At 41.7% G+C, this 144,179-nt stretch overlaps 6 protein-coding genes and 1 pseudogene across 6 annotated transcripts; 3 read left to right on the top strand and 4 right to left on the bottom strand.

The window, feature by feature from the left end:
- The first annotated feature begins 20,691 nt into the window (after positions 1-20,691).
- Positions 20,692-30,132, top strand: LOC115591516 (mucin-2-like). Its single transcript, XM_030433582.1, has 7 exons — positions 20,692-21,013; positions 21,140-21,814; positions 22,689-22,881; positions 23,722-24,074; positions 24,594-24,872; positions 26,230-27,801; positions 30,026-30,132. The coding sequence occupies exons 1-7, from the start codon at positions 20,692-20,694 to the stop codon at positions 30,130-30,132; spliced, it is 3,501 nt and encodes a 1,166-aa protein (XP_030289442.1).
- A 697-nt stretch (positions 30,133-30,829) lies between these two features.
- Positions 30,830-32,863, bottom strand: LOC115591515 (interferon-induced protein with tetratricopeptide repeats 1-like; annotated as a pseudogene).
- A 1,698-nt stretch (positions 32,864-34,561) lies between these two features.
- LOC115591514 (integumentary mucin C.1-like) lies at positions 34,562-36,180 on the bottom strand. The gene is made up of 4 exons (XM_030433580.1): positions 35,558-36,180; positions 35,303-35,367; positions 34,946-35,130; positions 34,562-34,800 (listed from the first exon to the last, which is right to left on the bottom strand). The coding sequence occupies exons 1-4, from the start codon at positions 36,020-36,022 to the stop codon at positions 34,562-34,564; spliced, it is 954 nt and encodes a 317-aa protein (XP_030289440.1). The 5' UTR covers positions 36,023-36,180.
- Positions 36,181-52,215: 16,035 nt separating this feature from the next.
- LOC115591872 (interferon-induced protein with tetratricopeptide repeats 1-like) lies at positions 52,216-55,915 on the bottom strand. Its single transcript, XM_030434256.1, has 2 exons — positions 55,780-55,915; positions 52,216-53,597 (listed from the first exon to the last, which is right to left on the bottom strand). Exons 1-2 carry the CDS (start codon positions 55,785-55,787, stop codon positions 52,295-52,297), a joined length of 1,311 nt encoding a protein of 436 aa, XP_030290116.1. The 5' UTR covers positions 55,788-55,915; the 3' UTR covers positions 52,216-52,294.
- Positions 55,916-59,479: 3,564 nt separating this feature from the next.
- Positions 59,480-68,505, top strand: scp2b (sterol carrier protein 2b). The gene is made up of 5 exons (XM_030434257.1): positions 59,480-59,637; positions 61,055-61,145; positions 63,558-63,687; positions 64,044-64,123; positions 67,837-68,505. The coding sequence occupies exons 1-5, from the start codon at positions 59,615-59,617 to the stop codon at positions 67,930-67,932; spliced, it is 420 nt and encodes a 139-aa protein (XP_030290117.1). The 5' UTR covers positions 59,480-59,614; the 3' UTR covers positions 67,933-68,505.
- Positions 68,506-72,379: 3,874 nt separating this feature from the next.
- podn (podocan) lies at positions 72,380-89,561 on the top strand. The gene is made up of 12 exons (XM_030434537.1): positions 72,380-72,600; positions 74,403-74,475; positions 77,252-77,533; positions 77,645-77,738; positions 80,231-80,295; positions 82,662-82,771; positions 82,863-83,019; positions 83,124-83,239; positions 83,560-83,773; positions 83,871-84,314; positions 85,559-85,707; positions 87,606-89,561. The coding sequence occupies exons 3-12, from the start codon at positions 77,270-77,272 to the stop codon at positions 87,751-87,753; spliced, it is 1,761 nt and encodes a 586-aa protein (XP_030290397.1). The 5' UTR covers positions 72,380-72,600; positions 74,403-74,475; positions 77,252-77,269; the 3' UTR covers positions 87,754-89,561.
- A 137-nt stretch (positions 89,562-89,698) lies between these two features.
- slc1a7b (solute carrier family 1 member 7b) lies at positions 89,699-124,441 on the bottom strand. Its single transcript, XM_030434538.1, has 11 exons — positions 124,057-124,441; positions 107,064-107,143; positions 102,766-102,981; positions 99,138-99,180; positions 98,798-99,023; positions 98,614-98,713; positions 97,753-97,986; positions 97,195-97,389; positions 93,057-93,191; positions 92,819-92,918; positions 89,699-92,460 (listed from the first exon to the last, which is right to left on the bottom strand). Exons 1-11 carry the CDS (start codon positions 124,195-124,197, stop codon positions 92,200-92,202), a joined length of 1,731 nt encoding a protein of 576 aa, XP_030290398.1. The 5' UTR covers positions 124,198-124,441; the 3' UTR covers positions 89,699-92,199.
- Positions 124,442-144,179: the final 19,738 nt, after the last annotated feature.

The following is a 144,179-nucleotide window of genomic DNA, read 5'->3' as shown; positions in this document are numbered from 1 at the left end:
AGAAAGGTGTAGAGTTATGTTGGAAGAAAAGAAAAAGAAAGTAGGAAAGAAAGGTATTGACTGGCAAGCTTTCCAAAAGTGGGAGAGAGAAGCAGAAATTAAAGAAGCAAAATCATCAGCAGGAGGAAGAAGTAGAAGAAGGTTTGTGTAAGAATGAAAGGTTTAAGAAACGTAGGGAAAGTGAAAGAAAACCTGCCTCCTCCATATGCAATCTCTACTATTACCAACCGCCTGTTAACACCCGTGGCACACAGAGATCTGTTAAAAACTGAACTGATTAATGATCTCCATCCGGGCTTGAAGAACTGTGTTGGCTGGGAAACGGAGCCCATGAATACTGTGTGCACACACGTTTTGCACTCGGAAAGAAATCAAACAGACTTGGATTTTAAACAAACAAAGAAACTTCAATCTGCTCAGATGATGTATTATCAGAGAGATAACTGAATTTAGCAGGCTATTGTTGTCCATGGATTTGATACAATTGTGGAGATCTCCCAAACCCTATATAATCACATATGGGGGTAGACATTTGGCCATGACTGACTTTTTGACATGGACTCCGGACGCAAAGAAAGCTTTTACTGACTTAAAACAAGCTTAATCGAGTTCCCTTTGCCTAGGGCTACCAGACACTCCCACAATTTTACATTTTTTGTTTCCTCAATGTAATGAGATTTATGACAGAAAATTCTAACTCAGTCACATGGTGATAAACGACCTGTGGGATACTATTCAAAAAAGGGTGTCCACACGGAGTGAGGTATGGTTGCATGCCTCAAGGCTGTAGCAGCTGCTAATAAAGCAGTTCTGGCCACAGTTGAGATTTTTTGCTATGTGCCATCTTTAATGTACATGTCCCACATGCTGTAAAGTCTATATTTACAGGAAAACCCCGCCCACCTTACCCAAGCTAAACTGCTACACTAGCAAAATGAATAAATAAATAAATAAAAGTAAATAATTTTATTCAAAACATCTTCAAAAAACCTGCACATAAACCTAAAATCATGTTGTGTTAGCTAGTGGAGGTGCAGTGGAATGCGCTAACCAGACCCTAAAAACAAAATTGACTGAATTGATAGCAGAAACAGATTTGTCATGGATTAGTTTTTACCTTGCATTGAATTTATAGGAGATTGCCCACATAAGATGACTAGACTGTCTCCTTACGAGATAATCACTGGCTGTCCTTTGAAAATAATTAACACCCCGTTTCCCCAAAACATTTTAACCCTCACCGGATTGGATGCTGATAGTTTAAGCTAGTGTTGTGCATTTAACCATGTTCTTTGAAGCTAATCTTCCATAAGGTGAAAAGCGGTCCCTCTGTAGCCTACGTTGGTGCAAACTCCACAATATCCAGCCTGGAGACTGGATAGTGGTAAAGGGACGTGAGGAGAAAGCACTGGAGTCAATAGCAGTGGACAGGACCATGTCAGGTGATGTTGACAACACCCACTGCCGTTTGAATAGCTGAGAGGGACACCTGGATCCATTGTTTTTGTTATTCACAGTAGAAAACTGACAGCTGTAAACATTTTGTAGTTGTTAAAAATGTCTTTTCCTATTTTTGAAACTTTCAATGTAATTTCTCAAAAATGTTGTGTTGACACTTTTGTGTCAAAAGGGAGGAATGTGAGAAAATTACATAGTCTTCCTTTTGTTATCAAATGTACTGTAAGGACAGGAGGGGGGAGAGAGACTGTCACACTGCATGAGGTGTCACAAGAGCCACAGGAGGGCGCACATCCCCACATGGAAAGATATACAAGTTTAGATAACATAACATTTGCTGTCCCATCTGTTACATCAAAGGGTCACTGTCCTGGGAAGACAGGATACACCCAAATATCAAAGTCATTTTTCTGTAAAGAAGATGTTTTATGACTGTTGTAAATGACTGTTGTGAATGCGTGTGTGACTCCTAATGGCTTTGAGGTAGAGAGAGAGCGGCTGTAGGTCATCTGTAAAGAGGAGGGAATCTACGTATCTATGGAAGAGGTGATTGATTTGGCAGAGGAGGTTCTGGAAAGAGGGTGGCTGTAGCTCAGTGGGTAGAGCAGGTCGGCTAGTGATCGGAAGTTCCGGGCTGAGCTGAGCTGCATGTCGAAGTGTCCTCGCAAGATACTGAACCCCAAATTGCTCCTGATGTTCGGTTGGCACCTTGCATGGTGGCCTCTGCCATCAGTGGTTACAGACAATGGATGGATGGATGGGTTCTGGAAAGACATCCAGATGAACGTTACCTGAAGAGGTGTGCTGCAATCTGCTACAAGTAGCAGACATATACAGAGAGTCGAATCACCAAGCTGAAGCTGAGGAGATATACGAGCAACTGCTAGAAAGTGATCTGGATCCCAAAGAGGCACAGATGCTTTACAACTGCTATGCAAAATATGTACATTTCTTTTGAAAGGAGGGCTACAAGTCCATCGAGTATCACATGAGGGCAGCGGAGATACCGTTACAGTCTTCCTGCTGTGAGAGGGAGTGCTGCAATACAGAGGGAAAATGATGAGCTGTCCAACTGAGTGGACCACAGTCCTTTGAAAGATATCTTTGTCTGTTTATGTTGTTTGTAATTATTGTTTGAATAATGTTATCAGGCTGCCCTCTCAATTTTAATCTGAACAAGACTTTTACCTGATGTTTACTGGCTCCCATGAACTCCTATCTGTCTGGGCACTGCTTATCCTGGCTCATTGAATTTCTTTGGTATTTAACTGTTCACATTGTTGTTTCCTTAACTATTGGCAGGGAGAAGGGATTAGTATTGTGTTGTTTATAAGGCATACCTTGGCAAAATATAATTACACGGGCTAACGGCCTCCAGGGGGCGCTCTAGCAGGAAGCGCAAGAGCGAGACAGACAGGTGGAAGAGATAATACACTGAGGATTCTGTAAGCTAATTCAAAAGACGTATATTGCAAAGATATTTCGTGATGTAGCTTTCCGAGTCATTTGGAGTGTGTCATGTATATAATAAGCCATCAACCAAGGAGGTTGTGTAATTCCTTGGTTTCCTATTCTAAAAGTTGGAAACATTATGCTTAATAACAGGTTTATTTAATTGTGCTATTCCTGCATTGATCATTTATGTTGTATTTTAATGCGAATGCAGGGGCACTTTTTAAACATTGTGGAACACCCTCTGCCACTAGCCGGGATGAGGAGCCATCTACCTCCGCAGCCACACACCTCTCCACAAATGCTGTCTTAAAAGGGGCACTATGATGTTTTGGAGAAGAAATTCAAACTCAGATTCCTATATTCACAGTATTTTTGATGTATTGAAACAAAATCATGTATTTTTTTTCCACAAGTGAATAAACAAGATGTTCTCAGAGGAAAATAACTTCCCCAGGACAGTGTTTGAAGCTAGAAAGGTGGCAGGGTCCGCCACAGTTAAACAGTATGAAATTGGATTCTTCTTTAAGGTGAGTTTGTTTGTTCAGTTTAAACAAACTGACCTTGAATCAGCCAATGAAGGTCCTTCTCTTCTCATTAACATTTCTTCCCCAAAACTACAGAGTGCTCCTTTAATTATGCATGTGATATTTTGGCCAATGTTTTGTGAGGTCACAGAGACCTTAACCTTTGACCTCTGAGCATCAGATTCTAATCCTTTCATCCTTGAGTCCTAGTGGATGTTAGTGCCAAATTGTGAAAAATTCCCCCAATTCCATCACATTTTTTTCACGTGATGTCATACATGATGCCCATGGCCTCGACTGTCGCGGGCAAAAGCTGAAAAAACAACATGCATGGGCAAACTGTTCCGTCTATGCACTGATCATGTACGCAGATTGTAATTACTATTACCAGTGTTACAACATTCCTGATGAAAAGCAAAAAGCATGCGAGAGGGAAACTGTTGTGCAACGAAAGGTTATTAAAGGTAACTATTTCACACAGTGGGTGTTTCCCTCACAACATCAAACACAATGACATTCAAGGGGGAAGACACACCGAGATTTCAATTAACAAAAGAGTTTATTGATCTAATCTAAACAACTATATACAAAAATCAGACAAAGTGTGTAAGTCAGTATTATCAGTAGTGTTTGAAGTGTATGGATGTGTGTGTAGAGGACAGTCCACAGTGCATGGTACAACTTAGCTCTGAGGAATTAAAATCCTGTGACGAGTCAGCAAACAATCATCTGTTGTTCAGCATTATATATATTATATATTAGTCTGCAGTCATCAAAGTACACAAACCTGACAGACACAAGTACTTTACTGAACATCCAAACCTGCTGCAAAGACTTTTTGACATCTGTCTTTTATGAGTCCCCTGAATTTGACAAAATAAAGTGACTCTTTAAAGAAAAAATTCAGGAGCTGTGAGAAAATGTATGTTTTCTCTGTTGGTAGAGCCAGGCTAGCAGTTTTCCACCTACTCCCAGTCTTTGTTCTAAGATAAACTCACTTTTGTTCACTGACCGCTCGGTCTCGTCTGCAGAAACTGATGGGTCCGAAGACCACACCAAAATAAAAAGATAAATAAATAAAAGATAAAAATAGTTAAATCCCCCAGCTCTGGGTTCGGACAAAATATAGGAGACCACACAAAAATGTTAATTACCATAATTTCCGGACTATAAGCCACTATTTTTTTCCCACGCTTTGAACCCTGCGGCCTATAATATGAAGCGGCTTATCTATAGATTTTTACGGGCTAACGGCCTCCAGGGGGCGCTCTAGCAGGAAGCGCAAGAGCAAGACAGACAGGTGGAAGAGATAATACACCGAGGATTCTGTAAGCTAATTCAAAAGACGTATATTGCACAGATATTTTGTGATGTAGCTTTCCGAGTCATTTGGAGTGTGTCATGTATATAATAAGCCATCAACCAAGGAGGTTGTGTTATTCATTGGTTTCCTATTCTAAAAGTTGGATACATTATGCTTAATAACAGGTTTATTTCATTGTGCTATTCCTGCATTGATCATTTATGTTGTATTTTAATGCGAATGCAGGGGCACTTTTTAAATATTGTGGAACACCCTCTGCCACTATTTCAAACTCAGATTCCTATATTCACAGTATTTTTGACGTAATGATACAAAATCATGTATTTTTTTTCCACAACTGAATAAACAAGATGTTCTCAGAGGAAAATAACTTCCCCAGGACCATGTTTGAAGCTAGAAAGGTGGCAGGGTCCGCCACAGTTAAACAGTATGAAATCGTATTCTCCTTTAAGGTGAGTTTGTTAATTCAGTTTAAACAAACTGACCTTGAATCAGCCAATGAAGGTCCTTCTCTTCTCATGAACATTTCTTCCCCAAAACTACAGAGTGCCCCTTTAATTATGCATGTGATATTTTGGCCAATGTTTTGTGAGGTCACAGAGACCTTAACCTTTGACCTCTGAGCATCAGATTCTAATCCTTTCATCCTTGAGTCCTAGTGGATGTTAGTGCCAAATTGTAAAAAATTCTCCCAATTCCATCACATTCTTGCCACGTGATGATGTCATACATGATGCCCATGGCCTCGACTGTCGCGGGCAAAAGCTGAAAAAACAACATGCATGGGCAAACTGTTCCGTCTATGCACTGATCATGTACGCAGATTGTTATTACTATTACCAGCGTTACAACATTCCTGATGAAAAGCAAAAAGCATGCGAGAGGGAAACTGTTGTGCAACGAAAGGTTATTAAAGGTCACTTCTCTACACAGTGGTTGTTTCCCTCACAACATCAAACACAATGACATTCCACAGTCAGGCAAACAATCATCTGTTGTTCAGCATCATATATATTATATATTCAGTCTGCGGTCATCAAAGTACACAAACCTGACAGACACAAGTACTTTACTGAACATCCAAACCTGCTGCAAAGACTTTTTGACATCTGTCTTTTATGAGCCCCCCGAATTTGACATAATAAAGTGACTCTTTAAAGAAAAAATTCAGATGCTGTGAGAAAATGTATGTTTTCTCTGTTGGTAGAGCCAGGCTAGCAGTTTTCCACCTACTTCCAGTCTTTGTTCTAAGATAAACTCACTTTTGTTCACTGACCGCTCGGTCTCGTCTGCAGAAACTGATGGGTCCGAAGACCACACCAAAATAAAAAGATAAATAAATAAAAGATAAAAATAGTTCAATCCCCCAGCTCTGGGTTCGGACAAAATATGGGAGACCACACAAAAATTTAAATTACTGTAATTTCCGGTCTATAAGCCAGTATTTTTTTCCCACGCTTTGAACCCTGCGGCCTATAATATGATGCGGCTAATCTATAGATTTTTACGGGCTAACGGCCTCCAGGGGGCGCTCTAGCAGGAAGCACAAGAGCAAGACAGACAGGTGGAAGAGATAATGCTGAGGAAGACGCTAGTTTGATTGTGTTTTGAACAGTCATTTTGCGCATCATGCACACACCCTCATCATGGAAAACACATGAAGAAATGCATATGATGCAGCTTTTAAGTTAAAGGCAATCGATCTGGCTGTCGAAGAAGGAAATAGAGCTGCCACCTGGATAGCTACAATGTTGGTGGGTCAAACCTCTGCACATCTGCTTAACAGCAGTTAGTGCAAAATATTATACTAGATTTTCACTGAATGAATGTGGAGGCATTATTTAATTGTTTTGTTGGAATTTTACAAATACCCTTTTTAAACAAAATGTAATACTGATCTGTGAAATTAATTTGAGACTCAGTGGGAGAGGAGATTGAGTACTTCTTTCATACTTCAAGTGGACCTGATGACATTAGGTGACTTTTTTTGTCAACAGTTACAGTACAGGTGCAAAGTTCAAATTTTACAACCAGTAGCAGAAACTAGTGACAAGGCACGGAATGTATTACACTGCCATCTCCTGGTGCAAAAAGTATACTGCATGATGGCATGTCCACACAAAATGATGTCGCATTAAATATACTGATAAACTGTTTTATTTCAAAGGGACTCGGTGGAACAATTTGTAGCAATTCACATGTACTAATCACTTTTTTATTGATCACGTGCGAGTGGATTGTAACATGACATGAAACATGAGACCTTCCCCGTCCCTCTCTCTGTTGCCGATCCAAGCCTGTGGAGGATTTGCTTCTGTTGTTTGATGCTGCTGGACCGTGGATTTCTTTGTGAGGGACTAAGTTTGGATTTTCCGCAATATAGAAATGAACCACGACACAGAAGATACACAGAGCCTCTTTAAGGAATTCTAACTGGAAGCACATTGAGGTGTCGATAATGGATATATTGTTGTCCCCAATTTTTTCATCAGCCCTGCAGCACTTAGACCTAGCCCACAGCATGCTACACGTGTTTTAAGTAATGAAAACTAAGATATTTTGAAGCTCCTTCTAAATTGCAACTTTTTCAAACCATGGAGGCGTAGAGTCCCACTATTCTGAGTTGCACCTCTGTATTAGATGAGTAACCTGTTGGGAAAATGCATGATAAACCTTATTTTGGGCAGTCATTTTTGATCAGATTTGACTAGTGATTTAGTAAGAGAGGACCACTGATCAGTGATAGTTACTGAGGGCACACATCCCTGCTGGAAAAACCAGCATAGACTGGCATATGTTGTGTTTTGGTGATGGTATGCTGGTGACCAGCATGGGATGTGTCTACAACTTATTTCATATTGCAGAGTATGAGGAGGAGTGAAGTTGGCTGTGAAAGCCCAATACAGGACACAGAGTCAGTGAGGTTGTCACACCAAGTTTATTGAACACAAGCTTCAAGTCTGCAAGATTTTGGTGTCATTTGAGTGCACCTGAGACAAACTGTAAATACTGCACAAAATATAAATACAACACTTTTCTTTCTGTTTCTCTCACAAGCTGAACTAAACAATTTTATAATGGTTTTCTTTTATGTACACAAAATAATAGTTCTTTCAGATTTTGAGCACACATTTGTTAAAATCCAATAAGATAAGCCATCCACCTGACAGGTGTGGCAGATCAAGATGCTGACTGAACAGGACTCAGGCTGGGCTGGGAACTTCCCATGCTGGTGCTGGGATGCTGGTGATTGGATGCTGGTAACCAGCTTCATAAGCAACTTCACCAGCAAGACCAGCATAATTAATGGGACCTTGGCGGTGGACCAGCTTCATCATGCTGGTCCACCAGCTAAACAAGCACAAAACCAGCACTAACCAGCATAGACCAGCATGGAAATCATGCTGGTCTATGCTGGTTTTCCAGCATTGAGAACACATATGCGCTGGAAGCAGAGAGCTTGTTTGTGGAAGAGATCAGTGGCTGCTGTTCAGCAACTAATGAATATGGGAAATTTGTGCATTCTTATAGAGACCTGGATGTAATCTCGTTTACATTATCGGTTCTTTTAATGCTGCTGTTGCATATGTTGGTGATTTTGCAACATTAAGGTCATTCAGCTGAGTAGCATACCTTGCTTGACCCCGCATGTTCATCTGAACGAACATGTCTCTGTTTGCACTAGTGAGTAGATTACTTGCCTGCAGAAATTGTAACACTGCATTAAAATTATGCAAATAAGAGTCTATACTTTTACTACTATAGTTTTTCTATTAGACATGATAATGCAGAAAAAGCTTGGAATAATTTTGATTATTAAATCCCCAGTTAGGCTTACTGTTTCAGTTCAGTGATTAGACAATAGTGTTTCATTAACTGTAGAATATCCTGCTTCTTTTGCACAGCTTTGTCACAAGTGTACAATAACCACATTTGAGTTATTGCGTAAAATGTGTGTCTATTGGCCGATATAGTTTTTACTTCACGATATTGGTATCGGCCCCAAAAGACTGCCCATGCTCTACTATCAGTGCCTGTTTTATGGGAACTGGAATTTTCAAAAGTTTTCAGATCCTTTCTAGACCTGCTGACAGATGTGCTCAAGTATTTCCATGTCTCCATACTCTCTTCCTGACCTAATAATATGTCAAGAGCCCCGATGTGCACTGAAATGTAAATCTAGAGTAGACGATATTATACCACTACATTAACAATCGTTCGTTCGTTCGTTCGTTTTCTTTTCCGCTTTTTCCGTCAGGGTTGCAGGATGTTGCCGCTTTTTATCCCTCCTGGGGGGTTGCAGGGCTTACTGGGGCCAAATCCAGTTCGACTCATGGGCGAGCACATTAACAATCAAGACAGTGTATTTTAATAAGCCTCCAAACTGTTTTCATTATCAATAAATGAATTTTCTTGATTAATCAACATATTAATCTACGTATAAAATGTCTGAAAATAATCAAAAATGCGCATCACAGTTTGTTTGTCCAACCAGAAACAAAGCAAATGTTAGCCTTTTTGAAATACGGCTTAGCTTCGTCCCTGACTTTGAAATCTTTCTGAAAACCAGTATGTGCACAAAAATTATTAATTTGCACAATCCCTTTTGTTTTGGAACAGATATATTGATGACATATTCCTGATTTGGAATGGTGTCCAGGTGGTATCCTCTCACTTTCCTACCTCTTCTTACTGTTTTGCTCACTGTGACCACTGTGCCTCTGTAATGGGGCGTTCAGACCAAACGCGACAGACGCGAATACAGACATCAATCTGCACAACACTGATTGATGTCCCCCAGGTCCTTGCTCCTATTCATTCAGTTCCACCTCTGATCACCGTATCCACAACACCGGACTTGGACCTCATAGTCTCACCAACATTTCACCCATCCCCGTAATCATTACACTCCATCAGCACATCAGACACCGCCATACCCATTCTGTGAACGTTAATAACCTCAGACCACTCCCAGAACAATCCCCAGTCAACAAGCCACCTGTCACCATCAACATGGCACTTTTTAATGTTCGCTCTCTTTTAAATAGAACTTTTTTAATGAATGATGTGATTTTAGATAATAAGTTAGACTGTCTTCTTTTAACTGAGACATGGCTTGGCACTGACGCACCCGGTGTTCTCACTGAGGCTTCCCCGCCAAATTTTAATTTTTTATTTTCAACTAGAGAGGGTAGACGAGGGGGTGGGACGGCATCCATTACCCACGACTCCCTAACCTCAAATGGAGTGTTTTTTAACAGTTACATGTCATTTGAGCACCATGCCTTTACTTTTAGCAGCCCTCCGATTCTCTGCATCAACGTATATAGACCACCCCATCACTCTACTTCTTTTATCAGTGAATTTTCTGACCTGTTATCAATTATCCATACCTCTTATAGCAGGATTTTAATAACTGGTGATTTTAATATACACATTGATGTTACCTCGGACCCGTTATCCAGAGAGTTTTTAAATCTTTTGAATTGTCTTGATTTTAAGCAGCACGTCATGCAGCCGACTCACAACAGAGGACACACCCTGGACCTGGTCATAACCCATGGCCTGTCCATCGGTGTGTCCTCTGTTGCCGACCTGGCTGTGTCTGACCACTACTGTGTATTTTTTAACATCACCAGTTTTAACCAAGGGGAGGCCCCGGTGAGAACAGTGAGGAGGCGCTATATAACTTCTGAAGTGGCTGCAAATTTCATGGGGATTTTACAGAGCACTCCTGCTGAAATTTTACCTGCACCTTGTAATTTTATTGTTGATAATTTTAACAGTAGACTGAAGTCAACTCTTGACTCAGTAGCTCCACTTTTAACAAAAACAATAAAAAGAAAACCTACACCCCCGTGGAGAAAAAACAATGAAATCAATGAACTGAAAAGAAAATGCAGGAGTGCAGAGAGAAGATGGAGGAAAAATAAACTGACAGTTCATTACGAGATTTTACGTCAACAACTCAAAAGCTACAATAATGCAGTCAGAAAGGCACGAATTTCCCATTTCTCACAACTCATCACCAACCATAAAAATAACCCCCGACTCCTCTTCTCCACTTTTAATATTTTAACGGCTTCTAACGCTAATAAAGTTTTTAAGACACCCACAGACGATCTTTGCGAGAACTTTGCAGACCACTTCAGAACCAAAATCAAGGACATCAGATCCTGCCTCTTATCCCATCAAGTTTTATCTGTTAACGCATCTGAACTGTTGTCCTTGCCTGAGGAAACACTGGAGAGTTTTGCCCCTGGTTGATGCAAGGACACTTGGTCGAGTATTCTCCCAAGTAAACCCAACAACCTGCCCTTTAGACCCAATTCCCACATCACTCTTAAAATCATTTTATGGATTCTTTGAGGAACAGTTTTTAAACATCATGAACTGCTCTCTTCAGATGGGTGTCTTTCCCACCGCCTTCAAAATGGCAGTGGTGAAGCCCCTTCTTAAGAAGAGCAACTTAGACCCCAACGTTTTTGACAACTACCGACCTGTATCCAACTTACCGTTTTTAAGTAAAATTTTAGAAAAACTGGTTTTTAACCAAGTTAATGACTTTTTAAACAGAAATAACATCTTAGAGAAACATCAGTCTGGTTTTAGGAGAAACCACAGTACCGAGACAGCACTTTTAAAGATTTTAAATGACATCAGATGGAATTTAGATAACAAAAAGCTCACAGTGTTGGTTCTACTGGATCTAAGCGCTGCTTTTGATACAGTAGACCATCACATTTTATTAAACAGACTCAGCCATCTGGTCGGCCTCTCTGGTACTGTCCTCAACTGGTTTTGTTCCTATCTCACAGATCGATGCTTTTATGTAAGTATGGATACATGCTCCTCAGGAACCCATGAAATTGGATGTGGGGTTCCCCAAGGGTCAATTTTAGGTCCACTTCTTTTTAATCTTTACATGCTTCCTCTTGGGGATGTCATCAGGAGACACGGCATCAGCTTCCATAGCTACGCTGATGATACACAACTGTACATTGCCGTGTCTCCTGATGAAACAGATCAAATTGATGCCCTTCTTAACTGCATTGTAGACATCAAGTCATGGATGGCAGTGAATTTCCTACAGCTCAACCAGGACAAAACTGAGGTTTTAGTTATAGGTCCTGAAGGCCAGAGAGAGAAACTTTTTCCAAAACTACAACATTTTAAACCAACACAATCAGTAAAAAATCTGGGCGTGATTTTTGATTCTGAGCTGAATTTTATTCCACATATCAGAAATATGACAAAAATAGGTTTTTATCATCTTAAGAACATAGCCAGAGTCCGCCCGTTTCTCTCCCAGGCCAGTACGGAGGTGCTAATGCATGCTTTTATTTCCTGTCGCTTAGATTATTGTAATGCCCTGCTCTCTGGTCTTCCCAAAAAGAGTACTCTAAATCTCCAATTATTACAGAACTCAGCCGCACGAGTGCTGACGAGGACCAGAGGGCGGGAGCACATTACACCAGTTTTAGAGTCACTTCATTGGCTCCCTGTGCGCTTCAGGATCGATTTTAAGGTTCTTTTACTGGTTTTTAAATGTCTTAACGGCATTGCGCCCTCCTACTTATCTGACCTGCTTTTACCATATCAACCCTCGCGGACCCTGAGGTCCTCCGGCTCTGGCCTTTTATCCCTACCAAAACCAAGAACTAAAACCCACGGTGAGGCGGCATTTAGCCACTATGGCCCCCGCTTGTGGAACAGCCTGCCGGAGAACCTCAGGTCTGCAGAGACTGTTGATATTTTTAAGGGAAGGTTAAAGACACACCTTTTTAATCAGGCTTTTAACTAATATTTTAAATTCTTATTCCATTCTTATGTGGTTCTATCGTATTTTATGTTGTTGTTCCTATCTTGTTTTTTTTTTTTTTTTCTAAACAATTTTCATCTTAAATAATTTTTTTTTTTATTATTATTTATCTTCGATACTATTTTATTTTATTTATTATTATCTTATGCATTTTATCCTTTTAACTGTTCACTTCTTTAAATTATCTTTTGTCAGGGTTTTTATCCTATCTTATGTTTTAGTTTTTAAGGGTTAACTCCAGAGTTTCCTCAGGGGGGTCCTCCACACTGGGAGCTGTGTCTGGGATGCTGCTGGGGGTGCTGTCCCTGGGTCCCTTTGGCCCAGCCAGTCGTTGTCTGTCAGGGTCGGGGGGCCTGGGCACTGGTGCCCCCCGTGGCACAGCCTGTGACTCCTCCCAGTGTGGATGGCCCCAAAGGTGGCGTTTCCTCAATCCTCAGTGCCTTGCCATGTCTCCTTATTTCCTGTAGTAAGTGTGTGTGTGTGTGTGTGTGTGTGTATGTGTGTGTACGTATGTGTGCATGTATATAGTACGGAGGGTGGGAGGGAGGGGCTTTCTTTATTATTGTTTTATGTTTCCTGTGTAAAGCACTTTGTGCTACATACTCATGTATGAAAAGTGCTTTATAAATAAAGTTGATTGATTGATTGAATCGCTTCAGACGCTTAATTCGCGCCGCGCCAGACGCTCCATTCGCGCTGCGTGATCATTTTGGACTATTCGCGTCATTCGCTTCATTCGCGTCATTCGCGCTTGCCCGCTCATTTTTGAACCGGTGTTTTTCAACCCGCTGTCTTTCCACGTCTATTATGGCTGATATCACCACCGTTGCTGCACTGTACCTGCTGTCCCAGAAACGCCGGAAAACCACCCGCCGTCGTGTCTGGATTCATGAACATGACACACAGAGCTGGGGGAATTTCACTGTCTCCTCCAGGAGCTCCGTCTGGATGACGACCGGTTCCAGCGGTACCTCAGGCTGACCGGAGCCCAGTTCGAGGACCTGTTAGCTCGGGTTGGTGCCAGGATCTCCCGCCTGGACACCAACTACAGGCACTCCATCTCAGCTGCGGAGCGCCTTGTCCATCTGTCTGAGGTGAGTTGCGGTGTCGTACAACACTGGGTGCCCACACACAGCTACAACTAGCTTCTCCTCCATCGTTGCTCTGAGCAACCGTAAACAACCGTACGTGATGGAAGTGACGTCGTCGGCTTGAACTCGTCGCTGATTGGATGTCGCTTCAGATGCTTCATTCGCGCCGCGCCAGACGCTCCAGACGCTTCATTCGCGCCGCGCCAGACGCTTCATTTGCGCCGCCGTCGCCTGAATCGCGTGTCATCGCGCCATTTACATTGATTTTCAATGTAGAGTTGCCGCTCCATTCGCGTCTATCGCGTTTGGTCTGAACGCCCCTTAACAGTACCTTCTACATGGTGGCACTGTGACTTCACAGACAAAAAACACATGCGACTAACAAATAACAAGAGGGGTACCTGCACTCCAGAGACACAAAGAGAGGTTCTCCGGTTTAACGTAGGTGTACTTTTGCCACTGTTTTGCAAAAACTTGCAGGTGAACCTGGTTCAGAACTGCAGCGGCGCGGAACCATTTTGCAAGGCTGCATCATTAACAACAAGCTGCTTCCCCTCGCAGCTCACCTGCGCAATTGTTTGTCTGGGCGTTTTCATAAAAACATTTCAACAGCTGACAAAGATAGTCCACAGAGTTGACACACACAGGAAGAGAGACAGACAGAAAGATGCTGGAAGTGTCTCAGTGCAGCCACAAGAACTATTTTCAGTCTGTGGTCAACACTGATCAGTGAACGGAATGCAAGGATGGAGGCCAGTTTGAAGTCATTCAGCAAACATGACGCATGTGTTTATAAGTCATGAGTGAGCGTGTGACCGTTCACAGTTTGAAGACTTTCATTTAAGTTTCACATTTAGACAAAATTTTACTTGGATTTGCAAGACTGGCTTTTAACTGAGAAAAATTCTGATGACATTTCTTTGAGTCAGGCTCCAAGATGACCACATGCCTACCCTATTCGAGATGATAAAGGCTGTTTTTAAAGATCCCTTGAAGATTTATGTTTTACGGTGTTGCACTTGAAAGTGTGCTCCTGTCACTATTATTAATTATAAAACTATTCTCTAACAACATTTTCATAGTCTAAATTGATCGTTGGTGAGCTAATGAGGTATCTGGACAGCGACAGATTCCGATCTATTATTTAACTTAGTTTAGATTTAATTATGACCAGTTGCTTCTCTTTTTGTGAATTAATGAATGTGGTGGGACTTACACTTGTTAGGACGCAGGCTTGACATCTGTGTCAATAAAGATCGATCTATCATTCCACTGAGCCTTGCCTCTGCAGAATTCTTTTATCACCAAACTACTAAACTTTGAGGAAGACCCCCCAGAGTCAAAACACTAATTCAACAAGTAAATCAGACAAAAAATACTGAAACATAAGGAGAAATTTAAATCCTGAAGAGGGATGAGAATTTAGTGTAGGTCTCCCTGCGTTTGGTTTTCTCCAGCTATCTCTGGCTTCAACAGATTAGCTGGCTGGCTGGTACTGCCATCGCTGAGAAACAAAAGGTTGCTCAGCGAAGTAGCGACTCTTCTCTGTTCTGGCGCCTCAGTGGTTGAACAAACTCCCGACCAATAACCTGATTGCCTGATCTCTGTGGCTCTGACTCATTGTTTGAACTATGGGCGTACTTTTGCCACTGTTTTGTAAAAACTTGCAGGTGCACCTGGTTCAGAACTCCAGCGGCGTGGATCATTTTGCGAGGCTGCATCATTAACAACAAGCTGCTTCCCCACGCAGCTCATCTGCACAATTTTTTGTCTCAGCGTTTTTATAAAAACATTTCAACAGCTGACAAAGATAGTCCACAGAGTTGACACACACAGGAAGAGAAAGAGACAGAAAGAAGTGTCTCGGTGCAACCACAAGAATTATTTTCAGTCTGTTGGCAACGCTGATCAGTGAACGGAATGTACCACCAGTTGGTTGCCAGTTTGACGTCATTCAGCAAACATGACGCGCATGATACTGAAAGCATGTGTTTATAAGCCATGAGTGAGCGTGTGACTATTCACATTTTGAATACTTTCATTGAAGTTTCACATTTAGACAATATTTCACTGGGATTTGCAATAGTCAGGCTCCAAGATGACCATATGCTAACCCTATTCGAGACGATAAAGGCTGTTTTTAAAGATCCCTTGAAGATTTATGTTTTGCAGTGTTGCATGTGAAAGTGTGCTCCTGTCATTATTAATAATAATAAAAGTTTTCTCTGACAACATTTTCATAGTCGTAATTGATTGTTGGTGAGCTAATGAGGTATTTGGACAGTGACACATTCCGATCCATGATTGAACTTAGTTTAGATTTAACTATGACCAATTGCTTCTCCTTTTGTGAGTTAAGGAATGTGGATGGTGTTGGGCTTACAGGTCCAGGGGTCCCCGGAGGCATTGATCAGTGTGTTAAAGTTTAGCGAGAAGACGAGGCCACTATAGGGTACCAAAACTGAGTTTGACCCTCATGCCAGATGGTGGGAGATGTCTTAACGTTTATGTGCCAAGGGAAGGACAGAGAGACCATTTGGGCCATTTTAGGGTTGAAGACCGAAGGAGGACTGCAGCAGTGTTAGGTGATCTACAGATGGTGAGCAGGGAGGCAGACCAACTCCTCTTTCACCTATTGGATAGATAGACCCTCAACCCACCAAAGTGACCAATTAGAAGAATTAGGTAGGTCCGGGCACAGGCAGAGAAGATTAGGTGGTTACTTGTAGATTTCCTTGATTGATGGCTCGAGAGGATTTCTGGTAGAGCAGAGGGCAAAGCTTTAGGCAGAACTTTGTCATAAATTTGGTGGACACCGGGTACGGCCACACTTGTTAGGACGCAGCAACAAAAAATTGCTCTATCATGCCACCAAGCCTTGCCTCCGCAGAATTATTTTATCACCAAACTACAAGCTGACACCTTTGATAAAGACAGCCCAGAAACAACACTAATTGAACAAGTAAATCTGACAAAAAATACAGAAAAAAAAAACTTTAACTGGATGGAGAAATTGAAATCCTGAAGAGGGGTGAGTATTTACTGTAGGTCTCCATGTGTTTGGTTTCGTCCAGCTATCTCCGGTTTCAGCAGTATCAGCTGTCCGGCTGGTACTGCCATTGCTGAAAGCAAACAAAGGTTGCCCAGCGAAGTGGCGCCTCAGTAGTTGAATGAACTCCCGACCAACTTTAGGACAGCAGAATCACTCGCCATCTTCAGCAAAAGACTCAAGATTCATTAGTTCAGACTTCACCCCAACCCCGCAGAGCATTATGTTACCACTTTTTATTGATTTATTTTTATGTAAATACTTGCTGCGGTTTTTTATCCTGCTCTATGCTGAGCCAACTGCAACAAAGTTTTGTTCTGTTTGCACTGTTTGGAGTAATTTGAAAGACAAATAATGAAAGTCTCTAAGTGTTTGGTATGTGTTAGGTGTGTGTTTGGTGTGTTTGGTATGTGTATCAGCTGTGCGATGTGTCTGTGACGTCATTCGATGGTTGCACCCAGGCACACACCTCTCCCCAAAACCACATGAATGCCTTCTTGAATGTTATGCCGGCTTGTTTCACAAGGATACCTTATTCTTTAGCAACATCAAAAAATGAAGTCAACAAAAAAAGTAAAATCTTAAAATAATACTGGATACACTGAAAACTGAATTTGAGTCTGTACTGGGTTAGATTGAGGGCTGACCAGTATCTGTCCTGGTCCTCCACAGCTGCCTGTAGGATGTATGACAGCCTTCTCACCTGGTTAATTACATTTCTACAGCCATCTAAATGCAGCAGGACTGGTGTCATTCTATCAAACAGACTGGAAACCTAATCTAATCTGGGACCTTGGGGCTTGTTTGGTGGGTCAGTGGATCTTAGGGAGCATTCCTGGTCACCAAGGGAATCTTAAGTGGGGAAAGGGGAACTACAATCATAAGACTATACTTTCCTATACTGGTTGCTCCCCCAGCTGTCCTACAGGGAAAGATCTATGATAATCAATAACCTGATTGCCTAATCTCTGTTGCTCTGACTCATTGTTTCAACTGCCAGGACTTGTGAAAGAGGTGCAGCCCTCTTATTTCAGTAGTGTGTATATCCAGTTATCACTCATTCTGTGGTTCAAAACCGCTAAGAAAGAAGACAATTATACTCTATAGTTTTTTCTCTCAAGGAAATGTGTTCCTGTACAAAAGTTACCAAATTAAACTGTTTATTTCAAATATACTCATTAGAAAATGATTCTGAAATCTCAGACATATAAAATAAAGCCTCACCAGGACTTAATGGTGAGAGCAAACAAAAGAAGATTTCTTAGTGTACATAATGTTTATTTAGTAGTGTTCACATTTTGCACATGATGCCCTGAAAGTTCTGCCTTCTGTCACACTGCCTCTAAATCAGGCACTGCTGATATCCCTGTTTTACCCCCAACAATTCTCTCACACCAGCCTTCAAATGTTACCTTCATTTTCCCAATTTGAACAAATCTTTAAAGGACAATACTGACACACTGAGATGGCAGGTTGGGCTGGCCGGCGTCCCACTACGCCAGTTTGTGGTGCACAGTCCTTTACAAGTTAACCTGGCTGTAATTAAAGGTGTGACAAGATGTGTTGACAGGACTGCAGATTAACTCTCAAAGTGTTAAGTGCCAACACAAGTTGATGAGAGCCTGAATGGTTGCATGATAACAGAGAAACACACCGGATCTATGACGTTTTATGAATGTAAAGAATTTCTACAGAACTGAACAGTATAAGAAGAGCAGGTGTGCTGGTAGGGTGTAGTATCAACAACCAGGGAAACTAACTCGAGCACTGACCTGTTCATCATGATGAAGCTGATCTTTTCTCTGAGTCTCATCTGGGCTCTCTCCAGCACAGGTAACACTACTTAATCTTACTTCAGATTTTCTGCAGGTACTAGACAGTATAAAGTTTGACTATAATTCATTAAACAAATTTCAGTCTTACACTTAATATCAGTTTTATAGATTTATGTCCTTTTAGATAAGACTTGGAGGGTACATTTGAATGTTACGGTATAGCAGTAAGAGACGGAGTCGAAAGAGGTGATGAAATAATGACAACTTCGATTAATGTCCTACAAACTAGACACCATTTACACAACCTTATATAATTTAAAATCCTGTTGCACAAGAGGAAGAAGAGGTTTTGGCCTTCACAGGTGATCAGAGAACTTTAGACATTTGATTTGACATTTGAGATGCGATCATCATTCATCAACAGTTTTTCTCCTTATTGCAGCTGGAGCACTTGTGTGTCAAAGTTGCAACGATGACCAGTGTTCAAACACAAAGAATGTGACATGTAATAACTCAGAGACGATGTGTGTAACAGCTACTACTCGAGGTATTCATTTCTTTACATTATCTATTCTATCTCTGTTAAATATACTGTGTGTAGTGTTGTGAGTCCAACATTAACAAACTAATCTTTGACAGGGACAAAAACACAGATCTTCAAGGGATGTGCATTGTCCTCACTGTGTCCAGCCACAGGCCCTCAGACATTTTCCCTCAGCTTAGCTCTTTCCAGCTCAATTACATCTGCTGATTGCTGCAACAACACAGATAACTGCAACACAGCAAAATTAAATCGTAAGTATAGATGGATAAGTAGCTCACTTAATATAAAAAAAAGATCAAATGTATCAACAAATGTTCATCATGAAACACTTTAATGTGATCCCGATGACTTTAAATGATTTTGTTCTTTTCTGTTTCAGCCCCTGCGACTCCAACGGCCAACAGCCTAGAGTGTTGTACTGACCAACTATGCAACACTCCGTTAACATGCAGGGGAAACGAGGACCAATGCTTTCAAGGGAGTGGTGAGTCTTTAAGATGCAGTACAACACAGATTGTCTAAATAAATGTTGCTCCCTGACAGTTTTTCGAAGAAATCACTACATCTGAACTCTAGAAAATAAACCAGTTGAGGAACTTTATTAAATATAGTAACTAAAGCACTGAACTTATGTATAATGTTGAGGTACTTGAATATATACATTTCATCATAAAATGTTCATTTCACTACCCTAAATTTACATGAAAGCTATACTGACTTGTTACTTTAGAGATGAAGACTTAATTAAAATTGAATGCAGGCAATTTTTCAGAAAGCCCACATTTGGTTTAGACATAAGTATTACCTACACCTACCTATAGTAATCCAATAAAAAAGGAGCTATAATAACGTAATTACACTTGTAAATTATTGAATATTGTAACCTAATTGTTTTTAAGTTTAAGTTTTTTAAGTTTTTACCTTTATTTGTGATAGTGTATGGACATAATTGCATTGCTTATGTTAAACAGGTGAAGAATCTGTATAGTTCTCCTTTAAATAACTCCATCATGGTTCATGTGTTAAAATTATGATTTATTTTATCTACAGTGACGGTAGGCTTGATTTTTCAAGTCACTGGCTGTGCATCTTCAAGCATGTGTGAAGCTGCTGCCGGGCTGCAGAGCCTACCATTCCTTAGTTTGCCACTGACCAGTGACACAACCTGTTGTAGGACCAGTTTGTGTAATACTGACATGTCGACTACAACTACTGCCGTCACAACAACTACTGCCCGAACTACCACAACTGCTGACACCACAACAACTACTGCCCCAACTACCACAACATCTGCCCAAACAACAATAACTACTGACCCCACAACAACTACTGCACCAACAACAACAACAACGACTTCTGCAACAACAACAACCTCTGCCCCCACAACAACAACTACTGCACCAACGACAACAACCTCTGCCCCCACAACAACAACTACTGCCGTCACGACAACAACTACTGCCCAAACAACAACTACTGCACCAACGACGACAACCTCTGCACCCACAACAACTACCACTGTGGTCACGACAACATCTACTGCCCCAACTACCACAACTACTGCTCCAACTACCACAACTACTGCCCCAACAACAACAACTACTGTACCAGCGACAACAACTACTGCCCCCACAACAACTATTGCCATGATGACAACAACCTCTGCCCCAACAACAACAACCTCTGCCCCCACAACAACGACTACTGACCCCACAACAACAGCTACTGCTGCCACGACTACAACTACTGCACCCACGACAACAACTACTGCCCCCACAACAACATCTACTGCCCCAACTAACACAACTACTGCCCCCACAACAACCTCTTCCCCCACAACAACAACTTCTCCTCCCACAACAACAATTACTACCCCCACAACAACTACTACTGGCATCACAACAACATCAACTGCCCCAACTACAACAACTACTGCCCCAACTAAGACAACTACTGACCCCACAACAACAAGTACTGCCCAAACAACAACAACTACAGCACCAACGACAACTACTGCCCCCACAACAATAACTACTGACCCCACAACAACAACCTCTGCTCCGAAAACAACTACTGCTGTCACGACACCATCTACAGCCCCAAATACCATAACTACTGCCATCACAACAACATCTACTGCCCCAACTACCACAACTACTGCTCCCATAAGAACAACTACTGCCCAAACAACAACTACTGCCCCCATAACAACGACTACTGACCCCACAACAACGACTACTGACCCCACAACAACAACTACTGTTGCCACGACAACATCTTCTGCAACAACGACAACAAGTACTGCCCCTACAACAACATCTACTGCCCCAACTACTACAACTGCTGCCCCTACAACGACAACTACTGCCCCCATAACAACAACAACTACGGCCCCCACAACAACAACTACTGCCCGAACAACAACTCCTACTGCACCAACGACAACAACTAATGCCCCCACAACAACAACCTCTGCTCCCACAACAACGACTGACCCCACTACAACAACTACTGCTGCCACGACAACATCTACTGCACCGACTACAACTACTGCCCCCACAACAACTACTGCCCCCACAACAACAACCTCTGCTCCCACAACAACAACTACTGACCCCACAACAACAACTACTGCTGCCACGACAACATCTACTGCACCAATGACTACAACTACTGCCCCCACGACAACAACTACTGCCCCCACAACAACCTCTTCCCCCACAACAACAACCTCTCCTCCCACAACAACAATTACTACCGCCACAACGACAACTACTGACCCCACAACAACATCTACTGCCCCAACTACAACAGCTACTGCCCCAACTACGACAACTACTGGCCCCACAACAACAACCTCTGCTCCCACAACAACTACTGCTGTCACGACACCATCTACAGCCCCAAATACCACAACTACTGCCATCACAACAACATCTACTGCCCCAACTACCACAACTACTGCCCCCATGAGAACAACTACTGCCCAAACAACAACTACTGCCCCCACAACAACGACAACTGACCCCACAACGACTACTGACCCCACAACAACAACTACTGCTGCCACGACAACATCTTCTGCACCAACGACAACAAGTACTGCCCCCACAACAACATCTACTGCCCCAACTACTACAACTACTGCCCCTACAACAACAACTAATGTCCCCATAACAACAACAACTACTACTGCTGCCACGACAACATCTACTGCACCAATGACTACAACTACTGCCCCCACGGCAACACCTACTGCCCCCACAACAACCTCTTCCCCCACAACAACAACTTCTCCTCCCACAACAACAATTACTACACCCCACAACAACAACTACTACTGCCGTCACAACAACATCTACTGCCCCAACTACAACAACTACTGCCCCAAATACGACAACTACTGACCCCACAACAAGTACTGCCCAAACAACAACAACTTCAGCACCAACGACAACTACTGCCCCCACAACAACAACTACTGACCCCACAACAACAACCTCTGCTCCGACAACAACTACTGCTGTCACGACACCATCTACAGTCCCAAATACCACAACTACTGCCCCCATAAGAACAACTACTGCCCACACAACTACTACTGCCCCCACAACAACGACTACTGACCCCACAACGACTACTGACCCCACAACAACAACTACTGCTGCCACGACAACATCTTCTGCACCAACGACAACAAGTACTGCCCCCACAACAACATCTACTGCACCGACTACAACTACTGACACCACAACAACTACTGCCCCCACAACAACAACCTCTGCTCCCACAACAACAACTACTGACCCCACAACAACAACTACTGCTGCCACGACAACATCTACTGCACCAACGACTACAACTACTGCCCCCCACGACAACAACTACTGCCCCCACAACAACCTCTGCTCCCACAACAACAATTACTACCCCCACAACAACTACTACTGCTGTCACTACAACAACTACTGCGCCAACTACGACAACTACTGACCCCACAACAACAAGTACTGCCCAAACAACAACAACTACTGCACCAACGACAACTACTGCCCCCACAACAACAACCTCTGCTCCGACAACAATTACTGCCATCACAACAACATCTACAGCCCCAAATACGACAACTACTGCCATCACAACAACATCTACTGCCCCAACTACCACAACTACTGCCCCCATAAGAACAACTACTGCCCAAACAACAACTACTGCACCAACGACAACAACCTCTGCTCCCTCAACAACTACCACTGCTGTCACGACAACATCTACTGCCCGAAATACCACAACTACTGCCCCAACAACAACAATTACTGCACCAGCGACAACAACTACTGCCCCCACAACAACAACTATTGCCGTGGTGACAACAAGCTCTGCCCCCACAACGACTCCTGACCCCACAACAACTACTGTTGCCACGACAACATCTACTGCATCAACGACAACAAGTACTGCCCCCACAACAACATCTACTGCCCCAACTACTACAACAACTGCCCCTACAACAACAACTACTGCCCCCATACCAACAACAACTATGGCCCCCACAACAACAACTACTGCCCAAACAACAACTCCTACTGCACCAACGACAACAACTAATGCCCCCACAACAACAACTACTCCCCCCACAACAACTACTACTGCCCCCACAACAACAACTCTGCTCCCACAACAACGACTGACCCCACAACAACTACTGCTGCCACGACAACATCTACTGCACCGACTACAACTACTGACACCACAACAACAACTACTGCCCCCACAACAACAACCTCTGCTCCCACAACAACAACTACTGACCCCACAACAACAACTACTGCTGCCACGACAACATCTACTGCACCAACGACTACAACTACTGCCCCCACGACAACAACTACTGCCCCCACAACAACCTCTTCCCCCACAACAACAACCTCTGCTTCCACAACAACAATTACTACCCCCACAACAACTACTACTGCTGTCACTACAACAACTACTGCCCCAACTACGACAACTACTGACCCCACAACAACAAGTACTGCCCAAACAGCAACAACTGCTGCACCAACGACAACTACTGCCCCCACAACAACAACCTCTGCTCCGACAACAATTACTGCCGTCACAACAACATCTACAGCCCCAAATACGACAACTACTGCCATCACAACAACATCTACTGCCCCAACTACCACAACTACTGCCCCCATAAGAACAACTACTGCCCAAACAACAACTACTGCACCAACGACAACAACCTCTGCTCCCACAACAACTACCACTGCTGTCACGACAACATCTACTGCCCGAAATACCACAACTACTGCCCCAACAACAACAATTACTGCACCAGCGACAACAACTACTGCCCCCACAACAACAACTATTGCCGTGGTGACAACAAGCTCTGCCCCCACAACGACTCCTGACCCCACAACAACTACTGTTGCCACGACAACATCTACTGCATCAACGACAACAAGTACTGCCCCCACAACAACAATCTCAGCCCCCACAACAACAACTACTGCCCAAATAACAACAACTACTGTAGCAACAACAACAACTACTGCTGCCACAACAACATCTACTGCACCAACGACAACAAGTACTGCCCCCACAACAACAGCCACTGACCCCACAACAACTACTGCCCAAACAACCTCAACTACTGTAGCAACAACAACAACTACTGCCCCCACAACAACAACTACTGCCCCCACAACAACAACCTCTGCTCCCACAACAACAACTACTGCCCCCACAACAACTATTACTGTCGTCACAACAAATTCTACTGCCCCAACTACGACAACTACTGCCCCCACAACAACAACTACTGCCCCCATAACAACAACAACCCCTGACCCTGTTACTTACATCATATCAGCAAGGTTGTTGATTGAAGTTTTTACAGCTGACTTGTTGTCCAGCTCCAGCCCTCGATTCATAGAACTTTCACAAAGAGTTACTGCTCGTGTGAGTAATTATATCCTTCTGTATTTTTCATTCATTTTGTCAGTACTGAGCATAATTATTTGGACAGAATGTTTTAATTGAAATACAAGATTCTTAATAATCATTAAAAATTATTTCAGTGAAGTTGTTATATTCCTTTTTGAAGCATATTGTGCTTATCAGGCTAATTCAATCTTGATGTCTTTCTGCAGTGTAATCAAATATATCGAGCAAGATTTGGTTTTGCCTTTGACCGGACCATTGTGAGACTGTTCAGGTAAAAACATTTTCTCCTGAATTTAATTTTTACCAGCTGTTGTAAGGAGCTTTATGGTCCTAAAATGTGTGTCTTCTGATGTTAATAGTGTGACATACATTGCAAATGACACCGATAGAAAGTCGTCTTATATCATTGTTTGACATTTGTCTTCTTCTGTTTTATGATACAGGGCTGCTCAAGCTCAACAAACACGAGTGGTTGGAACTGAGGTAGAGCTTTCAGTTGTGTTCAATCAGTCTGTCCCTGCTTCAGCACTCCCACTGAATACTGCTGTTGCTCAAACCTTAGTTGATGCTGCAAATGATTCCAATGCCTTCAATGTGACCTTTGGTGCCTCTTCAGTTCTACTAGTATGTAAGTAAACTGTTTAGCTCTGTATAAGTCTGTTAGACTGGTGCTCAGTGATGTCAGTTTCACAGCAGACAAGGAAATGCTTTTGGATCTGGCTGAAGAACGTTTTTAGTTTTTTAAACCTATTCCTTTAAAAATGCATTCACAGCGGGTCCAGTTCCTGGAACTACTACTGCCGCACCTGAAACAGCTGTTACCACAACTGCTGTTACCACAACTGCTGCAACTACTTCTTCTACACCTGCAACAGCTGCAGCCACAACTGCTGCAACTACTACTGCCGCACCTGAAACAGCTGTTACCACAACTGCTGTTACCACAACTGCTGCAACTACTTCTTCTACACCTGCAACAGCTGCAGCCACAACTGCTGCAGCTACTACTGCCGCACCTGAAACAGCTGTTACCACAACTGCTGCAACGACAAACAGCAACATGTCCTTCCAATCTGTTAATCCATGCATTTATTTAATGCTGCTTTTCTTGGCCCATATCATGCTAATTTAATTCAATTACTCTATATTGCTTTAAAAAACAACAAACAACAACTCCTACTGCACCAACAACAACAACTAATGCCCCCACAACAACAACTACTGCCCCCACAACAACAACTACTGCCCTACCACAACAACCTCTGCTCCCACAACAACGACTGACCCCACAACAACATCTACTGCACCAACGACTACAACTACTGCCCCCACAACAACTACTGCCCCCACAACAACAACCTCTGCTCCCACAACAACAACTACTGACCCCACAACAACAACTACTGCTGCCACGACAACATCTACTGCACCAACGACTACAACTACTGCCCCCACGACAACAACTACTGCCCCCACAACAACATCTACTGCCCCAACTACCACTACTGCCCCCACAACAACTACTGCCCCCACAAAAACCTCTTCCCCCAAAACAACAACCTCTGCTCCCACAACAACAATTACTAGCCCCACAACAACTACTACTGGCGTCACAACAACATCTACTGCCCCAACTACAACAACTACTGTCCCAACTACGACAACTACTGACCCCACAACAACAAGTACTGCCCAAACAACAACAACTACTGCACCAACGACAACTACTGCCCCCACAACAACTACTGACCTCACAACAACAACCTCTGCTCCGACAACAACTACTGCTGTCACAACAACATCTACAGCCCCAAATACCACACCTACTGCCATCACAACAACATCTAATGCCCCAACTACCACAACTACTGCCCCAATAAGAATAACTACTGCCCAAACAACAACTACTGCCCCCACAACAACGACTACTGACCCCACAACAACAACTACTGCTGCCACGACAACATCTACTGCACCAACGACAACAAGTACTGCCCCCACAACAACATCTACTGCCCCAACTACCACAACTACTGCCCCTACAACAACAACCACGGCCCTCACAACAACATCTACTGCCCAAACAAAAACTCCTACTACACCAACGACAACAACCAATGTCTCCACAACAACAACCACTGCCCCCACAACGACAACATCTACTGGCCCAAATAGTACCACTACTGCCCAAACAACTATAACTACTGCCCCAACTGCAACAACTACTGCCCCCAGGACTGGCGTCACAACAACATCTACTGCCCCAACTACAACAACTACTGCCCCAACTACGACAACTACTGACCCCACAACAACAAGTACTGCCCAAACAACAACAACTACTGCACCAACGACAACTACTGCCCCCACAACAACTACTGACCCCACAACAACAACCTCTGCTCCGACAACAACTACTGCTGTCACAACAACATCTACAGCCCCAAATACCACACCTACTGCCATCACAACAACATCTAATGCCCCAACTACCACAACTACTGCCCCAATAAGAACAACTACTGCCCAAACAACAACTACTGCCCCCACAACAACGACTACTGACCCCACAACAACAACTACTGCTGCCACGACAACAACTACTGCCCCCAGGACTACAACTCCTGCCCCAACGACAACAACTACAACAACCTCTTCCCCCACAACAACACCTACTGCCCCAACAACAGCAACCGCTGCCCCAGTGACAATAACTGTTGCCCCAATAACAGAAACTGCTGCCCCAACAGCCACACAATCAGTTACTACTGCCAGTGATGCCAGCAGTATCAGACTGGGTATGATCCATCTGCTCCTTGGACTCCTTATATTTACCCTTTTCTAGAAGAATGCAAAAGCAGAGATGCAGCACCTACCAAGCCACAGATAGGACTGAAATTACTTGTTGGAATTGGCTTCACTGCTTAAAGGAGTAATTTTTAGGATATGGCCAGAGTTTTTGTTAAAACCCACTGATTATATCAGCTCTCAGCCTTTCCACTGAATGTACTTTACTGACCTTCTGGTGTGAGTAGTGTCAGCTTGTGTATCAGGCACTACTATGTTTTTTTCTGAGACTTTGATAATAATTTAACTCCCTCATTATTTGTATGTATTCTGAAATGCACCACACATAGTTCTATTGTCTAGCAACACTAGGCCTGTTGGGTGAGTGTGGGGTTTTATTTTGCATGTAAAAGCAGTGAAGTCAGACAGGATTTTTTCTTTGTTCTTTTCAGGTGAATTCAGCTTTTGTATGTCTGTGGAGTTTTGTCATGTAGGAAGCGTGTTTGTTTGATTTGATCCATGAGTTGCCATTGCCTCGGCCTTCTCCCTTTGTTCTGAGCCCCAGTCTTACAGCCCATAGTTACATGTTACCTGTTAAAAGCATTCTAAACAATCAACAGCAGTGCTTGCCAATCACCACAATCTGTTGCTTCCCTTTCTCACTAGAGATCCACAGGGTTTGTAAAAATACTGTAGAACTACATATAATTTAAAATTTTTTGAGATTATTTCAGTGATACATTTTATGATTGTACTTGCATGCAAAAAAACCTTTTGACAATTCCTAGATCTAAGTGTCAAGAATTATGAGAAGACAGTCAGGGGTTGTGAACTTAGCTAATGTAGCAGAGGACGATGAGCAAGTTTGCTGTGGTGACAGCTGGGTGTATTGGTTGGTTGCCAACCATCCCTTATAAAGGCTCTGGCAGGTAAATGTTTGTACCAAAATACTCATGTAATAAAAAGCTATACTGATAGTCTCTAACGTATTTTGGTATAATCTATTTCCATAGTTATTTAAGCTTTTCTCCTCTGCTGTCAGTGTCTGTGGAGTCAGACACTCATGGTGCATTCAGCTGCATGCCGCGAATTCAAAAATCTGCATCGCTTTGAACGGCAGAGTGCATGAGTGCCGACAGGGACGGCATGGTGCACTTAAGTGCACCACACAAACTGATGCTTATGTTAATTTGTTTGTTACCTTCTTGCATTTGAATATAAAGCCTGCAGTAGCTACATCTGTTATTACTTTCTTGCTCTTTCACAAGAACACTTTAAAGAACAAGATGCTATTTTTATTTTTTAAATTTTATTTAGCCTTTATTTAACCAGGAAAAAAGACTCATTGAAATTAAAAATCTCTATTACAAGAGTGCCCAAGACAGGCAGCAGCATAATCATTCATACACACAAACACAAGGAAGACATAAACATTAAAGACACTTAGCATCCAAAACAGCAACATTTGAAGGTCAGCTACTGTAATAACAGCCTCAGGCAAAACATCTACAACCAGATGTTTCTGCCTCCAGGTCATCCAATTTCACCTTAAAAGAGTTCAACGAGACCAACTCATTATGTTTCAAAGTTTTTTGTAGCATGTTCCAGGCAGAGGGAGCAGCAAACCTAAATGCTTTCTTTCCCAGTTCAGTTCTGACTTTTGGGACAGACAGCAAGAACAAATCCTGAGACCGAAGATTGTTAGTCCCAGCATTACTTTGGTTAATGTAGGACAAAAGGTAAAACGGACGAAAACCTAAGATTGCCTTGTAAATGAGAATATGCAGGTGTCTCAGTCTGCATATTGATAAAGTATTTCAAAGTTGTTTTACAGCAGCTTTTTTTATTCATTAATTACCAAAGAGTGAGAGGCCCTTCATCTTGTTGCCACATAATGAATTATAGGGAGGGGTTGTAGAGTGAGAAAATACCTCCCTGTATTTTGCTCTGTCCAAGTCACTCAGAGCCCAACCATTAAAATACTTTAATACTAATATATAGTGGGTGAATACTGCATGCTGCTTTGTGCAATATGTACATGACTTCTCCTGCCAGTCCAGCAATGAGAAGCAGTGCCCTTGACTTTGAGGACCTGATTGTCCAAGATGATGTCTGTGAATTCTGTTTGGACTCATGTCTACTCTTAAACAAAAGAACTTGAGGTCCACATTAATCAATAGGTCACATAAAAAGATCTTCATGAGCCTTGGTTCCCAGCGCTCTGTCGGGGTTCAGGCCTCAAAGAACAACTTGCTGAAGTGTCCTGCCACGAAGCTGAGGACTTTCAGAGGCACAACTGGGAGGGAGTGCTGGACAAGGTGAAAGCCAAATTGTCTAAATAGAAATGGTTGCTCCCCCTGCTGTCCTACAGTGGAAGATCTCTGATAATCAATAACTGCATTGCCTCGTCTCTGCGGCACAGACTCGTTGTTTTAGTGCCACCGCCAGGACTTGTGAAAGAGGTGCAGGTTCCTCACGATCTTTCTTGATTTGGTTTCTGGCTTGTTTTGCAAGTAATTTCAATTTTAGATGTTGAACCACTTTGGTTTAAATCAGTTTTTCTTTCAAGGTAATATGTTCCTGTATAAAAAGTTACCAAATTAAACTTTATTTCAAACAAACTAATTAGAAAATGATTTTGAAATCTCAGACATATAAAATACAGCCTCATCAGACTCTCGAATCTTTTAAGTTTAATGTTGGCGGCAAACAAAAGTGCACGTAATGTTTATTTATTAGCGTTCATATTTTTCACTGCTGGGACACATTAACAAACATTCTGTGAATACAATCAGTTGCATATGGTGATAATATTCAGATTATAAAACTTATCTTAACATGATCAATGAGATAGTTTCATTCATCAATACTCCAAGGATTACAGCAAAGCAAGTTTCATACAGAGATATTATAATACAGTCCAAAAGAAAAACAAAGCAACCCAACAGGGGAGTATGAGCTGATCAATATCTATGTGAATGAACCAGGTGGATGTGGATTAACCGGCAAACTAGCAAACTGCACATTCAAAAGCAAAAATCCTGCTTTGTTTCTCCAACTATTTCTGTGATTTCTTTTGTGTTTGTAACTGTGAAGACATTCAGCCACACCTGGGAAACTAAATCTGATCACGCCAGGAGGCCAAAGTGAAATTACACGTCTTTATTTAATATTTGGACAAAAACTTGGTGGTCTGCTGTAATTATTCACGGTGACTGAAGTTAAACCTTAATTTCTATAATGCTGTGATCAGTGGCTCACTTCTATTTCAATTTTATTTTGCTCAAGTTTTTTTTCAAATGTGTATGTCATCGAACTTTTATGTGCAGATTTCTTTGAGTGATGCAACACCTACATTTCTGGCTCTTGCAGGTTTTCCAGAAACTCCTCTACTTCTCTACTCAGCCTCCTTCTGTCTCTAATCTTCTCCAGATTTGTGATGCTTTTCTGACAAAAGCGGGATTGTATCAGTATCTCTGCTGCCCTCATGTGATATTGTACTGACCTGCGTCTATCCTTCTGTACGAAGTACAGATAGATTGCAAACTTGCTATAAACCAGCTGTTTGTCTGCAGGATCCAGATCACTCTCCAGCAGCTCCTGGTAAATCTGCTCAGCTTTAGCCTGGCTGTGATTTGACTTTGTGTGTATGTTTGCGAGGTCTATTCTCTTCACAAGAGAAGACTGCGTGTAAAGAGGAATCACCTCCTCATGGAGACTGATTGCCCTGTCTATTGTGTTTTGTTTTGGATAACTGCCCCTGGAAGTAATGATCCATTTGTATAAGAGTGCAACACAGCTCTTCAGAAAACGCACATCTGGATGACGTCTCAGAACCTCCTCTGCCAAATCAATGGCCTCATCAACAGATACATATTCAAAGTAAGCCCATAGCAAAGGCTTCATACCGCTGTGGCTGCTGACTGGATTCCTCAGAATCTTCTGAGCTAACTCTCGAGCTTCATCTTCAACTCTTTCTTTCTTCATTGCACATTCCTGAAGGTAGTGAGCAGCGAGGTACAAGTTCTATAGATCTGGATCGTAATTTTGCTCCACCATGTCCGGCTGCATCCTGATGGCTCTCTGGAAGTAATCTGCAGCCAGCTGCTTCTTGTCTTTGCTAAACTTCATCAGGGTCCAGGCTTTCTCAGCGTAGATCTCTGGATGGAGCTCGTCCTGGGATGGAGATGGGTATTTATTCATCAGGGTGTTGACCTTTGACAGGTAAGCCTGACTCTCTGCTTGTTCTCCCAGGTGGTGGTGCAGCCAAGCCAGGTTCCCGTAGTTCACCACTAACCAGGGACCCTCATCTGAGTCTGCTCTTCTTGTCTGGCAAAAGGCCTCTGCAGCCTTGCTGAACAAACTCTGGGCATCTTCGGTGAACCCCAGCTTGTATTGAACGTACTCCCGCAGGTTGTCTTAGCTACTGCTAAGGTGAGTTGTTCAAAAACGTTCTTTTTAGTAAACTCTGTGTACACAAACAATGTTTTCAATGCTCCTGTTCATGTGTAGAGACCCTGGTGATACTAGGAGCAAAGTTTTATGTTGTGTTGAGCCTTCTTAGTGTTTTAAAAATAGAGATTTTGATGCCGATGTAGCTGGAACACGCTCACTCTTTCTCACAGCGGGGCACTGTCTCTGTGGTGCACTGGCTGATGGGCAGGCGCACCTCTATATAGCAGGTGGTTTCACCTGGCGTGCCCTCTCCTTTTGCTGTTCCGCTCGTCCTCGGTGGTGGTTGTGGCCCGGTGTGGCGGAGTGGATGTCACCGTGGTGAAGCTCAGGTGGTGTGGCTCTACTGGCGTTGGAGCGTCCTTGGCATCTCCGCCACAGACGCACGTTATCTCCACAGACGCACGTTATCTCTGCAGTGCACAGGTAAGGCGGAGTAAAGCGCACCACTGCTTCTTCTCCCCACTCACGTGTCGATTATGTGAATGTGACACAGTTGTCTCCGCTGCAGTGTGACTGACCGCTGGCGCCATGGGGCTGGGTTGTCCCACTGGAAGCCCTTCTGGGTGTCGTTGTGTTCTCCACGTGGTAAGTCAGCGTTGTCCGATCCTCCCTTTCCATTCTGTTGTTCCGCCTCCAGCTGATTGCTATTGTTGTTCTGTGTTTTGCCTTAGAATATTTATTCTGACTCTCCATGATGCTATGCCGGTGTATTTGTTTGTGTTTGTGTATCTCATATTGTGAATGGGACTTCTTTGTATTAATTTAGTTAACTTGGTTTAAAACCATTTACTTTATTTGTTTTTTGTTTTCTTATTATTCAATTAATGTATATTGCTTGTTGGTTTTTGTGTGTTTTAAATTGGCTGTGCTAGACTGTGAGGCCTTTGTATATTTTCTTTTTCTTTGTGGACAGGTGCTGTGGGCCCCTGATGGCGACCCAATCCCTGGTGGTGGGCCTTTTCCTTCACAAATGTGTGTGTGTGTGTGGTGTCATGGGTGCTTTTGTTAATTATCCATCCCTTGATTTGAGGTAGCCGAGGTAGCCCCAGCCCTGTTCACCCCTTCACTTTGTCCACAGTCTAGCAGCACTTGAGTCAGCCAATGGTGTTGATGATGATGTTGTGATGTATTTAACCAATTGTGAAATAAAATGGAGTTGATATTTTTCTGAAAACGTCTCTTGCCCGTGATATTTTTGGACTGAACGACCTGTAACAAAGGTACTTAAATATTTCCTTTAAGCAATTAACTATCTCCTGGGGCGAAACTCCCCAGGTGGCGTTGTTGGTGACACCTTTTTCTACCGACCACTTGCCACACCAACAGAGAATTTGCCCTGTGCACTCCCATTGAAAATGAGCTTGACCGAAAAACGAAAATAGGGCAAATCTTAAAAGTCCCTCTTTCGTTATTATACTTTTACACAAACGTTTGACTCATATACATTCACAAAAAAAGCCTAGGTTGCATTTTGGTGAGTTTCATAGTTTGTGATTAAACAGATCAATATTTTTTACAGATAACGAGAGACACAATTTCGTGGACTTCATTAGAAAAACATGTAAAGATTAATTTCAAGTTATAGCCTTCATGTCATTGAGGTGGCTGTTTTTTTGTGTCACAGTAAAAGTACAATGAACAGAGTACAGGGTTTCTGTGGAGTTCATTCAATTACATTTAAACTTGTTGAAAACCTTTTAAATAACCCATAACTTACCAAACTCTTTATACAACAATACTACTATACATACATGTATATATATATGTATATATATATATATATATATATATATATATATATATATATATATATATACATACACATATATACACATATATATATATATATATATATAATGTCATAAATACATACATACATACATACCGGCCTAAAAATGTGAAGGTTCCCCTTGTGCAGCCAAAGAAACTCTGACCTGTCGAGACATGGACCAGACCTGCTCAGCACGTCTTCCAGATGCTCCATCAGATCTGGGGAATTTGGAGACCCAGTCAACACCTTGGGCCCTTTATTGTGTTCCTTGAACAGTGTTTATGTGTATCAGGGCACATTTTCCTGCCAAGTACACCCCCTCATCACAACAACACTACCTGCCGTCAGGTAGTGTTGTTGTGATGAGGGGGTGTACTTGGTCCACAACAGTGTTTGGAAAGGTGGTGCGTGTCAAGTGGTATTCACATGAATGCCAGCACCCAAGGTTTCCCAGCAGAACATTGCATTGTAATGAGATGATCAATGTTATTCACGCCACCCGTCAGTGGTTTTAATGTTTTTCAAAGCAATATAGAGTAATTGAATTAAATTAGCATGATATGGACCAAGAAAAGCAGCATTAAATAAATGCATGGATTAACAGATCGGAAGGACATGTTGCTGTTTGTCGTTGCAGCAGTTGTGGTTACTGCTGTTTCAGGTGCGGCAGTAGTAGTTGCAGCAGTTGTGGCTGCAGCTGTTGCAGGTGTAGAAGAGGTAGTTGCAGCAGTTGTGGTAACAGCTGTTTCAGGTGTGGCAGTAGTAGTTCCAGGAACTGGACCCGCTGTGAACACATTTTTAAAGAAATAGGTTTAAAAAACTAAAAACATTATTGTGCCAGATCCAAAAGCATTTCCTTGTCTGCTGTGAAACTGACATCACTGAGCACCAGTCTAACAGACTTATACAGAGCTAAACAGTTTACTTACATATTAGTAGAACTGAAGAGGCACCAAAGGTCACATTGAAGGCATTGGAATCATTTGCAGCATCAACTAAGGTTTGAGCAACAGCAGTATTCAGTGGGAGTGCTGAAGCAGGGATAGACTGATTGAACACAACTGAAAGCTCTACTTCAGTTCCAACCACTCGTGTTTGTTGAGCTTGAGCAGCCCTGTATCATAAAACAGAAGAAGACGAATGTCAAATAATGATATAAGACGACTTTCTATCGGTGTCATTTGCAATGTATGTTACACTATTAACATCCGACGACACATATTTTAGGACCATAAAACTGCTTACAACAGCTGGTAAAAATTAAATTCAGGAGAAAATGTTTTTACCTGAACTGTCTCACAATGCACCGGTCAAAGTCAGAACCAAATCTTGCTCGATATATTTGATTACACTGCAGAAAGACATCAAGATTGAATTAGCCTGATAAGCACATTATGCTTCAAAAGGAATCTAACAACTTCACTGAAATAATTTTTACTGATTATTAAGTATCTTGTATTTCAACTAAAACATTCTGTCCAAATAATTATGCTCAGTACTGACAAAATGAATGAAAAATGCAAAAGGATATAATTACTCACACGAGCTGTAACTCTTTGTGAAAGTTCTATGAATCGAGGGCTGGAGGTGGAGAGCAAGTCATCTGTAAAAACTTCATTCAACAAGCGTGCTGATATGATGTAAGTAACAGGGTCAGGGGTTGTTGTTGTTGTTGGGGCAGTAGTTGTTGTCATGGGGGCAGTAGTTGTTGTAGTTGGGGCAGTAGATGTAGTCGTTGAAGCAGCAGTTGTTGTCGCAGGGGCAGTAGTTGTAGTCGTTGGGGCAGTTGTTGTAGTTCGGGCAATAGTTGTCATTGTGGGGGCAGTAGTTGTTGTCGTGGGGGCTATTGCTGTAGTCGTTTGGGCAATAGCTATTGTCCTTTGGGCAGTAGTAGTTGTCTTGGGGGCAGTAGTTGTTGTAGTTGGGGCAGTAGTTGTAGTTGTGGGGGCAGTAGTTGTTGTCGTGGGGGCAGTAATTTTAGTCGTTTGGGCAATAGCTGTTGTCATTTGGGCAGTAGTTGTAGTTGTGGGGGCAGTAGTTGTTGTCGTGGGGGCAGTAGTTGTTGTAGTTGGGGCAGCAGTCGTTGTAGTTGGGGCAGAAGCTGTAGTTGTGGGGGAAGTAGTTGTTGTTGTGGGGGCAGTAATTTTAGTCGTTGGGGCAGCAGTTGTTGTCGCAGGGGCAGTAGTTGTAGTCGTTGGGCCAGTAATTGATGTAGTTGGGGCAGTAGTTGTTGTCGTTGGGGCAGTAGTTGTCGCAGGGGCAGTAGTTGTAATCGCGGGGGCAGTAGTTGTAGTCGTTGGGGCAGTAATTGTTGTAGTTGGGGCAGTAATTGTTGTCGTGGGGGCAGTAGTTGTTGTGCTGGGGGCAGTAGTTATAGTCGTTGGGGCAGTAGTTGTTGTCATTGAGGCAGTAGTTGTAGTCATGGGGGCAGTAGTTGTAGTCGTTAGGGCAGTAGTTGTTGTCCTTTGGGCAGTAGTAGTTGTCTTGGGGGCAGTAGTTGTTGTAGTTGGGGCAGCAGTCGTTGTAGTTGGGACAGTAGTTGTAGTTGTGGGGGCAGTAGTTGTTGTCGTGGGGGCAGTAATTTTAGTCGTTGGGGCAGCAGTTGTTGTCGCAGGGGCAGTAGTTGTAGTCGTTGGGCCAGTAATTGATGTAGTTGGGGCAGTAGTTGTTGTCGTTGGGGCAGCAGTTGTCGCAGGGGCAGTAGTTGTAATCGCGGGGGCAGTAGTTGTAGTCGTTGGGGCAGTAATTGTTGTAGTTGGGGCAGTAGTTGTTGTCCTGGGGGCAGTAGTTATAGTCATTGGGGCAGTAGTTGTTGTCATTGAGGCAATAGTTGTAGTCATGGGGGCAGTAGTTGTAGTCGTTAGGGCAGTAGTTGTTGTCCTTTGGGCAGTAGTAGTTGTCTTGGGGGCAGTAGTTGTTGTAGTTGGGGCAGCAGTCGTTGTAGTTGGGGCAGTAGTTGTAGTTGTGGGGGCAGTAGTTGTTGTCGTGGGGGCAGTAATTTTAGTCGTTGGGGCAGCAGTTGTTGTCGCAGGGGCAGTAGTTGTAGTCGTTGGGGCAGTAATTGTTGTAGTTGGAGCAGTAATTGTTGTCGTGGGGGCAGTAGTTGTTGTCCTGGGGGCAGTAGTTATAGTCATTGGGGCAGTCGTTGTTGTCATTGGGGCAGTAGTTGTAGTCATGGCGGCAGTAGTTGTAGTCGTTAGGGCAGTAGTTGTTGTTGTAAGGGCAGTAGCTGTTGTTGTGGGTGCAGTAGTTGTTGTTGTGGGGGCGGAGGTTGTAGTCGTTTGGGCAGTAGTTGTTGTTGTAAGGGCAGTAGCTGTTGTTGTGGGGGCAGAGGTTGTAGTCCTTTGGGCAGTAGTTGTTGTAGTTGGGGTAGCAGTCGTGGGGGCAGTAGATATAGTCGCGGGGGCAGTAGTTGTTGTCACAGGGGCAGTAATTGATGCCGTGGGGGCAGTAGTTGTAGCGGTGGCATTAGTTGTTGTTGTGGGGGCAGTAGTAGCTGTCTTGGGGGCAGTAGTTGTTGTAGTTGGGGCAGCAGTAGTAGTCATTGGGGCAGTAGTTGCTGTAGTTGGGGCAGTAGTTGTAGTTGTGCGGGCAGTAGTTGTTGTTGTGGGGGCTATTATTGCAGTCGTTTGGGCAATAGCTGTTGTCGTTTGGGCTGTAGTAGTTGTCTTGGGGGCAGTAGTTGTTGTAGTTGGGGCAGTAGATGTAGTCGTTGGGGCAGCAGTCATTGTAGTTGGAGCAGTAGTTGTAGTTGTGGGGGCAGTAGTTGTTGTCATGGGGGCAGTAATTTTAGTCGTTTGGGCAATAGCTGTTGTCGTTGGGGCAGTAATTGTTGTAGTTGGGGCAGTAGTTGTAGTCGTTAGAGAAGTAGTTGTTGTCGCAGGGGCAGTAGTTGTTGTCACGTCGGCAGCAGTTGTTGTAGTTGGGGCAGCAGTCGCTGTCTCGGGGGCAGTAGTTGTAGTCGTTGGGGCAGTAGGTGTTGTCGTGGGGGCAGTAGTTGTAGTTTTTAGGGCAGTAGTTGTTGTTGCACCGGCAGTGGTTGTTGTCATGTGGGCAGCAGTCGTTGTCGCAGGGGCAGTAGTTGTTGTAATGTGGGCAGTAGTTGTTGTAGTTGGGGCAGCAGTCGCTGTCGCAGGGGCAGTAGTTGTTGTAATGTGGGCAGTAGTTGTTGTAGTTGGGGCAGCAGTCGCTGTCGCAGGGCAGTAGTTGTTGTAATGTGGGCAGTAGTTGTTGTAGTTGGGGCAGCAGTCGCTGTCGCAGGGGCAGTAGTTGTAGTTGTGGGGACAGTTGTTGTTATAGTTGGGGCAGCAGTCGTTGTCACAGAGGCAGTAGTTGTAGTCGCGGGGGCAGTAGTTGTTGTTGTTGTCGTATAGCAGTCCGGCCCGCTGGAGAATGTAATTGAATTTGTCAGGAAAGGTACGACACGCAGGCTGGCAGAAGCTGTACATGTGCTTGAAGATGCACAGCCAGAACGTAGAGTATCGGAGCCATCTACAAAATAATAAAAACAATTACAGTTTTAACACATGAACCATGATGGTCTTTCTTAATGATGTCAGGAAGAACTATTCAAATTCTTGATTTGTTTGAAATAAGCAACACCATGATGTCCAAATACTATTACAAACGAAGGCCTTCCATGAAAAAAAAACTTTCAGTAGTTGTGCAACTAACCTACAACTATAACTGGCCCCAGGCCATTTCTGCCTTCCCGTCTCTATCCAGCCCTTGACATAATGTTATCTGGGCTGCAAAATTATTTTCAAGGTTTCACACCAATCACACCAAAACTACAAAACACACTTTCATATACAATTGAAATAAATGAAAATGTATCTTAAAAAATATTCATGTGAAGGAAAATAAACAATGTGAAAAGTCACTGTTGTCGACGAGAAGAAAGCCGGCTCAGAGTGGAACTTGTTTCTCTTTGAAAACCAAACATATACGTATATCTTTTCTTTCCAAAACGAAAAGAAAAGTGGATGATGAAATTACACAGTTTCAAGATAGGTGGATATTATTGTATGAAGTTCCTTGGAAATGCTACCTGCCTCAAGCAAAAACTTGCTGTTCTAAAAGAACACAATCTGAAGCATCATTAAAAAACATGGAGAACAATATGAGAAGTCCCAGTGGCATGAGAGGAAAAAAGGAGCCACGCAGCTACATAGAGGACTCGTCTCAACGTCTTTTCCATAAAGCGAAGAAGGACTCTGAAGCTGCAGTTGAAGCAAGTTGTGTCTTGAGTGAATTAATCGCCAAAGCCATTCACTGAAGTGCCGTTTCTGTACTATTGCATGTTGCAAGGGGCTGATTTTCTATGTCCAGAATAGAAGAGCTTGTTCCACAATATCTCTATATCAGCAAACAGTGTCAGAACAGATGAACGAGTTATCAAGTGACTTCTGTGAACAGTTACAGGCCTGAAGATTGTTTCATCAGGGACATTAATGAAAAGTTCGAGGTGACAGAAGAGTTGTTGTGTTTGTGAGCTCAAAAGTAAATTCATTCACGTATTTAGTAGCACTGCGCACTCTAGAATCTTTGCTCCACAAGTAGTCTGGTCACTTATCATGTAGGGGTGTAACCAGTAGGCGATTTGAGGGGGATGCCGTCCCCCTTGTTAGCCAAATTACCAAAAAGCATCCCCCTTGTTAACCTGGCATCACTCTCCATCCCCTAGTAGCAGATCGTGTTACAAATCACAGGTGGTCACAATCAGCTCCAGCGCACAGTGAAGTCAAGCCGGCACAGGTGCTTTGTGATCCGGCTACCTGGTCTGTTATTTTTTTACGGAAGCCACAACAAGCTACACAGAGCAGATCGCGCCGGCAGGAAGTCAGACAGGAACGGCATAGAACATCCGCTAAATCTTCAAAATAAAACACCCTGTGCAGACTTCCAATTGAATAAAAACGAAAAATTACCAGATCCACAAAAGTTTCCTATTTATGTTCTAAACCTAAAATATTACTTTTTGTGAGTGTTTTTAGTGGGTCTGTTCAGAACATGGTGGCTATGTTATGTTGGCAATTGTCATTTTTGTGCTGGTTTATAGTTTAACCATTAGCGAGGTAGCTGTTACATTTCCTGACACCAGTTGTTTTATCACCCGTCAAAGCGCACTCTGCTGGACAAACTGTGTCATTACACCAATTTTAAATTACCCCAAGCATGTCTTCTCCATTATGGTTTTTAAATATAAATAATATCGGTGCACATTAGACAATATATACGCCAATGCAAATATATCTGTGATAGGCTAATATCAGCTGATGAAATCAGCCTACCCATAAATCGGTCATGCTCTACCATTTTGCACAATGTTCAATGTGTGTCCTTCAAGGAATTTAGATGATAAAAAATTCCAAGGGGTCATGTAACATAAAATGACCCTGCTTGTAGTGTATTGTGAGAAACATGAGAAAACCCTGCCTGAATAAACTCAGTCCACTGCATACAATTTATAGGTGTATTTACTCATTACTTTAATACAGTTATAAAAAGACAAGTGTAGTAGGGAGAGAAGGAAGACAACTGGATAAAATGGAATTGTAGAATTAGAAATGTCACAGTTATGGTTAAGGCGTCCTGCAACCATGTCCTTTGGGAGGTGTACATAGGTGTGTCAGGGCATCACTTACTGGGTGTAACCGTTCTGAACCGAAACCGAAAACCTTAATTCAAGGGACTAAGGTTCAGAAACTCATTCTATCTTCCCAAACCTCGGTTCATCCCCACCCCGCCCCTACAGCACACGGATCCCCCGGCCACATTCCGGTCAGCCGTGTGGAGACATTTTGGTTTTCCAGTTCATATTAAGGAGGATGACAGTCGCGTCATTATCAAAACGCATGTAATTTTTCATCTGTGTTTATGGAAGTTGTTGTGGGAGGGGCCGCAGTAAGGTAGATAGCTGGCGCTGTGAGGCCGAGGAGTTCCCGTGATAATCACATGATCACTTGCAGTTATAGGTATGTGTCATAAAAACAACAGCAGGAAGTGTTCCCAACGGAAGGATTACTGGAATTGCTTGTGTTTGTCTCTTTTTTGAGATTTGTGTGCTGGTGTCAACACAGAATGTTTTATTTTGAAATGTATCTGGATGTCATATTGTTATTTTGGTGCTTGACTTCCAGTCTACCATCTGTCGGAAATGCTACAGGCAGTTGTATCAGAGTGGAAGATTGACAGACCAAACGTCACCATTCCGGTGATAACGGACAACGCCAAAAAAAATGTAGACTGGTCTTAAGAGAAGTGCTTTTTGTTTATTTGTGTTACACCTCAGACTGGTGTAAGAAGTTTTTCATTTTTATTTTTTTTTATCTAGACAATGTAGACTGGTCTTCAGACAAATGTTTATTTTTTGTATTCCTGGATAGTTGAGAGATTAATAGAAGTGTTTTTAAAAATGTTTTTTTTTTTTATTGTGGACTGGTCTAAATTGAAGTGTTATACTTGGTTAAGTTAATATAACTTAAGCAATGTTCATGTTCTTGATATTGCAATGCAACAATCCTTTAATAAAATCCAGACATTTTTTCTTGAAGTTTTCCAAAAGGTTTTTCAGTATGTTTTTAAAAAATGAGGTTTGAACCGAACTGTGAGTCAAAAACCAAAGTCTGAACCGAATCGTGGGTTTGGTGAACCGCTATCTGAAAGTAGTCCGGTCACTTATCACCCCAGCTATTCGGTCATTAAGCGATTTCAGCTGATCTGTAGCCTACTTCATATAGGAAAAAAATGTACTCCTAGGCCACTAGTATGGATGAGTTCTACATTAACTTTGATATTTTTGAAAAATACAGTGATTTCAACTCTTGGCAAAAGGCTGAGTTGTCGTCACTGGTCAAGAAAAGAAAAAGAGAGGAAAGCAGCGGAGAGGGAGAAGCGAAATGGTGTCGGTTTGCCATACTATATTTCTCTGCTGAAAAACACTTTGAATGATAACAAATAAATTGTAAAAAGACACACTGTGTGAAGTTTTTTTCAATGTTGGGAAGTATGGGGGTTAGGGTTAAGAGCCCTAGCTGGGAACCTGTTATTTTTTATCTTTGCCACAAATGATCGCATTTTTCACTACCTGAACATTCCCCAAAACTCACCAAACTTGGAATATAAGTCACACCTGGCGAAAAATGGTATAACTGAATTTCCACCACTGGGTGACGCTATAATCAACAAAAGTGCATTTTGGCTTATAACTCACATATGCTTTGTTGCACATTCAAAAACCTTATATCTACACGATCACTGAATTGTGCTGAATCCGTGATATAGGCCACGCCCATTTCCATGAGATGTCGTAAACTTCTATTTCGAACTCCTCCCAGGCAATTTCACCTATTTGCACAAAACTTGGCACACAGCATCTGTGGACCATCCTGACAAAAAGTTATTAAAAGAATTTTGATATTCCTAAGAATACTCAAGTTATTAAATAACAACTTCCTGCAGATTTGGTTAAAAACAGGAAGTGTTACATATCTCCACATTGGTGTGTCCAAATGACATGAAACTCAGGTGACAACTCCCCTATGAGCCCCTGAGGCTCTGGGAAAAATTGCAGGCCATCACCACAAAGTGGCGTTCTTTATATTGAAGTAATTTATATCTCGACATCGGATGATCAGATTAACACAACACTTGGGACACTTACTGCCAGTGCCTTCCTGAGGATAGCTGACGAAAGGGATACCAATCCGCCACGAGGTGATGGTCTGGTGGAGGTCTAATTAATTATTTGACACTGTGCCCAAACCATAGCACTTATGTCAATGAAAATGAATGATAATTGTGTTCCATGGCCCGATGAAGGTTTGTGCTGGTTGATTTTCTAGAGTTCACATGTAGTGACTTCTTCCAAAAACTCTCAGGCAGCAACATTTATTTAGACAATCTGTGTTGTACTGTATCTTAAAGACTCACCTGTCGATTCAAAGCATCGGTCCTCATTTCCCCTGCATGGTAACAAAGTGTCACATGGATTGTCCACACAAGAGTTACACTCTAGGCTGTTATCTGTCGGAGTCTCAGGATCTGAAACAGGAAAGAACAAAATAATTTACTCGAAAAAAAAGAGAACATTGAAGTTTTTCATGATAAAAATCAAACATGTCAGAGGATACCAGTGTTCTATTTGTTAAAATATTTTATTTGATATTCTGTCTATACATACCAGGTAAAGTTTCTGTGTTGCAGTCATCTGTGTTGCAGCACTCAGCAGATGTAACTACACTTTCAGAAGTAATGCTGAGTGAAAATGTTCGAGGGCCTGTGGCTGGACACAGTGAGGACGATGCACATCTCTTGAAAAACTGTGTCCCCGTCTCTTCAGATAAAGTGACTACAAAATCAAAGGTTAGTTTGTTAATGTTGGACTCACAACACTACATACAGTATATTTAACAGAAATAGAATAAATGATGTGAAGAAATGAATACCTAGAGAAGTAGCTGTTACACACATCGTCTCTGAGTCACTACATGTCACAATCTGTGGGTTTGAACACTGGTCATCGTTGCAACTTTGACACTCAAGTGCTCCAGCTGCAATAAGGAGAAAAACAGTTATGAATTATGATCACATCTTTGATCGCCTGTGGTGCCAAAAACTCTTCTTCCTCTTGTGCAACAGGATTTTAAATTACACCAGGTTGTGTAAATGGTGTCCAGTTTGTAGGACATTAATCTAAGTCGTCATTATTTATCACCTTTTTAGATTCTGTGATGGAAATTTTGTACTGACATATAGGGACATTTGAATTTAAGTCTTGTACCTCTTAATATAACTTGTTTCTCTACCCTAGTTTAAGGAAATGAGTATTCACCCCTCTCTGAACTTTCATATGTGCCACTCACTCACCCCGTCTGAACTTTCTGTGTTTACATGACTTAAAGAGTTTAAAGACACACCCACAGAGACGGCTATATTCATCAAGCTGTTACTTCACTTTAGATATTGAGCAGTAGTTTATGGTTTATTTTGACGTGACGGTGGTCAATACTTTCTCTGTACCAGTAAGCAGTCAATTCACAAGGTAGGCTAACAATTCATCTTGCTTCAGACCATTTATTACCGTGTAGCGTGCTGTTGATAGTCTTTAGCCGGGCATTTAGCAAAGTTTACCTAGCATAGTGTCATTTGAGAACGCATGTTTTGGCGTTTGCAATGCATAATAAACCCACAACCATCTTTAGGATTGTCATTCAGTAGGTTTCAGCAGAATGTAGGCTACAGTCTCTCACAGACATTAGGTGAGGTGTCTGATGTGCAGAGGGACAGAAAATGGCTCTTGATAATGTGAAGTCTGAAGAACTCAGATATTTAGTGTTACTGCTACAGCTAGCTTAGCTACATCAGAATGTGACAGAAGCTACATGACAAAATGAACCAGCGTTTAGATTGCATTTATGTCAGGATGAAAAGGCATGGACCATGAGTGCAGATTTCTGAAAAACATTAATTGTCCCCCCCAATAAGAATACCCTATATTATTCAAAATTGAACAAATGCATTTTCAGACTTCACATTCTTAACATTTTAGATTCATATCTAAAAAGAAATAATTGAAATGGTGGAACATAATGTTTGACAAATATATTTCTGACTCCACATTCCATCTCTGGTCTCCTCTGCAACAATGCAAATGAATGGGTAGTTTCTTACACAGAGGCTGATGACATCCCCCTCAATCTTTCTCTCAGCTCTTGAAAGTAGCTGCTCTGGTAATTTGCTGCAGAAGCAGATGCCTTTCTGTGAGTAATTTTGATCGAAAGCAGAAAACTAATACTAGAACAGTAGTGTGCCCATAAATGATTTAAAAACGTAATAAGACTCTGTTTGCCACCTGTAGTGAAGTAACTTCGCTGGTTAGGGCTTCATATTTTGATATTCATCCATATCAATTAATCATGCATCAAGTAGTCCCATACACTGGGAGAAAAGGAAGATGGTGAGAAGAATTGGGGATCTGGGAGGGTTGGAGGGAGGCGAAAGATAAGAAGATGAGTAGACGTTACATGCCCGAGACCCTTATAATTATGATTTATTAATATAACAGTTAAGTAAGCAGTGATTCACCTGTTGGCTGTTTAGGACAAATAAACAAGAAAGGTAAGCACAATAAATGATTCCCTGTGCAGTACATTTTGAATGATATGGTGAACCTCTACGAAGTTCTGATTTATGGTGGCATGGTATGAGTTGCATACGGGCAAAAAAGAATAAATAAAAAAATCACTTTTGATCACATGGACGATATCTGCCAGTGAAATAGAAAAACGTTTTGAAGTAGACAAGATGCTCTCATAACCATATTTAAGTTGTATTCAGTTAAATGGTTAAATAATGTTTAAGATTCAGAAATGTATTCTTGCTGGCTCTGATCTCCTTCCTCCAGTTCTAAATTATATAAGAGTTATCTTAACTTTAACAGACTCCTTCTCTTACTGCTATACCGTAACATTCAAATGTACCCCGCCCAAATCTTATCTACAAGGACATAAAATTATAAAACTGATATTAAGTGTAAGACTGAAATGTGTTTAATGAATTATAGTCAAACTTGTCTAAAGATCTGCATTTTACTGTCTAGTACCTGCAGAAATTCTGAAGTAAGATAAAGTAGAGTTACCTGTGCTGGAGAGAGCCCAGATGAGAGAAAAGATCAGCTTCATCGTGATGAACAGGTCAGTGCTAGAGTTAGTTTCCCTGGATGGTGATACTACACCTTAACAGCACACCTGCTCTTCTTGTACTGTGCAGTTCTGCAGAAATTCCTCACATTCATAAAACGTCAGGTGTGTTCCTCTGTCGTCACACAACCATTCAGGCACACTGCTGTTGAAATTGAAAAAATGTCAAAAACACAATTTGTTGTCTGGGCGTTTCATAAAAGCATTTTAACTGCTGACAAAGACAGTCCACAGAGTTGACACATACGTACAGGGAGAGTGAGAGACAGAAAGAAGAGACAGTCACCGCCACAAGAAGCCCACACTGGCCAGTGAACGGAATGTATGGATGGTGGCAAGTTTGACAACATTCAGTAAACACGACACACATGATACTTAAAGTGAATGTTTATGAGTCGTGAGTTTATGTGTGACTGTTCAGTTTGAAGACTTATTGACGATTCACATTTACACAATATTTCACTGGGATTTGCAAGACTGGTTTTTTAACTGAGAAACATTCTGATGTGATTTTGTTGAGTCAGGCTCCAAGATGACCATGCGCTCCTATTTTCACATTACAGACGATAAAGGCTGTTTTAAAAGCAATAAGAAATGTAAGGATAGGATCAGAGCTACCAATCTTCCAAGTGAGAGATCATTACTTAACCTGTTCATCCACCTGGATAGTTACAAAGTCGGTGGGACTTTTATATTTGGATTACCAACTTTTGTTGATATTTGTGGACTGGAACCATTCTTCTACTCCTATACCACCTGGCACCCAGGGCTGGTTCTAGCCAGTTTGCAGTGTTGGGCAGTAACATTACTAGTTTAACTACTTTTCTCAGCAGCGTGGTGGTAGCGTCGCTGTTTTCTGATTCAAATAGCTTTTCAGTAGCTTAGCTCTTTTATTGACCAAGTAGTGCGGTAGCATCCACACAAGCTACATTTTTCCAAACATCTCTGAAGCTCAGCGCAGCGGAGCTTTTCCCTGCGGTCTGTAATAAAAGGATCAGTCAGTGACGCTGCCGCAACCACACGGCCGGTGTTGACGTATGTGTTGACGACCGAAGCACTTCCGTACGACAGTGACATCACAAACCAATCCTCGTGCTGATGCCTACAACGTCTCTGCTGCAGGGGAATACAGACAGGTGAGCTTGAGTGAGTTACGTCACTTGAAATTTTAGCTTGGCTGTGAATGAACTAAAAGACAAAGCAAAAAGGGCTTTCTGTACCATTAAGAAATCAATAAACAGTGAACTACCAATTTGAACCTGGCTCAAAATATTCAAATCAATCATCAAACTCACTGCATTATATGGCAGTAAAGTGTGGGGTCCAACAACTCAACAAAACTGGACAAACATCCCATTGAGATCCTGCATGCAGAGTTCTGCAAAAATATCCTCCAGGTGCAGAGAAGAGCTCCCAACTCTTCACGAAGAGCTGAATTAGGCCAATATCCTCTACTGTAAAATATTCAAAAACGAGCCCTACATTTCTGGAATCGTATTAAAACAAGTGACCCACTCTCCTTTTCTCACAAAGCCCTATGCTACCAGGAGTCGAACCCACAAAGGAGTCCCCTCTGCCTACTGGCTCTGAGGCTGAACGAACCATCAACCACTCAGATCATTACACCACGACCACCTCAGCGTCAGGACAAAAGCACTCAGAACATAAGACCCAACCAAATTACGATGAAAGAAAAAGAAAAAGACATAGATCATTGGACAGAACTAATAGAATCCCAGAGCAAAATGGAAACATATGTAGCTCTAAACAGACAGTACAGCGTGGCAGCCTACCTGACCACAGTGTCTGACACCAAACTGAGGAGAACACTGACTAAGTACAGACTGAGTGAGCACGACCTGGCAGTGGAGGTAGGTTGGCACAGACACACCTGGCTGCCCAGAGAGGAGAGGTTGTGTTCTTACTGTGACCAGGGAACAGTAGAGACAGAGCTGCACTTCCTGACTCACTGCAACCAATATGAAAGTCTCAGAGACCAATATTTTGCGAAAATAATAAAAAAAAAACATATTCCCAGATTTCCTCTAAGTGACCCAGAGAGACTTCCGGTCCTACTGTGAGAGAGGGAGGACTGTGAGGCCCCCGTCACACACCGCTGATAATTAATGTTTATTGCCTAATAATCGACCTGTTATATATATTTATGTCTTTTGTTACTCTTACATACCTTCCATAGTCCCTCTTGTTCTCCATGCCCTTCTGTTTTGTAATTGTTTATTTTGTATATTTATGTTTATTATTACTGTTATAGTTTGTGTTAAGATGCTTTGGCAAAATTGTATTGTATGCAGTCATGCCAATTAAGCCACTTGAATTGAATTGAATTGACTGTAATTGACAGATACGTTCCGGTCTTTTTGTTTCTTTATGTCCTGGACTTTTGGACGCTGCCTTTTTACTTCTGTTACATCCAGGAGATGAAGTATGGCCCGGTCCTGGTCAACCTTGTTTGGTCTTTGATAAAACTTGTTGAAGTTCATCATCAGGTCGTCCTATGACAGCTTCTTGGCCTGACAGAAACCGGTCGCAGCAGCCTTGTGTTGATATCCCACTGTAAGTATTAACCCGAAACCTGAGTGACGAACCTTCTTTTCTTGATGTTTTTTGTGGTTTTCTTTGTCCAGTCGGCGTGATGAACCTTCTTTTCTTGATATTTTTGTGGTTTTCTTTGTCCAGTCGGCATTTTCTACCCCCACTATAGGTCTCACTGGCTCATCCAGGCCATCAAAAGTGTTAATACATTTTAAAGCACTGATTTTGAAGACTGATCACAAACAAAACTCTCTCGCTTCGAGAGCCGCCATGTTGGATTGCATACAATGCTCATCGAATTCTGATTGTTCGAGAGGACATATGGCATTTAGGCTAAAAACAGGTTTTGCGGTAGATTTTAAAAAAGGAAATATAGCGACTTGGCATGAAACCCAGATGGAGCGGTGAATGCACAGCAAAATAACATGACAAACTCATTTTTTTATGCGGTGTTTATCGTGTTTTGGAAAAGAGCTCTTCATTTACACCATATTTATTATTTTTTTTTAAAGCTAAATTTCCAGCAAAACAACTAGATAGCATCATGTCAACTGACATGACAGAACCCGACCTCAATCTGGACATCTTCCACAAAAGAGTCGTTTTATGGTATGACATCCTTCCTGTAAACCCACACTGACTGTGGTGCGACCTCTCCAGGTTAATATGGGTAAACTTTTGCCACTGCTTTGTAAAAACTTGTAGGTGCACCTGGTTCAGAACTGCAATGGCATGGATCATTTTGCGAGGCTGCGTCATTAACAACAAGCTGCCTCCACACGCAGCTCACCTGCTGCTGAATGAAACTGAAAAAAACACAATTTGTTGTCTGGGCGTTTTTATAAAAACAATTTAACTGCTGACAAAGACAGTCCACAGAGTTGACACATACAGGGAGAGCAAGAGACAGACAGAAAAGACAGTTAGGACACCGCCAGAAGAATTATTCAGTCAGTCTGTAGCCCACACTGGTGGATGGAATGTATGGATGGTTGCCAGTTTGACAACATTCAGTAAACGTGACACACATGATACTTAAAGCACGTATTTATGAGTCGTGAGTGTATGTGTGACTGTTCACAGTTTGAAGATTTATTGACGTTTCACATTTAGACAATACTTCACTGGAATTTGCAAGACTGGTTTTTAACTGAGAAACATTCTGATGTGATTTCCTTGAGTCAGGCTCCAAGATGACCATGTGCTCCTATTTACACATTACAGACGATAACACGCTGACGCTGTTGTAAAAGCAATAAGAAATGTAAGGACAGGATCAGAACTACCAGTCTTCCAAGTGAGAGACCATTACTTAACCTGTTCATCCACCTGGATAGTTACAAAGTCGGTGGGACTTTTATATTTGGATTACCAACTTTTGTTGATATTTGTGGACTGGAACCATTCTTCTACTCCTGCACCACCTGGCACCCAGGGCCGGTTCTAGCCAGTTTGGTGCCTTAGCCAACATTAGGAGGCCAACATGTTGCAGAGCAGGATATATTCAGAGTTTAGAATCAGCTAAAAGGGCAAAGCCGTTTCACTTATAAACTTCTTTGGAAATGGTGTCAACATTTTTGCAGGATCCAGGAGATCGAGGGGCCAGAATCTCATGAGGCTCTCTCCCAAGGGAGTGAGTGTTTGAAGACCAAAGTGAGCTCTATAGATTCCCTGCAGAGGGCATTCATGTATGATGAGTGGCTCATGTATGATGATGTCTGTGAATTCTGTTCGGGCTCATGAATGCTGTTAACCTAAAGAACTTGAGGTCCACGTTAATCAAAAGGTCACATAAAAAGGGTCTTCATGAGCCTTGGTGCCCAGCGCTCTGTCGGGGTTCAGGCCTCAAAGAACAACTTGCTGAAGTGTACTGCCAAGAATGTGCTAATGCTTAAAAGCCGACGGTCTCACTGAACAGACTCATGCACAGATAGATAGATGTTAATTGTGATATTATTTTTCAACTAACATAATGAAGAAAACATGAACTTGTATCAACAAAAACTGGGCACATCATCATTATCAGTATTTTCATGGATGAAGCGGGCCAAGTTGCTCAGCTGGTGATGTTTGGGTTTGGCAGGCGTTTGGTGTGTGTTTTCTGTGCGTTAGGTGTGTGTTTGGTGTGTTTGGTGTATGTATCAGCTGTGCGATGTGTCTGTGACGTCATTTGATGGCTGCACCCAGGCACACACCTCTCCCCAGCACCACATGAATGCCTTCCTGAATGTTATGCCAGACGGTTTCACAAGGATACTTTATTCTTGAGCAACATCAAAAAATAAAATCAACAAAAAATAAAATCTTAGAATAATACTGGATATTCTGAAAACTGAATTTGACCAGTCTCTGTCCTGGTCCTCCACAGCTGCCTGTAGGATTCAACTCTTAACTGGGGGAAAAGGGGGAACTACAATCCTCGGACTTTACTGAGGAGCTGAGGACTTTCAGAGGCAGAACTGGGAGGGAGTGCTGGACAAGGTGAAAGCCAAGTTGTCTAAATAGAAATGGTTGCTCCCCCTGCTGTCCTACAGTGGAAGATCTCTGATAATCAATAACCGGATTGCCTCGTCTCTGCGGCACAGACTCATTGTTTTAGTGCCACTGCCAGGACTTGTGAAAGAGGTGCAGGTTCCTCACGATCTTTCTTGATTTGGTTTCTGGCTTATTTTGCAAGTAATTTCAATTTTAGATGTTGAACCACTTTGGTTTAAATCAGTTTTTCTTTCAAGGTAATATGTTCCTGTATAAAAAGTTACTAAAGTAAACTTTATTTCAAACAAACTCATTAGAAAATGATTCCGAAATCTCAGACATATAAAATAAAGCCTCATCAGGACCCTCAAATGTTTCAAGTTTATCGCTGGCAGCAAACAAAAGAAGATTTTTTTAGTGCACGTAACGTGTTTATTTGTTAGCGTTCATATTTTTCACAGCTGGGACAAAAATGAACAAACGTTCTGATCAGTTGCATATGGTGATAATATTCAGATTATAAGACATATCTTAACATGATCAGTGAGAGAGTTTCATTCATCAACACTCCAAAGATTACAGCAAAGCAAGTTTCATACAGTGATATTATAATACAGTCCTAAAGAAAAACCCAACAGAGGAGTATGAGCTGATCAACATCTACGTGAATTAATCAGGTTATTAACTGAGTTCAGATAATATTTATACTACTGGATGTTTTGTTAGCCGGCAAACTAGCAAACTGTACATTCAAAACAAAAATCCTGATTTGTTTCTCCAACTATTTCTGTGATTTCTTTTGTGTTTGTTACTCTGGAGACATTCAGCCACACCTGGGAAACTAAAGCTGATTACGTCAGGAGGCCAAAGTGAAATTACACGTCTTTACTCAATATTTGGATAAAAAGTCTTTTCTGCTGTAATTATTCGCATTGGATTAAGTCAAACCTTACCTTATATCGCGCTGTGATCAGTTTCTCACCTCCATTTTAACTTTATTATATGCCATACTTGTCATTTATTTTATTTTTACACAAGCGGTTATTGTGTTGTTTGTTGGTGATTGTTTTTGTTGAGAGTATTAAAAAAAAAAATAATAATAAAAAAAATAATAAAAAACAGGATACACAGGAAGTAAGATAACCTATAGTACTAGGTACTAAGTGGAGAAGGGGTAGGAATTAATAAGCTAATGCTTCTTCCTACTCCTTTTCAAACATACAAAGGGTTTTAATGACTAGTGCTTCAAGTGTAATATATTTTTCACATGTTTGAAATAAAGCATTCATTCATTCATTCATTCATTCATTCATTTTGCCAAAGTTTTCCAAATGTGTTTGTTAACAAATGAATCAAAGTGCCAAACTTTGTTTCCTGCAGCGATCAGTGGCTCGCTTCCATTTTAGGTTTATTTTATTTTCCTCAACTGCCGCATATCTTTCCAAAATGTGTTTTGTTTTTTGGTTTTTACTTTCTCTGTACAGATTTCTTCAGGTGATGCAACACCTACACTTCTATCTGTATTTAGAACCAGTGCTGTTAAAAACACTATGGCTCTTGCAGGTTTTCCAGAAACTGCTCTATTTCTCTACACATTCGGTTTCTGTTCCTGTCTTTAATCTTTCCCAGAACTTTGATGCTGCTCTCACGATAGAAGGATTGTATCGGTATCTCTGCTGCCCTCATGTGATATTGTACTGACCTGCAGCTATCCTTCTGCACAAAGTTCAGATATTTTGCGTACTGGTTGTAAACCAGCTGTTTGTCTGCAGGATCCAGATCACTCTCCAGCAGCTCCTGGTAAATCTGCTCAGCTTTAGCCTGGCTGTGATTTGACTTTGCGTATAAGTTTGCGAGGTCTATATTCCTCAACAGAGAAGACTGATGGTACAGAGAAACCACCTCCTCATGCAGACTGATCGCTTTGTCTATCGTGCTTTGGTCTCGGTGACCGTCCTCTCCAAAATGAATCTTCGATTTGTAGCAGAATGCAAGACATCTCCTCAGATGACGCACATCTGGATGACGTCTCAGAGCCTCCTCTGCCAGATCAATGGCCTCATCAACAGACACGTAGTGAATGTAAAGCCATAGCAAAGGTCTCACACCGCTGTAGCTGCTGACTGGATTCCTGAGAATCTTCTGAGCCAACTCTCGAGCTTCATCTTCAACTCTTTCTCCTCTCTTTGCACATTCCTGAAGGTACTGAGCAGCGAGGTACAAGTTCTCTGGATCTTGTTCCTTTGCGATTCTCATTTTCTCCAACATGTCATCATCCACTCCTTTGTTGTCTGACATAAAGAAACTGTACAACACTAAGACGTGGCTGGTTTTCCACTCCACCATGTCCGGCTGCATCCTGATGGCTCTCAGGAAGTAATCTGCAGCCAGCGGCTTCTTGTCTGCGCTGAACTTCATCAGGGTCCAGGCTTTCTCAGCGTAGATCTCTGGATGGAGCTCGTCCTGGGATGGAGATGGGTATTTATTCATCAGGGTGTTGACCTTTGACAGGTAAGCCTGACTCTCTGCTTGTTCTCCCAGGTGGTGGTGCAGCCAAGCCAGGTTCCCGTAGTTCACCACTAACCAGGGACCCTCATCTGAGTCTGCTCTTCTTGTCTGGCAGAAGGCCTCTGCAGCCTTGTTGAACAAACTCTGGGCATCTTGGGGGAACCCCAGCTTGTATTGAACGTACCCCCGCAGGTTGTAAATGTGACCCAGCCAGCTGTTTCCCTCCTCGGTGCCGATGTCCTCCAGTTGGTACCTGAGACGTGAGAGTCTGGACCTGCTGGGGTCCAGATCCCAGGTGAAGTGGCACTGCAGGGCCTCCAGTTTGGACTCCAGTGATGTTTGACTGATGGGGAATAAAAATAACAAATCAGTGATTCTTGAGACCTGGGACAAAACATGTTGTGACATAAATCACAGTTTTTAGCTTAAAATGTGCATAATATATTTTAAAAACCTAACCAGAATCATTAGCAGGACAAGGGTAGCACCACAAAGTGTGTTTTGATGTTGTCTAACATTTAGTTTTTCTTCTAAATGATATGATATGTGACCAGTGCCTACAAAAACCCATGTCCGGAAGCAGGTCTCATCACAATCCAATGCTTTAAAAAGTCCAAAAAGTAAGATCTACCCGGTTGCAGAATTTCTTAAAAGAAGTTTCAGATTTGTAGGAGACCCTTGTACCTTCTGTAATATGGCAGAAGAAACCTTAGATCACATGTTTTTTTTTCATGCCCTGTGTCCAAAAGGTTTTGGCTGGATATTAAAAATTGGCTATCCCTTAAGATTGATGACATTCCATCCTTTGAAATTTCTAATTTCTTTTTTTATATGGACAATCTTAATTCATCTGCCTCTGATATTATTAACATAATTATTCTCATGGGTAATTATCATATTCACTGTAGCAAATGGAGAAAAAGTAGGCCCTCCTTTAATTGGTTTATTAATGATTTTAAGTTACATTTTACGTCACTTAAAAAAATACATTCTAGCAAAATAGCAAGAAAGATCTAGGGCGATATATCTCGCTTTTTACTGTTTTGAAATGTACTCCTTGATTTCATGATCTTGCCTCCTTTTCCCTTTTTGTATTTTCAGGATCTCGCCAGATGATTGAAAAAATCCTTATTTTTTACCATGTATACCTTGTAGGAATCCCCCTTTTTTGTTTTGTCGTTCAGTTTTAATTTACTCTTCTAAAAGACTGCGGTATTGTATTATATTGCTATTTTCTTTCCTCTACGAGCTATTGTATGTCTGTGATATGTTCAATAAAAAAAAAGTCCAAAAAGTAATATAAAATTGAACTTTAACAATATTTTGTGTAAATTAATAAGTATTTATTTCACATACAGTAAAAAATAATAACTTTGAAATGTTTTTAGTGTACTTTCTCGTCATTTGAAAATGTGTCTGGAGTTTTCGTCAACACCATCAGACATTAAATTGGGAAAAAAATAGGAATAATTTAGGGCAGCTATAACTCAAAGGACCCCTTTCCTTCCTCCTTGGTCTTCCTGGTGACATGAGAACATTTTAGCTGTAGTAAGTTTATAATAACACTTTGTATTTGATATCTATTTACTGATATGCACATGTCACAACCATAGCGTATCAACTCCAAAATGACTAAAAGTCAACATTTGAGAACAATTTTCTGCAATCTAGCATTTATTTATTTAGATTGGCTGTTCCATGACCAACAGATGATAAACAAGATGGCTCCTGTGAGAATCCTGTGTGATATCAGGAGAAACGTACTTTTTTGTCAACACCGTAACAAAACTATAATGTCATGTGTTTTTCTTCATCTATACAGTTTAGTTAGAGTTCAGAGAACCTTTTCCATGAGATTTTTCAAGTTGGTTTATATATATGTATTTTATAGTATCAGCAAATGTGCAATTTACATAAAAAATCTACAACATCATACAACAATCTGAACCAAAACATGTTTGGATAGACAAAACATAATTTGACAAAAAAAAAGTCATATATTTTAGGAATTATCCTAATCATTTTTATGAAAATCCAAACCTGTTTTGTCCCTTATCTCAAGAATCATTGAAATATTAAAACACATCATCATAGGTCAATATAATACTCTCTGAACTATAATATATTTGGATTTTCCGTTCATCTCATGTGGACAGAATGAAGGCAGGACAAACAAGTGGTGTTAGTGTTAAGGAAACACTTAGGAAATAAAGGAAATAGGCAGGAAATAATGTAGGAGGAGATTACAGCAGGGAGGAAAAAAGGGAACGAGGAGCATTGAATGGACAGGAAGGGAATAAGGAAGGAGATAAAGAAGGAGCATTAAATAGAGAGCAAGCAGATACAAATGTGAGGAGACGGGAAGAAAAGTAAGATTAAAAATGGAATTGAAGAGACTGAAAACATCATTATAATGTTAATATTTTGGATTGCTGGACTCAACAAAACAACAAAAGCATAATAAAATATTTATAATATAATATATAATTTTTACAAGCCTGTGAAATGCTGAAGCAGCCACTCACCTCATCATTCGGCAGTTTAAGCCACACAGTTGTTCTCTTTTACTTGATTTTAGGCAGATTTTAGCTTTTGAAGCTTGTTTGTGTTCGCTGACACGATCTGAGTGAAGTCCAACTTCTGTTTAGCAGGAAATGACGTGAAGCTGTTGAGGAGGTTCTCCTTAAATACTCTCTATGACTGATGAACAGTTACTTTCGATTTCTCTCGTCCAATTAGGATCATAAGGCAAGGACCCCCGACTGCAGTACGCAGATCGGGGAGGGGCTCAATGTGTCATGAGGCACCCTGACTTTCATTGCCCAGTAACTGAAACCTACAGCCACCCATCTGTCCATCATCCCATACAAACATGCTTTCAGTTTACTTTTTATGGACTTGTTTCATTTTCTTGGTTCATACTGACAAGTGGGCCCTGAGTCATAGTATACCCAGTTTCCACTTGTAATTAACTTTTTGATCAAGATAATATGAAACTATTAACAAGTAGTTTACAGAAGGTGTACTTCATGTTACAGCCATGACTGTGACCCTGACATTCCTGTTCCCAGTGTCCCATCATCTCTCCATGTGGTCATAACACTTTAAAGTGTCTTTAAAGCTGCAGTCTGGAGTTTTGAGTTCAAAAATAAGAATAACACCAACAACATACGCCCTGATTGTTTTATTTCGGACCATTACGACTAAATAACGATGACGTAATGCTGATCCCTGAAGATATCCCGAGTTACAAACAATATTCCTAAAATCGCTGTAAGAGGGAATTATTGCAAGCGTAAATAAATACATTTTATAAATCAATTAATGCCTACATCTCTTTCTAATATCACATTTTTGCATTCAGTGACATCTTCATCATTTATTGAGCAGTGTACTTATTTGTTTTTTATTTTTTGTTCCAGTCCTCAGGATACAGGAGCTCCTCCCAGTGTTAAAGGCCTCTGACTGACTTTAAATTCAGTACCACTTAAAAACATAAGCCACAAAAACCCATCGTCACTTTCACAGTCAACATAATGTCCTCTTAGATGTGAAGTCATTTACACAGTAGGTTATTTCTTCACAGGTGAAAATTATTGGACAGTATCCGAGAGGTCATTCAGTGCTCACACAGCACATGTCAGATCTCAAACATGCACGATGAAGGCCTGCGTCCTGTGAAACATTCATTCCCAACATGTGGTGATGTGGTCTTCTGGCCAGCAGACGGCAGTGTTTTCCTGATTATCATCCGGCCCTCCACACACATCGAACACAGACAAACACACCAGTGGGAACCTTGTAACAGAGCAGCACCGCCTGGCTGCCCGTGGCTTGGCGACCCATTTGTGATGGGTGAGAGAGTGATGAAGCCGGAGTCAGTCGGGCACTTGGCCTCGAGCCCTCCCCCACTCACCAGACTCTGCCTGCCACAATCTGAGGCATCCTCCCCCCCGACCTCCCTCGCAGAAGTATTGAGGGTGAGAGTTCACTGCTGCCATTAGACTGATGAGATTTTCCACTCATGCTGCACATACGATGCAGTTTCATCTGCTGACCTGTCCTCTTTGCGTAGCAAAGACAAGTGTGTTTTACACTTTTAAACTCTCTCTTATCTGGCTGTCTTGATTGTTTGATATCCTGCAGTTATTGTAGAAAATTTACTGTATCTTCAAATAGTGACGTTAAAATATGAGAGTGGCTGAATGTACGTGTTGATGTGTCTGCTTATCTCCTTCTCTGACACCATCGTGTTTCTTAAAGTTACAGTAGCTGAGACTCTGGCAGTAAGCCCGGAGCATCAGTGTGCGAATGTGTGCTTGGAGTAGAAACGTGCAGAAACAAGGATGAAAAAAAAAACAACAACAACAAAAAAACACAGCGTCCTCTTGTGCTTTCTGCTCACAGTCGTTGCTGAGGAAGGCCACAGGATGAGGACTGTCCTCCATTTCTGTCAAGATTTGTTAAGACTAAATTCAATTCTGGTGCAAAATAAAAGCTTTGAGAGCAAGGATGAGTACAGCTATTAAATAAATACACATAGCTGATCCCAAATCAGCTGTCTGGTAAATGTAAAATGTCTCAGGCCACCTCCTCTGTTCAAAGACGGTTCTCTCTTCTCTGGCCAAGATGTTTACATTGTTTACATTGTTGTCCTCAAAGGAATGATTCTTCTCCTTCAGATGTAAGTGTCGACCTGAGGAGTTAGCACAAAATGCAGATTTCTACATTGCTTTAAATGAAATCCTCTTGTTGTCTGTCTGTACCTGCTGATCCCATTTCCAGTGTGCATTCTAACATTGTGTGTACTTATATCAGTATCTGTCTGACTGTCTGTCACTGCCATGGATTTTATTGCTTGGTGTGTTTGTCATGATGTGACCTGCTGGGATCAGGCTTCATGTATGTAACCCAGCACTAGATTACTCATTAGGTGTACCTGTAGGGTAACCCAAATACAGGGTGACCCATTATACATGTCTTATCTGTACTGACAAAAGTCCAACACAGACTAACGATTGAACTCTGCCACTGTAGCACATATTTTACTGTCTGTACAACCATAAGAAGTGGGTCATGAAATTGTTTTACATGGTTCATGAAATTGTTTTCTTTGTGTTTTTCCTGACTAACTAACCGTAAAAGAAGACTATGTACAACATTCAAATAAACGATAGCTATGCAAACGTTTTGCTACAGCACTCTCAGTGTAATATGTTGTATGAGAATGCACAGGAAGTATTTATTCTTCTATGGCTGGATTAACATTGGATCCGGTGGTGCGGCGGTTTGAGAGTGTCATTTAATTAACATGAGCCACACTGTGCTGTGTTGTTGTGATCTTTAGCTCCCCCCCAATCCAGAAAGTGGTGGGATTGTTCCAAAAAAGCTGGAAGACGCCCTTTCTACATGTTTGGCAACCGGGCTACATTTGTCCAAATAATTAATTTATGAATAAAAATAATAAAAGAGTAACGTATTACAGTACATGACAGTAATATATTTCTTTAAAATGAAGGTATCCTGGGCGCCCATTACTCCTGTTGGTAGAGCAGCGTCCTGTGTACAGAGGCGGTGTCCTCGCTATATATATATAATGTACATGTGTATAATATATATATGTACATATATATATATATATATATGTACATATATAAATGTACATTATATATAGATATATATATACACATGTAAATTATATATAGATATATATATATACATGTACATTATATATATATATACATGTACATTATATATATGTATATATGTGTGTATATATATATATAATGTGTATATATATATATATATATATACACACACATATACACACATATATACATATACATTATATATATGTATATATGTGTGTGTGTATATAATGTGTATATATATACATGTGTATATATGTATATATGTGTATATGTATATGTAAATATGTATGTATATGTATTTATATGTATATTACATAATGTAAAAAATAAGGATATATATGTCCTTATTTTATACATTTTATTTTTATATCTATTGAAGAAGGAATAATTTATTTTGAGGATAGTTTCCTCGCAGTGACACGGATGCTGTTGGAAATCTGCAATAAGTAAAATATATTTATATTCCCCTTCTCATTGAACTTTGTCAGAACGCTGCTCTGGATATTTTCTAGGTTATGTTGACATGCTTCAGTCAACATCTGGATCATCGATGATCGGCTCTCTGATATCGACACATCGAGTCTGACGATGATCCCAGATCACCAGGAAGAAACCAGGAAGTGCAGCTAACAGCAGCAGCAGCAGGCGAAGCTACATCACAGGGACTGTAAAAACCTGAGGCACTGTGTTCACATAGCGTTAAAGCAAAATGCCTGAAATACTCAAACCAAGGTAAGAATACCAACAAAAGCCGTGTACAGTTAATTATGACTGTGGCGCGTTGGGCGACGTGTTATTGAATAATTCATCGAGGTGACCGTCGTTTAACATTTCACCTAGTTAGCTAAGAAATGTCAAACAAACAAGCTGTCATAACACACGTTGAACCCCTGTAGTGTTAGCTCTTTGATATGCTGCTACACGGCTTCAGCTAGCATGCTAATTAACAACATAATTAGCATGTAATTATGTAGTTTAAGAGTAGTCAACTGTGGCAGGGCATTCACGAAGAGGTGCCACTGTCCTCCTCAACAGGTCTGTGTGGACGAGAGGCTCAGACAGGTGCTCAAAGATGGTGACATCCTGGATTTAGCTGGATGTGTTGATGTTGGGATTCAAGGATTATGAAAGAGGCAGTAAAAGTGGGACATTGACACAGTTGGGTGGGCTTTGTGATGTGTGTCATCTGAGATGTGCTGCAGCTAACCAGTGTTTTCAGTTTGCAGCTATTATGTTGATTATTCTCTCATGTTTTGTTCATGAAAAAAGGGGAAAAAATGTCAAGAAGAGGTCCTCAAATGATTAGATTTGTCCACAATTAAAAGATATTCAGTTTAGTAACAGACAGAAGTGAAGAAACCAGAAAATAGTCACATTTAATATGGTGGAATTGGAGATTATCGAGTTACAGATTGTCAAAATAAGTGGCGATTAATTTGGTAGGTGATATGTAACTGATTAATTGATTAATCATTGCAGCTGTAGTGAATATTCGGTGGTGTTCACATTAGGGGTCGAGCGATATGACTCTTTCAGGGCCAATATCTATATTGATTATTAAAAGTCATGGAGACTGATAAACAATATTAGGGACCGATATTTATTTGCAGTGAAAATGAATATGTTTGTGTCAAAACTTAAAACAACAAATGATGGATTAAACCTAAAATTAACTGATGTCCTGTTCTTCAACACAATTTTCAGATACTTTACTTGAGTATTTAGATTTTTTGCCACTTTATACTTCGTCCCCGCCTTTATTTGTTGTTTACTTTTCAGACTCAGAGTATTCTGCGTTTACAGGTTATTAATTGTGACGTGTTACCAGTCAGACAGTGTTGTGGGCGGGACATTGTGTGAGAGGATGCTGCATCAGAGCCACAGGAACACATTTATGAATTAGTTTATATTATCAGCGATCAGATGGAAAAATCACAGATACCGATTATTGAAAATATCCTGAATATCGGCCAGTAATAAATTTACCCCAACTCACATGTTAGAATATGACATTGATAAGGCTGAACGCACACTGAGCTCAGTGTGCCAATAAATATAGCTTAGAAAAATATACAAATTAGTGCAAGAGTGAATGATTGGTCGTAGTGATGTTGCTAAACTTACTTTCTCCTGTTTTCACCATGTGAAGGATTCAAGCCATGAACACCAGTGCCAGTGACGGACTGGAGGGGTTCAAGGCTCATGCTGTGTTCCAGGAAATCAACAAGAAGCTCCAGGAGGTGATTACATAACGTAACGTAACGTAACATAACAATGTAGTCAGTCACAGGCCGGTGTGACTTTCTATCATTCTCACTTTTTTTACTGTTCTACTTTACTCAAGGCTCTATAAATGCACCCTGACATACAACGAGTTTCTGGGTCTATGAGCCTCGTGGTGGCACATTGGGATCAATTTCCAAACATTCATTTTATTGCACATTTCAAGCTTATGTCAACCCAATCAGACAAATGGTTTCCTCCAAATGTTGGAGGTTTTTTAAGCAGTTGCCTTTGCGTGACCTCAATCATATCAGATTCATCTCAAGCTCGCAGGCTGTGCTGTCTGTGTAATGAATGAGATTTGTCATCAGTGAGAAAATGGCAGCAGAGGGGAGGTCACATGGTTTAGTGTAATATCTCGTGCAACTGATCAAAAAACAGATTTAAAGTTTTGGATGTGGAGCTTATCTTCAGTGAGAGAGAGTCTGTTTTTTTGTTTCCATATTATTTGAATGTGGAGAGCTTTCTGTTTCTATTTAGATCCTAATTTGTTTGGCGGAATCTGGGTTACACTCTCTGCCTTATTGATCTGTGTTCAGCTGTAGTGTGATCTCCATTAACACTTGTATGTTCATAATCTGAAAAGAATAAGTTGGTGTCGCCGGAGGAAGAGCTTTAGCTTTAAACACGTTGCCTCTGTAGTCTGCACAAGATGTTGTCAACAAAATTCTCTTTACATTCAACCCTGATGTCTAAAAAACATGTTGACTACATTTCCCAGCTCGTAAACCATTACAAAGCGAGACCACACTGATTAAAAACTTTGCTCATCAGCATCACTAGGGGTCTAAATCTCTCTAGAGTACCATTAGTATTGTTGTGGTCGATGATCATTAAGCACCTTTATTTGCACACTTGTGAACTTTCGTGAAGTTAAAACATTTAGTTTTGCATTCACACGCCCACCTATTACTAACACATGGTGAACTTTACAGGTAGTTAAAGACGAGATTAATAATTATAGGGTTGGAAAAAAGGAATCAAAATCTAAGAACCTGACACACATTAACAATTATCCCCCAGGACGAGCACCAGGCTTTGAAGCGAGGTTGACATAGTGGCCAAAACCGTGTGATTACATCGTCCATGATGCACTGGGGCCCATAAAGACTTTTTCCCATGAGCTTATATTGTAAACGAAGCGCTGTAAAATGGTGGATAAACTTTTTTCAGTGTCGCAACTCCTGTGAAGTCATTTATTACACGGTAATAATTTGATCCATCCAGTCCGATAACATTCGGAAAGTATGAAAGAGCTGCACAATTAGATTTTGTTTAGTTTTGTGCCCTTTTGAGTTAACCAGAGGAAAACCTGAAGTCAGCCGGCCTCCGTCCGTGTCTCTCTCAAGTTCAGACGATCACTGGGACGCACAATACGGAAGATCTGGGTAATTCTGTAGTCGTACGTTGAACTTTTTTGGCTTCATGCACCACTGAGAAGCTTTCATAGAAATGAATGTGGCTCTCTCTCCGACGTGGATCCAGTTCTCATTATAGATCCACGATCAGGACCTGATTTTGTTAGAAATCTTAACAAATTAGCACAATGGTTAGAATTCATTCATAAATCTGCTCAGAAATGAAATGAAGAAGTCGCTTCTGATCTTTCACAATCATCATTTCATGCGTTTTCATACATGATATAGATTAAAAAAAGACATTTTATGTAGCCCACAGCTGATTCACTAACTCTTTGGCTACATTATTATTACATTCATAAAAATGGTTTATTTCTTGTACATTTGTATAGATTATTATTGTTTATAGTATAGTTTGCACTGTGTATATACATTGTATATATCTTGCTTTATATTTATGTGTGTTTTGTTCTTTTTCTTTCTTTTATTCTTGCGGATGCACTGCTGCTGTAACAAAATAATTTCCCAGTCTGGGATCAATAAAGTAATTCTATTCTAATTCTATTCTATTCTATTCTACCTTCTGTAAGGAGAATCTAACATACTCACTGGGTAAAAGAAAAAATGAAATAGTCATAATTCTATTTTATTGTTTCTATTTGTACGTTTTTTTTACCATTATTTAGGCTGAGAATCACACATTCGTGTGGTTATTGTGTCTATGAACTCTAATACACACATTTACTGTGTGTTGAATTAAAATGTAAAAAAAAAAAAAAAGGCTAAAAGTCTCCTACAACACGTATAGTGTTGGTCACATATGAGAGGTTGGTATTTCTGAGTAGCGTAACTTAATAATAGTATATAAATATACTTATATATATATGGAATCCTGACATAAAACATGCAGTGACTATGGTGTGAGCTTGTAAATAAACTTAATTTGAATGTAATATAGATGCCGTGGTGTTTTGATCTACTGTATGTCAAACCTGTGTGTACTTTGAGCAGGAAGGAGCGCAGTTTGTGAAGAAGATCGGGGGAGTGTTTGCCTTCAAAGTAAAGGACGGCCCGAATGGACAGGAGGCGACGTGGTTTGTGGACGTGAAGAACGGCAACGGCTGTGTTCACAATGACACGGGTGAGAACATCAGCTGCCTGGAGAGCGGTACTGGTGGTTTCTGTTGAATCGACTGGCAGCGGTGACCTCCAGTGACATGCCGTTATGTAAATATTCTACTATGGATGGAAATGCAGTTTGAAGTTCGAGGCCTGCACACACTGTTGTTGTCATGTAGATATACCTTGATGTACGGTGCTCCAGACAAACAGTTCAGATTTTGACAGCAACTCAATAGATTACCATTTTTTTGTTGGCTGCTGAAGGAAGTAATCAGCATTTGGCAGGTGGCTGGTTACTAATGTTGTGCCCACATCCCTGAGATGTATGTTTGTGTTTTTGTAATTAGTCTCTGCTTCTGTGTCTCTGCCCTGCAGATAAGAAAGCAGATTGCACCATTGCCATGTCGGATACAGACTTGTTGGCCTTGATGACGGGGAAGATGAACCCACAGACTGTAAGTATTCACCTCAGTGGCAGTTTGAGAGGATTTATTTTCCATTATCAGAACACACCAGATCTATTTTTTTCAAGAGCAACATCAGTAATGAATGTACAGGTTATAAATAACAATAATTAAGTCACTTTGGGTTAATATTGATGCATGTTTTGTTGTTAACATTTGGCTCACATTTCTTGAAATAACACTTGCATGCCAATATCTACCTTTTGGATAGAGCACGGCGATGACCTTAAAATATTAAGTACAAGTTGATATTTTGAATATTTCAAAAGAACTTCATAAATTGCTCAAACTGGGTGAAAAAAAAATCAAAAACCTTCATATTTTCAACCAATTACCTCGAGATCAATATTTCTTAAGTACTCAAGGGAGAACTTTTGGTGATTTCACAAAATATGAACACAGTGAGATTTTTTTTCAGTGTGGATATGAGAAGTATGAGAACAAGTAGAACGATGTGGTAAGTTCAGAAAATAACATCGCTTTACTTAATAACCTGTAAACGCAGAATACTCTGAATCTGAAAAGAATCAACACTTTTCCAAAATCTAAGATGATATAAAGTCTCATGACACGATAATGATATTATATCGATATTTTGTGTAACTCTAACTTTGGAACTGTGTTTGGTTCATGTTATTCTTCCTCCTCTCACATCCTAAAGAAATCCGAAGGTAACCGAAGGGTCACAAAATTCCACAATTCTCTGTGCAAACATAAAAACTCTAAAGTTCAGCCAGTCTGAGTTTGTCAAAACCAAAGTGGGTGACGTATGAAGTTTTCCTGCTGAGCTGCTGTGGGAGGACAATAACACAACGAGGGATTACAAAACTACCAAAAGAAGAAAGATCACTAGTACATGAGAGATTAAAAATACAGAGGTCGTTCCACTTCGAGTTCGGCCTGAAGTGGTGAGTCGAACATTGAGAGAAGACTTTGTCCATCACTTGTAATGAATCATTTTCGGAATGGACTTCTTCACTGCCAATTTTTAGGACAGTAAGAAATGTTAAATGTGCAGCAAGTCGAGAGAGATTTGATTGTTCAGTCTCATTTCAATCAAAACAGAGAAAATGTGGGTTCCAACACACACGGAGGTGGTCAGACTTCTTTATCTGCAAATAGTTGTTTGATGCTCTGTTAATGTTCAAAATCCCATATATTTAACATTAAGCTGTCCTTTGAGAAATATACAGATAAAGGTGGTTTTCTTTTTAGTAGCAAGACACAGAAAAAACAAGTGAAAATGTGTTTTTATACGTTTTTTCTTAACAAGAAAAACAAGTTTGTAGCCGAGCAGAGAAATTCATGTCAGCTTGGGGGCAAATCAAGAAAAGTCTATATTGTTATACATGTAGTCTTGAATGCTGTTGAGAACAAACATCCAACACCGAACAAAAGAAAGTTGATTTGAAGAAGAAAACAAGGCGCGCTCCAAATCAGGTATTGACGAACATGCCAAGGCCTTTTTTCTCTCGCGTCGTGTCCTCCTGGCTTTTTACTTTCACCCCCGCCTCAGCCTGAGTGTGTTCGTTCCAGAGGTTCTCCTGAAAAAGTGGAACAGTTTCGCGCGCCAGTTGGATGTGGTACGAACACGAAGAGGAAACACTGCGCTGGCTCATTATTTACCGACTGTGCCAGTTTACCGCCCTTCAGACCAGAGGCCATAAAGCCGTTGCTGTGTTGGGTGAAATCATAATTCGGTTCTCCTGCATGCAGCTTTAATGGGAGAGAAACACGACACATGGCAGAAGTTCATTTAATTTCACTCCAGAACATAAAGTGCAGTCAGCGTCAGATATTCTCAAACAGTGGAAACCAAAAGTGGAAAGTAATGATATAAAGATTTAATCCGTGTTTTCGCATTGAGCGCCTGAAATACAACTGTGTGCACAGGAGATACAACTTGTTCCCATATTTTGATTAAATAATTAATAAAAATGATTAAGTCTGCACTGCTCCAAAATGTAAAATAATAAATTGGTTGCACCGTCAAGAAGATTAAATATAAACAAAACTCCCGCTCTCACACACTGATGAGGCCCTCCAGCTGGAACGTGTTGGCTTTGCACATACAAAAAAAAGTGTACTTATCTGCAAGTGCCAGAGTTTAGTTTATTGAATTCATTCCCATGTTTTGATTAATTCAGGAATACAAGATGAGTGTACTTCTCCAGAGAGCCAGCACAATAGATCAGCCTTGTTTAGCATAACGATGAGCAAAGGGGAAACGATAAATCTGAAAAGCTGCATCTGTGGTTTTGTTGAGGTTGTTAAGGTTAAATAGACAGACGGCAACTAGCTGGGTTTGTTTTTTGAGAGTGGACCAGAGGAAGATGGCAACATATGGTCAGGAAGTGATGTGACTTTTAAAGTGAAACTCTCGCCAAAATTCAACCAAGGGTCTTTTTGTGAATGTACCCGAGTCAAACTTTGTCTAAAAGCATAATTACGACTAAAGTGCCACTTTTAAGATTCACTGTATTTTTGTTTTCGGGTCAAACTCATTTTCAATGGGAGTGCTACGGGCACTTTAGCGATAGCATCAAAATCTCTGTTTTTAAAACAGTAAGAAGTCTCGACACAACATGAAACTTTGCTCGTAGTATCACCAGGGTCTCTACACATGAACACGAGCATTGAGAACATAGTTTGAGTAGACAGCGTTTAATAAAAAGAACGTTTTTGGACAACTCACCTTAGCAGATGCTTGTTCTGCTAGCTAGCTTGTTCCTCAAGGTCAATATTGTTTTTTCACTAACGACAAAACAGCGAATTATCCGTGCATTTATATGGAACTAAGCTTTAGGAGCGTTAACTGTCCTCCATGTTACGTTGCATTCTGAGATCAAATTGTTGGGGAATCTGTTAAAAATATGAATATATGGAGCCGGTTATATGATATATTGCTGCACCATATTTTCTCCTGCTTGTACATAATATACATTTTAAACCTTGAAATTAAAAAAATGCAACTGCAGTTTCTATGGCCCTGTAATACAATTTTGTTTTCCACATTGTGTTTCTGTGCTTTTCACATTATGTTTTTCCAACTCTGAGTGATTATGGACAAAAAGCCGTGAATCACAAAGCCACCAAGGTCGTTTGTGTTGTGCGCTGGGGGAGTGCTGCGATGACACACCTCTCAGCCATCAGTCCACGAGCGCTCGCAGTGATTACATGTTTCACGAGTCCCCAGAGAAGCTGTCGCTGCGCTGCTGCCACGATGGATAGCTGAGTGTTTCCACTGCTTTATCCCCCTCATCAGTTAGACATTCGGACCAGACTAGATCATCTTTTTGCGTAATGTTTTTAATAAAAAAAATCAAATTTGATTGTTTCAGTTTACTTTTCGGTCATAAACTCCCATGAAAGATGTTTAATTTTTCCTTCTGGGAACTTGGTTAATATAATAAGAGCTCATTGTTACCTGCTGATCTGGTTTACCTTTTCGTTTCTCTTGTTTATCTCCACATACGGTCACATATCTCTGACTCTACCCCCTCTGCGTCTCTGTGCCACGCAGTTTCCTGACAGTTTATAAGCTGTTGTTGCCGTTGCCCCACTTTCCCCCTGGGTTGAGTTAATCTCTCACGGTAACTCTTAAAACCAGCAGCATGTAGTTCTCTTCCCCCCCGATACAGAGCGAGCCGTACTTCAGATTCAGGACGGTCTGGATGACTTTGTGTTTGTTTTTTTTTTCACAGGCTTTTTTCCAGGGCAAACTGAAGATCACAGGGAACATGGGCCTCGCCATGAAGCTTCAGAGCCTGCAGCTGCAGCCGGGGAAGGCCAAGCTGTAGACGAGACGTCGGCGCTCGCTCTAACAACACGACTGAACGCTGAATAGAAGAATTTAACACCAAGTCTGGTTTCAGATAAATGTGAAACCACCGGACTGAACCACTTTTCCTACTAGCAGCCTCACTGACTGACCCGGGGATTAGTCAGCCTCCCTGCTAATCTAACTGGAACATAAGAATAGACGGACAGATAATTAATTCTCTAATCAAGTCCCTCTCATGATAACGCTGTCAGTACGCTGGAGTCGAGACAGGTACTCCCTGCTAATTCACCTCATGTCCAGTTTTTTTTTTTTTTTTTTAAATAATCTTCCCCCAGTCTGTCGCTAATGAAATCATTCTTTGAGTGTATCGTGTCTGGAAAATGTTTTAAGTAGAGCAGATTGATGTAATTTTTCCACAATCATGGACACAACAGTCTAAGTGCCTCCTCGTCTCAGATTTGCAGTTTGCTCTTAAGGTTTTTAGCCGGCGAGATAGAAATGTTTTTCACTGTGGCCGCCCCGATGTCCCCGCAGTGTTACCATTACTGTACGAAGATTTCTACTAAATAAATCTGTTTGCTGCAACGTCCGTTGGGTGGTCTCTTGGGTGGTCTGTTGACTAATTCTACTGACACAATCATTTTGAAGACCTAAACAACGCAAGGAAAAAAAAAGCCAGAAGAGTTTATCTGTGAACTACACGTAACAACACGCTGGTGCTGTTTTGTTTTTACAGATTGAAGGCTTCTCGGCTTTTATGATCAGACGGTAATGGTGAGTTTATGGACGGTAAAATGGAAATATTGTCCAGATGTACTAACACAAACTGCAGTGTTTATTCAGTGTGGAGGGCGTGATCACACTCCTCCTGGCTCCACGAGATATTAACTCACACACAACTCCTGCAGCCTTTTCAGGGTTCTGTTCGAGGTTACGTTCGTGTGACCCTCCACAAGAATGGACCTCTGTTCAGACGCCACAATACTTGGATGCCACTGTCAGGCTGTGTGGGCGTATGTTTCCCCCCTTTTGGAGGACCTTGCGCTTTTCCAGCACTGCAGCGAGCGACCTGATTCCAGACTGCCACGCTGTAGTTTTTCCTTTTGTAAATGGAGGAGCCGTGGCTAAAAGACAAATCTGTTAACTAGCTGTGACCCAGATTCCACTGCAGCTTTGGCTCGGCTCTTGTAGTTTTCTGGGTCTTACTCTGGAGGCGCCGTGGGGTTATTTCATCGGTCACAAGTGACTGCTTTTTATAAATGTGAGAGATTTCACAAGTTTTAACATCTTATCCATGATGCAGAGAGGAAGAAACATGACACACAAGCTCAGATCTCAATGTCAAATGCATCCATTTAATTCGATATGCATTTTAAAACCTGTTTCAAGAAACTTAAAATCTCACCTCAAGTTATCGCTGAAGAGAAAAAAGGACTTGTTTCACCTCCTGCTTGTTGTTGCACCAGACGGATCAAGTGTGAACGCAGCTTCAGTCTGCAGAGCCATGACACCAGAAACAACACAACACGTTCATATTAAACGTTTCGTGTGTCCAAATCGCACCAAATTCGACGCTGCACTTCTGTTGGTTGTCAACAACAAACCTGCCAAATGTGAAGTAGAATGGATGACCGCTTCTCGAGATATTCAAACCGCAGACAGACAGAAAGAGATTTCTTGCTATAAAGTTAAAGCAAATAAAGCAAAAGAGCGGCGAAGTCCCTCGTCTTCATCTATCTCATTGATATAATGCTGTTACAGTCAGTTGCTTTATAATAAATAATGAGTTTTTGGAGCTCTAAGGCAATATAATTCAACACAGCAGCCTCCATTATTATAATCTCCCTGCTTGCTCTGGTGTCACCATGACCCTGACCCACATAACATGTTTGCTACCTTCCACAGCAGCCATTCAGCTTGTGTACAGGTCTTCACCATCCTGGGACATAATCATCTGGTGCAGAACATGCTGTGTTGTACGCTTCCAAAAAAACACAGGGGTTTTTGTTTTGGTACAAGCAGAAGATGGTTTTGGAGTAGCGGTAACCACCGAATAAACATTGATACAGCAAAGCAGGAAAAAAAAAAAAAAAACATGATCTTCCAGCTCACAAAATGTCAAGACAAACCTGTAGAAACTATAAACCGAGGCCGTAAAACTCCACACGATGTCATAAATGTCACACTTATGTAAACGTCAACTTGGTGAAACAGTGACGAGCGAGAGCTGCGGCCAAGAAGCTTCATTTGAGACATTTTATATCATAAACACTCTTGGTGGAACTTGGAGCCTGCTTTTTTTTTTTTTTTTACGTAAGACAAGAGAGCTCATCTTTAAAGTGCAGCGCTTAGTGGAAAAGTGTTTGAAAAGTATTAGTTCATAAAAATACGGACAGCTGTGTGGAAAGAGAGGAGGGGATATCAGCTGTAACTGATAGAAGCTGTGAACAAACTCTTCCTGGGGTTGTTTGACTGTCACAGCGGGACAGAAGTGCAGATACGCTCTCATTTTCTCTCAGAGGTCACAACAATAGCTCACATGCTCCCTGTTGTTTCTGCGCAGCGTCCTGGAGAATGAACCGTACGAATCTGCAACCTGTTCGGATCTGCTGGAGGGACCATTGCTCCGAGAGAGCTGTCTCAACATGTTCCACTGAAACAGTGGAAACTTATTAGAAACATGCAGCAGTGACCGGAGCTCCTCTGAGGGGAAAACAGCCTGCCAGAAACTATGATGAGTAATAACAGCAGCATGAAGCGGAGTGTGTTCAGGAGGGAGATTCAAGGTCCGTCCGTCTCTTTCTCAGCTTGAAAACAGCAGCTCAGCAGGCGTGTGATTGGTAGCCTAAGTGAAACTGCTAAAAACCCCTTCAGACTCACTAACAGCAAGCGACCCGGTATCTCCGACCCCGGTGCAGCAATCCATCACTCGTCTGCTCTCGGCTGCTGCTGCAGTAGTTCCTGCGCAAATAGCTTAAAGAGGAAGATTTATATCCCAGGATAAAAAAAATACTATAAGTCACTTCTGGAAGATTCACTGCGATTTTTCTGCGACGAGAAAGTCCAGATGCACTCAATAAAACTGTTTAAAAAAAAAACAAAACACAAGATGGATAACTAAAGGAATCACTGGTGAATAATGAGACTGAGCAGATGTTCCTGAAGTGATCGCATCAGCTTTCAAGTCGCTACCTTGAAAGAAGCGAGAGAGCATCCAGAGTTTTCTCCTCTTTTCTTATAATTACGTAGCCTTTTCCTAGAAAAACATCTCTCTGCGTCGTTGGTTGTAGCGCAGTTCAACATGTACGTTTAGAAGTTCCTTCGTGGGAATTAAAGCAATCGTCATATTTCACAAATAATACATTTTATCTGTGTTCTTGCTGAGACTAAGCTAAAAAGATTTATAACCTACCACTCTCATCTCTTACACGTAGAATACAGCAGGTGGCTTAGCTTAGCTTAGCTTAGCTTAAAGACTGGATTTAAAGGGAAAACAACAAGCATGAAGCTAATAACCGCAGCGAGGCAGTCAGCAGAGATTCCAGGATGTCACTGCTCCCAGCCAAAAAATATCATCACATAACCCACAAACTTTGTACGGCGCGAGGCTAACTGTCTCTGTCTGCTCCCAGTCTTAATGCTAAGCTAAGCTAATGGTCTCCTGCCAGCGTGGATGTCATTTGTTTTGGTATCATCATGGTGTTGGTGGAGACGAGAAGACTTTCACGCTCGCTCACACACAGGTTGTTGAAAATGAGAAGCAGAAGGTCAGAGATGAGGTGTGTCTGTAAAAAAAACAAAACAAAACAAAACCACACAAGACAAAAAAAAGGAAACCCAGACAAAACATTTTCGTTGAGGCATGTGAGGCTCTAATGCATCATCCCAGGACTCTTGTCCATGTAAATCTGAAGTTCAGTGAACTGTGCTAATGCACCGTAATGGTAGCAGATGTTCACACACTGGGTCTAGCGAGAGGTGGGCTTGTTGAAAAAAAAAAAAAAAAGAGGCCTAATCCCGAAACACGTGGGACATTAGATCATTATCCTGTCGGCCCTTTTTGGCAGGCTACTCTTCCTCTTATTATTACGGGGATATTTAGGACAACTCCTCTGCCTCTTCCCCAGATGAAAGTTATATCACAACATGCTCACAACCAGAGATACAGATTGGGTTTTTTTAAGTTTGATAACACATTTCATGAATAACGTGCTGATCTTCAGTGGTTTTAGATTCAGCAACAAGTCTATTTCTTAGCGGTTTTATCAACTGCATCTCCTAGAAGCGATCAGGCTTCTTATCCAAAACTGTGTGATTATAAAATTCCTGAATCCAAAGCCACATCTACCAAACCCAAGTCATGCTGATTACATTAAACCTGGAAAAGACCTGCAACATTTAGGAGGGGGGGGGAAAAAAAGAAGAAAATATGAGAAAAAAGGAAAGAATTTGTGTTTTTGGCTGCTGTTCAGGTCAGAGCTGTCTCCCTTACTCACTCCCTTCCTCTTCACTCTCGCCTGTTCCCCTTCCTTTTTTCTTTCTCCTAACTTTCCCCTGTCCCACTCCCACTCTCTCTCTCGCACATCTGGAGGGTATCTGGTGTGGCTGTGTGACTCCTCACTTACTATGGGACAGCCTGCGTTGGGACTGGACGTCAGACTTTCAGCAAACGTTGGTCGAAGAGGTAAAGTAGTAAAAAAGGCAGAAAAACGTTGCTTTCTGCAGACTTTTCCTGCTGCATGTTTTATAGTCGGCTGTCATGTTATATGGAGCTTGGACGGAGCTTTAAGTGTGAGCGTCACCCATCCGTGCATGACAAACTCTGGCATGTGTTTTTTCAGATGATCCAGACTTCTTAACACAGAGCAGAGAAGCCACTTCACAGATCTGCTGGGTCGAGAAAGAGCAGCAGAGACTAACAACAACATGATGACTTTTAATTAAATAATCACAGGGTCACATGTTGATGTTACACTCCTCTCTGACTCCTCTCTGACTCCAGATAGTGCACTATAGTACATATTTTTCATTTTAGCCTGGGATCATTACCAGACAATAAATGCAGGAGAGTGCACAGGCTTTTATTTTCCATTTCCACCATGTGTGTGTGAGAAGTTGTGTGTGCCCATGTTTGCCACAGTCTCTCGGGCAGAAAAGGATCTCACAAATGACTTTTAACAGGGTTGTCTTGAGAGCTGCCTTGAGCGCCCATGTAGAACTTTTCTATTAACAAGAGATGATTGTAGAACTATTTTTCCCTGCCTTTACCAAAAAACACTGCCCTCACAGAGGCGGCTGTCACAAGAAGACAGGTCCAAATTAAGATCATCAAATCCTCATTTATTGAGCCCCACAGGGCGAATTTAGGAGTCGGAGCAGCACACAGGCAGAAATACAACAAACAAACAGAGAAACTTACAAAAATGACTTATTACAAATGTGTAGAATAGAATAAAATCGAAACTATACAAAAGCGATTCTACTCAAAGTGACATTATTAGTGGCAGCAAGTCAAGAAAGCATCTGTAAGGGTGATATCATTCATTCATGTATTATCATTTTACAACACTGTGGTAGAGTTGAGTTTTGTCTCTTTATACAAAAGACAAAAACAAACTGATGCAACAAGAGAAGAAGCTGCTCTGTAGTCTGGTGGTGCGGCAGCAGATGACAGCTGGATGAACAGCAGCCGATGTGACTGAGGCTCTGTAGATGGTACCAGTGATGTTCTGGTCGGATTTACTCACCTGCTGTAGAACCTTCCTCTCCTGAACTGTGCACCAACCACGCCAGGTTGTGATGTTTTCCAGTCAGGATGCTCTCATTTAATCCTCTGTAAGATTTTGGTCCTGGGATCTAGTCTCCTTTTAGGTGCTTTATTTATTTATTTATTTTACCAGGAAGTTGGCGTGTGATGACAATGATAGATTTTCTATCATGTTGATTCCCAGGAACCTAAAAGTGCTCACCTGCTCCACCTCAGCTCCACTGATGTCGACATGATTGTGCGTCTTTGCCTCGTTTTTCTAAAATCAAGCTCCTTAGTTTTGCTGACGTTGAGCAGTCTATTGCTCTCTGTGCACCAGGTTGGTGACATGGACACTTATCGCTGATTATAATGCAGCCGACGATGGTGGTGTCATCTTCATACTTCGCCATAGAGTTTTCTTGATGTCTGGGAGTGCAGTCATGTGTGTACAGTGAGAACAGGAGTGGGCTGAGCACAAAGCCCTGGGGGACTCCAGGACCACAAATCCAAACTGTCTGGAGTCTGTTTCTTAATTAGTCCAACGTCTAGTTGAGGAGTGCTGTAGTCAAACCCAGTGTGCTGGCAGTGGGTACCGGTGTTTTGCACCTAGGTGGCATGATGGTTAATTTAATCTACACCTGAAGACGTGACTCTTACTCGGTTATCATGAATGTTTGCATGTGAAGCGCAGAGGTCGGGCTGTGACAGGTGATGCTTATGTTCTGTGTTTCTTGCAGTTGGTGCCGACTGAAGCTTCAGACTCAGCAGAGAGAGGACACAAAGAGCCGGCCTTCTATTGTTCGTCACCTGGTGCGTAAACAATGCAAACAATCCATCAGTTCAATACTTTATGAGATGTAATGATACAGACATGAAATTATAAACTACATAATGATGCTGTACATGAAATAGAACGAGGCAGATACATGTGTATTTCTCTTGCTTTAAAGGTTGAAGGCACTTGAGGGAAAAGGTATTAATTTAAAAAGAAAAATGAAGGAAGCAGGGTGAATATCCTATATTTTCACACCTAGTATGGGTCAAGCTCCTTTAACCCTGATTCTACCTGCCTGTTGTCATTCCCAATGCGTCAAATACAGCAGTTCTATAAGACTGAAGCTGTATTTTTAGTTTAGTATCACTTTTTGAACCAAACCGCTAATGCAGTAGCAAAAAGAGCAGGAAAAGTCCAAGTCAGGGGGTTGGTTTGGGTTGTTGGATGGGTCGTGGGCTGGACTTTCCCGGGACTGGGGTTCCTCTACCGTTTGTTACCAAGAACTATAAGTTATGTTAGCAAAGAAAGTTAACCTATGTAATTAACAAAACCTGCAAGATGTGAGTTACAAAGATTATAGGACTGAATATAGTTTTTTCAACCCAAAGTTTGATATTTTCCTAAATCTGACCAAGCAGTTTTCAGAGCCAAAGTTTAGCCAAGTTGTTTTGGGGCCCAAACCTAACCATACTGTGACTGCGAGCACTACAAGAAAAGTCTGGGGATCTTTAAAATGATTACAATACATCCTGAGGGGTATATGATTGTCTGCACCAAATTTAAAAGCAATCCATCCAATAGTTTCTGAGACATTTCATTCAAAACCACAATTGGTGGGTTCCCATTCGCTCAGTTGGTAGAGCGGGCGCCCCACGTACAGAGTCTTTGTCCCCAGGTTCAAGTCCCCTTCTCTCTTTCATCCTGTTTACTGTGATCTACAAAGCTGTCCTATCTATAAAGCCATACAAAAAGCCCACAAATGTCAAGCTCATGGTGACGCAAGATGAAGAATCAGGGTAATCCATCCAGTAATTGTTGTAGTACTATTAGATTGGATGGAAATCAGCCACCTCATACAAGATATTTAAACTATTCTTCAGACTCCAGTTTATAGCCTTTGTTTTTCTTTTGGTGGTAAGGCAATTAAATATTCCATTGCAAACTTCTGTAGTTGTTTTTACCGAAACTAAAGCACACAGACCTCCATGCCAATATTCTTTCCACCTTGGTTTCTCTCCTGGTGGGCTCTGTATCCCACAGTATTTCTCCCTGTGACTCGTAAATTGATTTTGACATGTGTAATTGGTGCAGTGCCTCTTTAAAGTTACCACATGCTGCTTTTTTGCCTTGAAGCAAGATTTGTTTTCTCAACCTCCAGTCTGTCATTTGAGGATCTGTCAGCCAAAACACAAAACACTCTCCTCTGTTTGGGCTGTTCACTCTGAAACTGCTCGTAGTTCAAGGTTGAGATAACTGCTCCAACAGGTGGTGAACACAGAGGATATACAATATAACAAAGCAATACGTTCAGCTCTGTTTGAGAAATGTCCTTCCTGCTGCTCACACAATGTCCCGCGTCTCTCTAGTTTTCTACTGGAGTTTTGAATCTTAGCTGTGAAAATGTAAACCGTGAGCTGGGAGGAAAACTAGCCTCAGATACACAGCTGTCTAGTTCTGTCTCTGCACTGTGCAGTATCTTAAATCTGTAAAATAAATTAGTTTACATTAAAATCACAGTTGGAATCCTTCTTAACACACTGACGCCTCATTTCTCCGAGCTATAGTAGAGTGTAAACTAAACTGTCTTTTTTCGTTGTAAAAAGGTAAAAAGCTCCAGGTCCCTACCAACAGAAGCTCCATTCTCCCACAGAAAACGCTGCACCTGAAACGCCTCGTCAGTAGTCCCACCTTTTATTCTGTGACTTTGTGACATCACACTACGTCGCCATGTCACGTCATTTATGCCTAGTGGCACCTGAAATTGATGATGCACAGCTTCTCTGTTGTTGTTAGCGTTGCTGGCTCAGGTGTGTGTGAGTTGACCAATCAGAGGAGACTGGGTATTAAGGAGGAGGGGCCTTAAAGAGACAGGAGCTAAAACAGAGTGTTTCAGACAGGAGGAGGATACAGTGCTGGACAGTATGTGGAAACTTATGTTGTCATTTTTTTATATTTAAAGCATGTTAACCTGTTCTAGTAGTAAGAAATATAAATGATGGCCTGACTGAACAGGTTGGTGTCCTGCATAAATTACTGACAGACTTTAAGATCATATAAGATCATATTGTTGATCTTATTCTGGTTCATAAAACTGTGCATGGTAAAAAAAAAAGGTACAGTGGAGCAGGTAATAGACACACCTCATCACAGCAGAGGAGCGGCTGCATACTGTGAATTAATAGGACAGAAATAGGACAGTTTCGTTGGCCAAAAAGTAGCAGGTTGTAGCTTTTAAGGCCTTGTATTCAAAAAACTGCCCTTAAACAAGCCGTCAGGACGTCTGTAAGGTTGTGATGTCACAACTATACAGTCACCTCCCTCAGCCACGCCCCCAGCATCAGCTGTGATTGTGGGTGGAGCCTGCTCAGGCATGTGAGAGCTGAGAGGGGGGCGGGGCCTGGAAGAGACAGGCAGTAAAACAGGGTGAATTTAATGGCAGCAATGGCGAGTATGACAAAAATAATGCATGTAAACATTTTCTTGCAGGCGCCCAAAATAATAGCATGAACCTGAAAATGAGCATCATAAGAGACCTTTAACAAAACATCCCGTGACCCTTTTAACTTGACTCTCCTTGTTCTTGTGCAACAGGACGGCTCAGCAGTGGACATGGCCTTTCCCAAGCATTCCATCCTGCAGGCCCTGAGTGTGCTGCTCTTGGCCTGGGTGTTGGTGCGCTGCCAGGCCCCTCTAGAACCAGAGGAAGAGGAGGAGGAAGAGACAAACATCGTAACAAAAGGGACGAAACCCGACCCAATTGAATGTCCGCCAGAGTGCAGCTGTACGGCAGAGGGGGCAGTGGACTGCGCCGGAGTCGACCTCATAGAGTTCCCCGCCGAGCTGTCCGACAACACCCGCCAGCTCTCCCTGCAGGTCTTTACCACAGCTGCACACGGACATAAACATTACCCGAGATGTACACACCTACATTTTGTGATTCTGTAATTGTATTTACTGTTTTGTATTTCGGTCCCCTGATGCCAGAACAACAAAATCGAGGAGATAACAGTGGAGCACATCTCTCATCTGCATCAGCTGGAGACTCTGAACCTTCAGAACAACTGGCTCACCACAGACGGTAAACACTGGAAAACAATCTGAAGCTGTTGTACTCTGGGGGCAGAAGATTAAAGATACGCCTCTGTGAGAGCTGTTGTCTTCTGTGTGTAACTATTGAGTTGACTTTTTTCTTTGGAAGCAGAATCTTTTCAAATCCAGCCAACAGTAACAGAGCAAATGCAGATTTGTGTTTGTTTACTCCCAGCTGCTGCCCGATTCAATTATTCCTATTACACCTTCCACGTCCGGGCCAGAACTCACATCCAGGAAATGTTCGGCATCAGGAAAAGTTTTTAAATGTTGTGTCGATTCCAAGTCAAGTTCTGCAAACTAATCTGCCCTCCTGTTCCTACTAGTCGGTTCATTCCTTGTTTGTCTTTAAAGAAAATGTCAAGCCCCAGTTGTGGCTCTGACATTCTGCCACGGATCCAAAATAAATATTAAATGGCAAAACCGAGGTCGAAGATTTATAACAACTGTTTGCTCCCGCTGGCTGGGCCTGCGTTGTTTCTGTTAGAGGTGTTGGGTAAATGCCAGTTAGTCATTATCATTTTGGCCAACAGTGCTGCCAAGACGAACGAAAAAGCCCGCTGGATGTTTGTCTTCCTGGCCAGCTGTGACTTATGTTTCTCAAGAGCTAACTGCAGTTTCCCGAAATCATTGTGAATTAAGAATTGTGTTGTTATGACGCCCGGAAGAGACCAACACACACGGTTATTATCATCCATGGGAAAAGATTTTTACGTGAGATAACTTCATGTGGTGAGACCTGGCTGCAGTGTGTGTGTGTTTGTGTGTGTGTTTTCTGATCTGATTCTCTTTGAGTATAAACAAGAAACACGAACAAGCTGCTGGCTGAAATTTTAACCAAATTCGTCAGCCTCCTGTCACAGACTTGTTTCTTCAGCACATGTTCTTGATGGAGTTCAAGTCAGGACTTTGGGAAGGCCGATCCAAAACCTAAATACCAGCCGGATTCAGCCGGTCTTTTAACACTTCTGGCGTGTGTTTTGGGATCATTGTCCGGTTAGAACACCCAACTGCACCCAAGAGCCAACCTTCTGCTGACGATTTTAGGTTTTCATGAAGAATTTGGAGTTAATCCTCCTTCTTCAGTATTCACCTTCTCTCCTCCAAACATATTGCTGACTGTGGACACTGACAACTGTCTTCCAGCAGCTTCTAATTCATTGCAAAATTACTTTTTGGCCTTGTTGACTCTTGATCATCTACACCAGTTTTCTTTCTTTCAGCAGCAGGTGATGAGTTTGAGTTTTCTTCCTAAGACAACTGTACCATGCACTTTATACTTACAAACGCTTGCACAGTTGATCTAAGAAACCTGTAACTGCTGTGAAGTAGCTCCAAGTGACTTTCTAGACTTGTTCATGTCAATAATGTGCTCTTTCAGATCAATTCTGAGCTCTTTAAACTTCCCCAATGTAGTATTTGTGGCTATCAAATAAGCTTCTGGTGTGTGTTTGGGATCATTGTCCGGTTAGAACACCCAACTGCACCCAAGAGCCAATCTTCTGCTGACGATTTTAGGTTTTCATGAAGAATTTGGAGTTAATCCTCCTTCTTCAGTATTCACATTCTCTCCTCCAAATATACTGCTGACTGTGGACACTGACAACTGTCTTCCAGCAAAGGGGCCCAGAAAAGTCATCTGTTATTAATCAAAATCACTCAGGAGAAGTTAATACAAAGACAACTTTCTATAATCACCTGTATTGATCGTTCAAGTTTCTGTATGTATGCATGTTTTTTTTGACCCAGCAGATTTGGTCATATTTACAGAAGACCTGTAATAAATTCTATATTCTGTTTTCCTCTTGTGCTCCCGCGCTCCTCCTCAGCCTGATTAACCCCCGACACACCTGTCTCACATCACCCTCGTTAGCTTAGTTTGTATTTAAGCTGTGTTGTTCCTTCACTTTCGTCCATTCTCGTCATCGCGTCTGTCCTGTTGTCATTCTGTTTTTAGCCCGAGCGTCTCATTTGTTCCTGTGCCTGTTCCCCGGTCCTCTCGTGTTCCCTGTGTTCCTGATTTGTTCCTCGTCGTTGTTCCTCAGCAGTGATATATTGTACATGCCAATGTAAATATGTGATTGCTGAGCTATTAGCCTTATAATCAGTACTTGTATGGACCTAGAATTATCCTGAACCGACTCATCAAACATACTTCGTACCGTACACATTCAGAAGCAGAGTGTTAACATCACTGTGTGTGTGAAAGGAGATGCGCTCCCTCACTGATGTGTGTTTTGACAGTGAAACCGTTGTTTGGCTCCGTTCATTGACAACGAGTCATCGGTTTAATTAGCAATGTGATATGTCATCTCCACCTCTGCACAGCGAGCGCTCGGCTTTTCAGACTTGTAGCGTCTGTTATCCTGTTTCAAGTCAGGCAGATATCGCAGGGGGAATATTACTAAAGGTGATTATTGTCAGATGTAGCATTTGTCTCTTTGTTTATTGGCTTTTGATGGTGTGTTTTTCTCTTTATAGGCCTTGAAGATGAAGGTTTTGAGATGCTCGAACAGCTGGCTTATCTATACTTGGCAAACAACAAGGTGAGTCATCTGCCAGACCTGCAAGATGTTTGCTGTCAGTGCTGACCTCAAATCTGCTTACACGATTCCGATGGCGAGTTTTTATCTTTTCGGTGTCCATCGCTGTAATTTTACTGTATTTCTACTCTACTCTGGTACAGTGACACAGTGCCAGCTGGCAGTGAGGGGTGGCAGCCTCCTCTTGTACACTCTGCTCGAGCTTATGCTTGTAATCACTTCCAGTATGGCTGTGCCAGCTGGTCCGAGCTAAAATGTTACTGACCCTTTTGGACACACAGCGAGAGAAAAGGATGGGACAGATTTGTTTGTGCCTTCGCAGGGATGAATAGGCAAATGGGATACAGGAAGAATAGGGGGATTTTTAAGTGCTCACTAAGCCTCAAAGACACCCATGCTGCTTTAATCCATGAACCACGTTATAAAGGAAGCGCTCTAAATGAACATCTAATCTCACCAGCGCTGCTCAGATTTTTCTATATTCTCTGCTATTTGGTACAATGACGCGTTCGTGCTGGTTGGACTGACGAACGCGTTTATGAAGGCGCACAGTCGCATTTCTGGTTTGCAGCAAGTAAAATCCTCTTGGTTTGAGAGGTCAGACAGGCTGTAAATATTTAAAAAACCACACAGAAAGTTAGTCATTGTGCCAACATTTCCTTTCAAAACAACCCACATGCCAGTTTAAAAAAATAGTTATGGTTTTGATTCAAGTTTGGCAACTAAAACTGAATTTGTGATCATGCATTGTCTACAGAGCTAGATGCTAATAATATACTGTAACTTTAGCACGTTGACATGTTTACTAAGACAATATTAATGTTTAACGGTATACAGCTAACCATGGTGCCATGTTTCAGTTCGTGGTTACACTTATTTCCTGTTTTATTTTGAAGTTTTGCCCTCAAGTGTTGTGTGTTGCTTGTCATTTCCTCCTTTTTCTCTGCTCACCTGTGTCTTGTTTGTCAATCAGCCCTGGAGTATAAAGTCTCTGTGCTCCTCTCGTCTCTGTCAGGTCGTCTGGTTTGTTTCTGGTGTTTGTTCTTGGCTTTATGTTCCTGTTGCTCACGTCATTACTGGTTTGTACTTTTGCTTTTGGCTGTACTTTGTTCAGCTTTTTGTTTTTGGTCTTTGTATCTTTGGTAATTTTGAAAGTGTTTTTTTTGGATTCTGTGATTTTTGGATTTCTGCTCGTCATTAAAAGCTCATTTATTTATTTTTTTTGTTCCTAACCTGCCTCCCTCCTGAGAGTCTTTGCATTTGGGTCGTATTTTTCTTTTGCCAGACGTGACACATGGTCTCCATCTCAGTTTTCCAATGTTAGCATGTTAACATTAAACATGCTTTGCCAGGTGGTTTGTTACACCAAATGATAGGTGCTGCTAAAAAAACAATTTGGAAAAAGGCACTTCAGATCAACAGTATGAATCTGCTTTCACCAGTAAAGCCAGATGATAAATAAAATTCCTACCAAAGTCAGTCAGGAGAAGAAAGAAAACATCCTTTCCACTGAGAAAAGCCTTCAGTGTGGTTTTTGCTCTTCTTTCAAAGAAATATACTCTAGATCTAATAAAACTGATGCTATAGCAGCTATGCTAACATCTTGAGGAGCCGCCATTGTTGTTTTGCATCTCTTAAACCATATGTAGCTGCAAGTAGTTCCAAAAAGGACGCTGATTGGTTCTACCTCTGTGTGTTTGGCCACAAGCCCCATAGTTTTAAAGCCCGGTGAGATCATGTGACCAAAATTCTGACAACTGATCCTGTTGGGAAGGTGAATATCTGTGCTAAAACTATTGGAAATTCCAACAGTTGTTGACACATTTCACTGAAGTAATAATGTCAACCTGCTGGTGGCGCTAGATGAAATGTAATCAGCAAAGTCATGAGTGTACAGTACATCCTCAATGAACCAAGTCGATGACAATTTATGTTAATCCATCCAGTAGATGTAATTTCTCCTATGTGTTTCACTGGATAATAAACTCCACAGATATTGACCTGCTGGTGGCTCTAGATGGAAAGTTGTGGGAGCACCAAAGTTATTATGATGCATCATCTGGGGAGCAATTTATAAAACAAAAATTACAACATTTCAAGGCTTTTCATCCCGTCATTAGTTGAGAGAATTCAGTCACGACATCGCCATCTCTACAGCCACACTGCTGAAGGTCTACAGACTTGTATACATATAAATTTGGGGGAAGACGGTTTAAAGACTCCAAGCTTGGCTGGTATTGTACGCTCCTCATCCACCCCACCCAGAAGTTTTACTTGCCGATTATACCTCATTTCAACGCTGTCATTCTTCTGCTGAAAATCAAGAAATCTAACAATTTCCTGTCATGCATCTTTTCTTCTTCTTGCAGCTCACCTCAGCACCTAAAAGCTTACCACCCTCGTTGGTTAGCGCTGATTTTGCTGCTAACCAGCTGACAAGGATCTACCCCTATACGTTTGGCCATAAACCAAAACTGAAGTAAGAATGTGTGTGTTCGTGTAAATCAACTCCTTGTTCCTTGTATTATATCCGATTACTCATGAAGACCCATTGATCATTGGTCTCTCAGGTCAGTGTACCTCCACAACAACAAGCTGACAGACGCAGGCCTTCCGGATCAGATGTTCAACGGCTCTGACAATCTAGAGATCATCACCATGTCCAGCAACTTCCTGCGGGTCGTCCCGAAGAATCTGCCCTCGACCCTTTACCGCCTTCATCTTAAGGTCCAGCGCCTGTTAAGTTTGCAATCCAAATGTTAGCTGGATGAATATAGTAAAAAAGATGATAACACAAGGATTGCACATGTTTTTTTGTTTTTTTTTAACAGAATAACAAGTTGGAGAAAATCCCAGCTGGGGCTTTTGACAACTTGCGAAACCTCAGAGAGTTGTATCTCCAGAACAACAACCTCAACAACGAAGGCATCGACAACGAGACTTTCAGGTGGGAGTGAAATCCTCGCTCGTAAAAACCACCAGGGGCCCAACTGCCACAACCCTGCTTTTAGTTCTATAAAACAGAATGCAGTAACTTGCAAATCATTTTCAACCCACATTCAACCGAAAACATTACAAAAGACGAGAAAAGCGACGTTCATTGCAAGTGTGGTGAAAGAAAAGCGTTGATCACGAGTATGTTTTTATGCACCGGATGAGTGCATCTCCTCGTTCATTCAGTATGTGAATGTGAATTCTCAGAGAGAAAGCAGACAGTAACGAATCAAGCGACTGATTGATGACTTCCTCTTCTTTTTCTCCCGGCAGCCAGCTGAGCAGCCTGGAGTGTCTGGATTTGTCAAATAACAACCTGAGTGTCGTCCCAAAGGGTTTGCCTCGCAATCTAGTGCTGCTACATCTGGAGAAGAACTCCATCCGCAGCATCCCCGGAGACTCTCTTACATCTGTCCGAAACCTCGAGTACCTGCTCCTCCACAATAACAAGCTCCGATCACGTTCCATCCACCCGGCTGCCTTCATGGTACGGTTTGTTTTTCATTTGTATTCCTTCATATCTTTCCCAAGACGACTGGCCCTGGATCACCTTTTGAATCTTACATTTCCATTTTTTCAACCAGGGCTTGAAAAAGCTGCACACGCTCCACATGTACAACAACTTGCTCGAGCGGGTTCCCAGAGGTTTGCCTCGGCGAGCCAAGACCCTCATGTTACTCCACAACTTCATTGGCGAAATTGGCCGCAACGACTTGGCGGTGCTCTACACCCTGACGGAGCTCAACCTCAGCTACAACAAGCTGACCAGCCCCAGGATGCACCGGGAGGCCTTCAGGAAGCTGCGCCTGCTGGAAACCCTGGATCTGTCGGGGAACAGCCTTCACTCGGTGCCCCTGGGTCTTCCTCGAAGCCTGCGGCAGCTCGAGATCAAAAACAACCAGCTGAACTCCATACCAGATGGTGCGCTGACGGGCATGGAGAAGCTGGGAAAGCTGGTCCTGAGCAACAACCAGCTGAAACTGAATTCTATCTACCAGGGAGCCTGGATGGAGCTGAGTGCACTCACAGTGAGTGGGCCAGAGGGGAAGGAAGATGCAGATCAGATAGTAGTTCAAGATGTTTTTAAGCCCTTCTCCACTTCAGGAAGATTCAGAGATTAAAGCTTTGGTGTGAGGCAATAAAATAACTAGTGTGTGCCGCAGGAATGAGTCCCAAAACCCCCAAATATAAGTCTGCATTTTGGCACTTTCAGTTCCCTCGTCTCAATGTTGGTGGGTTTCAGTTAAATACCTAAAATAAGAGCGTTAAGATGACATAAAATGGAAAAGGACGGCTGCTTACAAGTGGCTAAATGAGACTACGGAGGTTGTTTGGAACACCAAATGTCACAACGACAAAGACTAACTAGTGCATCTTTCAAGCGTCAGTTGCCAATTTTTCTAACATAAACTTCACACTTGTAGATTAATGTGTAGAGTATAAAGTAGAAAGACGATCAGTTGAATTCAGGCGACCAAGTTGCAGATTGTTTATAGCCGTCGACGCTCTCTTTCTACTTCTGGTGGTCGCATTTATGCAATTTAGGAAACCTGTGTTCATTTTTGAAGACTACCTGAGCTAATTCTCTAAGTATCTAAGTAAAGTTGTGAACGCCTCAGAGGTTATTTTCTGCAATAATCCAAAATCCAGTTCGGCTATTTGTCAGGGTGATGCAAACTTCCAAGTTAGCCTACAAAAATCCATCACACCCGTAGCTCTCTAGCGCCCTTTTACACATTTTCTACAGTGTATGTGAGCAGAAACTGAGGATCCAGGGAGCTGCCGGTTAGTTGGCCCCAAACAACCTCCAGTGTGTTGAACCCCTTTGTCATTTTTCCATTTGCTCCAGTGTGATTCGCATTTTTCTGTAATCTTGTGTCATCTTTGAAATTCTTTCCCAGAACTGTCTGGCTGTGTGTTTGAATCCCCGACTCTGCCAGACACCTGATGATGTTGATTTTAGTTCCAGGAGGTTTTATCCCGCCTTTGGATTTATTGCCCCTCTGAATCTTTGAGTTTGCTGGTATTTAGTATTTTTACGCATTTGGCATCTTTAAGGCAGCAAGATTAAAGCGCACACTATTCTTCCTCAGATCTGATATACGAGTTTGTTAATACACGTTTGATTTGTTTGGTTCCTGCCGTGGAAAAAGGGATATAGTTATCACATTTCTGTAGGATTTCTGTAGGATTCTTCTCAAAATACCTGACTTGTCACATCGTGCCGGTGAGTAAAATGTGTCATCGTGCCTCTTTTTTTTTGTATTTTAAGACACTAGACCTTTCCGGCAACCAGCTGTCACACATCCCCTCTGACCTGCCCGAGTCTCTGGAATATCTTTACCTGCAAAGTAACCGCATCTCCAGCGTTCCCGCCTCGGCATTCGAAGGCACTCCGAACATTAAAGGCATCTTCCTTCGGTAAGAACAACACATTTATAACAAACTAGGAGACTGTAGACGGACTCAGACGTGTTACTGATGATCGTCAGTCCAGGACGTGAAGCTGACACTCATCATTGTCCTCGAGGCTTTTTGGAAATCTTACACAAGATCAGATTGATCTCCACTTCCAGGAAGTGATTATGCAAGTGCAGCTGAAGAGTTAGCTGTGAGGAAACTGCTGCGTGCGTTTATACGGCTCCATACACACCAGAGTGAGTTTGGGTTGATGTGTTTTTCGATTTCTGCACATTTCACTCATGTTGAAGCAAGATTATGTAACTCTTTAACCAGAAAATAACATCTTCATGATGAGTTTGATGGAACAGAGTGTTGTAACAGGGTGAACGTTGTCTTTATCTCTTATTTCTATGTCATGTCAGTGAGCAGGTCGGATCATTAATATAGATTTATTTGTATTTAGCGCCTGCATTACATCTGATAAATTCTTTCAGACCTTGGATTTGTATTTACAAGGGCACCAGAAATCACACAAAATGCCAATGTTAAAGTATGAAAGTAGTGTCCAAAAAAATGCTAATTTTATTCAGAAACTCAGCGTTAGTTTGACATTTTGGGGATTTTTTTATGAAGCTACAGCCAGAAGCTGGTTAGCTTAGCTTAGCTTAACACAAAGACTCGAAACAGAGGAACGAACCAGCCCGGCTCGGTCCAAACGACAACCAGCACCCCTAAAAAACGACACACGTTATGTGTCCGGACTATCTCTTGGTTTCTTCCTAACCTTTCACTAGCGACTGCATGAGAGTGGCATCAATCTTATTATGTAACTATTTGCTTTAAAAGGTGAATAACTGTATATTTTACAACGCCAAACTATTCATTTGCAGATTTAGTAACACTGGGAATGAGCACAAACCTGATATTACAGATGGTGAAATGTTAGTTCTAACTTCCAAACCCTGCTTTTAACTCTTCACAAATGTCAAAACAGACTTTCAGCCTGACAAATTACAGTCTGAGTGTTGTGCGCCTGAGGTCGTACTTTATAAAACAGCCCTGACACAATATCCTTTTGTGTCCGGGTCTGTTGCCAATCAACTAAATTTGCAGTGTTTTGGGCTGTTCAGTCCACGCTGAGCTTCATTTTGCAGAGTAGTGCTCTGTGGTATCTAATCTCTCTATCTCCTCTAACTTGTGCGCAGTTCAGCAAATTTTTCCACTTCTGTTTTATTCCACATAGTGCAGGCTTATACCGACAAGCAAGCGCGGCTGAAAGAGTAAAGAGGTTTCGGACGAGGGCTTTCAAGGCTTTTGTTCCGTTTGGTTGTCAGCCTGACCTCCACCTAGCTGCTTTATGGCTCATGTTGACGGGGGCCTTGACCCCTTCCAGGATGTTGTGCTCTTCGTGTTGTTCGTATCAGCTGCTGCCACTGTGTGTTTTTTTTTTTTTTTTTTACCAAAATCCCCCCCTACAGATGGGAGACTTTGGCCTGAGCCAATTTAGAGCCTGCTGGGTATACTTGCATCAGTACGGGGGGAGGATTTACGTGTGTGTGTGTGTGTGTGTGTGTGTGTGTTAATGACTGCATGTGAACTGCATGTTGGCTAGTTGTTGGGGGAAAAAAAAGATCATGAGCAACATACGCGTGCAATTTCACAGATGGTTAAGAATAGGTGGAGTAGACTTTTAAATGAGTGAGTGAGACACCTGTGACGAGGTTTGATCGACTCGTACCGGAAGCGTGGGCGCCGTTTAATGCTCAACAAATGGATCCCGGCGTTCTGATCCCTGATGCTTGATCCTCCTGACAGATGTGATTTATAAATCTCACCTGCTGTCTGTTAACCTCTGCCAACCCCCCCCCCCCCCCGAGTCATCACAAACCGGCCTCTCTTTTGTTTGTTTTTTTCAGTTTTAACCGGCTCTCCGTGGACTCCGTGGACGAGAGCTCCTTCGCACATCTGTCCAACTTGCAAGTGCTGGACATCAGCGCGGGAAGCACCGACCTCTCCTTTAAAAGAGAGGACGATACAATGATTGAGGAGGAGCAGGAAACATAAGACGGCTCGATTGAACTGACATTGGACTGACTTGTGTCAAGGACAGAAAAGGGCTTTAAAAAATGGGAATGAACCTGTGAATGTCATGTCCCAGGTCCATTACTGCGACGTGCTGAGTGACAGAGTTACATATTTCTGGTGCAGGATACCAGATGTTCCTTTTTAGTTTTCCTTGTTTTGGGCTGGTTAGTATTACATATCTTTATATCTGAGCTAATATTTGGTTTTGACTGTCTCTCCATCATCTGATCTGTTTGTTTGTTTTTTTTGTGCTTTATTCTGAAAAATGCATTCACAAAAAAATTCACTGTGATTTTTTGTTCCCCTGTAAATGTTTGACAATACCAAAAAAGATTTTAAGCAGAGTGAAAAATGTCTGACGTTGTTCACACTGTGTGTGTCTTTTCTCGAAATACCTTTTTGAGCAATTTGTGTTTTAACACCGAGAAGGTCAATTAACTCCTGAAATATCAAGAATGAAAGACGTCGTCACAAACCTGAAGCGGATTTTCAAATTGCTTATTTTATCCATCCGACAATCAGAAAACCTTCGAGCATTTCATCGAGACAAGAAAGAATAATAAAGAGAAAAATTTCACGTTTTGAAATGTCACTGAAGTTACAATCCTTAAAATGTTCACTACTAGTCAGTCATCCACCGTATTTACCTTCTGTCATTGTGTTACGATTTGCATATCAACGTTCCCTCCCTCCCGGTGTTTTACCTGTGGTATTACTGTTTTTACCATTACAAAGACAGCGTTAGCAACAAAACAACTATTTCAATCCCCACCTGACCTTGAAACCCTGAGCTCAGCGCTGTGAAACGGCAGAGAAAGACACCTGGTTGTATTATTAAGTAGGCAGGTTTTGTTTCTTACTGATTTAGCAGAAAAATGTTGGTTTTGAAGCATCTCAAGTCACAGTGGTAACAGACTTTGACACAACACCGGAGCGCTCTCGAGTTAAAGCTCGTCCTTCTTCGTCTCCTTCTTCGGGCTTTTTAATTACGCAGTGTCGACTTTCCACAAGTTGTCCTGCCGTTCCACCGTTACCTTCGGCTGACGACCAGGAAATACACAATTCCGCTTCCTGTTTTGGAAGTGTATGGCTGCGATTTAACTTGCTATGAAAAAAGCACAGGCTGCTGCGTTCGTGACGTAGCCGGTTGGTTCCGAATACAGTGACAGTGTCATACTGAACACAACTCTGTTACCACCATTAACCACATCTTAAGGATTGTAACTTAAGCCAGTAAATGCCTCATAGTTTTTCCTTAAATTATTAATCAGTTCTCTCAAATCCTGCCGAAAGGTGTTGAGAAGTCAGTGAGGTGTTGGAATGAAAAGCAGTAATATTCCTGGATGATTGTGGATCTCAGCATCATTTTTTATGTTATTACATTGCTATGTGCTTGTGAATGAAATATTCCAAACATGAAAGCGATTTTTTTAAAACATATATCTGAAGCTTCAATCCACACGCTGCTGCTGCTGCTGCTGCTACGTCAGTCCACTTCCTGTTTTATAAAAAAAAAAGATAGCAAATATTTTTATATGACATTAAAAGTACTCGTCCTATTACAACTCACTATATTACTATGAATACAGTGTCACTTTCACGTACAATATTGTCACATATACAGTCATTGAACACAGCAATAAATTATTTGAAAAAGGCTGAAGAAGAAGACTGTGCGTTTCCTAACATTCACCCGATAATTCAGCAGGTTTCTCCCACGCAGGGCGGCGCTCATTACTCAATATGTACTGTATGTTCACAGTCATGAAGCCAAATACTTTAAAAATAAAAAAAAACACACCTCAAGACTGCAATCTGTTACCTTCCCATGAGAAAAAATGTTGGCAGCCTTTCAGCGAGAAGCACTCTGGAGTGTTTGATAAAATGACAAATGATAAAATGACAAAATACATGAAACCCAGAATACGATCGGAGCAAATTGGAGCCTTTATGTGACGAGAGTGAAATGTACCGTGAAGAAGTTTCACATGTGAACATTCAGGTTTTTCAAGATTAGCCTAATATAATACTCACATGCTGTGAACCATCGGCACTGAGCTGTTTGAGGTCGATTCTCAGAGGCCACACGATCCGTCTAGTGCTCAAATTTACGCAAACGATAGCAGGAAACAATTAGCTTTGTTTAGTCTCAGAGATCAGTCACGCAAGACTGCTTTCTAAAATGAAGACAACTCTAACTCGTGGCTTCAGCAGCGATTGCCAAATTGTACAAAATGTCGTCCTCCTGTGTGTGAAATTCGTTGAAGCGTGTTGTTCGCCAGCTAGTCCAAGCGTTGTGAACACGTCCCACAGCAGCAGATTAGCATCGCCTGGTGAAACACAAAGAGGGGACGATGTTCTACGCTGTAACTTTAAAGCCTCCGATTAGCTTCGGCTTGATGTTAAACTGCAGTTCTGCATGGTTACCGTCGCCTCCAACCTTTGGACCGCACTGCTTTATCATAATTACTCCATGTCTTCTAGTTAGCTTTGCACATACTGATAAAAGCCCTATTTGACTGTTTGCATGAAGCTTTTTTAGCATTTTTGATCATGTTCACATCAGTAGCGAGGTAGCCAGTCCGCTAACACAGCTGGTTATTCTAATTAAGGAAAAGCCCCGTCGTGTTAATGAGGAGTGAGGTTGGACAGTGTGCGTCAGTCAGCTCAAACACAAACACTGAACCTGTAACAACAGCGATACGTTGCTGCGTGATGCTGCGTGACGCCAACGTCGCCAACAATTATGATCAAGAAAATAAACAATATGTAGGAAGCTAACTTATGAACAGTGTAGTAACTAACTTAGGATGTAAAGTTTGAAAGGCGACTACTAGAGTTAAGCTAAGCTAACTTTAGAGAGTCAACTGTCAGTAGTAGCGCTCTTTTGTTAAATCATCAACTTTACTTCAGTGTCCTAACCGTTAGCAACATTAGCCTCTCACTTATTGATGTGCTAGCATGATTTTCAGAGCTGAGCGTTTTGATAATCACCTCAGTGTCGTGATGAGCTTTATTTTCAGGGTTTTGACTGTTTGTTACACTCTGTGATTTAAAGAGCTGCCAAAAAAATGAAAGCGACTAACGTACACGGTGACTTTCTTCATTTTAGCATCCAGCTAGGCTAGCTGACTGGCTAACCTCGCTATAAAGCTGATTAAAACAGTCACAAAAGTTAATAATCAGCACAAAGCAAAATGTAAAAAGTGAAGTAAACAACTTGAAGGTGATGAAAACACTGCGAATACAAAGAAGGTGACGGTGACATGACTGTGGAGGTCAACTCCACCTGCAAACAGAGTCACCAGCTGTTAGTCTTTGTGTTCTGAAGCCTTAATCAATGGAGGGTTTCCTATTTTTAAAAATGTTCTCCTTAGTCGCACAGCGTGGAAGTAAACCTGGAGGCTGCAAAAACCTTTTTGGGCTCATTCACTCTGTGAACAACTCTTTGTTCGAGTCAGCGGGCGACTTATTCTCAGCTCAGAAATGGTGCAATTCATCCGTGACTTTCAAAACTACACCCCCCAACTAGTGGTGACGCACAGTGATTATTCATAAGTGTCAAGAAGTTTGATATGCGATTCTATGAATGAGCAGTGAGTGGAGGATAAAAGGAGTAGATTTTGGAGGAATGATTGCAGTGAATAATAAAATGTGCATGTGAGTATTGTATTAAAACCAGACCTGAAAAGTTCCAGACCTAAACCTTTTATTTTTGAATGCCTTTTTAGTAGCAAAATTCTCCAACTCAACCAACCCAACAAACAAACACGGAGCAGGTGGTTTATGTTGAAGAACCAGTTGTTGTTTTTCGGCTGTTTCAAGTGCCAGGAAAGTTAAATTCAGTCACGCGCCCCCTGAGGCTGTTTCAATCGTCGCCGTCTCAGCCGAGCACCACCAGCTTTTGTTAAGGCAAAAAAAATAAAACTATTATGGCATTTTCGCTTTGCCTCGTCATCGATCAGCTCAAACTCAGACAAACTGCGATCCCCCTTCGTCTCCTATATGACACAAACCGCTTTCAGTTAGTATAAAATATATTTAACGACAACACGTCCAAGTAGGCGGACAAAGAAGAATAAAATCATACAAAATGAAGTCAAATAGAAATGAGTTCATCAACATCGTGCTCAGCTGCTCACACCTGGATTCACAGTCTGTGGGGTGAGCGCTGCAGCTCCACATACAGGACCAGTTTTATGAATGAGATCACGCTGTCGTCCTTCTGGTGTCTTAACGTCCTCCGTAAGTGTGATGCTTGTACAGTCTGGCAGAAAGCGATGTACGTCTATAATGACGGTAAAACAACAGATTTCCCACACGGAGGCTCTTCTCGTAGTTTTCAGGACATCTTGTCACTGATGAGTTTTGCCTCCGGGCCGTGCGGGTCGCCACACCGACACGCCATCAAGCTCCAAAAGGAGGCTATACGTTGGTCTCCAGGCCGTTCATGTCGATGGCGCAGTGTTCTTTGCCCTTCTTCAGGTGCCTCGGAGGAATCGGGGGCTTCTTCCTCTCCGCCTGCGGCCTGATGCCCTCCTCCAGCTGCATCAGCCGGGCCACGTCCGACGGGATGAGCTCGTGTTTGACCCCTGAAGACGGAGGCCGGTAGTTTCCGTTGTTGTTGTGACAGTTCATCAGAGGCGGGTTGGTCAGCGGAGGGTTGGGCTCGCAGATCAAAGGCACCTGGGGGGAGACGGGGAAACAGGAAGTGAAGGAAAAATAAAAGCATGTAGCGGGAAGGTAATAAACTGTTGAAAAGGATGCAACTCATTATTTTATCTTTTTGGATGTTTAATTTATAAATACAGATAAAAAACATCCTTTTTTTGGAGTGTTTAGCAAACACACTGACATTTAAAGAAGCAGAGAAAGTAATCTGACTTGTTCAGTGTCAGGACGTCGTATTGATGGCACACTGTGAGATCAACCTTTGATTGTAAGCTGCTCGATCACTACTTCTTAATCAATCGTCCTCTTGCTGTGAGTTTAATTGCTTTCTACCAAGACAAAACAAAAAACTGAATCCACTTTTAAAACTCACCCCGTCTCCTTCTTTCATGAAGTCTTTCCTGCAGATGTGAGCCATGATGCCTGTAGCCAAAGCATCGCCCATCACATTCACCATGGTGCGGAATCTGTCTCTGCCGGGAGAAGAACACAGGTGAGAGTTATTTCTGGACGACTTTTCTTGAACGAATGAAAAAAGGAGACGGAAGAAGACGAAGGCTCGTTTTGTTTTTGTTTAGCTCTGGTGGGATTAGTTTGGATCTGTCACTTACAATGCCCAATCCACTGCGATGATGAGAGTGATGTCGTCCGTTGGCAGCCCGACGGATGTCAGCACGATCACCATGGTGACCAGCCCGGCTTGTGGAATCCCTGCAGCTCCGATGCTCGCGGCAGTCGCTGTGATGCTGGAGGGTCGTGATCACAGAGAGAACATCAGCTAATCAACACAAACATTGGGAACTGTATAATAATAATATAGATACTATTAGTGTATGATAATATATTTAACAAAATAACTAAAAGGGAAATGACAGCTGATGACCTTCAACAATAGTTCCAGTGTCATGAGAAGCAACTGAAGGTCAATCGTTTTTTACACTCTCATTGTGCTCCAAGAAATTAAGTGATACCTTAAAGGAGCTGCGTGTCGTTTTGTATATTTACAATATCAGTGAGGTAATAAAACAAACTCAGAAATATTTTTTTTTTTCTATATCTGAGTGAACAAGCTGTTCTCAGAGGAAAATAAGCTCCCTGAACACCGTCTGAAGCTAGAGTAGATGGCAGGGTCCGCCACATGTGAACAAAATAAAAACAGCTTGTGTAGACATAAAGGAATCAGACAATAACCTTCGACATCTCGAACATGACTTCTTTAAACCTGGGGAGCCACTTTTGGAAAACTTATTTCAGCAGTTTCAAGAGAGAAAATACGAGCGGGCACGGACGGACATCAGGGCGGGATCAGAAAACACGCTGGGTGTGTTTTTTTATCAACTCGTCAACATCTGGAAACCAAAGCGACGTCTATAATCGAGGGTCTGTTAATACAACAGCTGCCTCGGCCCGTCCTGCTGCACGGTGGACGCCAGCTGGAGAACTCAGCTGATAAAAATAAAAAAACAAATGAGGTTGATGTTGATTCGTGCAGAATTTATAGCCAAAGCTAATTTGCAATGAGGATGAACGTGAAGGCGACTGACACTTCCTGTTGGATAAACCAACTTTGTCACTGAGCACCTGAGGAGCCTGATTACGTAGATATTTATAGATGAGTTCAATATGTGGAGATTTGATAAGATGATCAGATAAAACACTAGTGATGCGTGTCAGATGTGTGTCACATGTTGATGATTTTATTTGTGAGTTTGTCATTGCTGTGTTCAAGTTATTATAACCTGTGTGCCTTGATAAAGTAGTTACATTCAAAATAAAGAGGTTTAATGTGACCTTGAGCTTGACCTTGATCAATGATAATTGATTCTGATAACGTCTCATCCATATCGCCCAGGCCTAACTTAACATCTGAACATATCTGGAGCATGTGTGATTAATGGAGATTAAATCCCAAAGGTTGGACTGAGACGGACAAAGTGACACCAAACAGAGGACTTTGTGACCAAAGAGGATCAAGAAACGTCGTCTAATCATCAGCATCGATAACGACGGTTTACCGTAACTGCTACATGTCAAACTTGTAAAAAGAAAATACATTTAAAAACATCAGCCTGGAGCTTTAAGGACGGTTGTCTCTGGGTGGTGGGATCGTCGAATATTAACAAAAGATATTATAATCACATATTCAATTCTTAAATTAGCATTTGGTGTCATATGAGTGTAAAGGGAATTTTAATTGGTCTCAGTTTATAATTTGTGCTGGAAGGTGGGCGGACAGCAGAGAGATTAGTCAGACAAACACAGCGACGCACACACACACACGCTTAATTCAACTGATGAGGTATCTTATTTTTAATTTCTTCTCCGGTGTGATAAAACGAGTCTGATGTTCGCTCATAATAGAATAAACTAACCTCGTCCCCACAGCAACTGTCCATCGCTGCACACCAATTACACACGTCTCCCGTGACGTTAAACGGGTCGAGTGTGCGACCGTGTGGAGAGCAGACGACGGGATGATCCCACCGCTGGATGGTGAGAGACGGTGAGGAGGGGGCTGGGGGGGGTCAGAGGTCAACAAGTGGCGTGACAGGGATATGTGCTGGTTTATCGAGGCCACGTGGCTCTTAGATAAGCGGATAGTTTCAATCTACAGTTGCTGTATGGAATTATATAGACGGACGCACAGCGGCAGATAAAGGAGACGTAGAGGACGACTGAGGGACGAAACACACAACCTTTGTTTACAGTGAAATGGTGACGGTGTGTTGATATGACGATTCTCAGCTTAATATTATTGGATTATCACCCTGATTTTTACGGGTACAGATATATATTTGCTTTCAGGGATTAATCATCATGACGCAGCAGTGAAAGAAGTCTCATTTATGGTTGTGTTGTTTATCGTTGTGTCTGTTTGTGTCACGCTGCCCCGAGCAGAATGAGTTTCCCCCCCCGCGGCGCCGATGAAGAACATCTAATCTAATAAAAGGATGTTCGTGGTCGCCCGACACTGAGGGGGTGTGTTATTCCTCCGAGTGCAAAATATAATAACAAGTCTTCAACGTGAGACGAGACGAGACAAGTTCAAGATTCACTCAGTGATTTTACAGACTCGTCACTGTGTTGTTTGCTCCACAGTTCACAGAAAGTCTTTTGAGGATCAGCGTGGATGCAAACACACATCAGATAAAAACATTTTTGCCTTAAAGGAGACAAATGATGCTAAATTCTAGGTTCATAATGTTATTTTGGGTCACTACTAGAAGATGTTTACATGCCTTAGTGCTCAAAAAACACACTGTTTCAGCTCCTGTCTCCTTAACCCCTCCCCCTGAATACCAAACGTGTGACATGGTGACGTAGTGTGATGTCACAAAGTCACAGAATTAAAGGCGGGACTACTGACGAGGCTTTTTCGGATGCAGGGTTTTCTGTGGGAGCTTCTGTTGGCTTCGACCTTTTTAACTTTGAAATTCTTTCGCATGCACAAGAACAAATATGACACAACAAAAGAATGATTTGATTTTATGTGTTCACTCGTTAAGTTGAACCAGTTTGTTTGAGGCACACTGAATCCTTAAAGGTCCCTTTTATGATTTTGAAGTCTCATCCACACCTCACCAAAAACTTACTCTTTGGCACGGCGACCAACCCAACCTACAATCCCAAAGCTTCAGTGTCTGACAAGTTGGTAAAATCAACTTTTCTCACAAATGGGACCTTTAATTTGGGGGTTCATGTAATTGGAATAAAGAATGTTTTTCCTTTCTTATTCCAGCGATTCAGACTCTTGATTCAAACTCTCCCTATGTGAAGTATTATCAGAGTTAATTAAAAAAGTTTGGACACTCCTGTGATGGAATTGGACTTTTTGTGGGGGGGATTCAGAAACGCAGCGTGCTCTCACTTGTAACGTGTTCTGATTTCCATTTGAATGCATCTTGTATATCATTGTTCCTCTGCGATGCTCAGTACGCTCTGCCGTCCTCTCCATCTCATTGTGAATCACTCGAGCAGCCTCGTCAAGAAGCTTTTCTCCGCTTTCAGGATCCCAGCTACAATATACCGCCATGAAATATTCGAGTGCAGGGTTCAGCCGCTCATCGGTGACCTTCAGTGTATTTACTGTTACTTTCCTCTTCTGCACCTGATTGGATCGCCCTCTCTCGGTTTCCCCCCCGGGAGCACAATTTTCCTGCATTTCTTCGGATCTATTGCAATTCCTATTTTTTGCAGTTTATCACAGCCTGTTCTCTGCTCAACTGTCGCACTTTGCACTCTTCAGTGAGTGAAAGACTGACAAAAAAATGGAGAACAGAGTGAAATACTGAAAATATCACACGTCCCGGAGGGAAGAAATCATGTTTCCTACAGTTTTAAAGGAGAGTGACATACATTTAGTTAAATCTGCTGCACCTATTGTCACTCAGACGCTGGTGAATATCAGTTTATGGCAGAGGAGGGAATTATTCTGCATCGTCTTGTACTTTAAAGTACAATTAAAAGTATTTAACATAAAGAGAACCTCAGATCCATCTTTGCGTCCTCACTGTACGTATGTTTCAAGTTCAAACAACTACTAACGTCAGAAAACGACATAAAAACACACAAAAAAAGGGAGAGTGGATATATTTTAAATACCAGATGTTTAAATATGCTATATTGTATATCTGCTCTTCAGCCTGAAGAATTTATTGTTGGGGATATCATCGCTTTAAAATCCAGATGATGTGTTTGGCACGTTAATGAGCTTAAAGTCACAGATGGTGGCTCGCACGCTCCACTGACCTGATGGTGATGATCTGGCCAAAGTCCAGCTCGTAATTATTAACTTGTGCGATGAATATCGCTGCCACGGCCTCGTAGAGAGCGGTGCCGTCCATGTTGATGGTGGCGCCCACGGGGAGCACGAAACGGATGATGCGGCGGTCGATGTGGTTGTTCTCTAAGAGGCACTTGAAGGTTATAGGCAGCGTGGCGGAGCTGAGGAGGTCAAAGGAAACAAGCGTGTTAACAGGTTTGGTTCAGCCTTTTTTTTTTCAATCATGCAGCAGATGGCTTTAAAAAAAAAAAGAAGCCTGAACAAGCTGAAGCACATTCATCTCTCCAGTCTGCCACAAGATTTCACATGTAAAGATCCTCAAATTTAATGGACCACACTCAGTTTTTATGTGTTTTACCCAGTTCACATAAAAATCCCAGAATTTTCATCGCCGAGGAGCTTTTTTCCAGAGCGCTATGTCGTGTTTTAGATCCTTATTCCGTGGCGTCCCTTCCTTCCAGGCAGCCACGTTGGACTGATGGTACAAACGGGTTGAGTTACATATTTGTTGATTTCCTTTTTACCTGGAGGAGGTTGCCAGGGCGATGAGCAGGGCTTGCAGGATCCCCCGTATGTAGACGATGGGGCTCTTTTTGGTGATGAAGAAGTACATGGCGGGCAGAATGAACAAGCCGTGCAGCACCAGCCCGAACACCACGGTGACGGCGTAGAAGCCCAGCTTTTTTCCCATCGCCGACGGATCGCTCATCTCCAGGATTTTACCGGCGACTAGGAACACGATGCCGAATGGGAAGTACCTGTCAGGATGAGGAGGAGCTCAAAGTCAGAACCAGTGGCTGTTCACTTATGTAAAATATATAGAAGTGTTGGATTTGACTATAAAGTCCAGGTGATGTAGTGATAAAGCTGTAGGTGGAACAAGAATGGCAAGTTTACGCAAATTTCTCAATGCTAATGTAGAAGCTTGACAGAGAGTGAGTGCTAACGGCAGCCATCTTTGTCGTTTATGTTCATTCATGGTCAATTCGCCACCTCCGTCAGCTGTCACAGGTGTAGGTTCACTGTTTTACTGCTTGATAGACTCAAGGCTGTACCGACTAGCTCGGGTGGATCGGGTGGAACAAACTGCAGCTTCCACTAGTGTCCATGATCACACACACCTGAGCACCTGGTACGCTCACCCAGGCTTTTCACCTCTACCTCCAGCTCCTCGTCGTGCTTTAATAAATACCTCTCTACCATCTCTCAGTTCCTGCCTGGTGTCTGCTTTTGGGTCCTACAGCAACTATATATACTATATATCTACCACACATCTGTGTCAGGCATATTTTGAAGTCTTGTCCTGAGTGCTCATAACTTTTGTAAAGATGAAACCCGTGTAGAAGTTCTAATAGCAAAACAGCTTGTTTAAAAGAAGTCATTACCATATAACAATGGCAACAATCCGAAGGACGGCTTCATTCAGGCTCTGGCAGAAGTTCACCAGCGCGCTGCCGTTTGGCCCCATCCTCCCCAGCATAATACCTGCGGACGTTTACAGCACAATCTTTAAAAGCGTTCTCATTTGCAACGATATGTCGAGAGGAATAATTCCGTTTTTTTTTTTACCCATGGTGGCAGAAAATATAACAATTCCGAGGACGTTCATTCCGTCACTCGTCCCTTCACGAGTGCGTATGAGCACATCAGGAGGTGGCGTCAGATCGAGGGCGAAGTTCTGGATGTCAGTTCCGTTATCGTCCTGGATCCCGTAGATGAGCGCTCGCCGCGTGGTGGACTCCGACTGACTCACTGTTGGTTTGGGCTTCACAATGTACTGGCTACTTGTTCGATACTGTTGCCCATAAAAAAAAAACAACAAAACAAAACAGAAGCAGATAAAAGATGCATTCAGTTTCCTTTTAAAAGCTGCAGGCTTTGTGTCTGAACGTGCTGCGTGATGTCTCACCTGCTGAAATGTGGCCTGGACCAGATTAGCTGGGAACATGTTGCTGAAAGACAAAGACACACGTATTAAAACACTCTGCTGTCAAGTTCCAACAAATCAGATTCTGTCTGCTGTCCTGTGTTTTTACGCCCCGCTCCGGTCCCGAGACCTGGTTTACCTCCTGCTGTCGGAATTTTTGTAAAAGGTTTTTTACGACTGTTTTCTTGTTTACAGCCGATGTGAAAAACCCCCTCAAGTTGGAACCAGAACTCGGAAAAGATGGAGAAAGCTTCAGTTGATGTTGATGGTAAGAGACATTTACCAAAGTCACGTATTGTGCAAAATGACCTCTTTTTAGCGTCCATGTTGCTCCCACATTCCCACATGACGCACGTGAACACACTGGAGTCGGAAGAACAACTTCCCAACTCTGGAAAATGGGACCGTGTGAGGAGCTTGTGAGTGTAGCTTGTTCCTTGTGTCTTACTGTTTTGTACTCAGGTGTTTCATTCCTCTTGGTTTCTAGTTTTAGTCGCCCGCCTTTTGCGTCATCAGGATTAAGCGTTGGTGATAAAGCTTCAAACTTCAAACCAATGCAGGATACAGACGACCTGTTTTTAGAAAGGAGCTTGCAGATCCTTCTTCATGACAAAGCTGAAATGTTGTGCAGGTTCTTACATCGGCGCAAATCAAAAAGCAGTAAATCATCGACAGGGTCCAGATAAAACACTTGTGATTGTTTTGGACAATGAGATTATTAACGTTTATACAGCATGATAATAACATAGAAAACACAAATAAAATAGATCATTTAATTGAGAATCCAGGTTTAAAATCAACTGCTACATCTCACATCATGTTCGTAGTTATTCAGAATGATACTTCCCGTCTTCTTCATCACTGTTTATCGATCCCTACATACGTGAGCCAATGTTAACCAAAACAGTCAATATCTTTATTTTAACTCAAGTATAACTTTGGGGTACTTTATACGACATTGTCTGCAGAAGCATTTTTGTTATGTATGTAGAAATGTCTCTTAACATCCCGACGGCGATCACTAAATAGAATTGTCTGAAAAATAAATGGAAAAATAAATAAATCCATTAACTGCGTCCGTCTGCCGGTGAACCTTCCTGCCTGAGTAGTTTGTTTTGACGTCTCCTTATGACTCAACTTTGACTCAGCAGAGAAAAAGACAGAAAAACAACAATCAAAACATTTTTTTTTCCAGATTGAAAATGGATAAAATGACGATCTTGTTGTTTTGGTGTTCCTGTCTGCGTCTTTCCTTGCTGATTTTTTTTTTGCTCACATTTGCTGCACGTTCACATTTCCAACCTGTCCTTCATTACGCTGACTGCTTTCTCAAGGTCACCAGCTGATCCTGTCCGCCTGCCCACACAAAGCGACTGATGGATGGCCTTGATTCAGACGCACTCACCGCCGGCGCTCCACAGCAAGAAAATAAAAAGCTCGGATCAGACGACTAAAACAAATACTTTCCGGAAGCACAGTGCATGACAGGTGACCGCTAATAGTCCTGTTTACCGATGCTGGGTTTTAGAAACGGAGTAACATCTTCTATTAAAGAAGATTAAATGTTTTTTTCCCTTTTTTTTTGTCAACAATGAAGTCATCCCAGAATACGGGGACAGAAAGGCTTAATACACACAATCTTTTTAATCCTGTCTCAGGATTTGAGGGCAAATCCACAAAATCTGAAAACAAAAAAAACAAAAAAAAAACAAAGTAGGATGTTGTGAGGATGACGTCTGCTCCAGAAAGTTGTAATTACAATAAAACAATAGATTTTTCGAATCAGTTATTCCTTATCATTTCTATTGTAACACCAGAGCTCACAGACGAGCTTCAGAGTTGAAAAACTGCATCGCCGACGGCACTCAAACAATAAAACCACGTATGTTTAACACTTTTTTTCCCAATAAACTCCTGAAGCATACCGCTGCTGTGGTTCCATCTTAAATCCCGCACGCTGTCTCAGAGCTATTATGTGTTTCCACACGTTTCTGTTGACAGCAGGTCACAGATGTCAGGAGGCAGAAACATCACGGTGGGAACATGCAGTTTATACAACACATGGATTTATTCTGTATTCTTCTGTTCCTCAGTGTTGGTTGTGCTGTGAAAAATGTACGATACCAGGAGAGTAAAGACAGAGCAGTTGGAGAAAGTGTTTGAGAATTTCCCAACCATGATGTTTTATCCATTTTTTCCAGTTGCATTGTCCTTTCTTTCAATGTTATATAAGTTCTCGCGCATGTAAAAAGTCTTAAAACTTCTTAAACTTTCAGAGAATTTCAGACAGAGGCGGAAAACAACATGAGAAAACTGTTTTTTGAGCACAAAAACATGTAAACCTATGCAAGAAGTAACCAAAATATAATGATGAGCCACAAAATGAGCATTATATTTCTGTTCCAAGCCTTTTTTATGCCTCTCATTGATTGTTTAATTGGTTTTATTTATTATGATGTCAGTGTTTTTGTACGTCCTGATCGTAGTGATCTTAAAGACTTCACCCCTTGGCCAGCGTAAATCTGGTGACTCCAGGAAGTGAATTTTGTTGAATGTATCTTGAAGAAAGAAAACATTTACTGGATCTCGACCTCTCAAACATGGCGGCCACACGAGGAAGATCGACGCAGGACAAACAAAATCAGAGGTGGAAGCAGGTAAACTAGCCAATAGGAGCAGACACTGTTGATTGACAGCATAATTAAACAATGGAAGGACACGTTTCTCTCAGGATTCAAACCATTTTACTGACGCCTTTCTGTTTATTTGATTGTTTTCATTGATTCACTCACTTAAAGTTGCAATATGTAAGAATTGGCCAGTTGCTGAGGTCATACTAAAAGAAAATAGGGGTCATCGAACTCCTGTGACCTGCAGCAGCTGTTATTTTCTGATAAATCAATGGTTATTTTAATCATGCAATTTAGAATAAACTTCTAAATGATAAAGAGAATAATAACTGTTAGGTGCACACGATGTACAGAAAGGTTGAGGGTTAACCCTTCCTTTCCACAGTGTCGTTCACACTGACCTGAGGTTAACGTTTTGAGATTGCATCGAGCAGTTCATGAGAAAGCTGAAAGATGTAACTCCAGAGTGCAATCAGCAGGCACTACAGCAGCTATAACACACACTGTATATTCATTGGTCATTAAAGGCAGAACTCAGCCTGTGAATACAGTTGATTTGCGTCTATTTTTGGATGCTGACCTATACTGGTTGATTCATGAACGGACGGATGGATGAATGCATGTTCAGCTCCATACTTTTCCTTTAAACCCCCGACAACAGAAATCTCCTGCAGCTCAGTCGCTGTATAATCTATAATCCATCTCTCAGAAGGTGTAATTTCTTTGAGCAGTGACGCACAAACCCTCACAATCTCTGGCTGTTCACTACCTTAATTATCCTCCGACATGTGAACGCGTGATGACCAATAAATGCACCACTTGATATGTTGGATACAGACTTCCGCTAATGCTCCTTTATGCCAGAAAGTTGAACAGCGTGTGCTAAACTTGTACTCTAACTGCCGTCATTTAAAAAATCATTAACTATGAATCAGTCGCTCGTGGCGGCGCGTTGGTCAGACGGACACTCGTGCTCTTACCGGATGAGATCCAGCAGAGCGTCAGCAGAACTCATGATGGGCTTGCCGCTGTCCTCAGAGTCCTCCTTCTGGGCCGCACCACCCGGGTGGATGATGGAGACCATGATGATCCCCACTATCACCGCCACAAAGGTGGTCCACAGGTAATAAGACACCGTGATCAGACCGAGCCGACTGGAACACTTGGCGTCGAGGGCTGCCAGTCCTGACATCAAACTGGAAAAGGAAACACACAGTTAGACTGACAGTGCTTTGACGATTTAGGTGCATTTCATTCATTATCATCGTGTGTCCGTGAAATTCATGATGTTGCTTTTCCAGCAGCTTGTTAACGATGGATTTCTGAGTGAAGCCACTGTATCTGGTGAGGCCAAGACCTTGGACAATTTTCTTAAAGGTCAACTTTGTGTGAGAGTTGATTTTAGAGCCTTATCTCAACTTGTCAAATACGAACGCTTGGGAATTGTAGGTCAGGTCAGCCGCGGTCCCAAAGCATAGGTATCTGACGAGTTAGGAATGAGACTCAAACATCGGCTTTCTTACAAAGTTGACCTTTAAGCTGTACAGGAGTATGTAATCCTGCAATCTATGTAAAAACCTGAGTTGAACAATCTTAAACAGGATCCTCTTCTGAAAAAATTGAGTTTACCCATTGCCCAATTGCAGGTTTAAAACCTATAAGCCCCCAAAACGTTGCGATGAGATTGTTTTTGCAAATGTTTGAAGCTAACGTAACAAGTGAAACAGTCCTCACCTGCTGAGGAAGATCGTTAGATATAATCAGAAGCCCCAGAAAAGCTGCTACCGTCGGGTAATTGTTGTCAGATGTGAATTTAAACCTCAGTTGGACATTGATGTTTTTTTTTTACGGTGTTGCTATTTTATTGCTAAAGTATCCAATATGTTTTCCAAATGATGCATCAAACTATGTTGTCTGTCTGTTCGCTCTGAAATGACAAACAGAAGCTTTTCTCCGTCCTGACGTCTCTATTAACAGGACGACATTCTTTCTAATAACTGTTCGCTGCCATCGTGGGAGCACGGCAACAGTGTTTAGTTGGGTTGATGTGTTAAGTGGTATCGACATGAATGGACCCAAAGTCTCCCAGCAGAACATTGCCATGTAACAAGATGATCAGTGTAATTCCCCTCCCCTGTCGGTGGTTTTCATGTCGTGGCTGATCCGTGTATGTTATTTTGCCGCAATTGGCATCTCAAGAAACTCAAGCGAATCCCGTTGCCTCCGTACTGCATTTATATATACAAACTGTGGTAAACTTTGTGGAAAGACATAAGTAACTTCTGCTGTATTAACTTCAAATTTCAAAAGTTGTTCTTCAAAGATGCACTTTTCTTTGTGAGGACTTTTGAGGTTTGACAATATTGAATGCATACTGAAATATGAAGTTCATCTCGTAGCATTCTATGGAATACATAACCATCACACATTGTGGGTTCGGTCATAGCCGCTGGAGATCTGAGACTACGTACGACGTGATTCTTTAAGGAAAGATGTGCCTCCACATTTTAAAGCACTGTCGGTTTCTTCAGTGCATCGCTTTTGTTTTGTGTAGCCGGTGTTGAGCAGAAGTCTTTACTTCTGCCTCTTCTAATCCATTCAGTCCTTTGTATTGTGTTCAAGTTGCGTGAAATCACATCAGGGACAGCGATGTTTGTTGGACGTCGCTAGTGAATGCAAACATCAACACTCAATCCCCTCAACTGCTTTCATTCAGAGACATGATGCAAAACACACACACACACACACACACACACACACACACACAGTGATGATACATACATATAGCAGCTGTACAGTTGAATGAGAGTATCCAAGGCAACATAAATGTTTATTGATCTAGTTCAATATTTGCTTGTTAAAAAGAAAGTTTACTTTTTAAATTTTTTATGCACTTCCAATCATTCAACTTTTGCAAATGTAATGAAATTGTACCCACTCGACGTTATGTTTTGTATTCAAACGTTACAGATAAGTGAAGTGCTGTCAAGGAGATATTGAATCTGTCATCCTGTTATTGTCAGCCTGCAGGGTTTCAGATTAGAGGTTGTAGAATTTAACACATTCATTTTTCTTTTAGATTCATAAAGCTCTATCTCATCCTTTACTGACGTTTCTTTTATATTTATAAAGTTCTGTCTTATCTAATGTTGGTAGGGTAATTACACTTAAAGTTAAACTTCCGCTGAGTTATATAAGCAGCAGCGTGGCAAAGAATCACAAAAGTGCTCTAAAACTCAGTAAGTAACGCAACAATGCAAACAAGTTACTTTTTAATGGCAGCACTCTTGTAATGTAACAATTTACTGAAAATCTGATGCATGGGGAGACGTTCGGGATGTGGTGTCGGGTTTTTTTTGTACACGATGAAACACTACATGGGATAAAACAATGAATTATGATAATAACCACAAAAATCCGCAGGTCCGTGCTCAGTACGTGTCAGATCCACCACGGCAGTGCAGCTGATCGGTTTCACTCTAGTCTATGTATTCACTTCCACTGGCACACAGGGTTTCTATTTCTGCCGAATGTCGGAGCGCGACACGTCAATTAAGGCGAATTCAGCAAGACGCAGACAGGAAGTCACACAACGAAACAACAACATAACGACCGCTTAATTTTCCTTATAAAACACTTGGTTTTGACACCAGCACCAAAATCTTAAAAAACAAACAAATCCAAGCACTTCTTCTAATCTTTGGGTTTGGAACAGTAACCTTCTGTCTGTCTGTTGTTGTGTTTATAACACTTACGTATAACTGCGGTTGCGCGTGTCTGGAACAGCTGGTGGGAGTTGATGGACAACCAGTACGTGCAACTGGTACAATATAGTGGCACACACACTATGTTCGCCTGGTCAGGCTACTAACAGGCTGATATTGTGTGAAAACCAATATCTTCCATCCAGCATATGAACGTTCTCCTGGGGTTTTTGTTAATACCCTGTATAACCAGCAGCGAGACCTCACTGAGTGGACCAGATGTTTGAGAGACATTTCACTTCAACATATTGATTATAGGCGGGAGAATTTGAGCACACGGACACTTATGAGGCCGCAAATTACATTTCTTCAGAGCGGCAAAGCTGATGAAGATGGTTTCACATCAAAGCATCATTTAATGTGCACTTCAACAAAGAAACTGTCCACCTACGAGCCCCCCGGTGCCAACTTCATTATCAGTACGTCCTTGCGATCTGTCTGCAACCTGCTTTTACCTCAACACGTCAATAACCGCAGTATAACCCGACGTGTCCGAACAGGCCTTGACAGAAAGTCAAGATTAAATGAGCGATTATGTGCGTCCTTGAAGTCCAACAAATGAGATAAACGCATCTTCTTGAAGGAGTCTCCCTGTCACTTTGCACAAGGCTTCTCTGCTGTTATGTTGAAAACAAATACCAGTCTGAAGTCCTCGAGAACCCGTAACAGAAACTGAGCGGTGAGGGTTTTATCACAACAGGCAAGAACCTGCAGCAACTGACAGAAACTCAAACTTTATCATTAACGACCTTGCACTGACAGCTCTTAAGTGTTCATGGTGCTCATCTATACGCTGCCATGGATGTATAAGAAGATTCTTCCTCACGGACTCACGGACTAGTCAACAACTTCCTGCTGTATTCCACTGGTTTAGGTGAACCTTCATTGAACGTCCTTCATGGAGAAAGTATTTTCTGCTGCCGATGTGTGCATATCCCTCCCTATACCTGCCTATTCTTAAGGAAAACACACAACTATGCCGTGTTTTATTCCTGCTGTGTCGGTGTGTGACACACATGGGGGACAAGGACTTTGTGGTGAATTCAAGTACGCCTCGTACAACTCAAAAATCTATACTTAAAAGGCCAGAAACTTTGTTTAAAACAGTAAAGTTTCTGTTTTTTTCTGGTGTTTTTCTTCGTAAAAATATGTGAATGTCGCGTTCTTTCACTACAGCATTTATAAGTATTAGATGCTAAAATCATAACAACATCCTATTAGTTTATTCCACAAGCAGATTTGAAAAATTCTCTAAAAAGAATCTTGTTTTGCTGGAGCGTTTTTCATAATAATTAAATATTAAATTCGTATGCAGACGTATTGGATGACAATATTGTTGGCTGGTGAATTTTTCCATCTTACCCTGGCTGAGTCACATAATTTGTTTCCAGACGGTCCTCAGAATATCATAATTCACAAAATACATTAGAAAACTCGAGGTGTGTTAATCCAAGTGGTGAATGGACTAAAGCTGTGAGGGTTATAATGGCGTGATGGAAGACGGTCGTCAGTACCTGGAGACGACGAGCGGGAGAATCAGCATCTTCAACATCCTCATCAGCAGCTCTCCTGGAAACTGGAAGTACTTCACTTCCTGTGGAGAAGAGAGAAGAGGAAATGTTAGTCACGGGTAATTTTAGAGAGTCCATTAGACAGCTGGTGAAGAGGAACCTGATGTTAAATTAAAAAAAAAAATAACGAAGAAGGAACATTTGCAGGGCATTGTCAAGATGTCTATAATGAAATCAGCCCGTTCCGAGAATGGAACAAAAACCAGAACGATTTTCTTTCATCTTTTTGTCATTAAATCATCAGGCTTTTTTTGTAATTTGTTTGACTGGTTAGTTCAAAATGTGCCTCTGCAGAACGGACCGGTTCTGATTGCTTGGTCATCTGCAGAGCTCACAGAAGCTGCAGAACATCATGATGGTTTGTTGGGTCCAAAATTATTGTTTAGTTTACGTGAAAAGTTCTGACGGTTGGTTCCAGCTTCTTACAAGGTTTGTCAGCCAATAGTAAAACGCTGTTGGTATCACCGTAATGTTAGATAGCTAGCTAGCATTAGCCACAATGTTGTTTGCTAGCCTTATCAAATGTTTTTATTGTTGACTATGCTGCTGTTTTTATTAATTCTTATTGTTTATTGATTGTTTTGTACTTGATGTAAGGCGACCTTGAGTGCCGCGACAGTCACCATCAAATAAAATGTAATATTATTATTATTATTATTAGCATAGTCAGCTAGCGAACAAAAGGTCAACAGCTTGAGGGAGCAGATGATTCGACAAACAGCGGTGTTGTTACCTGAATTAAATGGCAGGGAGGGAGACGGGATGTCACCTATACTCGCTGAATGTCATCAACAACCTTTAAAACTCAAATTAGCTGACGCCTCATGAGGGGTGTCACAGAAAGGTAACGCACACCTTTAATGAGGCGCCGATCACTGACAGCAGTCTAGAAAGTGTTGCACACAGTTTTCATTAATTAGATGATGTTTTGACTCTCAAAAGCTCTGCAGGTCAAGATCAACACAAGTTAAGGGCTGAAACATCATCTAATTAAAGAAAACTGCATGTGGGGCCAATATGGATGACGAGCAGCGCTGAGAGACGAGGTTGACCCTCCGTCTACATGCGCCAAGGCTGCACAATGATTATTATTGATTAACAACTAAGTCATCAATTACTCTTTAATGCTAGATTGATCATCATCTCATTTCCACATCACTGCCGAGTTATGATGTGAATAATAATGTACATTAGACCCTATTTGTTTGATGCTCAGAACGATCCTGGACTTCAAATTAAAAAGACTTGACACATTAATTTCATCGCTACATGCTGCATCATAGAAACGATTTCCCCTCAACTGTAGAATCAGAAGTTTTTATTTAAATATTTTTGATGTTTGTCTGGAGTAAAGTTATGCAGCCATGTGACAGCAGCAGTGCAGAAACTGATGATACTGATACTGTTTTTAGAAGACGAGCCGTCTTTTAGGTGGCTAAAACAAGTTTCACGTTTTCCTGCTGCATCTGTCCACAGAAGAACGTTTATTACTTATGTTTGCATTTTCCTGCTCTTGTTCTGACAGTAGTCAGGGAATAGGGAAGTTGGGGAGATTTTTCCTGACTCCAGCAGACGGTTGAAGGATGTTGTTAACTGTACAGATTGTAAAGTGATTTTGGACACTTGGTTAATTGGCACTGGCTCAGATCTGGAGGAGGTCCGTAGGTGCAGTCGCTGCTCACTGCACCCTCAGGATGGGTTTAATCCGGAGTAGCACTTCCACCATGTTGCACACTGTATGTGATTAGAGTCTTTCCCTTCCTTGAAAATTCTGAATGAAAGGTGTTAATAAAAACCCCACAGGGCAGCGACACAGTCTGGTTTCCTGTCCACCTGAGTTTCATTCGTCTTTCTTTGTCCCTCAACTCCTTCAGCACGTCAGCTGTGGTTTATTCTATGTTTTGTTTTATTATTTAAAAAAAAGCAGAAGATGCATTTGCATGGAAATGAAAGACCTGTAAACACTTTTCTGTCAGGTGCCTCCAGTGACTTCCCAGAGCCTCGTGATTAAAATTCATGTCCAGTGAGAGCAAACAAACTCTCCAAAAACACACACGAATATTTATTTCCTTCACCGCAGACGCGCAACTGAGTAACTGTAGAAACATCAAGAGTAAGACGACGTTACTTCATTTTGACAACAGCAGTGAAGCCAAGACATTTGTTTCTAAAAAGACACGTCGCTCTGGAAGACAGCCTCTCGGACAATGTGACTCTTTTTCATGCTTACACACCTCCAGATCCTGAACACACTCTATCTCCAATCTCAGTTCAGTTTTGATGTTTCTCTGTTACAGAATTTGTTGTGGGATCAGGATTTATTTGTGTGTGTTAGGAGAAAACTACGAGACAAGAAGCCCGACGCTGCTTGTGTTTTCTGAAGCTGCTCCAGATCGCTGACTGTAAGACAAACCAAAGAACCGGCGTGCAAAAGTCACAGAATATCAAATGAAGCCATCAGTTATTGCAGGTAAGTATGTTACACGTTTAACGATGCAGCAGATGTAATAGTTTCAGTTACATCATGGTGTGTCTTGTTCCCCCTCCCGGTCTTATTTCATCAGCCTCGTTAACCGCCCTGCTCCCAGCGTCCCTGTATTTGTCCTCAACTTTTGTGCTATTCTTCTACTTCCCTTTCCTCTTGGCAGTTCTTGTCACCTTCAGCTGATTAACGCTCGCTTTATGTTGCTCCGGCGTACCTGCCTCCGTGTCGACATCGTGGTTGTTCTTGTGAGCTGACAGCAGAAGGCGACAGATGGGTTTCAGCACGAGGCTTTCCTCAGCATGACTGAGACATCTGCAGGCCTGTGATTAACAACCAGCCGATACAGGTCACACAAAAACACATCACCCAAAACCAAATACTGGTATAGCAAAACAGCGAAAAACTTAAAAAAGAAAGTAAGAAGAAGCATATCATTCTGTTCTTGCAACAACCGCGAGTAGTGACCAAATGATTTTCCCACTAACAATAAAAAATGCACGACGAGGATGCTTGAGCGCCCGACAGAGCAACACCTGATTTCATCTCTGACCATGTCCGCCCTGTATTCTCTTCTTATTTTCAGCGTGTAACACAAAAAGGAGAAGCTAAAGCACCGACAGACAATGAAAGAGGAAGAAAATAAATAAAAATCTCCGGCCCAGAGCTCTCCGGCCCTGCAGGATAAGGTTTCGTACGTACCCTGTATAAAGATGAGGCCTGGTAACGTACGGATGAGGGCAGAGTTTATATCTCTCACGGGCTTTGCAAACTTTGAAGCCGCTGTAAACAGATCTCTGACAAACTGAGGTTGCTGTTCATGTCGACTCACAGACACGTTCTGAGTTTAGAGGAGACAACCTGAAACTGGAGGATGCTCGGGAGGACTGACTTGACGATGCACTGAGCATACAGTTGTGCTGCTTTTATAAACTACTCAAACGTTAAGTCATCGGTGTCTCTGAGGGAGAAGTCGCTCTTACGGGAGGAGTCTGGAATTATTTCATTTAGATATTTTCATATTACAGTCCTCACTTTATCCCATTAAAATGTAATTGCTTTTCTGTACATGTATCTGTGTAACCGTTTAGTTTAAGGTGCAACTGTTTACCCCTCATGTCTCTGATGTGAAAGGATCAGGGAAAAATTTATTTTTCAATTTATTCAGAAATGAGACCTGTAGTTAGGCGACCTGCTCAAATTCATGTATTCATTCAAGTACATTATGTAAAGTAGGTGACTGAGTTGCTGAAAAAGTAAAAGTTTTATGGAGTAAAACACTTCTCGAGGCGGTGGTACGAGTAAAAAAACGTAATAACACGTCACACGTAATCACGTAACATTCAGTCTTGTAGCATAACACACATAAGGAACATGAGCTGAATCACTTCTGCAAGTTATATTAAAAGACTGAATGTTTTAATCCCAAGCATGATGTCTTCCTAACCAATTCATCGTGGAGCCTTAACCTAACTGACTACTCTTTAACCTAAGCGAACAGCAAACGTTTGAAAATGACAAATGAGAATCCAAGAAAAAACTCATAGACTAAAGAACTCAGGAACTAGAAAGCCAAGTCGAACAAAAACAGGAACACTGAGGACTCAAGAGGAACAAACTACAGGTAGTCGACTCAACGAGGAGTGAAGGAAAAACACAGACTTCCATCGCAAGTGGGAATTTTCAACTGCTCAGACTAAACATGGACGCTCGCTGCGAACAGGTGTTTGAATGGCAAGTCTGCAAAATTCACAAGTTAACTCCAGCAGCTGATTGTTCACAGTGTGCGCCGTCATACTGCTGCGATGTCATCTGTGTGTTACTAAACCCAGAAGACAAACTAACCCCAATGTCATAATATGGGAAGTGTTTGTCAGCGAACCTTATTTTGAAGCTAGGGAGGTCAGAGCTCACTAAGTATGTGGAGTGAGTTCACGTTGGAATAAAAGTGTCACCCCGAATAAAAAAAAACACATCCATGACTGCAAAGCACAAAATCCCATCAGTCAGACACACTGATGAGTTGAATACTGCTTTGTTTCAGGCATGAAATCACTTCCCACTTACTTTGAGTCTCTGCCGAAGCGAGATAACAACACTCTGCGGTGAAAACAAAGCTTTTGTTTACTTCACGGTCCTCTGTGACTCAGTAGCTGCACCCGTGGAATTGTGTTGGTGGGAGCGAAACTTTTTTTTGACAAGTGGTTGCCAAAGGAGATAAAAGAAGCAGGTTATAGATGGAGGCTGGATAAATCTTGGAGAGCCGCCATCACATATCGCAGGTGAAATCTCCAGAGAGCTCGTTTTTCCAAGGCCCGACAGTTTCGGGTGACAGTTTGGCAGAAGTCTGCACATCTCACAGAGTTTTGGGCGGGCGGCTTTAACGCTGGCCTCCATCCAGAGCAGCAGTGGACAGCTGTTGTCTATCAGCTGCACAGACCTCACATCTCCGCTCACGTCAAAATAAAACTGGACAGTGTGCTGCGAGTTTGAAAAAGCTTCCATCACCGAGAAGCGCCTCCTTGATCACCGTCTGCTCGAGATCATCAGTGTTTGGTGATACAGCGCTTCAGCCGGGCCTCATCAGGAGAACCACCACATAGGTTGACTGTGAGAGCTGCTCATTACGTCTTATGTTTACCTCAAGTAGCCGTAGGCATTATTCCAGTCAGCCCTTTCATGCTTCACAGCTAGCGGTACAAACACCAACTTCCCTGTTGCTCTGAGTTCCGAGTCCGGAACCGCTAACTGGACAGCTAATAGAGCTCAACAGTGAGGTTCCGGAAGTGAAAATGCCATTCATATTCTGCATATAGATTTTGATTATTGGCCATAATGTCGTAACCATCTAAAGTAGACTTACCACGAGCTATCAGATTGTGAAATGATGATATATGATCCTGTAGAAGCCACAAGTCCGTATGATATCAATCTTGTTTTGAAAAAAACATGTTTTATTCGCGATGTCATGGATAAGTACTACACTACCCACAATCCTATAGTGCAACAGCGACGTCTGGCGAATTTCATGTTAGCTAGTTACTGCTAACACTGAACTCTACGATCGTTTACCACTTTCTGACCTACTGCGTTTATTTAGTGATGAGGAGAAGAGTTTATTAAGGGTTCAGCCGAACATGAAATTTGCGGGTTCGGTAAACATTTACATGGTAACAGCGAGCTCCACCAATCAGAGACGTCGCTGTTACATTCGCAATGGTTTATGGGATGAGTAGTTGCTTTACTCTTAAGATAATTATGTACACAGTCTTTGCGCCGAATTAAATGTTTTATGGTCACGATTCATCTGCTAGCTGATTGGCTTGGTTCCAGGCCTAAAACTCTTTATATAAGGATTTTATGAAACGTCAATGGAGTAAATGAATGGCAAATTCACTTCCGGAGCCGTTAAAAAAGTGGGCGGTCACTGTTGAGCTCTATAGAGCTCATAAGCTAACGGCAGCAGAAGTTGCTTAAACCCAAACTAAGATATTTTATTTCCTGTAGTTTTGCTCCCTAAACTAAACTGTGACAGTACAAAAGAAGTCTGTCGTTGGTTGGACAGTCGTCATTTTGGTAAGTGACGCGTTGATTTTGGAGCTGTTGGCGATCGACCCATTCAGTTGTTGAGTTATGAGGATGTGCTGCAGCAGCTCGCGGGCAGAAGGTGATTCATAGTTTACTAGTTAGTGAACGTGCCACACAGAAGCTCCCACACATTGTATTATTCTTCTTAGGATTTAATGGATAAAGTGGACGTGTAGATATCATTTTTTCATATTTGAATGTGTCCCTGTTCTCCCGTGATGGAGGCTGAGATGTGGGTGTTGTTGTATCCTAACTGACGATATAATATCAGGAGAGGTGCATTCTTTAACACAAGGAACTGTGTCATTCCTTCATAAATGACAATCGGAAAGGTCATCATCATTCTTCAAGACAGGAACCGGGGAGAACATTCAGTTTATCTCTAACAATAACTTTGTTTTGTGACCTTGAGCAAACATTTAGTGGCACGACGGTTGATCGCTCACCATTGTACGAAAACACACATGTGATTGAAAACTCACGGAATACGTCATCCTCGTTATCGCTTTTGTGTTCGTGTGACCTCGCTGCGATTGCGCTGGCAGTCCTGCTCGTACAGTTGTTGCTTCGTCAGCAGCACTGATGTCACCCTGACATCTAATTACCAGGAAATGTGAATACGTTCTGTGAGAAAGGTGATGGCACACCTGGTTGTATAAAAAGCGTGTTAATTGTGTTGTACAGCTGAATTCCAAAGCAACCGAGCAAAATCCATTGGAACATATTTAGCAAAACAAATAACAGAACTTAAATGTTATTTGTAGGAGACGTGGCAGCAAGACGGCCTGTAGAATGTTGTGTTATGTACAGTATGTTAGCTTAAAGGGGCAGTAATCAATATTTCCATGACATGCAAATCTGCAAGCTCAACCACCAAATACACTGTGGATTACTACAGTGTATCAGGTAATACTGCCAACACTTCTAGAATTAGTAGTTAGTAGCTTCTCACGTGTGTATATCTGGAATATTTTCGCATCTTACTCTGTGATCGAGGATTTATTCGGACCAGAACAGAGGTGATGAAGGAAAGACAATCTGAGACTGTTCATGTCAAATATGTTTGAATGAAGTGTGTTCTATGATGAACTAACGAGGCAGTTAAGCTCGACTTGGAAGGAAAATAGATGTGGGAGTATTTCCTCTACGCACATTTTGGGAGTTTGTTTTGTTTACTCATTAGACCGAGTAGTTAACCCACGTAAATAACCCCAAGCTGCACCTACAGGAGGGGCTCTCTTCTCGGATTGTCATCTCTTGAGATACGAGGTGGGATAATGAGACGGGAGAGCCAGTGCTCGCTGGCTAGCACAATAACTTAATAAGACATCTGCGATATAATACAGAGACATAATTTCAACATGCCAGTCTCTTCACAAATTGTTGAAAATGGTAGTTCATTATTTGTGTGACTGTTTCAAACTAAAACTCTGGTCTAATATCGGGGGCGGCTGTAGCTCAGGAGGTAGAGCGGATCTTCTAGTAATCAGAAGGTTACTGGTTCGAATCCTGGGTTCCCCCAGCTGCATGTTGAAGTGTCCTTGAGCAAGATATTGAACCCCAAATTGCTCCTGATGAGCAGTTGGTGCCTTTTGCATGGCAGCCTCCGCCACCAGTGTGTGAATGTGTGTGTGTGAATGGGTGAATGTGGCATGTATTGTGAAGCACTTTGAGTGGTCAGTAGAGTGGAAAAGCGCTATAAAAATGCAAGACCATATAACATAATATTTCCCCTTGAAAGATGTAAGAAATATAGTTGAAAACATTTGAAAAATTATGACTTTTATGTAACGTGTTGCAAAGATATATGTTGAGGTTAGCATGCTAACCTGCTAGCCCGTACTTGTTCTGGTTTAACGCTCCCGTGCTAGCGTCGTAAACACCAGCGCTCCCATGGTTCACCAAGTCAGGACTGCTAGCTGCGTCGGCAAACGGAGCAAACTAGCTTACAACAGCTACAATTAGCAGGAGCAGTTAGCAGGAGCAGTTAACGGTTTCTCTATACTTCATCCTATTTGTTTTGAATTTAAACAGGTGGTCAATTCTTACACATTGAGCCTTTAAGTATTACGGGTGTCTACATCCAATGTAGGAGATCTTTGTGATTGGGACAGTCAACTGCTGATCAGCTGAGACAGTGAGATAGTGTTTTATCAGCTGACAATAAATGTGTACAGGCCGCGTATCGTAGAGAGCTGACAGGAGCGAGGTTAGGGATGTCAGGGGAGATGGGAGGACGGTGGATTGAGGGGCTGCAGGGCGAGGCGGCTGCATAATGACGGCTAAAGAGCTTTTCTGTTGGGCATTAAGCAGAGAGAGCTTAGTTTGCTGTATAAGAGCAGGATCAGCACTCACATACAGCCAGCGGAGGTTTGCCTCTGCTCTGCTCATCTTGCAATCGTGTGTGTGTGTGTGTGTGTGTGTGGTACATTGGGCAAGTGCATCTGTTTTCAAAGGACCAGTCAACAGGGCAGCTGCAGTTTAACAGGTTTATGTTTTTTTCCAAAATGAAGCGCCAGAGTGACACAAAACTGCAGGGTTGTCCTCAGAAATACTAAAGTTTATGAGTCAATAACCTTTTACCCTTCATTTCTTTCTAGCTGTTCGTATCAGGCTGCAGACTGGTTACAGGATAGTGTTCAACTCATCTTAAAGTTAGGGCGTTTTCACACCGTCCTTCTTTAGTTTGGTTGAATCGAACCCTGGAGCGCTTAATCTCCTTGGTGCTGTTCGTTTGAGAAGGTGTGAACACATCAATCGCACTCTGGTGTGGACCAAAACAACCAGACCGAGACCTTGTTGAAGAGGTGGTCTTGGTCCAGTTCCAAACAAACTCTGGTACAAACTCTTGTGGTGAGAAAACGATCCAACCTCGATCCGACCCAACTGCAGGAAGCATCAGTGCTTTAACCCCAAATTTCCACTGGATACGTGTCCGCTGCGTTACGCCCTGATCCGGTATTGCTCCGCCGTCCGGCAACCCCCATCGGTTGCGTTTTGAGTCTGCCACGGCGCAGTACGGTAGACAGCTGGCGTTACGAGGCCGAGGAGTTCCCGCAATAATCACATGATGTGTTATAAAAAACAACAGCAGGAAGTGTTCCCGACCGAAGGATTAGTAGAAGAGCTTGTGTTTGTCTCTTTTTTGAGATTTTGAGAGAAAGTAACCAGATTTGATATTGTTGTTGTTTCGGTGCTTGATTTCCTGTCTGCTCGGTGCTAAATTCAGCTGAATTGTTGCGTCGTTTTTGAAATTCGGACCAATTAGAGAGCAGATTCCTCGAGAATCACACATTTTGTAATCTTGTAACATCTTGTAAATGCTGCCGTGTGAACACAAACCAAACTCGAGGCAACATGCAACATTGTAACAAGTCGGTCCCTGATTCGGACCAGAGCAAAGAAACTATAGGTGTGAAAACGTCCTCAGACTCTGTGACCTGAAAAAGAACAAAAAGCACATCCGTCCTTGTACAAGTGATGACTTAAAATCATAAAACTAAAACTTGATTAATTCAGTAGACACGAGTGCTACAGCTTACTTGTCTGAGGTTCGTGTACTTTGTGTGACTGAATGTAAACATTGGTTTGAGTTATGTCGCGAAAATAAGATAAATTACGTAACGTAGCTTTCATTTTAATGTGGTGTTGAATTGGCTCAATGAGCCTCCGGCGCTCTGCGTCATGCTCTCGTATAGCTGGATTAATTTCCACAATTAAAAGTGCAGGAGGAAGAAGCACAGTGGACTGAAGGTTACTGGGAGTTGTCAAATTAGCTTTCTTTTGTGAGAGCGGTCCAGGAGTTGCTTGTAAGAGCTGACGTTAGCCTGTCTGCACGGCGACTTTTAGCACTTTTCCTGTGTGTTCAGCCACAGTAGCTCCTAATGTCGTCACGTTCTCAGTTACTGGACAAACTCTTTGTTTAGGAACAAAACTACTTGGTTAAGTTTAGGAAAAGATCGTAACAAACATCAAAAAAACATTACTATTCATATTTTGTGAGATTATAACCGACATACGTGCTTACTACAAACAGAACACAACAATGGAAAAACAGGAAAAAAAGGAAACATGCTGCAGTCAAATCTGCACACAACTTGGGACACAAACAGCGAAACCTGAACCAAAACGTCTGCTGGCTGTAACACGCTCCCGGCTAAACCTCTGTCAAGATGGGCTGACAAGGACAACAACACAAAACACACAATACTCTGGTCTCCTGGGTAAAGTTCTGTGTTTGACCCATCCATCCAGCCCGACCACCTGGGGACTGGATTCATCAACATGGACCATGTTTACTTTTCAAGGCCAGGCAAAACATGACACAACATCCCCTCTCGGGCTGGATCGTCAGGTCCGTTACATGCTTTTCTCCACTTGTACCATGGAGACACTATATTTTCCTTTAATCATCCATCTGGTCACAGTGACCACTGTTACCTAGTTACACAAATGGTGCAGTGTATTAGAAAATATTAACAGAAATATACTTTTTTTTAGTAAAGGCTGACATTTTTCTTCTCTCTCTAAAAAATAAAGATGCAACTGATTTGACACATCAACACTGAAGGATCTTCCTGTTGGAGGTATTTTCTTCTTCCAAACATTGCACACTCTGCTTTGTTTTCAGTAGGACGACAGTGGTGGGCTAGCTTAGACCACTAATACTGATGCTGCTGCTGCTGCTGCTTATGTAATCTGTGTTTTAAATCTCTGACAGACTTCCTGTGCAGCAGCACAAAGAGAGATGAATGTTTCAGGTCTTTTCTTTAGTTATATTTTACTTTGAAGTCAAAACAACCTCCAGAAAGACTCACTGTTGGATTCCAGCTCAGAAATAATCACACAGCTGCAGTTTCCTCTGATCTCAAAAGGCTTCTTGCCACAAAAAAGAACAAATGACAGCAGCTACCAACAAAACTTGCGTCCTGCATGAATAATTATTTGCTATTTATTTCCAACAACTTGACAAAATATTGACTCCTCAGTTCCACGACTGAGGAAAAAAACATATAGATTATTGATATTATAGGTTTATGGATGTAAAGCAATTAATATCTGATGATTTAAAAATATTGTACCAACAATTACCATCAAATCAAGTACAAATAATAATCACATTGAGCATCCTGATAAGCTGATCCAGTCTGCGGGCAGTCAACATTGGAAAACTCTGAAAACTGTTTGGAGAATGCCAGAATAATGTTGGCAAAGTAACTTTCTGCCACACATGTTGAAGCTTTACATTTCTTTACGTTACATCTTGATTGAACAATGTTATGATGTGCCTGTGGTCCTGTTCGGTGGTCGGGTTTGGTCGCCACATACACGTCACAACAATATGCCTGCATCGCTCCGTACCTTTACAGATTGAAACACAAAGCTTGTAACAAACAATGTCTTGTGTATGTTACGTTATTTCAAGGCAAAAAAGTTAAATAATGTTGTTTTAAAAACTGGTTTTGTGGCCCCGAACATGGCTGGAAATTGTTCCAATTTAAATACTCAGTGGTTTCACATGTTGAAATGTTGAAACACAGTCTTGAACTGTGGTTACTGGCTTGGCTGCTCGTCCACTTCTCAGATTAAAATCAGCTCATGAACCAACTCTTCCAACCCTGCAGCTTGGTTTGTGGCCGAAAGCTTCAAACTATGACGCTCTACCTGCAGCTCAGCGATCAAGTTAGCAATAATATTAAATATGCAACTTCAAATTAAAGCTTGCTGACATATTATGAGATTTGGGCTGTAGTGAGAGGTTGAGGTTTGGTTAGGTTTAGGAAAAGATCTTACTTTGGGGTTAAAATAACGCATTCAGTCTCGTAACTTAAGCAGGTACGTCACTTATTTTACGTGAACACTCTTGACGTTGGCACACAAACTAAAATAAACCTGAAAACATGACACGAAAAAGAATGTCAAGCACAATTACAGCCCTTAGAGGCGGCTACATAAACAACGTGGGTCTCTTCTGGTCGCTCGAGGATAAAGTTTATACAAGTTTGGATGGAAAACGTCTTTGTTTTTTCTTTGGTTTGGACGTGTGTCGATGTGTCGATGCTCTAACAAGTTAGTGACATATTATCTTATATGTGGATTTCAGGCATTGTGATTTAGTGTCTCTGTGAAGGAGCGACCAAGAAATAGAGAAATAAATGTTAAGTTCTCTTTAAGTGACTGGAGAGTGTTTCTGCAGGGAGGCTTCAGCTTTTTACCACAAAGTATATATTTTTTTATACACACACTTCATGAGGAAATGTAATGAAATCCAACACACCTGCTCTGTTAGAAAATCTGCTTTCATGACGCCTGTAATCTTTAGTTTCTGTCTTAGCATTGAGGTTAATGATGTGTTGTGCTGGGCTGCATTATATTGATAATGTTTCTATTGTTTCCAGTGGTTTTAATATAACTTCTAGAGCATTTTAAATACAAACAGAAGAGCTTTAAATATATTTTGTCTGCCTAGATACAATAATAAATATGTAAAATCAATCATTTAAATTTTGTCTTCATGTTTTGACAGGTTCCACCTCTAAAATTCTGCCTCACCCACATATCACGATGCACGATATTATCTTCTATCAAATAATATAGAATTGTATACATTGTTTATTCACATTGGGGACTGAGAGGTTGACGTGCTGTTCACTTCTTTACTTTGTTCTTTTGCAGTTACACATACAACACAAAAGTAATATTAAAACTATTACAACTCTTTAATCACAACTTAATTGCAAAGAATGAATGACTTGCGACATTTGATCATATCTCACACTGGCCCTCCTGTAACATACTGATTCCAAAATGAACCCTGTATCACATTTAAATCTCATCATAGCTGCTTAACTTTAATTTAAGATCATCAAACTGCACTCACTCATAGATACCAGCCACCTAAATACATGTTTGTTTGTTTTTTTTTAATCAAGACCCATAAATTATCCCCTGGGAAATTAAGGGAAATTAAAAAAAAAAAAAAAAAAAAAACTCCCAGTCTGGCAATGTTTAAAGAAAGTGAGAACAAATGATTGGAATCACACCAAATGTTAATGGGTTCTATAAATCACTGGCCGAGATCCAACCTCCATCCAAGTTTCATGGAAATCAGTTCAGCAGTTTTTGTGTAAACCAACATGCAACAAACAGACACAGATGAAAATGTAACGTTTCAGTGACGCTAAAACAGAACATTCTTCCTCTTGTAGCCTGTTAAAATCAATTACCATCCTCTTTTTGAATAAGTAGCAAGACTGTTAAATAAAGAACAGCTGATATTAGCTGGTTCTGGTTCCACCTGCCTTCAGTAATCACTCTCAAATGGACCCATGGGCCAAACTGTTCAAACAAACAGCTGCACTGATACAATACAGTCTAATGTCAGCCAATATATATATATACGGTCAACTGTGAAATGGTAAGTTCAACACACTTTCTAAATATTGTACATGTATTTTATGCACGTGTGGTTTCATGTCTGCTGCACATCACAGTTCAATCACACTAATATCACTCACATGTTGAGATTCTGCAGACCCTCCTAATACCATAATCCAGATTTATGTCAGTGATTCGTCCATATTTCTGCTCGCTGTGTTCAATCTTACACATAAACCACATTTTTTGTTTCTTTTTAAATGACGCATTACTTCATTACTGAACGTTCTTCTACTGCTGAGTGATTTTCTCCTTTAGACATGAGTTAACTTTATCAATGCCAGCCAGGCAAACACACACACACACATACACACACACACGACCCCCCGACACACTGATCTCTAAAAACTGTCTGAGAACATGAAGGTCTGTGCACCTTTGTCCTGCATCCCACTGACAGGCACTCTTATTTGGTGTACAATAAGAGGAAGCATTTGTCTGATTGGATCGTAATCCCCTATTGTGAGAGAAAAAAGGAGCCTGGGTCTATTTTTAGGCCTATTTGAGGATATGACTGAGCTTTAGTCTGACGGGGGGGTGATGGGAAAGAAAAAGGCTGCGTTCTGTTGGCGGCGCCCCTTCGTAAAGCTGCTCTCTGGAGGGTTTAGAGCGACGTGCATGGACTCACTGCACTGTATTTACTGCCAGCTTATTTTTTTGTAGCCTGGATTTTGTTGCATTGATGGGTTTTTTTTTTTCCTTCAATAAAACAAAACCACTGGCAAAAAACCTTTTGTTGAGTTGAGCTTGTGTGTTTACAGCCAGTTCAAATATCAGCGCCCACTGACTGGAGCCGCTTAACCGTCATGACCAACCTTCAAAAAACTCTGTGAATAGAGAGTGAAGGCTGCAGCCTTTGTGCTCAGTGTTGAAAGTGTTTCAGCTCTATTTTTTTTGTGTAGAACAGTAGTTTTCACGGTCTCTGTACTACATTTCTTTTCCAAAAGTTATCTGAAGGTTCCTCCACCGAGAGTGTTTACATGTGGAGGGATGCGAGCAACAAACAGGAGCTTACGTACTTAAAAGACTGAACTTTCTGACTGCCGAAGCCTCGTATTAACTTCGGCTAAATTCTGGAATACATTTTTTTTATTGTCCCGCATTGTGTTCACTAGAAGTTCACTAGGAAGCGATCTCTTAGTGGTCATGAACAGGAGAATGCTGAAATTTGATTTCACTTGTGGACGACACAAGTAGTTTTTGTTCTGGGGAGGAAGTTGGTATGGTGATGTTTGTAGTTTGCGGTTGCAGCATTTCCTGTTTTATTTTGTGATTCTGCCCTCTTGTGTCTGTTCCTGTGTCTCCTCACTGCTCTTGCATTTGGGTCCTCACTGTTTAACCACATGTGACGATCATTGAACTGTAATATAACAAAACTTACGCTCAAAAACTGTACAAATGATAGACAAGGGTAAAGAGGCATTATGTAAGAATTGGAAGAAATAGCAGTTTGATATTATGATGTCTGTGTGTTGTGCTCTAGAGATATCTACTGAAGTTAGCATGCTAACCAGCTAGCCCCAACCTGTCTCCCGTCCAAGTCTGAACCATTAGCTGCGCAGCTAACTGAGCTAAATAACTAACGCCCACGAAAGTGTCATATAAGAGCCACGAGAAGGAAAAAACAACGCAGGATATTCTTGAGCACTAACATGCTGTTTTTGAAGAGATGGGCTGTGAAGCTGTTGGATCTGCTGGAGTGTGCAAAGTGGCGCAGAGTTTACTTCCTGGAAAATTGGAACTGCTTAACTCAAGCAAAAATATAAATCACTTCACAAAGGTGTAAAAAAAATACTTCCTGTATGATAAAGAGACGAGGACGCAGCCGTGTTTCTCTCCAGACGACGATGCTTGGTGTTGATGGTTTGTTTGGTAAACATTAAGTTATATATGACTATTATGTTTTACATTTTATCTGTTATTTCTTGTTTTGTTTTTCTTACTTCAGTAACACTTTATTTTACAGGTCCACAAATGTCATGGTCAAACAGAATAAGCACTTTGAGTGTCTAGAAAAGCGCCATACAAATCCAATCCATTAATATTCGCACATTTTCCAAAAAGCCCCAGATAAATAGCTGATCATTTCTTTTATACATTTCCAGGAAACTTTCTTGTGGTCCCTGTTGAACTTCTGTAGGTCAATAAATTGAAGGACAGGTTTTAACCGAAGACATTCTTTTTCTACTCCACATTTTCTTAAATGATTGAAATTCAGTTTAAAAATGAAACGTTGTCCAGATTATCTTTGGTATCTCCGCTACAGTTTGAAATACATCAACAAGGATCCGAACAACATTGGTGGCGTTAAGTTCACGATGACTCACGGATTGTTTGAAAACAGTTGTCGACTTTTAGACTTTAAAACTTTATATCTGTGTTTTCTAAATGTCCAGAAGGCATTTAAAAAAAAATATTTATCCCTGTGGTATGAAAGTCAACTGGCAGTTTGCACTGTGTTACAAAGCAACAATAATATACTGATATCTTTATGATGTTCAAGGACAGATTACATATTTTCATCCCGTAATGAATGGAAGTCAATAGTTCTCAAAGTCTTTACTTAAAAAACATCCATGTAAAATACTCCATTAAGGTAAAAGTCCTGCATTAAGAAGTATTAACAGTGCCTAAAGTACGTAAAGTATTAAAAGAAGAGGAAGAACCACTGGGACTGATCTGTCCTCATGACACGATAATGTCAAACTAAAACTAATCCACATCCTGCTTGTAACTGTTGTAGCCGCTCCAGCTGGAGCCAGTTGATATACTCTAAGTACAGTTAGCTAGTTTAGTCCTTTGTTTTCCAAACTATGGGTCAGGTCCCTTCAAAGGGTCAGGGGATTAATCAGAAGGGTCAACAGATAAGAAATGAGGAGATAACGAGTTCTGCAAGACAGATTTATGTACATCTTTGGGGACTTTTCTCTGAATTTGACCAGTTCGTGTATCAGATCATGAGTGAAATGAAACAGCTCTACGATGGAACTTCTGCTGGAACATGTCGAGGAGCCGCAAACACAAATGTTTTCCCCCAAAACTTACTAGATAAAACTTTGAAAAGCTTAAAAATCTTTCATGTAAAATGTTGCAGGGTTGTAAAACATATTTCCATCTCAAGCAAAGCAGGCTACAAAACCAAAAAACGTACATTTAGTCAAACTGACACTGGAAATATAATCTGTTACTTTGCAGCGATGCAAGATTATAATAAACAATTATGTGTTTTTAGAAAATGTGCAAGTCATGACCAAAACCCACAGTGGTCAGCACCAATATGCAGTTTAGTATCAGTGTGATAAACTACAGTGAGGCGGGAGGAGCACTGTGGAGGGAAAACGCTCCGTGTCAGGACGAAGATTGTCTCCTAAAGCTCTTCTTCTGCCAGCGTGACGTCACACCGGGTCGAGGGGGAGGAGACGGACTGACCTGCTCTGTGAGGCGCCGCGTCCTCAGGAAGAATCCCAAAAGACACCCGATGACCACAGCCAGCACCGACATGATGAGGAGCCCATTCTGTTTGCAGACGTTCTTCACCCTCACCCACACTGCGTCCAAAGCCACGGCCATCTTGAGTCACCTGGTCCTGCGTCCTACCAGCAACCCATAAATGTACCCAACCCAAAGCGATCTATGATCCAGGTGTGAGGATGAAACCAGAAGGAACAAAAAAAAAGAAAGTGAAGATGAAGAAAAAGCTCCGATATCCAATTCCTCCGTGATGGTTTTTAAAAAAATTTTAATGCACCTTCGGGCTCAGCATCCCCTCTCGTCCTCTGGCTGCGGCAATCTGCGCTAAGCTAAGAAGATCCTCTCACTTTCCAGGCATCCCCTCCCACCCTGCTCCACCCATCGGCCGGGCCCTGTGTGTGCTGACCCACCGCCAGGGGGGATGGAACAGCTGGCAACCACGTCCCCCGGAGGAGTTAACATCAGCAATCCTGTTAGTGCTGCTGCTGTATTAAACAGGTCTGCAGCAGGATTAAAGATCCACGGACTGTTTGACAAAGGTTAGCAGAGCGGAGCCGCCTCACCTGCCTTCTGCACAGATATCACGTCGTGTAGAAGAGTGCAAACACAAACACTTCCTGTTGTTGATAGATGAGAACAGCTCGCCCATCAGTGAGCTGCCTTATACTGCGATAAGCCACCGAAGGAGATTTATTAATCATTACTATATGTATGTAAAACTCGTTTTCTGTAATCCCTGCCCACTTTGTCCAATCAGGACGGAGAACCTGCAGACAGCAGGATCCTCCCGTCTGCTGCCACGTCCGGTGATTGGTTCATGCAGTTAGCGATTCCCCCAAACTTTTACTGTTTCGGTTCCGTCGCAGCCGTCTCGAATTAAAGTTCAGTGAGAAGGCTCCACCGTGCGCTCGCAACTGTCAAGTGTTTCACAGCTGCAGATCCAGATGTTTGCCAGGCTAAGGCTAGCGAGCTAACATGTTTGATGCGGATGCTGAACTGTTATCAATTCTTCAGTACGTATTGCTGATTGAAATCAAATCCTCCACACCTGCACATGGAGCAATGTTTGTGCTGAACACATACATAGAAATAAAAAAAACAAGACATGATGGTTTTGCAAGCAGCCTGGTTCTGGTTCGGACGTATTTACTGACCACCAATCCGGGTTTAGCAGTGGCTTACATTATTCGTACAGCAAAGTAAGCGTGTACGCAGATTTTGAAAAGCGAGTATAGACACTAGAAATAGTCCGGACTCTTTTATTTTCCATCGACAGGTGTTTGTTTATTTGTCGTTTACGTTCGTCATCATGAGTACAGCCGGCGGCAGATCACTCACCTCATCAGACAACATCTAGAAGTTAAACATGGACGCCCTCATCAGTCAATTATATAATGACTGATTTCATTCTTACCTCAATTCTAATTAGAATACCAATACTATAATTATTTGTATTATTATTATAATCATCATATTATTATAGCTCACTAAAGTCCAATCACTTCATAAAAAATAGTTTCTACTCTAATCTGTCGGACGCTGATGAAACCTAAATGCCCAATTAATGCAATTTAACCGTGCGAACGAGAAGCAGCACTGATTATCCCTGTGGGCTTTTCACTGGAGGAGAAGAGAAAGACAATTAGCTGCAGTTCGTTTAATCGGACGACAGCTGTGAGTCGGCTGCTTTAACGAGACTGACTTAGAGTTGATTGAGGACGAAGAGAACAAGAAGTTATGGCTTCCGTCTTTTCACATGTAAGATATATTTAAAACCTCTCTGGTTTCCGTGGAGATGGATGGGAATCTGAAGAGCTGTGTTTTTCATTTTTCAGCTCTCCTGGTCGGTCATTGTTGAAAATCCAAGCACAATGTCAGAATCAGAGAGCAGGATGAATGTGAAGCATGTGAAGACGTGTCTGGCACAGAAGAGGAACAAGGACAAAAGATGTTGTTGCATTTCTTCGTTGTCGGACATCTGAGCCCCATCTGAGGGTTTTATTTGGAGAGTCTATGAATATATATGTAAAAAGAAACACGTTTTGCTTTTTCACTTGGATGTTCGCTTGTGACTTTGACAGTAAAAAGCTGCTTTCACTTTCAACTGCTGGAGGAGAAAAGATTTGAAAATCTCAGTTGAACACGAGTGTGATTTTGGAAAGCTGAAGCCGTCGGTTTCACAATGAGAATGGATTGACAAGACCCAAATCCAGACACACGGAGGCAAGCGAGCTTTAATGAGCTGATATCAGATGTGAAATCCACAAAGTAAAAGCAAATCCAAGAAAAGGCAGGCAAAGAAAAGACCTACAAAACGGAGGACAAACCAGAAAACCACAAGGAAGAAATTAGGAACACACGAAGACAGAAACAGACGAACCAACAAAGAGCGAGGAAACAACGCAGATTAAAAGATATGTTAAACTAATGAGGTGATGAGACACTGGGAGCAGGTTCTAACTAACGTAGCACAACGCTCAACAGCCTCCATCAACGTAGCAGCTAGAGACGGGTTGTCGCTGTGGACGGACTGAACAAGTTGTCGGTGACTCTTGGTGTGGATGAGAGTGGCTGGGAGACGCACAGAGGCAGGTGGCAAAGAAAAAAGTGTGTTTTTAATGAGCTGATGTCCAATTAAATCAAAAGTCCCAAACCCAAAAAAAGCAAAGTTACAAATGACAGGCAAGGGAAAGAAAATACAAAACTGAGGATGAATCATTAAAATAGGAGCACAGGAAACACTCGAGGACCGGAGAACAGGCACAGAAATCGAGCTGTGGCGCTGGGACACACGAGAACATAACGAAAAATAACTGAGCAAAAAACTAAATCATGACAGTGAAGAACAAGAAAAAGAAAAAGAAGACGTGTTTTGTCCAGCAGTTAAACTTTTTAGAATTATATTTGCATCTTCACATTTCCTGGATTTAATGCGCGTTCTTTTATACGTCTCTCTTATAGATATGTCTAAAGGAGATCTTCACGTTTGACGCACATGATTCTTTGTATTCTTTGAGACAATGGATCCTTGATTCCAGACAGACGACGCTAAAGCTGCTCATTCGTAATTGTGTGAAAATAAGAAGCCAGGCAGGACTTATTGTGCAAGATTCGAAATCGCTGAAGGCTTCAGTGAGCGCCAATTAGAGCTATTTATGATTTCAAATGAAGCGATTGATGATTTCCTTCCTAGCGTCTGTGTGCTTGGTCACCTCCGTCATCAGCTACATAACCCCGGTCCTCGCCTCTCATCCAGATCATTCCAGTATTGTATCTCGTGCTTTCTGATCTCTACTGGACTCTTCCTCGCTTTTGTCTCGGCCCTGCAATCAACTCAACTGCCTTCACCTGCTCACCTGTGATTCCCGCCTCTCCCTGGAAACAGAGCGCTGGCTCAACCTTGTTTACCTGCCTGCCCTCGTTCTCCACAAATCCCCCCTCATGATAAAAAGATAAACCTTTTAACTCGACTCCAATCTTCCTTCTCTGCTCCTCGGTTCGCCAGCAGCCCAAAAATAACACGTAGTTTGGTTCAGAATAAATCGCCTCTTCCGAAAGGTGTCCGTTAATTAGCTGCTCTGCTAAACAGACGCTTGTGTGTGAACTTTGCTCGTGGACTCTCTTCCTCCTGGCACATTAATAACAATACAATAATTACTGCTTTGGTCATGTTTTATTTATAGATTTCTGCATGAATGAGTCCTTAAACCCCTGAATAAGTGAGCATTATTTACACTTCTGATTCCCTAATTTCATGGGTTTTTGATTCGACGCCTGGAGGAAGGTCTGCGGCAGGTTAACAGAAGCTTAAGAAATTTGAATGTTTTGTTCTGCGACTTAAAATGTCAGCTCCTGACGAGCAGGTCGGCTCCTTGTCTGCCATCAGTGTGTGAATGGGTGAATGTGAAGTGTAGTGAAGCACAGGAGAAGTGCCATTAATGTGGCAGGTGGCATTAAACAGAAAAACCTTCTGGCTTTGTAAAAGCTTTGAGGAGCTTTTTGAAAACCTGTCCTCTCAATTTGACATTTCCTGAGATGTTCAGGGAGACGTCTCAGCACCATCCAGAGCGGGCTTCTTTTCTTCCACATAAAAATGACAGGTAGATGAGTAATTATCTTTAGAAGTTATCTAAGAGATGCTTATTTTGGCTCATCAGGTTTCATTCAGATCAACCTCCCAGAGAGATTCGTCCAACTGAAAGGGACATCCGACAATTTAAAGCGAAACGCTGCCCAAAATGTAACGTAGGCTTTTTTGTAAATGTCAAAGCTTCTTGTAAAAGCATAATTACGATGAAAGAGGTACTTTTAAGATTTACCGTATTTTCGTTTTTGGGTCAAACTCATTTTCAATGGGAGTGCTACGGGCACTTTTACGATAGCATTTTTAAAACAGTAAGAAGTCTCGACACAACATGAAACTTTGCTCGTAGTATCACCAGGGTCTCTACACATGAACACGAGCATTGAGAACATTGTTTGTGTACACAGAGTTTACTAAAAAGAAAGTTTTTGAACAACTCACGTTAGCAGTAGCTTGTTCCGCTTGCCGCCGTCCTGCCAGTGAGAGGTATTTATCTCTGAATGTGACGTAACCTGGAGGACAGTTAAGGTGGAACGCTCCTAAAGCTGAGTTCCATATAAATGCAGGATAATTCATTGCTTTGTCATTAGCAAAAAATAATATTGACCTTGAAGTTGAAAAAGGAGCCTCATATAAGAAACAATGCTAAAATACAAAGCTGGAAAAGTCACGTGAGATATCGCGTGGATAGTTGTTGCTGGAGGACAGTAGTTCCACCTTAACTGTCCTCCAGGTTACGTCACATTCTGAGATCGACACTTCTCCACTGGCAGGACGGCGGCAAGCAGAACAAGCTACTGCTAACGTGAGTTGTTCAAAAACCTTCTTTTTAGTAAACTCTGTGTACACAAACAATGTTCTCAATGCTCGTGTTCATGTGTAGAGACCCTGGTGATACTACGAGCAACGTTTCATTTTGTGTCGAGCCTTCTTAGTGTTTTAAAAATAGAGATTTTGATGCTATCATAAAAGTGCCTGTAGCACTCCCATTGAAAATGAGTTTGACCCGAAAACAAAAATACGGTAAATCTTAAAGTGCCTCTTCGTCGTAATTGTGCTTTTACGCGAAGGTTTGACTCATATACATTCACAAAAAATGCCCAGGTTGCATTTTGGCGAGAGTTTCGCTTTAACCTAATCCAAAGAATAAATGTTGGCTGTGTACATTTCTGATAAACCACTGATATGTTGAAACTTTACAATTCTTTGCGTTTCTTTATGTCCAATTTTGAGTTCAGACACAAAAACCACAGGGGTTAGAGTTTGAAAAAACATCATGTTTTGGCTTAAAATACCTGTTGTGGAAGCTGAAAACACAGCTACAGCTCATTATAGATACTTTATTAAATTATTTTTTTGTGGCTGAAATGACATTGGGGAGTGCAGTAATATCAGTGCGTACAGATCACTGATGCGCGCCAGACAAAACAGATTAAAGGCCGTACTCATCAGATTCAAACCATTCATCTCCCCTCAGCCTTCCCTCAGAAAGCTGATACAAAAGGTTACCAAACCGTGGCCTTTATTATTATTATCTCAACAAAACTTTGAACAAAGAGAACACATGTCAGGAAGGAAGACTGAGAAACCCGGAGGAAAAACAGAATTAAAACTTAATTCGACAAAATAAGTAAATCTCTGCAGACCTCACTAAATCTATTCCCCAATAATTAAGTGTCCAACAAATTGGCAACAGCTAATCTGTTGATGCTGTTCTGTATTGATCTGAAGTGAAAGCAATTAATTTAGTAAATCTTGTTTCCCGAACTTTCCACACAGCTCAGGAGCTCTCCGCCCACTCAGTGACGTGACATGCTGAAGTTTCTCTGATGCTCCTGAGCGTTTTAATCAGCTTAAAATTGATTGACGGCCATCTTTGAACAGAGGAGGTGGCCTATGACATTTCTTATCACCCACCTACAATGCAGTACTGATTTCTCTCCCCAGACAGTTTAGCATCCATTCACACCTGGGCTCACCTAGCCCGAGCAACCCACATGACGGCCAGTTAAGTCAACGACCCACAAGTGGCCCTAACGACTCTGTTAGGACACTCCCACACAGGGTTTAAAAGCCTGCAACTCCCCTCCAGTTCTTGGATGAGATGTGGAACGTCTTCAACAAACAAGTCCAAGCCTGTCATCTTACCCGTTCTTGCTCCCAAATCTCTTCTTGTGCATAAGGATTTTGCATAAATTGTTTGCAAAAGCAGGACACTCCCACACAGAGTTTGTAAGCCTGCAACTGCCCTCAAGTTCTTGGATGAAATGAGAAGATGAGATTGTCTTAAGAAAAATGAAACAAGTCCAGTTGCTTATCATCTTACTCGTTCTTGCTCCCAAAACTTTTATCTTGTATAAGAATTTTGCATAAATTGTTTGCAAAAGCAGGACACTCCCACACAGAGTTTGTAAGCCTGCAACTGCCCTCCAGTTCTTGGATGAAATGAGAAGATGAGATTGTCTTCAGAAAAATGAAACAAGTCCAGTTGCTTATCATCTAACTCGTTCTTAATGCCAGATCTTTTATCTTGTGTAAGAATTTTTTATAAATTGTTTGCAAAAGCAGGACACTCCAACACAGAGTTTGTAAGCCTGCAACTGCCCTCCAGTTCTTGGATGAGATGGGAAGATGAGATTGTCGTCAGGAAACTGAAACAAGTCCAGCTGCTTATCATCTAACTCGTTCTTGCTCCCAGATCTCTTATTTTGTATGAGAATTTTGTATAAATTGTTTGCAAAATCAGGACACTCCCACACAGGGTTTAAAAAGCCTACCAACTCCCCTCAGTGAAAACTGAAAAAGCCTCTTGGATAAGATGTGCAACATCTTCAAGATACTGAAACAAGTCCAGCTGCCTACGATACAGAACTTAGAAGTACCAGGACCACTGAAGCTCTGTCCAATGAGGACAGCTGACTGTGTCCAATGACGAGCTGTGTTTAAAGGATCACCTTCCTCTGCTGCGTGGTCAGGAAGTGGCGTGCACAAGGTCTTTGCAGTTCAGATGGATTTCATTCAGTAATGTATGTATAAATGCCTTTTTGAGAATAAGGGGATTAGCACAAATGCATTTGACTGGGCCTTTATTCATATGTACAGTGCTGGTTATACGTTTACTGCCGATCTGGCTCGTCACATGAGATCCATGACCATTTCTCTCGTTTGTTGAAACAGCTGTCGTCCACTGTTGGTCCGAGGCCGGATGCAGTGCTGTTGATTCAGATTAAACCTCCTGCAAACGACAAAGCAGCTGCTCTTTACAGGCAGTCAGTCTCCTGAACTCATCCACAACGCCTCACTGTGAACACATATTTCTATTATACATTTATACATTAGTTTGTAGCTTTGTTTTTTTGTGTGTGAATATTCGAAAACTGCAACTGAACTGCTGTTATCTTGTTTTGTAATATAGCATAAATAGTAGTAGCAGTAATAATAGTAGATACGTGTAGGACCAAACGTGCAATAAGATCGATTTTTCATATGATGTATATAATATTTATTTGGCTTTACTAACATGATTTAACTTTTAACCTTTAAATAACAGGTTCAAACTTAAGTGAGATGGTTCATGTTTACTTCAAGATACAATTATCAACACATTACAGTGTTGTAACATAATGAGTTTTGTTCGTAGTTAGCACCGTCATTACGTCTGACAAATTGTTACAGACTTGGGGTTGCAGTGGTGTTGCATTTAGAAGCTGTAGCACCAAATCACACAAAATTACAATTTTTACATAGTTTTAATTCCTCTTTGATAAAGGAGTTTTATTCTAGCTTTTAAATGCCATTCACTGTGTTGGATTCCCTGCAAAATTAGTCTCAAAATCTAAATAATGTGGATTCCCGAAAATAAATCGAGGTTTTGCAGCTGGAGGAAAGAAGCTGCTCTGTAGTCTGTTGGTACAGCAGCAGATCAGCTGATTAACAAACACATCAGTCGCTTGACCAAAGGTAACCTTGTCACTCAGCCAACAGAGGTGTGGCAACAGCCCATATTTCCCATCGATACTGTTAATGTTGTTTTTTTAGTGTTTGCATCGTTTGTAGTTGTAGTTGTAACCATTAGTGAAGTGGATGTTGCAGCTATATTTCATGACGTACTTCTAACAGTACATAACAGGAAAACAGGTGCACAAAAAGTCCTGTTTTCCGTCCTCTTCTGGAGCACGTGGCCCAGGAATAGTTACAGCTCATAACCCCTTTGTTATTTATCTTATTAGTGTTGTTAGACGATTTCTATCTCAGCTGTTTCCTGGTGAATTTCTGTAAGGTTTAACAACTCCTAGCACGAAAGAGTGCCATCAATCTGCTCATTTAACATTCAGGAAGAAACCATAAAAGCTTAGTTCCCAAAATGTAAAAACATCTAAAATCTCAGTGTCAACAGCTAAAAAGCACCTCGAGCTGAACGTAGGCAGGTTAGTTTCTGGGTTCTCCATCTTGAAGCGACTCTGAGAGCTACGCCTCGTTGTTTTAAAGACACCGTCCCGCTGTGTGTTTGCACATGTTTTAGCCATGAAGCGTTCTGTGTGCTGCACAGATTTGTATCTTATTTATTTATTTATTTCAGCCAGAGGGAAGTTTTAATCTTTTGTTTGCCCAAAGCTTGAGCGATCCAGGTCGCTTTGTCCTCCACAGTCTGTCTGCAGGATGAGACCGTGTGTGTGTGTGTGTGCCAGTCGGGTCAAACTGGACCAGGCAATTTTCTTGGGTTTTTTTTGGGAGGCCCGTTCGTACCGTTGGACCTGCATGGAGAGAACACGCCTCTCCTTCAACACACACAACACACGCCCTGCTCTCATTCTTTAGCGTTACATACGGAAGAAGTCATGAATGGAAGTGGAGCGGCGTGGCGTGTTGGCGTGTGCCAGGAGAGAGCCGCATATGTGTGAGTAAAGTATGTGCTCGTGCTGCACATCACATGTTTTGCCAGACTCCATGGTCCCTAATCCCTCTCTTTTGCCAATATTTCCACTCTATCTGGTTTCATCAGGCAGAGGATTACACAGGATTAGACAACCTCCCAGAAGCCGACATGCATTCATTCATTAAAAAAAAAAACGAATGCAGATGCTCACACGTCTCCAAATCAGCCGGGACGCAGCAATTAGGCTTCAGAGCGAGAACAAACACGATCAGCATACTAAGATGCTTTTAATGCATTTATTCTGATTCAGTTCAGAGATACATTTTTCTTTCTTTTTTCAAGATTGTTGTTCTTGTGTGCTCTGTGGTTACATAATGCAGCGGTGATGTCAACAGGGTGGGAGTGGTATCGAGGTCGTAGTTTAACAACCTTAGCCCGCCCTTTACCTCGTAGCTGCAGGCAATCAGTCAGCGGAGCGTGATCCTCTGGCTGCTCGCTGCTCTGTGGAGACAGGACGAGGTGTAAAACACACAATTTATAATACTGTACCGACAATATAATCATATTATGTTTGTTTAATAACTGTACGGGTTGACAAGATAACAAAAACGTTTCACAGGACTGTAAAGTTGTGTCCTGATCTCACAGCAAACTGCAGCTATTATGAAATATGACAAATATATTTATATATTTTGATGTCTTGCTGGATATATAAAATGAGGAGGCTGACCCAGCTCTGGTGCAGCATGAACTCAACCAGTTTGTTTTCCTTTTCCTCACAAAGCCCGGCTCTCATTGTGCTCTACTAAGGCTCATTAAACATCTGCTCGGGACAGATGTCATTTCAAGTAAGCTGCACACCAGATGATTGACGGGTCGGTCCTTCAATCAGAAGCAAGGCACAAAGCCCTGCGGAGGGCTGATTGGACAGACGGACCACTCGCTGGGCTGAGATTGGTCTTTTTTTTCTTTCTTTTTTTGTCAATATTCAAAACTGGAAAACAAACTGGTTGCTCTGGTGACCGGCGGCAGATTTCTCAAAACGTCACAAAATCTGATTCTGTGGGGTTTGAAACAGGTCGTGCACTTAGAGAAAAAAAACCTCCCAGAACATCTAATTTGTTCTTTAAATCCCAGTGAAAATAAATTACAAGTTTTCATCCTGCTTAGTCAATTGTCATATGCTGCCTTTGGAGAAATAAGATTAAGGGTGTGGAGCTCGGCCAGCCTCCCTGTGAGGCTGAACTTTGGCATTTGTGCCTTAAGCTAAAAGTTAAATGACACAGTACGTCTGAGGCTGGTGGGAACATCACTTCATTTTAAGGGATTTGTCTAAAAATAAATTGTAATTTTGACCTTATGATGCTGTTATTCATCATAAGTCATCCTGAAGGGGGGCATGAATGTTTTTCATGGCAACAATAGTTGTTGAGATATTTCTGTTAAAAAATATATAAAAATATCGATTTCAAGGTGACACATGAGGAAGAGCAGCACGCTCACTGCAGTCAGACTCCATCAGACGTGTTAGTCAGATGATCAAACAGCTTAAAAAAACATGAATGAATGGACAAAATGTGAAGAAGGTGAGTAATGACCCGGGAGTTAAACTTCTCTCTGTGCAACACTATGAGTGCCTTCCAGGAGAAACATTCAAGCTGTATTTTAGTCGTCTCTGAAGCAGTTTTTAAACAGTGACCTCACAAAGTGAAAAGGGAAAAGTCCCTGAAATGTGAAAACATTTGTACGGTATTCAGCAGCAGAGATACAAAATGTTCTTGATCTCATTTGAAGTGCGTCATGAATTTCACACACGTGATATTTGTGAATTTAAAAGATCTTTTATCAAGTCAAGAAAATCACAGTTCGTCACCGTCACCGACACCAACGTGGCGCCACAGGCAGTGACGGACTGGGAACAAAAAACAGCCCTGGCATCTTCACCCACCAGCAACTTTTGACGCACGTAAAGAAGACGCACTTTTGATAGCCCCAGTGATGGTGAACGTAAATTCCCATGCTGTAAACAACTGCATCAGAGCAATGCACAACCCCAGTGCATCCTCCTCCTGCTCATATTCCTCATTGTCCTGTCTTTCTCCCTGGTGTGCTGGCTCAGCTGTGTCGTTAACATTAGTGCTAGCAGTATTAGCGCTAGTGCTAGTTGAAGCTGCACTTGATTTTTTAAAACAAATCAGTCAGTTTGCAGCGTTTTTCAACAGCCAGCTGTGCTCTCTGAGATTTCTCTCTTTTTCTCCGCTCCCTCCTTGTGTCGCTTGATGCCTCGATTCATTTTTTTGCAAAGCTTAATCTCAGTCAACTTCCAACAACCACGCAGACGGTCTACTCGATTCAGTCTTGAAATTCCCAGAAGGCATTGCTTCATTTTAACATTTGCAAACAAATAGTCAAATAAAATAAAAAAATGCAGGTAGATTTGTTTTATTTCAAACCATGCATGTTTTTTTAACATCTGAATAAGACATTTAGCTACAAAACAATGCAGACTGATATAACATTTTGTGAATGTAGAAGGTAACCATGACTGTGATATAGAGACTTGTATGTGGCACATAAATACTGATTAGATGACATAACAGATCTGCCCAATGTCCAGATTACCAGTCCATCACTGGCCACAGGAGTAGTCAAACAAATTCGGTCATATATACGGTTGTAATTACGCGAGACGATCTCTACAAGGTTTGAGTGATTGCGACGCATCATCTTAACACGCCATCAGACAGCTGCATACCACTATTTTAAAGCTGTTATGTTAACCTGCAACAAAGTTTGAGGCTTTCTGAAACACTTCACAGATCTGTCAAGAAAATGACTTCAAGGTCGACGCTTCACCTCAGCAGAAGTTTGTCACGTGGGAATAAAAAACATCTTTGGACAGTTTGTCAGTCGACAATGTGGCGACAAAGGCGAAGCACGCAGGATGTTCAAAAAAGTTACATTGATATTTAATAACTTTTTTTTTATTGTGGCGACCTTGTGCTTGTCAGTCGCATTCAATCTATTTGTACAAAAAGTGGAAGACACTCCGGCTCAATGTAAACTTTGGGCCCTGAACCTCGATGATGAGGAGACGGAGCGGGAAAGCATCAAAGAGAATAAAAGTAAATCCACCTCTGAAGTTTTACGTCTGCAGATAAACGAACTCAATGTCAATGTAGAGCTGCAGAACAGCACAAGGCCGAGTTACAGATGTTTGGTGATGTGATGCAGCATTGATGGCATGTCACGGCCTCTTTTTATGAACTCGTGTGCCGGACGTTAAATCTGTCTTTTTAAAATCCTGCTCTCGTTCTTTCAAGTTGCAAATCGTGAATACGGGCAGGTTGCTGTCGCGTTTGATTGTTTGTTGAGCTGTATTGTGCTTTTATAGCTTTTGTTCTTTATGAATTGTATATTTCAAGACTTGTTGTATTTAAGGTGCGCGGTGTCGTTGTGGGGAAGAAATTATAATCAGAAGAGAAACTGATTGACTGATTTTTTTAAGCGTAAACAAGCTGAATTAACAAACTGTCTTTGTTTATCACGACTGAATAATCTGACCTTAAAGGATGACACAGATTCTACTGTTTTACTTTTGTTTACACGTGGCGGACCCTGCCACCTTTCTATCATCAAACAGTGTTCTGGAGACCTTGTTTTCCTCTGAGAACAGATTCAGTTGTGGAAAAAATAATAAACATCTCTGTGTTTGCACGATTACCTCATTAATATTGTAAATATTAAAATACTGAGTTTGCATTTCCTCATTATTTTCTTGCCCTTTTAATGAAATACTACTATATTTATTATAAAACTATGAATTGCAAAAAGACAATCCTGAATTGGGCTTTTACCTCAAACGCAGTATAGTGCATTTGTTAGGTACTATTGTCAGCGGTGGATTAATCCAAATATGGTACCTGAAACTTCCAGCCTTTTACCATGTTACATTCTAGAAATAAATTAAAAAATGAATTAATAAAAGGAGGGACAATAAGGTTGTGCCACAATACAGACTTTACAATCCTGAGATTCTGCCCGACCTTGTTTCAATCAACAGTGTTGGAACAGTTTAAGTGACGTTGAATGACTTCCTTGTTTGCTGTCGGTGGTATTTAATTTGTGCAAGAAAAAATAAAGGCTTAATGCAGCCGCAAGCTTCAAGGACAGCAAGTCTGCAGGAATTTTAATGGTTAGAGTTGAACTTTATTTCAGTCACCTTGCAGAATACAAGTGAGTTTTGTGCAACTGCAAAATGTCTGCAGATAACTGCATATAGTGACAAGGCAAATGGAAAAAAAAACGTTGTATTAATTTTTGTATAACTTTGTGTACAGGACATTATACATATCTTTTTAACACTCTCTCCCTTTCACATGATGTCACTGAGGTGTACGGCAGGTACAGGTGTGGCCCACGATGAATGATGATGAATAACTGATACAGACTTGCAGCCCACATGCAGGAGGTTGTATCACAGCACGTCACAGGTGATGGTGACGTTATTGTCTCTCAAAGTTTTCTCTTAAACACCAAAACGCAGCATCATGCTGTACCATCCCTCCGTCACCCTCTGATGTTGCCAACACCAGCTGAGTGATGTGGAAATTTTTGCCCTTTAAGTATGTCGCCCCCATCAGGTGGATCGGTGGTACTGCTGCAATATTCCAGCACGACTTCATCCACGCAGCGGTCCAATAATTTGGTCTCTGCAGGTTGAACTGGCGGTCGGATGCACATTTTTCAAGCAACATATATAAGATAATTATATATAAACATTTAGAATATAATAAATTAAAACTAAGTTATTGCTTTAAGGTGGAATTTTTAGTTTATTGTCCCTGTTAATACATTTTAGCAAGAAAATAATGTACAAACTGTATTCAAACACACACACAGATGCTGTTTACATATGTTATGTGTTCTGTCTTCTCTAAAAAAAAAAAAATGTATTTGACTGTTGGGAAAATACAACAGTCAACAAATTCATACATCTACACAATTTGTTAACCCGCTCTGCCTCCTGAGCCTCAGCCGCCTCTATTCCTGCCACACAAAGTATTCATACATCATAATTGTTACCCAGTGAGGTCTTTTGTTCACAAACCCACTGAGTGCAGCTATTGTTTAAAATGTGCACACAGTTCACATCATTTTTAGGGTGGTTATTAGAGCTGTCAATTAACAGCCGTAATAATTAGTTAACGTGGAGATGCAATGTGAAGCGACAGAAACCTTGAGTAAAAAAAGAAAAGTGTAATCAGTGCGGGGGAGTCGTGAAGCCTGACAAACAGAGAGAAGACACAGCAGTTCCTTCGGGTTTTGTGGCCGTGTACAAAGGTATTGCAGGAGCTACTGGAGAGGGAGTGCAGGTCTTCTAAAGGGGGTATAGAATAGGTAAGGTGTATTAAAGAATTAAAAAAGATTTTTCTTAGAGTAAATAGTGAGCACCTAGGCATATATTCCATCTAGAAGGCAATGCTGTAGATGCAAACTGGCTCTTAAAACTACAGAAGAAGAAGAAAAAGAAGAAGAAGAAAAAGAAATGGGGTTGCATCACACACATAAGGAATTCTTGCAAAAGTGAGAGATTCTTCACCTCAAGTGAGCTCATGGGGAAGCAGACGTAAACAACGTGGTGGAGCAACAACAAAAAAACAGAGGGACTAGCTCTTAGCGTTAGCCTCTAGGGCTTCAGTGTTTTGCTTTGCTTGGCAAGACTGTCAGATGTCTGTCAGTTCGCCGTCGTGGTCCAGCTTGGAAAGAATTTAAATGTTTTTTTCGTTTTCTAACACACACACACACATTAGCAGATCATGAAGGCTGAGCCGCAATATATCTTTAGAATAAGATAACTATTTGTAGAACAACAAATAAACGTCAGTCAGCTACCTAATGAAGATTTGTTTGTTTTGAGTTACAGTTTTTTCCTCGGGTGATTCTTATCAGTGTTGGATAATCGCTTCAGCCAAGCGCTCGCTCGACTCTAAACCCCGAAGACATTTTTAGGATCATTTTCTTAAACTGTTTAAACCTCGACCGCAGCTGCCGAAGACATTTTACAGCTAATTCACAGGCTGATGTTTACACACTATGAACTAGTATTTCAGAAATCATCAATGCAAGTGTGCAATATTAATTTTCATGAAGAGGTTACTCAAGTAGTTGGGTTGAATAAGACGGTTTGCCACACTGTCGACATGATTTATGACTGTTTCTCTCTCGGGTCTCTCCAAGGTTCAACTTTCCAATATGGAAGACACACACAGCAAAATCAACACTGTAAAGTTTTCCTACATCACTGTATGCAAACTGTGACCTTTTCCCAAAGCCAGCCGACTTCTCCGTGCTGCTCTAAATACAGTCGTATGGTATTTGATACATCACGGTTGGGATTAATAATCTTGACCTTTAATATCAACTCCCACCGCAGCACAAACACAGACCAGGAGCATCTTACCTGAGCCGGATCAGCACAGGTTGTTCCACACAAGACTTGGCTTTTGTCTTTAATGGGAACGAGTGTAATTGACGATCTATTATCACATCAGTCGTCTCTGCAGACACACCCGGGCAGGAACGCTAATTTCCGCCTCTTTCTCGTCCAATGCTATGACCTCTGATGACGTTAAGGACACCGGCGTGGAAATACTTTTCCTCTACTTTACTTTACGACAGTGCTCCAACTCCGCTCAGTGCTGAGTATGAACAAGATACTCAAGAATAACACCATTGTAAATACTACCAGTCCATTCTTGTATTCCATTATTTGTGACATTAGGTGTTAATCCTTTGCCAAACCTTTATCTGGAGACAACTGTCTGTCCACATCAAATAAAAGACAGCTGCTGGGTTTTTTACTTCCATTTGAGTACTTGTTTTTGCCAAGTAGCAGTACGTTTACTCGTGTAAAGTTTTTGGTTACCCTACCCACGTCTGCTTCGATGGTTAGGGTTGTGAAAGTGTCTATTCTAACCCAAAGCATGTTTTCCTAAACCTAACCAACTATTTTTTGTTGCCTAATCAACCAGCGACAGAGTAACAATAGGGGGCAGAATTTGGTAGTAAGTAATTAAGACATGAACCAAAATAAAAGTCCTATTCTCAAAGTCTGAAAATTAATAAGGTAAGGTAACTTTGGAGCAACTGGAGGAAAAAGGACCTTATCGATGGAGAAGGCAAAGAAGGTGAAGAGTGAAAGAAACAAAGCAAACAATGAAAACAGGATCAAAACATGCAATCTTTCTACCAGATCAGTAAAGCAACAAAACCTTATTATTAATTCAGAGCAATCAGAGAGCAAAAAGACACTCGATTCACACAAGCCCCCCTCAGAAAAAGTCTTCACCACACAATCAGGCTGCTCTGAATCGGCCTCACAAATGTATCCTATCATAGGGAGTCTGCAGAAAAGGTGAAGTGACCCTTGGCTGAATGTGGAAGCTAGGTCTAAATGGGAACAATCCCGGTGAAGTAGGTATATCAAAAAAAGAGCTGCAGGATGGTTTCTTGTCCTCTCCAGGGAACATGAACACTGAGGAGTCCCAGGAGTGCTTTGCTTTTCTGATTGGCTTTAAATGCACCACTTGAACCCAAGATGAGCCACTTTCCGCTCTACATTACAGAACAACGGGACAGAACCCAACGTGCCAGATGTGTAAATAGCAGATAGCAGTGCAGTCTGTTGCTGTGTCTCAGTTCAGGGTCTGCATCCTCTAAAGGACTCGGCCTTTGCGGTCTTTGAAGGCGAGTCCTTCAGAGAGACCTCGTTAACCTCGTCAGCCGTTGTTAAATGTGACGGTCTAGCCTTTGGAGCATTTCCTTGTTGCGTCACCAGATGTTTTAGCCTTACGTCACGATTTCTGCCGCCCAGGCCCGCGAAAGTGACGATCTTCGCCACGCAATGTCGCCATTTTCTCTTCTTATTTCTTCTTTTTCCAAAGAATCTTGGGATATGTGAGGCCACGAAGGATAGTAGCGGTGCATCCTTCAAAAAGAGGGAAAAGAAGGAGCATTTGTGGGCTGCATCTGGAGGAGCCTTCAGATTGGGACAGCCTTTGCGCAGCGTTGTGTCGTAATTGGCCTTCAAATGCTCCTCCAAAGGATGCAGACCCTGAATTGAGACGCAGCTTGTATTTCAAGGTTTGAACAATGGACATCTGAAAGTAGTAATACATCTTCAAGATCTGTCATTGGTAATGTTTCCAAACAAATGGTCTATCCTCGTGTTGTGAGTAAATGCCGCCTCTTTCTTAACGCCGCCGTTGCCATGTTCGAGGTTTTCAGTAAGTCTCTCTGAGCTGCCGTCTTATAGATGTAGGCAGTTTGGTTCAATTGTTGATGTGATTATCTATTGGAACCATACTGCAATCGTCTGTGTGCAGTGTGAGGGGTAGAGGCGAGCGCACACAATCCATTTAATATGTCTGTATTTTGTTTGTGAGACCGGAAGGATGCCACAGAATCACGTGGAGATTGACCTCCAGTGGCGGCTGTAGATCAGGAATCAGTCGAGTTATCAGAGGATCGCTGATTTGATCCTCGGGCAAGATACTAAAACCCAAATTGCTCCTGATGAGCAGTTGGCATCTTGCATGGCATCGTCTACCATCAGTGTGTCAATGTGTAAATGTCAGAAGTGTTATGATGGAAAAGTGCTGTAGAAATGCATGAAGCCCATTTACATTTACCGATGGAGGTTGTTAAATTTTCGTAAAAATGTTTCTCGACTTCTTACGCGTCGCCTTAAAGATCGAGGAAAGACTCTTGTTGGCTTTTGTTGTAATCCTGCTAGTTTCTGATGACGGTGAAGACTGAAATTGCAGAATATATGAAGCACCTTGAGTATTGTTCTTCCTTTCAGAACCTAACAAAGCCATTATATTACACTTGTGTGTCAGCGATCAGCACTCCACACAGCGGTAGCGTCATATTCAGAGAAACAACTGAACACAAAGACGAAGTAAATGGACAAATGCCAACACGATTACAGCAGAAGATGAGTAACTCTTACCTTCCTGGAGATGTATGTAATATGACCCTAAAAAGCCTTTCCCAGTATAGCCCAAGGTAAATTCAAAGCTGCTGTCATGGTTTAAGGCTTGATGAAGGTCTGAAACAGTCAGCAGCTCTCCAAGCATCATTTAGTCCTCCATGGTCCAAGTTCAAATTTAAGAATAATACCACTGAAAACGGAAGAAGATTAAGAAGAATATATTCCAGGATTTGATCATCAAGTCGTTACATGAGTCGTCAATCATCTGGTGGAACAAGGAGCGGGATCTTTGCGATCACTCGTTGGCTGTTGTTGGCTCCAGTGTGAGCATATAAACTCCTATCTGGTCGAATGAGGTGTCAATGAAACGGCCGCCATCTCAGAACTACCAGCATGGAGGTGTAACAGTACTCAACCCACAGCTAACTATGAATAGCAGCATTGTTATATTTTGTACAGAGACATAAATTACCTTGAATTTGTGAGCACAATATGAAGAGAATTAGGAAAGGTGATACGAGATTTGGACATATTGGCCCCTCAACAAGACAGAGATTACACAATAATGCTGATTTTATCCATTTGTGTCGCAAATTCACTAATATATTCACATGCAATCATTACCAAAGACCAACCCAGCATGTTCTTTGCGATGGTAATCATTTTCTTTTGAGAATGAATGCCAGTTGAGCTCACTGAGGCACTGAGACGAGGCACTGAGAGTGTTCAGTAAGTGAATGCTACAAAAGGTTTAACAAGCTCCTTTAAGAGCTCGGTTATGATTAGCTGCTCACTTAATCAACACATCCTAATTTAATCATTAACTTATTAATCGCATGAGGCCATAGTGACAACTAAACATTTGTTATGAAAGAATGAATGAATTCTGCAGAACAACTTTAAGTTATATTTGATGCGCATTGCAAAAGTTGTGCAGTAGTTTGTGTAGCTCTCTCTTATTCCTTTCATCCGTCTTAGTCCACTCTACACTGTTGGTTACTCTCAGTTAAAGAATATTTAATTCTGTCAGCGCGGTTTCTTTGTGTTTCGAGAGGTCCAACCGAATTTTCCCATTAAACTTGACCCATTCTTCTTCGCTGCATTCAGGCTCAGCGTCTACAGTATCAGCCCTAAAAAAAAAACTCCTCAATCAGGTTCTATTCACTGCTTCAGACTATAGATGTCCACGTGTCCTCAAGAGCCAGTGAGCAGATAATAAAAACACTGAACAGGGTCATGCCTATTATTTCATAACAAGATATGAACTCTTCAAAGTTTGGAAGTGGCTGCAATAAAACCACAATTCCAAAGACTCACGTTTACAAGGTACAAGTAGATGAGAAAAGACTCCCGCATGCTGCTCACTTCACTTGCAATTAGAGCTGAGACGTTGTTGTCATGAAGCGTCATTGAAAATGAAGTGGACAGTGCGTGGGAGTCTTTTTTATTCTGATTTTGTCGGGCCTTCGGTTTTCTCCTACGCAAACCCGTAATCGATCTAAAGGTGCGCAAAAGCTGTCCTCTGTGAGTCCTCCACGCGGTGCAAGTACCAATAAATGCTATTCTGCACGAAGGGAAAAACGTTTGTTTGCAAAGTTTCAACTGAAGAAAACAAAAATAAATACCTCCGAGCAATAATTACACAGAAATATGTTAAATCACCGACATCAGTAAGAGAAATTGGAGGTTTCACATCACAATCAGTGCAGATTCACGTTTCAGTGCCAAATGCACAATAAGACCTTTAACAAGCTATTCGTAAAACTTCAGAATCGACATAAAAGATTCCTGCTATTGAGATATGGACCTGCATTTCTACATCGCTTGTCCAGTCCACGGAGCGCCCATCCACACACCGATGGTGATGGTTGCCATGCGACGTGCCAACCTGCTCATCAGGAGCAGTTTGGGGTTCAGTATTTTGTTTTGCTCGAGGACACTTCGGCATGTATTGTCGAACCAGCGACCTTCCGATTACCATTCGACCCGCTCTACCTCCTGAGCTACAGCCGCCCACCGACACACGTTCAGTCCGCCCTCGCATGCAAGTGTCAGTTTGTTGCACTAGCTAACACTAACTAGCCGATATTAACATAACAGTCAGCCATACTCATGTTTTATTC

Source organism: Sparus aurata, chromosome 11 (assembly GCF_900880675.1).
Source record: "Sparus aurata chromosome 11, fSpaAur1.1, whole genome shotgun sequence".
NCBI classification, from domain to species: domain Eukaryota; kingdom Metazoa; phylum Chordata; class Actinopteri; order Spariformes; family Sparidae; genus Sparus; species Sparus aurata.
Note: the sequence above shows the minus strand (reverse complement) of the source record. Positions and strands in the feature narration are given on the sequence as shown.

Excerpts from the sequence above, each read along its gene's own strand:
- LOC115591514 (XM_030433580.1), bottom strand. The coding sequence starts at position 36,022 with ATGACAACAGCTATTGCCCAAACGACTAAAATTACTGCCCCCACGACA. Across the intron at positions 35,368-35,557 it reads CACAAAGAGTTACAGCTCGT|TGTAATCAAATATATCGAGC; the intron begins GTGAGTAATTAT and ends GTCTTTCTGCAG. Across the intron at positions 35,131-35,302 it reads TGCATTGTGAGACAGTTCAG|GGCTGCTCAAGCTCAACAAA; the intron begins GTAAAAACATTT and ends TTTATGATACAG.
- podn (XM_030434537.1), top strand. The coding sequence starts at position 77,270 with ATGGCCTTTCCCAAGCATTCCATCCTGCAGGCCCTGAGTGTGCTGCTC. Across the intron at positions 77,534-77,644 it reads CCCGCCAGCTCTCCCTGCAG|AACAACAAAATCGAGGAGAT; the intron begins GTCTTTACCACA and ends CCCTGATGCCAG. Across the intron at positions 83,240-83,559 it reads ATCGACAACGAGACTTTCAG|CCAGCTGAGCAGCCTGGAGT; the intron begins GTGGGAGTGAAA and ends TTCTCCCGGCAG.
- scp2b (XM_030434257.1), top strand. The coding sequence starts at position 59,615 with ATGCCTGAAATACTCAAACCAAG. Across the intron at positions 59,638-61,054 it reads CCTGAAATACTCAAACCAAG|GATTCAAGCCATGAACACCA; the intron begins GTAAGAATACCA and ends CACCATGTGAAG. Across the intron at positions 64,124-67,836 it reads GGAAGATGAACCCACAGACT|GCTTTTTTCCAGGGCAAACT; the intron begins GTAAGTATTCAC and ends TTTTTTTCACAG.
- LOC115591516 (XM_030433582.1), top strand. The coding sequence starts at position 20,692 with ATGACAACAACCTCTGCCCCAACAACAACAACCTCTGCCCCCACAACA. Across the intron at positions 21,014-21,139 it reads TACTGACCCCACAACAACAA|CCCCAAATACCATAACTACT; the intron begins GTACTGCCCAAA and ends CACCATCTACAG. Across the intron at positions 24,075-24,593 it reads TACTGACCCCACAACAACAA|CAACAACAACAACTACTGCT; the intron begins GTACTGCCCAAA and ends CAACTACTGTAG.
- slc1a7b (XM_030434538.1), bottom strand. The coding sequence starts at position 124,197 with ATGGCCGTGGCTTTGGACGCAGTGTGGGTGAGGGTGAAGAACGTCTGC. Across the intron at positions 102,982-107,063 it reads CTCCCGCTCGTCGTCTCCAG|TTTGATGTCAGGACTGGCAG; the intron begins GTACTGACGACC and ends TTCCTTTTCCAG. Across the intron at positions 93,192-97,194 it reads GGCCAGATCATCACCATCAG|CATCACAGCGACTGCCGCGA; the intron begins GTCAGTGGAGCG and ends ACGACCCTCCAG.